The 133604-nt window shown below is 52.8% G+C and overlaps 8 protein-coding genes across 14 annotated transcripts in view; 4 read left to right on the forward strand and 4 right to left on the reverse strand.

Moving 5' to 3' along the window:
- The window catches only part of LOC131999160 (cytochrome c oxidase subunit 5A, mitochondrial), a 16056-nt gene extending 10905 nt beyond the window's left edge, over positions 1-5151 (forward strand). Inside the window, exons 4-5 of the mRNA XM_059371814.1 lie at positions 3261-3383; positions 4985-5151. Coding sequence (XP_059227797.1) covers positions 3261-3374 — 114 coding nt within the window. The 3' untranslated portion in view covers positions 3375-3383; positions 4985-5151. The remainder of the gene's footprint in view (positions 1-3260; positions 3384-4984) is intronic.
- Positions 5152-20461: 15310 nt separating this feature from the next.
- Positions 20462-26302, forward strand: FAM219B (family with sequence similarity 219 member B). 2 transcript variants are annotated; one of them, XM_059371816.1, is made up of 5 exons: positions 20462-20740; positions 20954-21041; positions 21774-21851; positions 22264-22312; positions 23777-26302. In XM_059371816.1, exons 1-5 carry the CDS (start codon positions 20527-20529, stop codon positions 23942-23944), a joined length of 597 nt encoding a protein of 198 aa, XP_059227799.1. In that variant the 5' UTR covers positions 20462-20526; the 3' UTR covers positions 23945-26302. The 2 variants fall into 2 exon arrangements, with proteins under 2 accessions (XP_059227799.1, XP_059227800.1); XM_059371817.1 differs by having other exon boundaries at positions 23780-26302.
- A 1025-nt stretch (positions 26303-27327) lies between these two features.
- Positions 27328-35247, reverse strand: MPI (mannose phosphate isomerase). The gene is made up of 8 exons (XM_059371815.1): positions 35178-35247; positions 34561-34688; positions 33218-33418; positions 32364-32505; positions 31845-32027; positions 29566-29739; positions 28407-28609; positions 27328-28042 (listed from the first exon to the last, which is right to left on the reverse strand). The coding sequence occupies exons 1-8, from the start codon at positions 35191-35193 to the stop codon at positions 27824-27826; spliced, it is 1266 nt and encodes a 421-aa protein (XP_059227798.1). The 5' UTR covers positions 35194-35247; the 3' UTR covers positions 27328-27823.
- Positions 35248-38132: 2885 nt separating this feature from the next.
- SCAMP2 (secretory carrier membrane protein 2) lies at positions 38133-60495 on the forward strand. Its single transcript, XM_059371818.1, has 9 exons — positions 38133-38322; positions 50399-50467; positions 50878-50976; positions 52732-52849; positions 53395-53523; positions 54225-54384; positions 55393-55494; positions 58591-58711; positions 58916-60495. Exons 1-9 carry the CDS (start codon positions 38266-38268, stop codon positions 59048-59050), a joined length of 990 nt encoding a protein of 329 aa, XP_059227801.1. The 5' UTR covers positions 38133-38265; the 3' UTR covers positions 59051-60495.
- A 573-nt stretch (positions 60496-61068) lies between these two features.
- On the forward strand, positions 61069-67977 carry ULK3 (unc-51 like kinase 3). Of its 5 annotated transcripts, none has more exons than XM_059371821.1 (16): positions 61069-61228; positions 61864-62004; positions 62091-62211; positions 62794-62900; positions 63628-63771; positions 64004-64069; positions 64549-64704; positions 64852-64957; positions 65160-65200; positions 65410-65512; positions 65643-65707; positions 65781-65859; positions 65949-65989; positions 66353-66400; positions 66619-66685; positions 66804-67977. In XM_059371821.1, exons 1-16 carry the CDS (start codon positions 61127-61129, stop codon positions 66818-66820), a joined length of 1404 nt encoding a protein of 467 aa, XP_059227804.1. In that variant the 5' UTR covers positions 61069-61126; the 3' UTR covers positions 66821-67977. The 5 variants fall into 5 exon arrangements, with proteins under 5 accessions (XP_059227804.1, XP_059227802.1, XP_059227806.1 ...); XM_059371819.1 differs by having other exon boundaries at positions 62794-62898; positions 63987-64069; XM_059371823.1 differs by having other exon boundaries at positions 62794-62898; positions 63987-64069; positions 64639-64704.
- A 5352-nt stretch (positions 67978-73329) lies between these two features.
- Positions 73330-77369, reverse strand: CPLX3 (complexin 3). The gene is made up of 3 exons (XM_059418497.1): positions 77206-77369; positions 75963-76050; positions 73330-73669 (listed from the first exon to the last, which is right to left on the reverse strand). The coding sequence occupies exons 1-3, from the start codon at positions 77367-77369 to the stop codon at positions 73445-73447; spliced, it is 477 nt and encodes a 158-aa protein (XP_059274480.1). The 3' UTR covers positions 73330-73444.
- Positions 77370-78393: 1024 nt separating this feature from the next.
- Positions 78394-90863, reverse strand: LMAN1L (lectin, mannose binding 1 like). The gene is made up of 13 exons (XM_059418499.1): positions 90330-90863; positions 87264-87418; positions 87043-87150; positions 86883-86941; positions 85470-85569; positions 84985-85105; positions 84119-84174; positions 83400-83532; positions 82950-83101; positions 81818-81885; positions 80363-80486; positions 79615-79742; positions 78394-78568 (listed from the first exon to the last, which is right to left on the reverse strand). Exons 1-13 carry the CDS (start codon positions 90640-90642, stop codon positions 78433-78435), a joined length of 1653 nt encoding a protein of 550 aa, XP_059274482.1. The 5' UTR covers positions 90643-90863; the 3' UTR covers positions 78394-78432.
- A 5208-nt stretch (positions 90864-96071) lies between these two features.
- On the reverse strand, positions 96072-115160 carry CSK (C-terminal Src kinase). Of its 2 annotated transcripts, none has more exons than XM_059371824.1 (13): positions 114520-115156; positions 101031-101110; positions 100555-100668; positions 100324-100436; positions 99741-99960; positions 98872-98965; positions 98619-98684; positions 98432-98531; positions 98246-98336; positions 97729-97802; positions 97448-97643; positions 97237-97323; positions 96072-96962 (listed from the first exon to the last, which is right to left on the reverse strand). In XM_059371824.1, exons 2-13 carry the CDS (start codon positions 101043-101045, stop codon positions 96780-96782), a joined length of 1353 nt encoding a protein of 450 aa, XP_059227807.1. In that variant the 5' UTR covers positions 101046-101110; positions 114520-115156; the 3' UTR covers positions 96072-96779. The 2 variants fall into 2 exon arrangements, with proteins under 2 accessions (XP_059227807.1, XP_059227808.1); XM_059371825.1 differs by having other exon boundaries at positions 96871-96962; positions 97410-97643; positions 114520-115160.
- Between the last annotated feature and the right edge of the window lie 18444 nt (positions 115161-133604).

Genomic DNA, 133604 nt, shown 5'->3' on the forward strand with positions numbered 1-133604 from the left:
TTTATTTGAGAGAGAGACAGTGAGAGAGAGCATGAGCGAGGAGAAGGTCAGAGAGAGAAGCAGACTCCCCGTGGAGCTGGGAGCCGGATGCGGGACTCGATCCCGGGACTCCAGGATCATGACCTGAGCCGAAGGCAGTCATCCAACCAACTGAGCCACCCAGGTGTCCCTGTATTCTCCTTCTTAATATTATTTTTTAAAATTTTAATTGGGCTCCATACCCAATGTGGAGCTTGAATTCAGAACCCTGTGATCAAGAATCACACACTCGGGGCGCCTGGGTGGCTCAGTGGGTTAAAGCCTCTGCCTTCGGCCCAGGGTCCTGGGATCGAGCCCCACATCGGGCTCTCTGCTTAGCAGGGAGCCTGCTTCTCCCTCTCTCTGTCTGCCTACCTCTCTGCCTACATGTGATCTCTGTCTGTCAAATAAATAAATAAAATCTTTAAAAAAAAAAAAATCACACATTCTACCAACTGAACCAGCAGGTGCCCAACAATTTATTTCATATATATACACACAAACACACACACACACTCACAATTTTTTTTTTTTTAAGATTTTATTTATTTATTTGAGAGGGAAGAGAGAGCAAGAGAGAAGAGAGGTCAGCAGGAGAAGTAGACTCCCTGCTGAGCAGGGAGCCAGATATGGGATTCGATCCTGGGCCTCCAGGATCATGACCAGAGAAGGCAGTCGCTTAAGCAACTGAGCCACTCAGGCGCCCTAACAATTTATAGTATATTAACTGAAGAAAATTATGAAACAATTTTTATGGTGTGACCCCATTTTATTTTAAAAAATATATAGATGAAAATGTAGGAGAATATATACTTGCCCTCCTCTCTCTTGATTATAGCTCCTGTTTTTCTGTAATGAAAAATGAATACATTGCATTTTAAACAAGAATTTTATACGATTGGGGCACCTGGGTGGCTCAGTGGGTTAAAGCCTCTGCCTTCACTCAGGTCATGATCCTGGAGTCCTGGGATCGAGCCCCGCATCGGGCTCTCTGCTCAGCAGGGAGCCTGCTTCCCTTCCTCTCTCTCTGCCTGCCTCTCTGCCTATTTGTGATCTCTGTCTGTCAAATAAATAAAATTTTTAATAAAAAAAAAGAATTTTATACGATGAAGGGATGCCTGGTGGCTCAGTTGGTTGAGCTTCTAACTCTTGATTTCTGCTTGGGTCATGAGACCAAGCTCTGCCTCAGTCTTCTTGAATGGTGGGGAGCCTGCTTGAGGTTCTCTCCCTCCCTCTCCCTCTCCCCTTTCCCCTGCTTGTGCACTGCACTCTCTCTTAAATAAAGAAATACATTTTTTTTTTTAAAGACTGTTACTTATATGTCAGAGAGAGAGAGTGAGCACAAGCAGGGGGAGCAGCCCGCAGAGGGAGCAGCCCACAGAGGGAGAACCAGGCTACCTGCTGAGCAAGGAGACTGATGCAGGACTTGATCTCAGGACCTGAGCTGAAGGCATATGCCCAACTGACTGAGCCACCCAGGCATGCCAGAAATTAATCAGTCGTTCTTTCTTTCTAAAGATTTTGTTTATTTATTTGACAGAGAGAGACATAGGGAGAGAGGGAACTCAAACGAGGGGAGTGGGAGAGGGAGAAACAGGCTTCCTGCTGAATAGGGAGACCAATGCGGGACTTGATCCCAGGACTCTGGGGTCATGATCTGAGCTGAAGGCAGATGGTTAATTACTGAGCCACCCAGGCACCCCAAAATGAATCTTTTTAGAAAAATACAATTATGGGGGCAACTGGGTGGCTCAGTGGGTTGGGCCTCTGTCCAGGTCATGATCTCAGGGTCCTGGGATCGAGCCCCGCATCAGGCTCTCTGCTCAGCAGGGAGCCTGCTTCCTCCTCTCTCTACCTGCCTCTCTGCCTGCTTATGATCTCTGTCTTTCAAATAAATAAATAAAATCTTTAAAAAAAAAAAAAAGAAAAGAAAAATACAATTATGGAGACCTAGAATTTGTTAAAGGCAAATGAATAGCAGCTCGGCACTCTCTTAGTCCATTTGACTTTTTTTTTTTTTTTTTTAAGATTTTACTTATTTATTTGAGAGAGATAGAGAGAACACAAGTGGGGGTGGGAGGAGCAGAGGGAGAGGAAGAAGCAGACTTTCTGCTGAGCAGGGAGCCTGACCCAAAACTTTGGGTTTGGAACCTGAGCCAAAGGTAGCTGACTGAGCCATCCAGGGGGCCCCCAGTTGACCTTTTAATATTTGTCCCTGAGGAATCGCATGAAAATATAGGTATAATTACATTTTATGGTGTTTGTCAAAGACAAAGAGTGTTTGTCAAAACTCTCTTGCCCTGGGAATAAGTATAGCTCTCCACGAAGGGACATGGTACACAAGAAAGAAATGCAAGTCTGTAAGAGGGAAAGTGTGACATGACTTTATCTACAGTGGGTAGATAATTAAGGGTTCTGTAGGCTGTCAATCCATTCAGCACCAGTACTTAATTCAGTTAAGATCTCAGATTGGAAGCAAATTCAAAAACTTTTCTTGTGTTAACTTAATTATTCCTATTGCCTGCTGGGCATGTTTAATTATCTTCACAAAATTCTGTCATCACCACCTTTTCTAGTAACTTGAGGCTTTAAAATGTTTTGTTTCTCGGGGCACCTGGGTGACTAAGTTGGTAGGCATCTGCCTTTGGCTTGGGTGGTGATCCCAGGGTCCTGGGATCGAGCCCCATTTTGGGCTCCCTGCTCAGCGGGAAGCCTGGTTCTCCCTCCCCACTCCCCTTGCTTGTTGTGTTCCCTCTCTCGATGTGCCTCTCTCTGTCAAATAAATCTTTTTAAAAAACCTGTTTTATTTTGTTAGTTTTTTCTGGATTTAATCTAATGGTCTTAGTTATTCTTGAGGTGCTTATAAACCTACTTTGAATAGTGCCTGCATTAGTTGTTCTATGTTAAAAGTAAGTGACATGTGGGGCACCTGGGTGGCTCAGTTGGTTAAGCCACTGCCTTCCGCTCATGTCGTGGTCCCGGAGTCCCAGGATCGAGTCCCGCATCGGGCTCCCAGCTCTGCTGGGAGTCTGCTTTCCCTCTGACCTTCTCCCCTCTCATGTTCTCTCTCTCTCTCTCTCTCTCAAATAAATAAATAAAAATCTTAAAAAAAAAAAAAAGTAGGTGACATGTATTCTCTGCTACTAGCCTCTGCATATGTGATTAAAAGCATTCTCAAGTTCATTTTTTTAATAGAGATAGCTTTTCAGAGAGCTAAATGTAAGTATTTTCTTTGCCATCAGGACAAAGCGGGACCTCATAAGGAAATCTACCCCTATGTCATCCAAGAACTTAGACCAACTTTAAATGAACTGGGAATCTCCACTCCAGAGGAACTGGGCCTTGACAAAGTGTGAACCCCATGGGTAAGCAGCACACCATTGAATAAGGCAAGAAATGAATCCAAGGAATGGGGAGTGAGTGACATTTCAGTTTCTCAGCATAAGATCTTTTATTGGCCTCCTTAGAGGCCATGAACAGAAGGATTTAGAGAGTACTAATGATGGTAAGTTTAAGGAGCTAGAATTGTCATTTTTAGTTGTTATATTCTCTTAACTAGTGTAAAGGCAAGAGGAAGCCTCCATTAAAAATCTATATAAAATATTTAAAACATAAAATTTCATTCCTTTTATCTCCCCCAAACTAAAGGTAGTAATCCACTGCATACAAGGTGTTCATCACACATGCTTTTTATACATCTGTTTATTTTTAACAGAGTTTTATTAATTTGATGCATTCGTTTTTGTGTGCCCACATTAGAATTTTAACAGTCAAGTAAATATCACTGATAATAAAAACTTACTTGATACCTTGTTCTGTTCGGGAAGGCAGGTAATAGAACCAGCCACAGGATTTTTAGATAGTGAGAGTGTGCAGAAAATACATAAGCAGTGACTCGTTTTTTATTTTATTTAAACACATACAGCATATATGACTCTTGTGTCAGGCACTGTTTTAAGTGCTCTGTAAATATTAACTCATTTAACCCTCATAAACCATCCCTTGAAGTAGTTACTATTATTATTATTACTAATATTCCCATTTTACTCTTTTATTAATGAGGAAACTGAGGCACCTTGTCCAAGGTCATATAGCTAGTACTGGAACCCACACTTAAAGCCAGCCAGTCCAGCCCATGTCCATTGTTCTCACTGTGCTGCACATCCTGTGTAGGCATTTACTATATTCATTTCTCAGTGGTAAACAGTGAGGCTTAGAGGATTTGCTTCCTAAGAATAGGAGGACATTGTTTTTTAAAATAGTGTAAGTCAACTACCTAATAGAAGTTCCAATAAAAGCGAACCCAAAATTCTTGAAGGAGCTAAATTAGCTCCCTCACAAGATAAAGGTCCAGTGAGCCTGGTTAGAGATTGCTGTGGAGCAGGAGTCCTAATTTTATCTTCGTCCACCCCCAGATCACCACCACCTCCCTGAAGTCCTTTAGCTCATCTTTGTAATACATGAAAGGCTTTATTTTTTAAAGGTGTGTACTAATAATGATTTTTGTGAGAAAACTAGGCATTCAGAATAGATTTCCTCTTACATTTTTGAAGCTCTTGTGTTTGGTTCATATTCCATAGTGGACTCTTACAAGGATATTTAAACACTTCAGCTTAATTTTTATTTTATCAAGTAGTCCCAGGAGTCCAGAAGATCTTTGTTACATAGAATCTGTTCTGGCTGCGATGACATTTCTTTAAAAAAAAAATATATATATATATATAGGGCAACCCCCCAACACTTTATGTTTGGAAAAGAGGACCACCCCAGTAAGTACTAGGTATATAAACACAAAAAAGCCACAGAGCTAGTCCCTTGTGAGTTAGCTCTAGGCAGGATTAAGGAACAGAAAAGGCTACACAGAGCCAGTGATTTCCCTGGACTGTTGCTCTAAAGAAGGTTATTTTTAATAAGATTTCTACCTTTCCTTTATTTTTTGGCTAATTCTTCGTGTTTTTTCTTACAGATGGGCTTCTCAAGGATTTATTCATAATGCTACTTGATTGTAAACAATCACCTGGAAATACTGATGATAACATATTACCTTATTTGAACAAGTTTTCCTTTATTGAGTACCAGACCATGTAATGGTAACTTGGACTTTAATAAAAGGGAAATGAGTTTGAACTGAAATTAGGTATCGTTCCATGTGTTTGCTTTGAAAAGCAGAAAATGAGCCATCATAGAGCCATTGATTCCATGGTTTTGTTGCCACTGTGTGCTGAGAGAACTGCCTTAATTCTCTGGAAACCATCTGACATGAAATAAATTTAAAACTGGTTATCGAGATAGTCTTGAGAATATGCTGTCTGGTAGCCAGCTTCTCTCTTATTGGCCTTTTCCTTCCCTACCTGTTCTTCTCTCACAGTGCAGTATTAGCCTTGGACATCAAATACTAATATATTTGATATGTGAAAATCTTTATAATAGATTTTCAGTTCTTTAAGAACTAAATAAATGGGTTTACTCTTGAGAATTAATAAAATACACAAATCCCGTCTTAGTTTAGAAGGCCCATGTTATTGGAGACTAGCTCTTGGAGAAAGATTTTAGATCTAAGTGACTTCTAGTATAGCCATTCTGACTGCAGTGCCAGGGAAATAGGATTACTAATAGGTTGAGGTTTAGCTATCTTTCCTCTTTCTCTCTCTCTTTTTTTTTTTCCTTCAAGATTTTATTTATTTATTTGACAGACACAGCAAGAGAGGGAACATAAGCAGAAGCAGAGGGAAAGGGAGAACCGGGCTTCCCATCGCTGAGCAGGGAGCCAGATGCGGGGCTAGATCCCAGGACTATGGGATCATGACCTGAGCCAAAGGCAGATGCTTAACGACTGAGCCACCCAGGCATCCCCACATATGTTTATTTAATTGTGTAGTTGGTAGGTATGGTTCTTAGGTTTGACCCCTCCGTAGGCAGCTCTTTCCCCTCCTCATTCCATTTAGTATAATGTCCCAGTCACACTGCTTGGTTTTTCCTCCAGATTGTCAGGTTGCTTCTCACTTGGGATGACATCATCATAGGTCTACCTCCCAAATCCTAGAGAGAGGGGTCGAGAGAGGTCGTAAACAGAACAGTCACCTATATAAAGACATCATGGCAGAGATTATCTTAAACATCTGAGAACGTACATATGGGTACTATTCTGATTATACATAATGAGTACATACGGTTACTTTCCTGAAGAGGAAATAACATTTTAAGTTGAAGCCTAAAGGATTGGAGGTGCTTTGTTTATTCACAGCTTTATCTAAAAGGTAATTTTATTTATTATATGACATGTTTGGCCTTTGCACCATTGGGGAAGAAGGTGTTTTTTTTTGTTTGTTTGTGTTTTTTTGTTTTTTTTTACAGTTTCTCTATGTGCATAAATAATCACCTTTAAGTCTCCTTTTTCAGTTCACCAGATCTAAAGGATTTACTAGAATTAGCTGGAAAAGGAACATATCAATATCATGGGCCCTTACCTTATAGGAGGAATGCAAAATGATAGAAATGGTTTCTGCTTTTAAGATTGTGGGAGAGGCCTGAGGAGTGAACATAGGTTTACAACTATCTGCAAGGGTAAGAAATGAGTATTACGGTGGCTTTCACACCATGTTCATTGAATACCTACTATATACCAAGCATTGTGCCAGGTATTTGATAATAGAGCAGTAAATAGGGGAAATAGATTTGGGAGTCTGGAAAAACTGATGTTAAGATCACAATTCAGGGGACACTGGGTGGCTCAGTAGGTTAAGCCTCTGCCTTTGGCTCAGGTCGTGATCTCAGGGTCCTGAGATGGAGCCCGCATCTGGATGGAGCCTGCTCCCTGTCCCCCTGCCTGCCTCTCTGCCTACTTGTGATCTCTCTCTCTTGTCAAATGAATAAATATAATCTTCAAAAAAAAAAAAAGCACGGGGCACCTGGGTGGCTCAGTGTAACCCAGGACCCTGGGATTATGGCCTGAGCTAAAGGCAGACACTTAATGACTGAGCCCCCCAGGCACCCAGAGATGACTTAAAACTCTTTAAAAAAAAAAACAAAAAAACTACATTTAATTTTTGGTCAAATTACAGGCATCAGTGGGTAGGATAGGCCTAGAGTTCTGAAAAAAAGCCTAAAACTAAAGAATTTAAGGTTTGAAACAGCAAAAAGGGAAATTTCTGTGGAAGACCATTTGGATGAAAACATAAAGTAGGCTAATGGCTAAAATTGTAGGAGCAGGTACATTGTGAGGGAAAGAGAGGAGTAACTTAGAGAAAATGTCAAACATTACAAAGATAAAAGTATTATTATAAGTTTTCAGGTACTCCTCAGTCTGCTTCAGCAATTATCAGTACATGGCCACACTTTTCATCTATATCATTTACCCCCACTAAATATTTTGAAGATTATTTATTTGTTAGAGAGTGACAGTGGGGTGGGGGGGGAGCAGAGGGAGAAAGAAACTTGAAGCACACTCCCTGCTGAGTGCAGAGCCCAATCCAGGGCCCAGTTTCACAAACCTGAGATCATGACCTCAGCCAAAATCAAGAGTCAGCAGCTTAACCATCTAAGCCACCCATGCGCCCCCCAAATATTTTGAATCAGATCTCAGGTATCATGTCATTCCATTGTGAATAAATATTTTGAAATATCTTCAAAGTATATTTAAGCACATCTGCAGTAAAGACTTAAACTTTTTTTTTTTTTCTTGAAGATTTTATTTATTTATTTGACAGAAACACAGTGAGGGAGGGAACACAAGCAGGGGGAGTGAGAGAAGGAGAAGCAGGCTTTCCATTGAGCAGGGAGCCCGATGTGGGGCTCAATCCCGGGTGGGATCATGACTTGAGCCAAAGGCAGAATGCTTAACAACTGACGACCCAGGTGCCCCTAAACAACTTTTTTTTTTTTAAGGAATATTTGGTGGTGGTCCTTTTTTCTTAAAATAAAAATATCTTTACTGGATTTTCTCATTTCTTTTTCTTTTTTCTTTTTTTGAGAGGGGGAGAGCATGAAAATAAGTGGCGGGTGAGGAAGAGAGACTCTCAGGCAGGCTCCATCCCCATCACTGAGCCGACATGGGGCTCGATCCCACAACCCTGAGATTATGAACCAACCCGAAATAAAGAGTTGGATGCTTAACTGACTGAGCCACCTAGGCCTCCTGGGTTTTCTCTCTCTCTCTTTTTTTTTTTTTTAAGATTTTATTTATTTGAGAGAGATCACAAGTAGGCAGAGAGGCAGGCAGAGAGAGAGGAGGAAGCAGGCTCCCTGCCAAGCAGAGAGCCTGATGCGGGGTCTCGATCCCAGGACCCTGGGATCATGACCTGAGCCGAAGGCAGAGGCCCTAACCCACTGAGCCACCCAGGCGCCCCCTCATTTTAAAGATGATACATGTTCATGAAACAATAGAAGTTGGGGCGCCTGGGTGGCTCAGTGGGTTAAGCCACTGCCTTCGGCTCAGGTCATGATCTCAGGGTCCTGGGATCGAGTCCCGCATCGGGCTCTCTGCTCAGCGGGGAGCCTGCTTCCCTCTCTCTCTCTCTCTGCCTGCCTCTCCATCTACTTGTGATTTCTCTCTGTCAAATAAATAAATAAAATCTTTAAAAAAAAAAAAAAGAAAAGAAAAGAAACAATAGAAGTACAAGAATAAAACATACCTGAAATTCCCCACCCAGTTACAGCCACCACTAGTATTCTGATGACCATCTTTCCAGATGTTTCTACTTTGTGCATGTGTATATACTTTTTGCATGCTGTTTACAAACTTGTTTATCTCATCCTTGCTAGGTCAAGACTACTATTGTAAACCATTTTCTATATCAATTAACACATGTCTGTCTCCTGCTTTTTAATGGGGCGTAATATTCCATGGTTTGGAATTTTCAGCTTGGGTAATGGCTTTTATAATGAACTTGTGGCTGAATTAGAGGTGGTGAAAAAGTGATTCTAGGCAGTGAGGCAGGAGGGAGGAGAAAGGAGTCCTGAAAAATGATTAAGTCCTTGGACACCAGGGTGGCTCAGTTGGTTAAGCATCTGCCTTAGGATCAGGTCATGATCCAGGTTCCTGGGATTGAGTCCTGCATTGGGCTCCTTGCTTGGTGGGGAGCCTGCTGCTCCCTCGGTCTGCTGCTGCCTGCTGATCCCCCTGCTTGTTCTTGATCACTTGCTCACTCTCTGATGGACAAAATCTTAAAAGGAAAAAAAAAAGAATAATTAAGTCCCAAGAGGATAATTGGAAAGATGGTGGTAGTTAAAAACAGTATTGGCACGTCCTTAACGTGCCGGAGATTTTGTATGGAGCTGGAAAGAATTGGTAGCTAGTTGAAGTTTTCTTTGCATCATAAGTTCTGTTGAGATTTCTAAATTTTGTTTTTGCCTGAGTAAGTCATTTGTGCTACTAGAAACAGATGGGTCCTCTAAATTTATTGTAAATGCTAACTTTTAGGCCCCTTAATGTTTGTTACAACAGTACCTTAGACTATAGAAATAAGCACTGCGTTTTAAATTGCTCTCATTGGGACCCTGGGTGGCTCAGTTGGTTAAGTGTCTGCCTTCAGCTCAGGTCATGATCTCAGGTTCCTGGGATCCAGCCCTGGATCAGGTTCCCTGATTCCCCCTCTTTCTGTGCTGTTTTCCCTGCTTGTGCTCTCTCTCTGTCAAATAAATAAAATTTTTCTTAAAAAATTAATAAATTGCTCTCATTGTGCATCTCTTTTGTCTCCAGGATAAGTGTGGCAAAGTATAGCCCCCAGGCCAGATCCAGGCCATCACCTGTTTTTCTACTGCCCACCAGCTAAGAATTGTTTTTTATATTTTTAAATGGATAAAAATCAATACATTAAGATTTTGTGACAAAGCTATATGAAATTCAGAATTCATTGCCCATAAGCAAGGAACACTGCCACGTAGTCATTTACATATCATCTATGGCTGCTGTTTTGAGTTTTTACGTATTTTAAGTGTTTTTAAAGATTTTATTTATTTGTTTGACACAGAGATCACGAGTAGGCAGTGCAGCAGGCACAGAGAGAGGGGGAAGCAGGCTCCTTGCTGAGCAGTGAGCCTGATGTGGGGATCCTGACCTGAGCCAAAGGCAGAGGCTTTAACCCACTGAGCCACGCAGGTGCCCCTTAAGTTTTTTTGGTTTTTTTGTTTGTTTGTTTGTTTGTTTGTTTCAAGATTTTTATTTTTTCAGAGAGAGAGCACAAGCAGGGGGAGCAGCAGGCAGAGGGAGAGGGAAAAGCAGGCTCCCCGTTGAGCAGAGAGCATAGTGGGGAGCAATCCCAGGACCCTGGGATCATGACCTGAGCGGAAGCAGCTGCCTAACTGACTCAGACCTTCAAATATTTCTTTCTTTCTTTGTGTGTGAGAGTGCAAGGCACAAGCAGGGGGAGTGGCAGGCAGGAGAAACAGGCCCTGACTGGGCAGGGAGTCTGATGCTGGACTTGATCCCAGGACTCTGGGATCCTGATCTCAGCTGAAGGCAGATGCTTAACCAACTAAGCCATCCAGGCGTCCCATTAAGTTTTGTTTTTGTTTTATTGTTTTGATTTTTAAGATTTATTTATTTGAGAGAGACTGCAGTTCTTGTGCACATGCACGTGCATCCGGAGGAGCAGAGGAAGTCTTAAGGCAGACTCCACCCTGAGTACGCTGCTTGATCTCAGGGTTCTGACCTGAGCTGAAATCAGAAGTCAGATTTTTAAAGTGTGCAGTTTAGTGGCATTAATTACATGTGTATTGTGCAGTCTCCTTCCTTCTTTCTTCCTTCCTTTCTTGAGATTTTCTTTCTTTCTTTGACAGAGAAAGCGCAAGCAGGGGGAGCTAGAGGCAGAGGGAGAATTAGGCTCCCTGCTGGGCAAGGAGCCCGATGGGGGACTGGGATCACAACCCCCACCAAAGACAGACACTCAACAGACAGCCACCCAGGTGCCTGCCTTGTGCAGTTTCTGTGGCTGCTTTTGCAATATGATGGCAGAGCTGATAGACACTCTGTGCTATCCACAAGTCTACAAAGTCAAAAATATTTTCTGACAATTTATAGAAAAAGTTTGCCAACCCCTAATAATGGGAATTATTTTCAAAGCAAGCAAATTTCTAAATCATAGTCCTATTACTAAGCAGCAAAGGTGACTAGGTAATTAAGTCTGCTGATAAATCTCTTGCTCCTGTCAAATGCCCATTTGTCAGGTCAGTTCCCATGTCATTGTCATAAGTCATATTTGATTGACTCTTTTACTGTGCTGGAGAAAACAGGCTATCTTTTAGCTTAATGGACTCTAGTTCTACCTAAAAGAAGTAGACAATAAGTAATGTTCACAATTTAAAGAAAAAGTATGCTTCCACAGCTTGATGTAAAGGGCTCTACCCTAACAGAATGGGGTTTTGAACTTTCTCTTTCCTTATTCTTTATTTTGAAAAATTAAAAACTAATAGTTTGCTACATTTATTTTATTCCTAGTATATATACACTTTTCCCTCAATCTTTTGAAGTAAATTGCAGACATGGCATTTTATCCCTAAATACTTAAGCAGCTATCTAGAAATAAGGATTTTTCTCTTCCTACTGTTACCACAATACTGTTAATATACTTAAAGAAGTTTGGAGTACCTGGGTGACTCAGTCGTTAAGCATCTCCCTTCAGCTTGAGTCATGATCCCAGAGTCCTGGGATTGAGCTCTGCAGGAAGCCTGCTTCTCCCTCTCCCACTCCCCCTGCTTGTGTTCCCTCTCTTGCTATGTCTCTCTCTGTCAAATAAATAAGTAAATAAATCTTTTTTTTTTAAAAGTTTGCCATAAGGGACGCCTGGGTGGCTCAGTTGGTTAAGCAGCTGCCTTCGGCTCAGGTCATGATCCCAGTGTCCTGGGATTGAGTCCCACGTCGGGCTCCTTGCTCAGCGGGGAGCCTGCTTCTCCCTCTGCCTCTGCCTGCCATTCTGTCTGCCTGTGCTCGCTCTCTCCCCCTCTCTCTCTGATTAAAAAAAAAAAAAGGTTTGCCATAAAATGCGTACAGTCCATTTTTCTGGAGAATCCAGGCAGTGGTGGTGTAGAATGCCCTACATTCTGCTTTTGGTTTGCTTCCTTGCTATTAAAATCTAGTTAAACAATTTTTGGCAAGAATACGACACAGATGAGGGGCGCCTGGCTGGTGCAGTCAGTAGTGTGTAACTCTTGATCTTAAGGTTGTTAAGTTTGAGCCCCATATTGGGTGTAGAGGTTACTTTAAAAAAATTAAAAATTGGGGCACCTGGGTGGCTCAGTTGTCAAGCGTCTGCCTTTTGCTCAGGTTATGATCCCAGGGTTCTGGGATTGAGCCCCGCATCAGGCTCCCTGCTTGGTGTGAAGCCTGCATCTCCCTCTCCCACTCCCCCTGCTCATGTTACCTCTCTCTCTGTGTCTGTCTCTATCAAATAAATAAACAAAAACTTTTAAAATAATTAAAAATTAAGGGCGCCTGGGTGGCTCAGTTGGTTAAGCATCTGTCTTCAGCCCAGGTCATGATCTCAGTGTCCTGGGATCCAGCCCTACCTCGGGCTCCACACTCAGTGCGGAGTCTGGTTTTCCCTCTCCATTTTCCCTTCCCTTGCTCATGCTTTGTCTCTCTCTCTCTCTCAAATAAAATCTTTTTTAAAAAATAAAAATTATAAAGAATACTGCACAGGTGATGTGAGATTCAGTTAGATCCCCTCAAGATGGATGTGATATTATGTCCTAGCATCTTTGTATATTTACTCATAAGCTGATGGGAGATAATAATTTAATAATATAATGAAGAAATGGGGCTTTTTTTTTTTCCCTCTGTTCACAATCCTTGGTGTCTCTTCCTTTTCTTGTAAGGATACCACCCTAGGGTGCTTGGGTAGTTCAGTCATTGAGCATCTGCCTTTGGCTCAGATCATGGTCCCGGAGTCCTGGGATGGACCCCCACATCGGGCTCCCTGCTCTGCGAGCCTGTTTCTCCCTCTCCCTCTGCTTGCTGCTCCCCCTGCTGTGCTGTCTCTCAAATAAAGAAAAACTTAAAAAAAAAAAATACCGGTCCTATTGGATTAGGGTCCCACCCTTTTGACTTCATTTAATCACTTCCTTAAAGGCCTTATCTCCCAAGAACTGTTACGCTGGGGGTTTGGAGTTTCAACATAAGAATGGGGGTAGGGGGTGGATAAAAGTCAGTCTGTAACATAAAGGCACACACGCTACTGGTAGAAAAAGAGGACAGGCATTTGAAGCAGATAAGGATTCAACCCCCACCTCCACAACTTGGTGATCTTTGGCAGATCATCTAATCCCTGTGACCCTCACTTCACTTTCCTTATACATATGTGAAATGGGTATGATAGTGCCACATAAGAATGTTGTGAGGAGGGGCACCTGGGTGGCTGAGTGGGTTAAAGCCTCTGCCTTCAGCTCAGGTGGGATGGAGCCCAGCATCGGGCTGAGGAGCAGAGAGAGCCTGCTTCCTCCTCTCTCTCTGCCTGCCTCTCTGCCTACTTGTGATCCCTGTGTGTCATATAAATAAGTAAAATCTTTTTTTAAAAAGAATGTTGTAAGGATTAGGAAATATATCTTCCCTAGAAGGAGGTGACAATGTGTGGGGATGAAAGTGGAGCTGGTGGGCACCTTGGTGGCTCAGATGGTTAAGTGTCTGCCTTTGGCCGGGGTCATGGTCCCAGGACCCTGGGATTGAATCTCGCGCTGGGTGTCTTCAGCAGACACTCTGCTTCTCCCTCCTCTCCTCTTCTCCCCCTGCTTGTGCTGTCTCTCGCTCTCTCTTTCTCAAATAAATAAAATCTTTTTTAAAAAAAGTAGAGCTGGTGACCTGGGACCTGACAAAGACCTGCAGATTCATGCAGTTATCTGGTCTACCAGTAATGGGAGCCATCGAAGGTTAGAGTCTGAATCCTGTGAGATGGGAAAAAGAGTTTCAGAGGGAGGTAGCAGGATGAAAAGCTAACTCTTGATGAACAAGATGCAGAAATCTGCCACAAATATTAGCAAATTGAATTTAACAGTACATTAAAAGGATCATATTCCATGGTCAAGTGAGATTTATTTCAGGTAAGCAAGGAGGTTCGAGGTCTGCAAATCACAATCGGTGTGATACACCACAGTAACAAATTAAGGATAAAAACTGTGATCATTTCAAAAAAAAAAAAACTGTGATCATTTCAACAGATGAAAAGCATCTGACAACACTCAGGATCTATATATGATAAAACCTGGACAAAGTGTGTATAGAGTGAACGTACCTCAATATAATAAAGGCCATATAAGACAAGCCTGCAGCTAACATCACATTCAAAAGTAAAAAGCTGAGGGGCACCTGGGTGGCTCAGTGGGTTAAGTCGCTGCCTTCAGCTCAGGTCATGATCTCAGGGTCCTGGGATCGAGTCCCACATCGGGCTCTCTGCTCAGCAGGGAGCCTGCTTCCTCCTCTCTCTCTCTGCTGCCTCTCTGCCTACTTGTGATCTCTCTCTGTCAAATAAATAAATAAAAATCTTTAAAATAAAAAAAAAAAGTAAAAAGCTGAAAGATCAGGAACAAGACAAGATGCCCACTCTCACTACTTTTATTGAACACAGTATTGAAAGTCCTAGCCAGACCAATAATAAAAGGCATCCATATTGGAAAGTAGAAGTAAAACTGTCACTATTTGCATATAACCTGTTATATATAGATAACCCTGAAGACTCCCAAGGAAAAAATGGTAGAACTAATAAATTAGTTTGGTAAAGTTGCAGGGTACAAAGTCAATATACAAAAATCCATTGTTTCTATATACTAACAACTATCGGAAAGAAATTTAAGAAAACAATCCCATTTACAATTGCTTCAAAAAGGGACACTTGTGTAGATCAGTCACTTAACCGTCTGACTTCCACTTGGGTTATAATCCCAGGGTCCTGGGATCAAGCCCCACGTCAGGCTACTTGCTCAATAGGGAGCCTCCTTCTGCCTGCTCTGCCTGTTCTGCCTGCAGCTCTCCATGCTTCTGCTCTCTCCCTGACAAATAAATAAAATCTTTAAAAAAAAAAATTGCTTAAAAACAAAAACAGGGGTGCCTGTGTGGCTCAGTGGGTTAAAGCCTCTGCCTTCAGCTCAGGTCATGATCCCAGGATCCTGGGATTGAGCCCCATATCAGGCTCTCTGCTCAGCAGGGAACCTGCTTTCCTCTCTCTCTCTGCCTGTGTCTCTGCCTACTTGTGATCTCTGTCTGTCAAATCAATAAATAAAAATCTTTAAAAAAAAAAAACCCGGGTGCCTGGGTGGCTCAGTGGGTTAAGCCATTGCCTTCGGCTCAGGTCATGATCTCAGGGTCCTGGGATCGAGTCCCACGTCGGGCTCTCTGCTCAGCAGGGAGCCTGCTTCCCTCTCTCTCTCTGCCTGCCTCTCTGTCTACTTGTGATTTCTCTCTGTCAAATAAATAAATAAAATATTTTTTAAAAAAATAATAAAAAAATAAAAAAATAAAAAATAAAAAAAAAACCCAAAAACCTAGGAATAAAGGAAGTGAAAACCTGAAAACTTAATGAAAGAAATAGAATAAGACACAAAAGGAAAGATACACCATGCTCATGGATTTACAAGAATTAATATTGTTGGGGCGCCTGGGTGGCTCAGTGTGTTAAACCACTGCCTTCGGCTCAGGTCATGATCTCAGGGTCCTGGGATCGAGTCCCGAGTCGGGCTCTCTGCTCAGCAGGGAGCCTGCTTCCCTTCCTCTCTCTCTGCCTGCCTCTCTGCCTACTTGTGATCTCTCTCTGTCACATAAATAAATAAAATCTTTAAAAAAAAAAGAATTAATATTGTTAAAATGTACATAAGCAATCTATAGATTGAGTGCATTCCCTCCCAAGATCCCAATGGCATTTTTCACAGAAATAGAACAAAGAATCTTAAAATTTGCATGAAACCACAAAAGACCCTGAATAGCTAAAGCAGTCTTGAGAAAGAACAAAGTTGGAGGCATCGTGCTCCCTGATTTCAAACTATATTTCAAAGCTGTAGTAATCAAAACAGTATGGTATTGGAATAAAAACATTACAGGTCAATAGAATAGAGAGCCCAGAAATAAACCCATATATATCTGGTCAACTAATTTGCAACAAAGGAGGAAATAGACCATGAGGAAAGGACAGTCTCTTCAATAAATGGTGTTAAGAAAACTGGACAGCCACACTCAAAAGAATGAAACCAGTGTACTGTCTTACACCATACACAAAAATTAACTCAAAATGGATTAAAGACCTGAAACTATAAAACTCCTAGAAGTTTGGGCGGTAAGCTCCTTGACACTGGTCTTGATGATTTTTGGATCTGACTCCAAAACCAAAGGCAACGAAAGCAAGAATAAGTGAAACTATATCAAACTAAAAAGCTGAACAGGTGCTTGGGTGGCTTAGTAGGCATCTGCCTCTTGATTTTGGCTTGGGTCATGATCTCAGGATCGTGAGATAGAGCCCTGTGTTAGGCTCCATGCTCTGCAAGGAGTCTGCTTGACATTCTCTCCCTTTCCCTCTGCCCCTCCTCCTGCTCATGCACATGTGGGTGCTCTCTAAGATTAAAAAAAAAAACAAAAACAGGGACGCCTGGGTGGCTCAGTTGGTTAAGCAGCTGCCTTTGGCTCAGGTCATGATCCCAGCGTCCTGGGATCAAGTCCCACGTTGGGCTTCTTGCTCCGCAGGGAGCCTGCTTCTCCCTCTGCCTCTGCCTGCCATTCTGTCTGCCTGTGCTCACTCGCTCTCCTTCTCTCTCATAAATAAATAAAATCTTTCAAAACAAAACAAAAATCCATACTTTTTTAAAAAGCTGGACAGCAAAGAAAACCATCAACAAAATGAAAAGGGAACCTATTGAATGAGGGAAATCTTAGCAAATAATTTATCTGACAATGGGTGAATAGCCAAAATATATGAAGAATTCCTACAACTCAATAGCAAAGGGGAAAAAAAAGGAAAGAAAGAGAAACAAAATCTCTGATTTTAAAAGTGGGCATTCAGTTAAGTGTTTGACTCTTGCTTTCAGCACAGGTCATGATCTCAGGGTTGTGGGATCAAGCCCTCTGTTGGGCTCCACGTTGAGCTGGGGGCCTGCTTGAGATTCTTTCTTGCCCTCTCCCTCTGAATCTCCTTCCCATTCACACTCTCTCTATTCAAAAAAAAAAAGGGGGGAGGGGCCCTAATAGACCTTAATAGACCTAATAGAAGAATGAGGCAGGAAAAGTCAGCTGCAAGAGAAGAGGGAGCAGGGGACGATGGCTGGAAGGACTGTCACCCCAACTCCTCAATTCCTTATTTGTTAGATACAAGATAGCAACAAAGGAGAAGAAGAGAAAGTCATACAATAGCCATATGTCTAGTAGGTAAACAAGAAGGAATGTGAGTCAGATGGTGAACCAGGTAACCAAGAAGAGTAAGGTGTTTCTGTCCCGCTGCAGGGATTTGTAGTGTTGGAAGCGCACTTAAAGGGATTACCTTAACCGGAGGCTTTCTCTGGGGCAGGGGAGACAACGAAAAAGGGAAGCAGGGCGGCATTCCACCCTGCACAGGCTGGGCACCCCCAGCTGCTCGGCTTCAAGGACATGTATCATCCCTTCCACCAGAGGCCTGCTGCTAGTACATGTTTTTCTCAAGGACATCTTTAAGGAAGCTTGCATGACCAGTACAACTCATTAAAGTTTTATATATATATATATATAAAATATATATTTTTTAAAATTGCTACATATATATGTAGGTATATGTATATATACATATACATCGGGATCCCAGGACCCCGAGATCATTTATATATATATATATACACACACACATATATATGTGTATATATACATGTATAATTTATTTGAGAGAGAGAGAGTATGAGAGGAGAGAGGTCAGTGGGAGAAACAGACTCCCTGGAGAGCAAAGAACCTGATGTGGGACTTGATCCCAGGACCCCGAGATCATGACCTGAGCCGAAGGCAGAGGCTCCACCCACTGAGCCACCCAGGCACCCCTTAAAGGAAGGGAAGCAGGCCCCCTGCTGAGCAGAGAGCCTGATGTGGGGCTTGATCCCAGGACCCTGAGATCACCACCTGAGCCGAAGGCAGCGGCTCAACCCACTGAGCCACCCAGGCGCTCCTAAGATTTTATTTTTAAGTAATCTCTGCACCCACCCAGGGGCTTGAATTTACAACCCTGAAAGTAAGAGTTGCATATTCCCCCGTAGGTTACATATCTTGAACTCTTACATGTGAGGTGCCATTCAGAGTACTTCACAATTTAACATCACAATTCTGTTGGATAGGTACTATTATCCCCATTCCTCTGCGAAAGAAATGGAGATATAAAGAAATTAAACACCTGGCCAGTAAGTGGCAGAACATGTTCAATCACATAACCAGTAACTGAGCATTAATGATGGGAGATCCAGGAGGAACATAAATGAGGGCTTTCACAGTCTTGCTACAAAGTTCCCAGAGATTTTGTGACATCATGTGGGTTCTAGTCACGTTTTCTTTGGCCCCTGGTGAAGTCCCCATCAGTTTAACAGGCAGCATAGCCATGAGAAAAACATGTCTTCGGAGTCCACAGGGAGCTGGGTTTAAATCCCGCATTTCCGGGGCACCTGGGTGGCTCAGTGGGTTAAAGCCTCTGCCTTCGGCTCAGGTCATGATCCCAGCCAGGGTCCTGGGATTGAGCCCCGCATCGGGCTCTCCGCTCAGCGGGGAGCCTGCTTCCCCCTTTCTCTCTGCCTGCCTCTCTGCCTACTTGGGATCTCTCTCTCTGTGTCAAATAAGTAAATAAAATCTTTAGAAAAAAAAAATAAATCCCGCATTTCCCACTTCAATGGTGAATTTGACCAAGTCTCAGCCATGTTTAACTACTAATAGGACTCACAACCGGCTACATCGTTAAGTCATGAGAATTCAATAAAAAGTTGAGCCAGATGGGGGCGCCTGGATGGCTCAGTGGAGTCTTGATTTTAGTTCAGGTCTTCATCTAAGCTCGGGTCTTAGTCTCAAGGTCCTGAGTTCAACCTGGTAAAAGCACTCCACACTAGGCCTGGAGCTTACTTTTAAGTTGAGCCATATGGGAAATTGCTGTTTCTGGACGTCTAAAACAAGGGTCCGGGCGCCTGGGTGGCACAGTCCATTAGGCAAAGGACTCTTGTTTTCCGCTTGGTCATGATCTCAGGGTTGTGGGATAGGCCCCACTTCTCACTTTGTGCTCAGCAGGGAGTCTGCTTGGGGGTTCTCTCTCCCTCTCGCTCTGCTCCTCCTGCTCGTGCTCTTTCTCTAAAATAAGTAATGTGTTTTTAAAGAGTGGAATCTACCAAAATAGTTAACATTCTTCTGCCCTTCTGATTTTTCAAAAACTCCAGTGCTAATTTTTTTCCCCTATCCTGCCTAAGGCATAGTCCTGCTCTACTGTTTGGGTGGCCCTGGGGACTCAAAATTGCATATTGTTGATCTACTCCGTGGAGGCCAATCAATTAGCCTGTGGCGGCCTCTTGGGATTTGGCAGTTCCTACAAGGATGTGGAACTTCTTTCCAGCTAGCCACCAGCACATCCCTTGGGGGCGGGAGAAGTCAAGAGACATGACAGCCCTGTGTCCTACTACACACAGACTCAGTGCACTTTCACCCTTCTTTCCACAGCCTATTTTGCACTTATTTTCGTTGTACCACAGGCAGTGATATTGGCTCCATTTAAAAATGTGTGAACTGGGGGCGCCTGGGTGGCTCAGTGGGTTAAGCCACTGCCTTTGGCTCGGGTCATGATCCCAGGGTCCTGGGATGGAGTCCTGTGTCGGGCTCTCTGCTCAGCAGGGAGCCTGCTTCCTCCTCTCTCTCTCTGCCTGCCTCTCTGCCTACTTGTGATCTCTGTCTGTCAAATAAGTAAGTTCTTTACAAAAAAAAGGAAAAAGAAAAATGTTTGAACTGAGGGTTAGAGAGAGGCGGGCACCAAGTTGTGTTGGAAATAACGTGGGTTTGATGTTAGATGGACCAGTGCAGGCAATGCCTCTAGCGTCCGACGGGCTCAAAGGCCTTGAACCTCTCCGGCCTGTTTCGTTTTCTGGAGAACGGCGCTTAATTTCTCCTTCCTTCGTAACAGCTCTCTTAGGTTCAACCCAGGTTCTCCAGGGCTCGCCTTTGGGAGCTCGGGATGTGACTAGATGACCCACTCGGAGACACTGCGGAGAGCGTGTGCGCGCCAGAGGGTAAAGGGATTCGCCCAGCGCGCGCGCAGCCACGGCCCTGCATAAATATCGATATTTTCTTTCCACTGGACACCAAACTGCCTTCGACATGCCCAGGTTCCGGCCGACTGCAACTACCGCAGCGTCTCTCAAAAGCCGGAACTGAAAGTGCCCCGCCCCCGGGAGTGCGGAACAATTGTGCCTTCCCCTCTGCAGGCGGGCCCGGAAAGCTTAGGCGGACACGGCCCACGCCTGCGCGCCGCCATCTTTATCAGAAAAGACCGCCTCCCTCCCTGCCCACGACGCGTAAGCCAAGAGGCGGGGTTCTGCGTCGCGGCGGGCCGTGGCCAGGGCATGGCGACCGCGGATCCCAGCGGGCCCGGGGTATGGATGTCTACCCCGGGACCGCGCCCCACCGGGACCCTGGACTGCGCAGCGGGAGCTACGGGGCTGCCTTTCGGGCGAAGCGGCAGTGGAGTCCCCCGACTGGGGGAGCGGCTCCCGGCGGTTGTGGAGAAGAGGGGGCCGTACATGGTGACGCGTGCGCCTTCCATTCAGGCCAAGCTGCGTGAGTGCGGCCCGGTGGGGGGTGTCTCTGCCTGGGCGGGCTACCTGGTTCCCCGGGCAGGCTGTGGAGTCCCGCCGGGGCGACCCCGGAGGGGGAAGCTGCAGCCCGTCCCGTCCCCGAAAATCTCTTCGGAGAAAGCGGGCTCCTGGCATTTTGGGAGACACGGCGGAGTGGGGAAGAGCCCCCCCCTGACCCGGGCCCTTTGACTTCCAGAGAAGCATCGGGATCTGGCCAAGGCTGTTCTTCGAAGAAAAGGCATGCTGGGGGCCTCGGCGAACCGCCCCGACTCTTCAGCGAAAAGGTCTCAGCAGGCGCCACCTCCTCTGTGCAAGCAGTTTCCAGAAAAGGCCTTGGTCCTCAGGCTGGGAGACAGTTCTCCCGTTTTAAGACCGAGCTAGTGATTCACCTGACGCCAACCCGTCTTTTTCACTATTTTAAAATGGGAAGAGAAATGACCTTTTTTTTCCCTTTAAGGATGTAAGGATGTCAAGAAAAGGGCTTTGGAATAACAGTTTTGTTAGTGCATAGGATCATTGTCTGGGAGCAGCACAGTGGCTGGGTTCGCTAGGAGTGAAATTAGAAAGCAGTGTGGGAACAGCCAGTGCTGTATTTCTTTTTCAACAGAATGGTAAAGTCTGAGGGCTGAGCGAGACCTTTCCCAGAGCCTCTTCTAGGTAAGAGCTCAAACTCGAGAAGAGATTTGCCCCCAGGACTTGCAGTTTTTCTGTTCTGTGTTAAACTAAGCTGAAGTGGGGGAGTTTTCCTTCTACTGGGAGGAGTAGGTGTGCCTTTCCTCAGGAGCAGTAGGGGGAGTGGTGTGGGGAAGTGCATATTCCCAGCCGCTGCCGCCGGATACAGGGCAGGCAGGCCAGGCAGGCCGCAGGCCCATACAGGGCAGGCTGCAGTGGCTGTGTGACAGGAAGGCCAGACAGGCGTACTACAGTCAGTCCTTTTTCCATAAGGGCAAGGACTTTGGCTTTCTCTGTGAACTGTTGCTTCATCTATGCTTGGTCTCTTCCCTGTCTACCCTCAGGTCAGTGAAGTTTAACAAGGGCTATACTGCCCTTAGTCAGAATCCAGATGAAAACCTGGTGTCCCTCGACTCTGACAGGTGAGTGGTCTCCTTGAAAATATCCCTTGGGGAGTGACTTGGGTAAAATTGCAGATCTCGCCCAAGACCCTTCATGCATGTTCCAGAGCAGTCTTCTTCAGGGCCTTATCCCTACCCAGGATAGCTGGGTTAGAGGGCTCAGGTGCTCATGCTGCCCTTCGATTTGGAGCACTAACCTTGTGTGGGGGAATCATCCTCCCCTTTTACAGCTTCATTGTTTGTGACAGTGACCCTGTCCCTGCTGGAGCCAATGGAAAGAGCCTGTGGTACTCAGGACGGATTCTGGGCTTGAGTTCTGTGATGGTCTTTGTTTCACAAGTCCTCAGGACCCCCTTGCATGCTCTCCACCTCGTTATTTTCAGCTGAGCTCCACAGGCATCCCCCTGAACTGACTGTTTTCCTCTTCTCCTAGTGATGGGGAGCTGGAATCCAGATATTCCTCCGGGTATTCCTCTGCAGAGGCAAGTCCAGAGCGCCTTTCTGCACGGGGCCAGGCTGCAGGCAGCGTCACCGCCACTGCCAAATGCTTGTCTTGTGCCTGCTGTGTGCACAGCACTGTGCCAGACTTCCGGTCTGTTCTCCAATCTTCTCTTCTGCCTTACTCCCCCAGCCGAGGTATAGGTGTCTGAGGAAAGTTGTTGAAAATCCAAGAGACCATAGATCTTTAGGGCTCAAAGGACCTCACAAGTCTTCTAGCCCAGGCAACCATTTAGAAAAGGAATCCTTGTGAGAAATCCCACCTAAGTGTTTACCAGCCTCTGCTTGCTTGAATGCTTCTTGTAACTGAGTACTTAACTCTCTCCAGGAAGCCTTGCTGCCTGCTTTCCCTCCAACACACAGACACAAACACACACAAATTCCTTCTTCAGGTAGCTCTTTAAGAATTCTTATTAATTTGAAGTGTCTCCTAGAGGATAGAGTCAGTGGTCCTAAGCCTGCCCTCCAGTATCACCCAGTAATTCCAGTGTCCCTTCCTTTGATTGCCTTTTATTTGTGATCAACATTCCTATCCCTCCCATGGCGGCCATCCACCAAGCTTTTCTTCAGGCCAAACAATGTTCCTTCAGTTGTTCCCTCAGTGGGAATTCAGACTGAGATACCAGTGGGCTGGCCTTTTGCACACATTTCCAGAGTGACGGTCCCAGAGACATAGGGATGGAAAGATGTGTGGCATGTGCAGCTGACTGCCTTAGATAGAGGCAGAGTGCTTGAGACATGACTGAACGCCACTGGTGTTTTCCTTGTTCTAGAAACCCTTGGCCACCCCTCGAGTTTTTGCCAAAGAGAATAGAAGCAGTTTGTAAATTACATCCTCCTTGAATATCTGGGTATCTAAGACTAAACTAAGAAAAGAAAAATTAGCCAAGAGCCAGAGAAAGTCCTACACTATTCCTGATCTCCATTTCCTTCTGCTCAGTGGAACTGGTGAAGCAAGGCTGACAGGTTCCACTTTGCAGAGAACAAAGCTTTGCTGGCATAAAGGCTAACGCGTTTAACCAGCAGTGGGGATGAAGCTGCTCACCACCCTTACCCTGTGTAACTCATCTTCTCCCCCATTGTTCTGCTATCACTGTCCCATATTCCTCAGGGTTCACAGGGACCAGTCGTTCTGAATGGTCAGGCTGTTGACTTTCAAACATAAACTGGAATCTGATATTTACATCAGATGCCTTAGGATTCTTCAGTGAGAACAGCTCCCCTGGGGGTTAATGACACAGCAGCCAGGACGGTGCTGGCTCAGGCTGCTTGGGGCCCCTCAGTGCTGGGTGGGGACACTTCCCCATGTTGTCCAGCGATGCATGGAGTTGGCCTGAGGGTGGAGCATGGACAGCAAGCTCCGGTAAGGGCGTGTAGGTCTGCCTTTAAGGCAGCAGTCATTTCTGCTTTGCCGTGTGGCTTATAGTTCTCTCCTCTTCTGTTCTTAGCAGGTGAACCAGGATGTGAGCCGGCAGCTGCTCCAGGATGGGTATCACCTTGATGAGATTCCAGATGATGAAGACTTGGACCTCATTCCTCCCAAGCCTATGGCCTCTTCAACGTGCTCCTGCTGCTGGTGCTGTCCTGGGGACTCTCCTTCCTGTACTCTCCAGTAGACATAACCCCCTAAGACAGACCCTGCTCACCGTGCCCTGCAGAGCCCTGTGGGCCCTTCTTCGGTCACGGAGTGCAGTGGGGAGTGCGGTCATCCCCAGAAACACTGGAGGCACTGACCCTCTTGGAAGGTCAATGACCTGCAGCTAACGCCTTCTATGGTGCTTCTAAGGCCAGAGGCCCCCATCTGGACCATAGGGTGATAGGTGGAATTCTGCAGTTTTCCTCTGCTGTTAGAGTTTGGAAAAACCACTTTAATAAGGGCAGGAACAGAGGAATTCTGATTCTTGTGGTGACAAAGTTGGCTAAGGAAATCTTTCAGACATCTTGACTGGTATTTGTCCTACTCTGTGGAGAGAGAGAGAGAGAGCTTTTGTGCCCTGGCGCTGTTGGATGGTGGTGTATGGAAGCAGAAAATAGCACTTTATGGCTTGCAGCTGGGAGCCTTTGAAAAAAATAGCTGAACTATTTGGGACCAGTTTTAAGAAATTCCACAATGCTCGGTCTTCCTGGCTCCATTATGAGGCCCTCAAGAAAGCATAAAGCAAGGCCCTTTGGCCTTCTTCCCCTTGCACCTGTTTGACTTTGGCAGGGAACACAGCACGCTGCTTGATGACACAGCAGGATCAAGGCTTCCAGAATCCCTGGACCTGGACCATCCCCAACTGGCTTAAACTGTCTGGGTGGGTTTAATGACTGTGGTCAGCCCACCCCTAGTTGGAGAAAAATTGCTCCGCTATGTACCTATTTATTTATTTGTCTTTCTTCTCCTGTCTTCGTTAGTTCAACATCCAGTCTTTTGAGTGTCACGGTTGGGTGAAAGGACTGGAGCTCGCTGGGAAGCCTGCAGGTGTGGGTGACCAGCAGAGGGAGTGGCAGGGATCTGTCAGGTGCCTTCATATTTAGCTTCTGAAACTTGAGAATAGCAATGGGTGAGAAGTTTTCTGGCCTGGCTGGGTGGGGCTTTGAGGTGGGCAGAGGCTCACAGGATGTGGGGGAGGGATGCGTGCTGGCTCCCTGGGCCCCTGCTTGAGGAGATATCGGCCATTGCAGAGGGCCTCCCCTTAGATATGGAGGATTGGGCTTTACAGTAAACCTCTGGGGCACCCCAGCCTCAGCCCTGTGTGAGCACAGCTGAGACAGGCATAATCTCCCCCAGTGATCACACCCCCATCCCAGATGGTATCTCTTGCTCTACCAGTCCTCTCTAGATTTTTCAGTGGTTCTTTTTGGGGGCGGAGGAGGCACAGCTCATCTAGAGCTGTGGTGAGAACTGAAGGAGAGTGGACATGGCTCCCAGCCCAAGGGGCGTGGTAGTCAGGATTGGGGTGTGGGTGCTACACAGGAAGTGCCTGATCTGGTGATTTATTCAATGTCCTGCAGCATCTAGAGAAATGAGGGCTGACACGGACTCTTGTTCTACCACCATGAGGTGATTGGAAGGCTGAGGTCAGATGATGAGGGTAACCTGTCAGTGCTTGATTGGCCTCTATCTTGGTGCTTCTGTCAAATCATAGAAAGTTGAGAAGAATACATGGTACAGAGGGCTGTGGTTAGCATTTTCTCATCTAGTAGCATCACAGCAGGTGGGAAATGGGATGGAGGCCACTTCAGGCACTTTGGGGTCTGGGGAATTGGGGATGCAGACGGTTTCAGGACTGGGACTCTACAGTGCCACACAGGTGCCTCATGTGCTGAGCCCTTGGCGCTCATGCCTGCAGGCATCTGAAGATAGGAGGAGCCAAGGGCAGCTCCACAGAGACTGTCTTCAGGCTGTCATGGTTTCTTTGGAGGTGCCAGAGTGCACATGAAGAGAGGGCACAGATGCAGGGCAGTATGGAGAGACGGTGGTGGTGGCAGGAAGCCCAGTGGGGCCACATTTGTGTGGGGAAGTTGGTTAGAACAGAATTAGTTAGCAGCAGCTGTGGGGGAGGGTGGCAGCAGGACCCCAAGACCAAGGCCCTCCAGATGGTTATTACTTAAGTCAACATGGATGTATTTGAATCTGTTCCTGGATGATATTCCAGAACTGGTTGACTCCATGTGGAAGACATTATCTTTGTGGGGTAAGTTGCAGAACAGGGCCGCTAGGCAGGGTAGAAATGGTCTGTTGTTTGGGGCCAGAGGTCCCAGGCTAAAATGTCACCAGTAAAGGCACCAAGGTGCCTACAGCCAAACTGCCTTAATTCAGAGAGCTGGGTAATCTGCAGGTGACAGTGTCCTGGGGGGAGAGGGGTGTACTTGCAGTTAACCTCACAGAGGAATATGTTTATGGTGTTTACAGAGTACTCTACGAACTCTTGGCTTAGGCTTCTACAGCTCTGGAAGTTTTTAAGAATAAATACAATCATGCTAATTGAGCTGTGTCTGTGTTCCATAGGATTTTAAAGCAAGGCCTAGACTACAGCCCTCTGAATTGTGAAATGACCCTCACAGCCCCAGTTGTGGCCATTCTTCCTAAGCCCGCCTTCTCCCTGCTGTTCCTGGTGGGCACCATTGTCAGACCAGCACCATTGGAGGAAGCAGGACTTTGCACAGCACTTCTCTCCAGATGGTGTTCCTTTTGGCAGACCCTTTTGTGAGGTCATCTTTTGTTTTTAGCTGAAGAAAATCTGGAGGCCAGAAAAAAACCCTCAACAAATTGGCCAGAACTTTTCTGAATGTACTTGCCTAAATTTCCCTTGTGCAGGGGGTCTAGTATGGGCAACCACCCATAAGGATCCTTTTGTGCCAATTGGAACCCTTATTCTGCAGGAAGGCCTGAACAGCCTGGGGGTCTGCTTAGTCTGAGGTGACAGGACCTCAGACAGCTGCACCACCTCCTGCAGAGGCGTATCCATGTCTAGAGGGTAAGCATGGGGACATGATGTTCTGTACACTTCCCGCCAGGTTAGAAAAACTAGCTAGGTTTCTCTTCACAACACAAATGGGATCACCCTGTCCCTGAATCCCCAGTGTACAGCAACTGAGCGTGTTCTAGAGAAGTGACTGATAAACTTTTCTCTGTGGAGGGCCAGTCACTACTTTGGCTGTGCAGGCATACAGTCTGTGTGTGTTCCATTTTGCTACTGTAGCCTGAAAGCGTTGAGCCAGCCTGCTGGCCTTGGTGGGCTGATGCCTTTCCTGAGGCCAAGCGAAAACAAGGAATCTTGCACTACCTATCTTTAGATTCACCTTCCATGTCTTCAGGACCTGAGGTCATCTGCAAGCTCTGCCACTAAGGCTGAAGCGGGCTGCCCCTCCCATATGTTCCTATTAAAGGGCTCCATACACACTCACCTTGGGAGCTGTTGGAAGCAGGAATTAAAGCAAAAACTGGACGTCCAATCCCGGAAAGGCTCGATCAGCCCACTTCAAGGACTGGAACGCTGAAGGCTGACTGCTCTTACAGCCTCAACACAAGTGATCCTTTAATTGCTTTGACAGAGCCAGAGGGTGACAATGAATAGTATTAGTCCACAGGCCTATTCTTTCCTCTCCTTTGCAGCTGAGGAAGTGGGCAGTCCCAGGGCCAGAACCCTGTTCTTAGAAATTAACTACCTACCCTCTTGCTGGTAGTGATGCTGAACAAAGTATAGATTTTTCCAGCTGCCTAATGCTGTGAACAGAGCTGCCGCCTCCTGCCTTGAGGAGAGCCTGGCTCGGGTACTGTGAGAATACAAGCGGAGTTTCAGGTCAGAGTCCTCACCAGGGCCCTCCTCCCAGTAGAAGAATGGTTTGTCCAAGGCTTGCTCTGGAGTTACTACTTTCAAGCTCACTACTCTACCCCCGCTCTTAAGGGCATACCCAAGTCCAGGGCAGGGACGGGGTTGGAGCTGGGCCTGAGGAGAGGCTGGCAAGGACTTAGAGTAACTGTCGGAGAGCCAGGAAGGCTGTGGCCTCTACAGCAGGCAGCAGGCACGGAACATCAGTAGGTCATCGGGCACAGTGAGCTTCAGTGAGACGCTCTCATTGGCCCCAATGAAAAGCACCCCACCACGCTGCAAAGGGATTGGCGTCTGGGCTGTAGGACTGCTGGCTGTCACTCTCCCCTGGACCACCAGTAGGATGCTGGCAGAGTCCACTGCCAAGACTTTGTATTCAGTGACGGAGCCGGGGACCTGGGCAGGAAGAAACAACGGGATGGTGCAGCTCGTTTTCTGTGCCTGTCAGCTTGCAAGGGGGAGGCCCAGGACAATCTCAGGGGCAGCAAGAGGGAGAACATGGCCACCACCTCCCCCACTGTTCAGGCTCTTGTCAGCATGGAGGCCCATGTCTGGTTCCTGGTACAAGGAGGACTGGGCAGGCCCTGTGGCTGTGGCTGTCATGTGTGCTCCCCTCCTCCCCCCCGCTGACACCCAACATCCAAGTGTGCTTAAAGGAAAGGGAACACTGCCCCAGGTGTACTCCGCACTGTGGCCCTTGCCAGGCTTTTTCATGCCATATGAAAGATACTCCCCATAGCCACCACCACCCTCCACTCACCTCAATTTTCATGACAGTGAAGTCTGGCACAGGGGGGTCGTAGATAGAGAGGTAGGGGTCTTCCTGACTCCGAGTTGGAAGAAAGAGCCTGTCCTTGCTGGGGATATAGCTGAGCATCTCACATAGGGTTGGCACATCAATGAACTTGGGTGTCAGGCCAGCACGAACTGTGTTGTCTGAACACGCCATGCACTCCACACAGTCTGGGGACAGATAGTTGTCATGTGCTAACCTGATGAAGGATGTCTTGGAGTTTGGCTCACCAGGGCTGGGCCTCCCAACCTGAGGGCCATGAACCCCCCTGCAGTTATGCAAAAATGTGTGAACTGCACCATCAGGAGAATGGGCTAAGATACCAAGAACAGGCGGTAGGTCACGTCATGTTAGCCCCTGGGGGAGCCCCAACCTTCCCCAGACTATTCTACCACAGAATCCTATCCGTGAGTAGATAAATAGCCAATAGTCAAAATGTGACACCTTTCTGTGGAAATATATTTTCTCACAAAAATTTCTGGATAGATAGGACAGACAGGCAAAGGTGATGCAGGGCAAAGAACAACAGCCTTGATCCAATGTAGCCTGGGTTCAGATTGTTCCCACACATGCAGACGGGGTAGCAGGAGAGTATCGTGACCTCACAGGTCCGTGTGAAGACTCAAGCAGTGTCCAGCACTAAGCTGGCATTCTTCATCCCTACTGGCCACTACCCAGCCCATCCCAGGAAGCCTAGGTCAGACCTGGTGGGACCTTAAAGGTCTCTCTTTGACCTCCCCCCACCCCTTTTATCTAAATGAGGAAGCAAGGCTTGATAATAGGGCTCGCTGCTAAAACATGGCTCACCTTGGGGCACCTGGCTACCTCAGTCAGTGGAGCATGCGGCTCTTGTTGATCTTCAGGTTGTGAATGCAAGCCCCACGCTGGGTACAGAGATTACTTAAAAATGAAATCTTAGGGGCACCTGGGTGGCTCAGTGGGTTAAAGCCCCTGTCTTCAGCTCAGGTCATGATCCCAGAGTCCTGGGATCGGGTCCTGCATCAGGCTCTCTGCTCAGCAGGGAGCCTGCTCCACTCCCCGCAACTCCCCAACCCCACCTGCCTCTCTGCCTACTTGTGATCTGTCAAATAAATAAAATCTTTTAAAAAAACCAAGTGTGGCTCACCTCCTTTCAGGTAGGCATGGGGCACATTAGCCTCCAGAAACATGGCCTCTCCCGGCTTCAGGGTAAGCAGGTTCAGGAAGTAGATGGCAAAGCATCCAATATCACCAGGATACTGCTGGTGCAGCTGCAGTAAGAGCTCCCCATAGATGTCTTCCATATTGTTTCCAGCAGCCACTGACGGTCACAGAGCACCCCAAGGCCACTTAGGAACTCTCAGTGGTGTTCACAGCCCCACCCTGGCCATAAAGTCCTGGGGAAGTCCCTGCCCAGGGAAATCCAGAAACAGGTGGGTGTGTTCTCCCAGCCACATCCCTACCCTTTGGGGGCCCGCCTTCCTTGATCTTCCAGCCCATACAGATGCTATTTCCCCATTCTGACTGCCTATATGCCCAGCATTATTCTGGCCACTGAAAGGGCTAAAGTTTGGGGCCAGATAATCCTTTGTTGTGGAGAGGGCGCCTGGGTGGCTCAGTGGGTTAAGCCTCTGCCTTTGGCTCAGGTCATGATCTCAGGGTTCTGGGATCAAGCCTCGAATAGGGCTCTCTGCTCAGCGGGGAGCCTGCTTCTGCCTGTCTGCCTACTTGTGATCTCTGTCAAATAAACAAATAACATCTTTAAAAAAAAAAAAATCCTTTGTTATGGGGGCTGTCCTTTGCTTTGTAGGATGTTTCAGAGCATCTTTGGCCTCTACCCACAATATGTCTTTAGACAAGTGCCAGTGTCCCCTGATTGAGAACCACTGCTATAGAACTTGATCTATTAGGGGATAACCCAAGAGTTCCATATGGGGTGAACAACTGTCCCAGACAGACTAGGCCCTTCCCTTTATTAGCCCAGAAAGCACTGTGTCTCAGAAAATCACTAAGTCCTGGGGAGGGTATGTGCTATGGTGAGTGCTGTGAAGTGTATAAACCTGGCGATTCTCAGACCTGTACCCCTGGGGATAAAAATATATTATATGTTTATTAAAAATAATTTTTAAATAAATTGAAAAAAAAAAAAAGAAAATCACTAAGTCCCAGGCAAACCAAGATAGTTGGTCACCCCAGAAAGCAAGAGGCAGAATATGCCCAGGACCAAAAATGTGTCCTCAGCCTGGGCTAGAGTAGTGGGGGAAGGCTTTGGAAATGAGGGGAGGGCAGGGAGGTGAGCTGAAATTTCTTGAGTGTGCAGAGAAGTGGGGAGGGCATGAGTAAATGAAAGCTGAATGTGTCAGTGCCAAAATGAAGAAACCAGCTGGTCTGGATTGGAGGGTGGTTCTGAGTCTTCACAGTAAAACATGAATACCACCTCTGTGCTAAGTACTGGAAACACACAAAGACCAAAGAGCCAAGTCCCTAGCCTGGAGAAAACCCCAGCTGTCACAAGTGTGTCTGTAATGATACAGACCCACAGGTGCTAGAAACAAGGGGTTCTGGGAGCTCCCGGCAAGAGTAATCTGTTCTGTCGAGAGTGCAAGAAGCCCCAAAGGGGAGGCATGGAAGCAGAGACAACACCAAAAACTAAACGAAACAAACAAACAAACAAACAAAAGAAAACAAAGGATATGCTTGGATAAAATAGCTCTCTATGGCTCAGAGGTAGCAGGCGAAATGTGCAGAGAGAGAACCAGAAGAGCTCCGGGGACTCCTAGAGAAGGGGACAGGGCCTCATCACGTACACCCCATAAGCTCACAGCCAGAGCCCTTCCTGCCTTGGTTTATACTGCTTGCGTTGATTTCCCATGCAAATGTGACAACCACACCCATCACAGTCATTTCCTGAACTCTCCTTAGTTAGCACAAGGTTGGGCACAGAGCAGGTATTTAAGGAAATGTGTGTATGTATATGTGTACACACACACACACACACACACGCGCGCACGCGCGCGCGCACACACAAAAAGGAAAGATCTACTGATTGAAAGTTCTGGGCTTCAGGCCTTCCAAGAAAAGGAGATGAGGAATCCCTTGTCTCCTTCCTGCTCTCTAGCCCCAAAGTACAAACCCAGCCACAGGGAGCAACTGTAGGCCCCAGGTACGTCTTAGAATGCCTAGGTGGTAATACCTCCTAACAGTCGTCCAGGCCCATCTGTCTCCAGCCCTCTAGAGCCAGTTAGGAAGCAGCACTCAGCCGAGGGCCCTGCTCCACAATGACGGAAAGAAATGCCCAATGCTAACAGCCCATCTAAGTCATCTAAGGCCCATTTTGGTGTTCTACTTGAGCCAAAGCTCCATGGACTAGTGTCTGCGCTGGGGCCAGGCAGGACACGGCACTGCACCCAGGACCACCACACCCACCTTGCTGGGAGATCCGCTTCACCAACAGGTTGAGCTGCTCCGCTACCACCTTCTTCTCACTCTTCATCAGGTGGGAGAAACAGCTCTGCAGAGCTGAGGACGCTGACTGGGAGTCACTGTTTGAGCTCTGCTTCAGCTGTGCTGCTGCGTTATCTCCAATCAGAAACTGGAACTCAGGCACCTCTGTAGGAAGGCCAGGCCAGAGCCCATGTCAGGACCAACAAGATGGAACCCGAAGAAGCAGGAAGTCTGAGGAGGCCTCCCCATCCCATCCCTCAACAAGGAGCCACACAGTGCTAAGCAAACTCGGAAGTGAAAACCGACTGCTCAGCGCCAGCCTCAGCAAGCACACCTGAACCTGGTCTCACAGACCCACCCCTCAAGAATTCATCGGGCCAACCAGCCCCTCACATCCTGTGACACTTAGCCTCTGTTCTCTGCCACTGTTCCAGCTCTGCCTGGGGTTGCCCATGCATCGTAGGCCCAGTATGCACGTTCTAGCATTTTGCCCAACCTTACTTGTCAGAAATGTCACAATTTCCTCAATGGGCCGGAAGCCACACAAACCCTGGAAGGAGGTGAGGGCAATGGCCATCTCTGGCTTATGGTTGGCATCAGGATAGTGCTGTGGAGCCTGCAGATGCAGTTTCTCTGCCAGCTCCTGTGGGGTGGCCAGGGGAAGAGAAGGATGGTCAAGGTGCAGTCATCACCTAGCAGGACACTAGTCCCACCCGACCCTTGCTCTCTACCCTCCCCAGTCGCCAGACAGCAGTTGGCTTCATACTTTCAGCAATGAGCCCAGTCAGGGCATAATGTAGAAACTCAGGGTTCACTCAAACCAGGGCAGGAACACAGGCCAAATCTGGGGGAAACTTTAAGAGGCCTGGACTGGAAATCAGGAAGCCCAAACACCAAGCCAAGCTCGGACATGAACAAGCAGTGTGACTCTGGCTATATCCCTGTCTTCCTGGGTCTTACTCTGCCCTCTAGAAATGAGAAGTTTGGACAGATAAGTGCCTAGGAGCTGAGGCAGCAGCTAGGATGACTTCCCTGCTCTGGAAGGTGAACTCTCCTAGAGAGCCAGCAGGGAAAACAGCAGATATGAATAGTCCTGGTTGCATGAGGGGAACCCAGGGAAGGGCATGGAGCAGCTCTTTGACACGGGCTGGTCAGCTGTCCACTCAGACTTAGCTGCCAACCTGTGTCACCAGCATCCAGCCTTCCAGAGCTAAATTGGGAGTCATTAGGCCTGGATTTAGCTTTGGGCTGGAGTGCAGCGTGGGTGGAGTAAAACGCAGCAGTAAAAGTAGGGGGAGGGCCTTGACATGAGTTCTGCTGTACCTTGACCTCTGCACCCCACTCCGGTCCTATACCTTGTTAGGGTGTGCCTGGATGGACAGCGCTGTTTCAACCGAGAGTACTTTGAAGAGGAAGGGCAGCTTGCCATTAAAAGTCTCCTTGACCTTTGAGCCCAAGCAGTCCTGGTTCTCAGAGATCCACTGGCCTAGGGTCTTCTGTGAGATGCGATTGTCGAGGATCTTGGCATCTCCCCGGGGGTGGGACCCCATCCACAACTGGAAAAACAGGAAACTTGAAAGGGAAAGAGGAAGAACCTGGCACCACCAACCTGAATCCTGAGTGGAGTCTCCCGGGCCTGGGTATAAATGCACATGCCATCACAGGCATATAAGAAAGCAGCAGACCCCACGACACCAGTAGTGCAGAGACCCAGTTCAGGCTCTGCCTGCAACCAGATGTGGAGGCCTGGGCTAGTTAGTTCTAGTCAGTCGGTCTCAATGTTCTCATCTGTCCAATGAGAATGACACCTGCACTGTCAAGGTCACTAAAAAGTTCTCTCAGGGGGCGCCTGGGTGGCTCAGTGGGTTAAGCCGCTGCCTTCGGCTCAGGTCATGATCTCGGGGTCCTGGGATCGAGTCCCGCATCGGGCTCTCTGCTCAGCAGGGAGCCTGCTTCCCTCTCTCTCTCTCTCTCTCTGCCAGTCTCTCTACCTACCTGTGATCTCTGTCAAATAAATAAATAAAAAATCTTAAAAAAAAAAAAAAAAGCTCTCTCAGATGGCTATGGGAAGTGTCAACATTCACTTATTCCAATCTCAAAAGTGGAGGCCTTACTATGCTTTGGCTTTATCGCACCTAAATGAGCAAGAAAAATACATATATTGGGCTATTAAAATGTAAAAGCTAGTCAAAGTAAAACTTTTAATTGTCCAAGAGGGTTAAATTAAAATTCAGTAAGTGCTGAGAGTTCTTAGGGTGGGGGGCGGGGAGAGGGTACCAGAAATCTCAGCCTATGATGACAAAAACTCTCTTCTTTTGGGGCTGCCATCTGGATTCATCACTTTCTGGGATCTGAAGAGCCAAGAATAGCCTCCTCCCTCTTTGCTGCTTCCCTCTCCCAGCTGATCCACATGATTTACCCCAGGCCCTCTGAATGGAGAAATCCCTTGGTCTCACCTGCTGTTAAAGTGAAATACAAGGGTTCCTGAAATACAGCAGGCTCACCTGCTGTTAAAGTGAAATACAGGGGCTCTGTCATTGCCTGGGATGGAGTCTTGCCTTGGGCTCCCTACTCAGCAAGGAGCCAGGCTTCTCTTCTTCTGCCCCTCCCAACCCCTGCTCTCTCACACTCTGCGCTCTCTAATAAATAAATAAAATTAAAAAAAAATATATAAGGTGAAATACAACCCGGGTCTCACCTCCGCATATGGCTTGTCCTCCGAGATCTGGGCCTGTGGGTCACTGCTGGCCAGCAGCCGAGCCACTTCACTGCTGGAACCCATCTTCCCCCAGGCATAGTGCTGCACCGTACAGGAAAGTGGGAATACTGGGGACAGGGGAGCAGAAACAGTGGGTCAGCTTCCACTCCACTCCTGAGGCCTGACCCTACGGTCTTGGGAAAACTAGACACGGGCTGAGGGTTCTGTCTGGGGGACAAAGTCAAATAAGGGGTCTGTAGGTTGTTGGGACCCTTCTCCGCAGGTGAGATGTTCCCATCTGTAAAGCGGACAGTAAGGCTTCTCCGCAGACGTGAGGAAAATAGTTGCGTGGAGGGACGGGGAGGGAGCGGGAGGAACCTATTACAGGACACGCCGTTTCGAAGTGACCCGCGCGCGGCTCCTCCCCTCAAGACCCTCCTGCGAGCTCTGAAATAATGACTCAATCCCTATCGCAGGTCCCCCCTCCTCTCTCCAAAGCCCATCCGTCTTTCCACAGAGTCACAAGCCTGGGTCCCACCTGGCATATCAGGTCGGGAAAGATCCCCGCGACGCAACCGACCCCCACGTTCCCGTCAGCACCCCAGTCCGCAGCCCACCTTTCTGAACCGCCATCCTCGGGGTACCGGCCCAGGCTTCTGGCACGTATGCCCTTCCCGTCAGCACCTGCGGCCCTACTGATCCCAGAGCTTCATGGGAAATGTAGTTCCTCGAGAGTCCTCTTGGAGACTCGTGAGCCTTGCGAGAACACTCCCCGCACTCCGAACACCTTTCCCGGCTCCAGCTCTCACGAGGAAGGAGCCTCCAGCAGCCCAGAGACTTCCCGCCCGCAGTCCTGGGTCTCAGTATTCGTTCGTTCCTTCACCGGACACAAATTTACTGAGCACTGGCAAAATGCCGTGGGCTGGCGAGACATTCGAGAACGAGACAAAGATTCCTTTGCCTTTACGGAGCTTACATTCTGGTGCAGGGAAAACGGGCAAATAAATAAGTAAATCATTTAGTATGTTGAAAGATAAATGCCACAGAAAGTAAGAGGGGGTGGGAGTGGGAAGCTGTTTGCAGAATTTTAAATGTCTTGCTCTCACTGAGGAGGAAAGGCTTGAGCACAGACTTAGAGGTGAGGAGGAATGTTCTGGCAGAAGAAATAGCTTGAGCAAAGACTCCACGATGGGAACCTGGGCATCTGGGAATGTGCCTGTCCTATTCTGGAGTAAAGAGCAGAGGGGCCAATGTGTGTGTGGAGCAGGGTGAGCATGTGTGTGGGTGCAGGGTACACGTAGGGTGGTCAGAGAAGAAAGGCAGTGGGCAGAAGTTCGCAGGCTATTGTGAGAACATCAGGTTTTACTGAGTAGTTCAGTCAGTAGCAAAGAATTGCTGTGATCTAAGTAGGGACTCACTGATGCTTGATGATGGTAAATGTCACATGCAAGGCCCTTAACCACCTCAGTGTCAGTTTCTTCCTCTATAAAATGGAGATAACAATATCAGCCTGACAGGTGTGTGGGAGAGTGAGATGAGATGGTGTGAGGTGCAGGAAGGCAGTCAGTGCTCGGTGCTCCTCTGATCCTCCCTGGCCTAGGTACTGCAGACGCAAAATCCCAGTTGCTCCTCCAGGCTGAGCTGCTCACAAGTCACACACACACAAGCCAGGGAGAATCACCTGGAGCTCTGCATGCTGAAGGTTGGGCTGGGCCTTGTTTGGGGAGTAATGTTGCTAAATCCTCTGGAAATAGGCCCTGACATCTGGACCTCAGTCAGCAGCCCAGGAGGAGGGCAGCCAGTTGAGACAACTGGAATAAGGGACTACAGTCCTGATTGTGCTTCCCTCTGCCCCTTTCCCAATTTGCACAATCTCTACCTCAGATGCCCAGCGGAAAGGAGTGCTGTTTTCTCTGTAATGTTCTGCCTGGCTGTGGACATCCCCCTCCTCTAGGGTCCTCTGGCTCAGATAAATCAGCCTGCACTTCACAGGAAACTTCAGCATACACTAAGGAATAATAAAATGGAAAATACGAGAATCCTACAAACAGCACATCTCACATACCTCCTACCTTTGAATACCTCTCCTTCTCCTCATCCCCACTCCCCCAGCCATATGAGCCTTCTGGGAGAAGTTGGAATTTAGACAGGAAAGAGGAAGGTAAGAAAAGTGGGTGAGGTAAACAGTAAATATTTACTTATTACCTATCATGTTCTTGGTACTATGTTAGTGCCAGAAATGTAACAGTGAGCAAAATAGACCCTACTCCTGCCCTTGTGGAGTTTATAGTCTAGTGGGAGAGATAGACATAAACAGATAACCACTAATACGAGTATATACTTACAATTTGCAATACCTCTTATGAAGCAAAACTACAAGGTAATATAAGCATTTGTTGTGGTGGGCGGAGGTGATCTAACCTATAGAGTAGAGAGGCCACTCCTGAAGGTGGGGCATCTGAGCTTGGGTAAAAGGATAAGTAGGGGTTAACTAGGGTTGATGAGGGCATGGGCTAAAAGCATAGCAGGAAGAGGGAACTTTATGGGCAAAGGTTCCCAGGTAGGAGGGAACAAGGTAAGTTTGAGGAACTGAAAAGCCACTAGCAGGGCTGGATAGGTGCAGGTCCTACAGGGCCATACAAGAATTGGGGCCTTTAAGGAAAATAATTGAAGGACTTTAAGCAGTAATGTTTAAAATGATGATATTATTTTATAATAATACTTTTATAATACTGTTTTATAATATTTTAAATAAATGGTATTGTTATAATAATATTTTATAGTATTTTGTTCCCTTCAAAGCGATCTTTGGTTACAACATAAACAATAGACCAATTAGCAGCCCTGTACCAGAGCTGGTTAAGGAATGATAGTGGCTGGATTCGGTGGCAGCACAAATGAACGAAGCAGAAGAGTGTGAAGAAATAAGGGTAGTGGAGAGCATCTCCTCCATTGCTGAAATCCCTCATTCATTTAACAAATGCTTGATGTCCAGATTCAAATCCCAGCTCAGATCCTAAAAGTCTTGGGCTCAGGGATCCTCATCACTAAATCGATAAAACTTGACCGCAGAGGGCAAGACCTAAAAAGAATCAGGGCTCAGCACCTGTGTGGGACAGATGCACGGTCGGTTCTTCCAAGAAGAACCTCTCTGCTGGGCTCTACCACCAGAATCCTCGCCTAGCTCAGCAAAGTCCTTTCGGGTCAGGAACTCCGTTCCCCACTCCCGCAGAAATGGGCCAACCCTTGTCTCCCGTCTGGACCAGTGCGACTTTCCAAACTTGCCCTCGAGGAAAATTAAGGATTTAACTTTCCGACTCCACTTAGCAGTTTACTTGGGAATTTTCCAAAACGAAGCTGGAAAGAGGAAGTTGGAGAAGCTACTGATAACGTCTCCGGCTCCCGCTCCCTCGAGCCTGGGTGCCCTCCCCAGTGCGGATCACCAGTGATCTCCGACAAAGAGCAATGGAAGGTACAGAGCAAATAGAAGCCGAACGCCCGCCGGCCGCTCTGTAGTGGACTGAACGGGAGGGCGGGGCGGATCTTTGTGACGTCAAGGGCCACGCCCCCTCAGAGGGAGCCGCGCCTGCGCCAGAACGGCTGCCTCGCTCCCGGAAGTGGAGGGTCTGCACCGAGAGCGCCGCTGGGTCTGGGTGCCCGGAGGCAGAAGCATTGGCGGAGCTCGCTCGTCAGCCCCCGACCGCCATGTCGTCCTTCGACACCAACCCTTTCGCAGACCCAGTGGACGTAAACCCCTTCCAGGTAGAGCCCCCAACTCAATTCTCTCTAGTGCCATAGGCCGCGGCTCGGGCCTCTTTCGCTGGAGCCGGGAGACGTGGCGTAGAAGAGACAGGCCGTCTGCCCAATGGGAGAATGAGCTCTGAGGGCTGGCCTATCGTAGTGTCTGTGGGGCGGGACTAGTAGCAGGTGTAACCGAGGAGGGGGCGGGGCGCTGTAGCTTGGAGAGAAGTGGTGGGACCCTCTAGCTCCCCGGGTGTCGTCCCTCTGGCTGGACCCTGCTAGGGAAAGGAACTGAACCAGACGCAGTCAGGGAGACCCCCCAGTGTCGGGGAGAGAACCGACTTCAACTGAGGGGGAAGTGTGGCTACCCCATCCCGCAGTCTTGGGAAGACATCTTCCTTGAGTCACGTTAGGAAAGGAGGTGAAAACAACATAATGGAGAGGTGGAAGCCTCTGCTGGGAAGGAGGAATGTGGGAAGATCCCAAGTTCAGCTCTCCTCCCACCCCTCTACCCCTCCCCCAGCCTCCGCCGAAGAGCCAAACTAGCCTACGAGGTGTAGGAGACCCACTGAGATTCGCTAGGAAAGGAAGGTTGGGAGAGGGTGGGTAGCCAACGCACACTGAAATATGGACTTGATAAGAATGCCACACCTTGGCCACGGGTCTAGTTTGGACTGGGATTTGGCTAGATAGGAGAGAGAGCCCAGGTTTAGGGAGTGGAGAGGGCCTGAGGGTCTTGAAGCTCAAGAAGTGCGATCTGATGGACCTGTGTGTGTTGTTAGGGTAGTTGAGACGTGTTGACCTTTGAGCTGGCCTGATCTTTTGAGGAAAGGATCGCGGAAGAAGTCTTCCTACTTAAAGCTGAAACCTTTCTACCTTTGAGCTGAGGGTGCAGGGGTATTCTTTTTCCCCAGTAAAGGGCTTTGGAAAGCCTGTGAAGCTTGTTAGCTCCAGATCTCCTGTGTCTCTTATTTTATGTCTGCTTAAAACCAGTTCTAGGGAAGCTTAATTGCGCTGACTGGTGATTTATGAGCCCCGAGGTTTCTGCTCTGTCAGGATGTCACCAGGCGCATTAACTTGTCATGCTTGTATTTTATTCTGGTCACTGGCAGCTGCAAAGTTTCCTGCAGGTATCGGGGAAGTACTTAGAGGGGTCCTCCTGCAACTCTCTGCATGAGTTTTCTCACCTTGAATTCCTTTAAGGATCAGAGCAAAGACAGGAGACCAGCAGGGAATAATTGTATACTATCAGGTCAACATTCTATCCCTCTTTCTTGGTCTCAAGGTATTTAGTCAAAGGGAGCCCTCAGGGCAAATTTTAGTAGCTTGGTCTTTGTAATGTCCTGAACGTTTCTCTTGCGGCTTAATGCTTCTTGATGGAACCTTTGCAGGGACCTTGTCTCTTATGTAATGCCTTCATCTCTATTAGTTGAGTAAAGAAAAAAACATTTGCATCTTTTTTTTCTGTCAGTGTCATCTGGTAAGAGTTTAATTTAATTACAAAACTGCTTTATAACGCTGGACTTTGAGTTTTAGTAAGGATCTAGTGGTCTCTTGGAATGCGTTCTGTGTAATGGTTGGCTTTTTTTTTTCTTTTTCCTGTCAGAATCAGAAATAAAATGTCAGTTTCTATCTGAGAGGCAGCCCTCCGGAAATGCAGAGAATTTGTCTCCAGCGGTAGCAGTGGACGAGATAATTGGCGCTGCCCTGTATTAATAGCAGCTTGAAAGTCTTAGGCTTAAACCACATCTTCAGCCCCAGGAGTGATTGTGCAAATTGTGGTAGAAGTAACTTCTGCATTCAAGTGAGACAGTCTGTCCGTCAGGCAGCTCCAGGATATGGCAGGACAGGAAGCAGCTGTGGTCCTGTAAAGAGCAGCATCTGGTGGGGAATCCTGTGTGAGAAGACGGAAGCTGGCTGGCTGTGACTCTGCTCCTTCTTATGCTGGACTGGGTTTTTCCTCTTGGCACACAGCCCCACGGGGAGAAGGAGCTTTGGACATGGGGCCTTCAAGCTCTCCTGGAGAGCCGCCCTCCCCGTCCTTGTGATGGAAGTGTTTGCTTCCCTGACTGCCAGGGCTGGGACATTGGGAGGGTGTAGCCCTGGGGTGACTGGGTGTGAGCCCAGCTTCATTTACCCAGGGTGTTAACACAGAGCTCAGGAGAGAGTTAGGGGAATGGCGATAGGCTCCACAACTGTCACACCTAGCTAGCTTTCAGAGCAGAGTCATGTTTTCTGTCACTCCATGGTGGGTCATGAAAGTATGCTTAATGTTCAGAGTCCATGGTGGACTGTTAAAGAGTCAGGGCATCCTCAGAAATCTATTGTAACCCCTTAGTCTAGAGAGGAGGAAACCAGGAACCCGGTGAGGATGGGGCATGCTAGAGTTACTAACTAATTCGCAGCAGGAAGGAGCACATACTGGTCTTAAACTGCATTGGGGTTATTTAGGCCTGCTAAGGAAAGAATGTATCTTCATCATCACTGCCCCTATTTTTTTTTTTAAGATTTTATTTATTTGTTTATTTGACAGAGAGAGAGATTCATTGAGAGAGGGAACACAAGCAGGGGGAGTGGGAGAGGGAGAAGCAGGCTCCCAGTTGAGGTGGGAGCCTGATATGGAGCTCGATCTCAAGACCCTGGGATCATGACCTGAGCCTAAGGGAGATGCCCAACAATTGAGCCACCCAGGAGCCCCAACTGCCCCCATTCTTGAAATGAGAATACTGGTAGGGTTGATTAGTACTAGTTAAGTGAGTTTTAATTAGTACTCACTAATTAGTGTTAGCTACGCAAATCCCTCCCCCTACCACAGTGTGTGGGGCTGGAATAATACAGATTATACTGTGCTTTTTAGCAGCACAGCTTCTGAGTAAGACTGGTCCTGAAAGCTACTCAGGGTTATGTAATCAAATAAATTTGGGAATCACTCTGTATTCCATTTTTGTTGCAGATTGGCAAGGCTTGTTATTTTGTGAAAGGCTCTGAGCAATCTTACAGTAACGACATTTGCTTAACTTTGTCTGACCCACCACTTCCCAAAGTTATCCAGCCATGGAATCCTTTTTCTGCCAGCTCTTGTAATAGGCCATGCAACTTCCGCTGTGCCTTTAAATTTAAAGAAGCCTAGGCTTCTTTGCCTAGAGTTATAATTGGGATTCTTAGCAAACTCCCTGCTCAGTAAGAGCTGTGAGCACAGAGTTGTCACAAGAGCGCAGCAAAGCTTTTTACCAAACTTCCAGGAGGAAGCAGGAAACTGCAAGCCAAGGATTACGGATTTCACAACCTCCCCAGCACTCCCTCACCCCCCTGTTATTGTGGTGCCTCTGCTCCGCCCTCTCTTGGTTTGCTCCCCAAAGCTCTCAGGAAGGGCTTGTTGGGTGGGGAAGGAGAGGGCTGGAGGTGGGCACTGGTGCACGGTTGGAGTTTTCAGCAGCCTGCTGGCAAGCAGGTCACCCAGGCCCGTGCCAGGGCCACTTTCCTCCTGGGCACATCTGCCACGTTGCCTCAGGCAGACGGCGTTGATCTTGAGGAGGGGGGAGTAAAGTGGCTGGCGGCACTTGAACAGACAAAACCTTTCAGTGTCGTGCGCGTTGCCAGATCACACAATATCACTTTGACACTTGCCTCCTCGAAATTAAAAGATAATCTCAGCAGTGTGGCTGCTTCCCAAGGATTTAAAACGTTTCTCTCCTGTGGGAGGAGAAAGTGGTGGCAGAAACGTGATTTGGGCGTGAACTAAGCTCCCTGCTCAGACATGGAGGCTTTGCCACTTCCCAGAGAGGGTGGGCTCCAGCTTGACTGTAACTGTCGGGATTCTTAAACCCACCAGATGGGCCCATTAGAACTTTCCTGCGGAATAGGAGCACTGTCTCGAGAAAGTTGAAAACGGTGAAGTTCAGACAGTGGGAGTCCAGGCAGCTGCCAGACTGGGGTGTTGGGGGTGGGAGTCGTCTCCCTGCCTCTCGGGCTGGCACCTGGAGCCAGGCTGGGTGCTAGAAAGTGCCTGGCTGGAAACACAGCGGAACTGGAGCCCCACACTTCTGTTGTCTTTGCGGCTACTTGGGAGTAGGATAATCCCATGTTCCGAGCAGTGATAATACTTAACCAGGACAAACAAGGGGTTCTCACCACTCTTTCAGAAAAGAGCGCAGTGTGCATTAGCAAGGCATGACCTATCCAGCAGTGCTCCCTTGAGATGCTGACACATTTAGGCACATCACTGAGCTCCTGACGCTCCAAGGGCCGGCACAGGAGACAGGGTAAATGAGCAGCACATGACCTGCCAGAGCTTCTGATCTGTTCACGGTAATGCTGGGTATGATGAGGGCAGTGAAGACTTGCCAGAAGGAGCTGTGAGGGATCTGAGGAGGAAAGGTAGAGTCCTGTGGTAGACAGGGATAGGCGTGGTGCAGAGAGCCCGCTGGATGGGAAGAGAGGGTAGTTCCTATTTCAGGTAACGAAGCTTCCACATACTGTTGCTGCCCAGCCCCAGTCACGTCCCCCCCCACCCCAACTTCTCCCACTGTGGGCCTGGACACATCCGCTACTTGAGGCACACTCAGTTGCTTGGCCCAGTCACTCTGGTTGTTCTCTCTGTCCTGGACTCTAACACTGGGACTCTCACAACCTTCCACCTGTTTGCAGGCTGTGAAACCTGGAGTTCCGTCCTTGACTTTGTTCTCACTGTAGACCTCTCTGAGTAAGTGCTTCCACTTGCATTGTAGCCGGCACATGGGGTGCAGGACCACGTGGCCCCGGGGACCCAAACAAAGCAGGTTCAGCCACTTGCCCCTGAGTAAATCCAGAGGCAGAGAGATGAGCGGTGGTGAGACGGAAGATGGCGGGCTAGCATCTCAAAGACATCTCCAAAGCGTTGGGGGGAGGGAAGACTTCCAGGTTTATCTCAGGAAAGTTTGGGACAAAGGTCAGTCTGATAGTTAAATCACTTATTGTCTTCAAGTCAGTCATATGTGGAGTCTTGTGGCTCAGACAGCCCTTGTTGCTTCAGGGGGTAGTTTCGGTTCCGGCAGAGGCCGCTTTGCCCTCAGGGTCTTCAGCCTGCACCCTGGGAGGAGCTGGGAAGAAGCAGCCAGCTAGAATGCTTGAGGTCATAACTGGGCGAGTGGGGACTGGGGGTGGGGGGTGGGTGTTGTCCTCTCCCACTGTGGTTTCCAAGTAGCATCTGCTTCCCCGCCATCCCAGGTCTACAGCTCTAGGGGCACCAGGCTCGCTCAGCTGGTAGAGCACGACTCTTGATTGTTGTGAGTTCAAGAAAACAGATAAACCAACCATATCCAGGACTCTAGCCCTCCCCTCCTCCTGAGCTTCAGACCAGTATTCCCACATCTTGCCTGCAGGTTGCCTGACAGTCAAGCAGACCTCATCCACAGGTATCTCCAGACCAGCTCAGTATCTTCTCCGGGCCTCTCCCTGCTCCCACACACCCACTCCTGAAAAACTTGTTCTTCTTCCCCTGTGATCACTGCCCTTGTTCACCAGTCACCCAAGCTGGCCACCCTGTCCCTCAACTTCCCTTTCCCCTTTCTGGCTCAGAGAGTGGCGGAGCCCATGGCATCTCCCCAAGCAAGGTGTCTGGAGTCTGTCCCCCCTTCTCCACTCCCAGCTGTCATGCCAGTTCTCTCTGTCACCCCTGTGGACTGTGGTCCCGTCCAGGCCTCTCTCCCCGCTCACTGCACTGTCCTCACTGTGGCAGACACCCGTCTCCAGTTGTTCAGCACTGCCCACAGGTGGAGTCCAAACTCTGGCAGCCCTGCTTCAGGCTGGTTCCTTGGCATTCCTGGCTCCTCTCTCTCTACTCTTCACTCCACAGCGATCGGAGCCTTCTCCTGTGTAGAGGCTGCTTTTATTATTTATTTATTTTTATGATTTATTTTATTTTATTTTTCTAAAGATTTTATTTATTTATTTGATAGACAGAGATCACAAGTAGGCAGAGAGACAGGCAAGAGAAAGGAGGAAGCAGGCCCCCCGCTGAGCAGAGAGCCTGATGTGGGGCTCGAACTTAGGACCCTGGGATCATGACCCGAGCCGAAGGCAGAGGCTTTAATCAAACCCTGAGCCACCCAGGTGTCCCGATTTATTTTATTTTTTAAAGATTGTTTAGAGCAGGGGTAGGGGCAGAAGGAGAGGGAGAATCTCAAGCAGATCCCCCATTAAGCACAGAGCCCAACCCTCATCTTGATCTCACCACCCGGAGATCATGACCTGAGCCGAAACCAAGAGTCAAATGCTTAACTGAGCCACTCAGGCGCCCCTAGAAGCTGGTCTTATTTATTTATTTATTTATTAAGATTTTTTTTTTTTTTAATTTATTTATCAGAGAGAGAGAGAGGGAGAGAGAGCAAGCACAGGCAGACAGAATGGCAGGCAGAGGCAGAGGGAGAAGCAGGCTCCCTGCTGAACAAAGGAGCCCGATGTGGGACTCGATCCCAGAATGCTGGGATCATGACCTGAGCGGAAGGCAGTTGCTTAACCAACTGAGCCACCCAAGCGCCCCTAGAAGCTGGTTTTAAGCGTCAGACTTGAGCACTGGAAACCTGAGTCAGGTAAAAGGACCCACAGTGACCCCTATAGCTGAATGCAAACAAGCTTGTTAAGTGACCCAGCGCAGAAGATCCCTGAGCCCTGGCTGACCAAACAGGCTGCTTACACCCAGGCACAGGTACCAAAAAAGGAAAATTCCATACATTCTCATACCTTCTCACTTCCCCTTCCTGACAGCCCCCTCTCCCCTGCCCTGCCTCATGGCAGATTGTCTCTCCTTTGCTGTCCTGCCTGCTGCTCCCTTGCAGGGTTTTCAGTAAACTTCAATGTCCTTGGTCCTACCTTGGGTGAATTCTGGCAGCCCCCCGACTGGGTTGCCCCACATCCTGTAGCGCTGCTGTGCCTTTGCAAATGCTGCTCTTGCCTCCCTCCTCCATGCTTGCTACACGTCTGTCATCACTCAAGATCCAGCTCAGGCAGCGCCTGAATATACTGCCTTCCCTGCCTCCCCAAGCACTTAGTCCCTTCTTCCCCCGTGAAGGTGCCTGGCCTTGCCTGCTTCCAGGGTGCCTCCTGCCACACTTCCCCTCCTGCCTACTGGTTCTCTGCACTGTCTGCTTCTTGAGGACAGGAACCAAGGCTTTTTTCCAGCATCCTAGCCCTGTGCTTGGTGTTGGATGGTTTGTGTAGGGAGGAGACAAAGGTGGAAGGAGGGGGCAGGTGGTCAGTGTGACGGCAGACAGGCCGGGCGCCAGGGCCAGGAAGGCCTTGGGAGCCCAGCCAGTGTTTTAGCCTCACTTTCCTGGGCTGCAGGAGAGAGAGGCCGTGCCTGCACCTTGCTCATTTGGTGGGTCCTCAGGCTCTTTTTAAAAATGAGTGGGTACATGTGCTTTGAAGGGAAAAATAATGTAATCACATGGAAAATTTGGAAGACAAAATAGATCATTGCAATTTCTTGCCTTTTGAAACCATTGCTATTTTGATGCATTTTCCTGCCAGTCTCTTCATATGAGCGCTTTTGACAAAATTGTTATTTGGGATTCATATAACAAAGCACTTTTCTGTGTTGCTGCCCTGTGTCCGTAGCTATGATTTTTAACGGTTGTTTAGGCCATCAGGGGGGATGTGTACCAAAACATTCTTTGCTCACTGTCATTGGATATTTAAGTTGATTCTGGGTTTTTAAAAAAAATTTTTTTTTTTTTTTTAGATATTTTAAAGATTTTTATTTATTTATCAGAGAGAAAGGGAGAAAGTGAGCACAGGCAGAGGCAGAGGGAGAAGCAGGCTCCCTGCTGAGCAAGGAGCCCGATGCGGGACTCGATCCCAGGACCCTGAGATCATGACCTGAGCCGAAGGCAGCGGCCTAACACACTGAGCCACCCAGGCGCCCTATTTTTTTTGGTAATTTATTTCTTAGAGAGAGAGAGAGTGAGAGTGAGTTGGGGGAGAGGCAGAGGGAAAGGGAGAGACAGAATCTCAAGCAGACTCCTCGCTGAGCGCGGAACCCGACGCAGGGCTCCATCTCACCACCCTGAGATCATGACCTGAGTGGAAACCAAAATCAAATGCTCAACCAACTGAGCCACCCAGGTGCCTCTGATTTTTTCCCTCCTGGGGAATACTGGTGCAATAAACATCTTTGCAGATCCAGATTTTTATGTATTTTTATCCTCTTTCCCCAGGATGGGTTCTCAGGTAAGAGAGTACCAAGGTTCACTGTCGCTCTTTTCACTTGGGACCCAGCCAGCCAGTCTGGGGACGATTGCCCTTTTTTTGTCATATGACACACAGCCTTGTCTCCAAAGCAAATAGGATTTCACGGAGGTTCCAAAGTCTTGGTAACTGCCTCTCAGAGAGAATGGCTGAGTGTTTTGTTGTTGTTGTTATTCATTAGGTGTTTATTTAATGTGTTTATTTGGAGCCTGAAATAAATCCCACACGGGGAGCTTGGGTGGAGTGTAGGATGGCAAAGTCACAGCTCAAGCGCAGCCAGGACCTGTGACATGGAAAGTGACCGCCAGACTGGAAACAAGTATGTTTTTCCCCGGCCCTTCTCGGCTGAGCTCCAGCCTGCCTGCCTGCCTGCCCGCCTCTTTTCCCTTTGTTCCCTGACACTGCATCTCCACGAAGGGTTCCCCTTCTCCAGTGGTGGTGGGCCTCTCTTCCCCTCCGGGGTCCTCCCTTCTCCTCCCCTCCCTTCTTCACTCTGCCCTGGGCTCTTGTGCTGTGCACACGTCTCTGCTAGGATCATCGATCATTGGCTCTGGGAGGGCAACGCACCCTCTTTGTCTTGGTGTGTCCCTCACACCCGGGCTGTTCCCCGAATGGAAAGAACTGAGTGCAGGCGTGTTTTCTTTGTTACAGATTCGGCAAAGGGCATCAGGCAGTTTGAGTCCTTTGTGTACCAAATGGGTTTTGGGTTACCTCTCTATAGGTGAAACTCAGCTCTTGCCATCTCTTGAAATAACTACTTGACCCACTTACAAGTCAGCTGACGTTTGGTGAATAGGAAAGGACGTAGCTTCTGTGGACTTCTTATTTGTGGTTCGGAGTAGAAGCCAAGGGTCTTCATTCAGACCAGCCAGTGTGGTCTTTCGTGCAAGACTCTGCATGTCTCCTGCCATGAGTATCCCCCAAGGACTTCCTGAAGTCCAGGAATAAAAAACCAAACAGAAACCATTGTCCTGGTTCTGCCCCATCTGTGTTCCTCAGGAGCAGGGTTCCTTCATTCAGTCACACATGGAGCACCTTCTGTTTGTCAACTGCAACAGGCTTTGGGGGTGCACTGCTGAACAAGCCTTCCCCTCTCAGGCTTGCCACTATGTCCCTGAAGATAGACAAATTCAGGATCCAGCTCAGCCACTATCCCTGTGATCTTGGACAAACCTACTTCCCCTTTGTGAGCTGGGGCTTGCTCCAGCCTCAAACTAAAGAGAATCATTCCTTGCAGGGTGGTCATGATGTTGAAGTTGGGGATGGGGGGTTATAGCTTTTCTTGGCCAGGGCTGCTCAGCTGAGCTGCAGAGCACGGAAGCTGGTTGAAGTGAGGGTTTTCTCCATTCTCTCAAGGATGGATTAGAACCAGATCTATTGTAGATGCACGGGGGAGAAGGCAACTCATTGCAGACAGTGACTGCCTTAGGGCGTTGGGCCATAATTCTTCCAAGGAATCAGGTTGAAGAAGGCTGGTAGAACCTTCATATCTGATGGCTTGAAAACGTGACCTGTTCTGGGGTGACTAGAACTTCACTCTAGCATCACTGTGTAATCCTGGCACATAGTAGATCCCCAGTAAATGTCAGCTCCCTTCCTCTCCCACCAGGCCTAAGCTTCTCATCTTTCAGAAGGAGCCCAGGACTTCCCGAGTGTTCTAGGCCCCTCTTCTGAGGCAGGGTGCTCCTGGGCCCTGGGGCTGCTGCAGTGGCACGGGCGCCCCCTAGCTTTTTGGGCAGTACCTCCCCAGAGAAAGTGGAGAAGAGCACGCAGCAGGTCCTCTCGAACATCAGCTTCAAGATCCCATGAGCTTCTGCTTCACATCAGGCCCTTCACCAAACACTAGGAGCTGGAAGTTTGAACTAGACACAGAGGCATCTGGCCACAGAGGTTTACGGCCTGCTAGCTGAGACAGTATTTGTGGTGAGTCTGGTGAGGGGTCCAGAACCGAGTGCTGAAGATTTTAGAGAAAAGGAGAGAGCTCACTATAAGCAGAGTAGTCAGCTCACCAACCCCCAGAATCCTCTTCTGGCTGACCTTGGTAAAGGAAGTGACCTCTCTTCATGGTCTGGAGGTTGCCTGTTAAGACGTATGCGCCTCAGGCAGACATGTGGGCCAGCACCCAAAACTGCTACCAGAGCCACCTCTCTGTCCTCTGTCCTGTGACACAGACTCAGGTAACCAGTTCCCTGGATGGTGGATCTGATTTCAGTGACTTCAGCTCACACAGTCTGCTGTGGCTTGGTGCTTTGCTGAGTCGAAAAGGGGAACAGAGCCCGAGCCCCAAATCTTTCTTGCAAGAAGCCAGCCCAGTGATTCTGGGAGAAATCTGCTAGTCTTTCATCCAGTGAATAACCTCAAGGCCAGTTCCTCCAGCTCAGCTGGCCTTCTGAACCTCACCTTGTCATTTTGTCCTAAGTTTCAGGGGCCACTAGATGGGGATGGTGGCCAGCAGAGAGCACATAGCCAGGTGGCCTCTCTGCAGAGGAAATTGGGTGGGGTACAGAGAGATGAGGTATCCAGAGAGAAGAAGGGAGTTGGAGCTGCATGCCCAGCTCTGGGCTAGGCCCAGGGGCCAGCCAGCCAGTCTCACTGGTCAGGAATTGGAGGCCCAGGTGGGAAGACGAAAATTGGTGTGTGTGAAAAACATCAGAAAGAACACTCACAGCTGACCCTTGGTTTTGTGAATGTACAGAATAGGGAGCCAGCCATTTTGAGACTTAAGACAAGTACAGTGCCATGGTGAGGGTCTGTTTCCACATCTGACATGTAAGGGGATTGTCCTCTGAAGGTCTGTCTCATGTGAATACCGTGTTTGAGAATCCATTTAGTGGAGGTGAAGCTGGGCCAGCAGAACGGGAGCATGTGGACTGTAGTGAGGGTTGGCGGTTGGGAGGGTTAGATACACAGAGGCAGGCCAGGGGAGGCCTTGTAACCGGGAACTTGGCAGAGTCCAGTGGCCCTGAGCCCATCCTTTACAGCTGTGGAGTTGGACCTGAGCCCCGTACCTATTACATATGGCGAAGGGGGAGGGGAAGGGATGGATGATAAAGGGTGCGGAGGGGGCAGGATGAGGCCACTGCCTGTTGACCTTGGGCCAGCAGGGGCCTGCTGGGGAGAAGGAGATGACAGGGAGTGCTGTGCAGGCCCTAGGCCAGAGGGCTGGCCTTGGCAGAGGTCAGATGGGGAAGGGAAGACTCAGGAAGGAAAACTCAAGAAAAGCCTGTGTTCTGAGGACATTTTTGGATTTTTTGAAAAGAATCCAGAAAAAAAACCCCAAAACATTTTCCCGGCTTTTCATCTGAGCCCTTCATGCCTCTCTATTCCTAGCAAGTGTGCCTGATTTAATAAAACCAGCACTGGCAGCCAGCAGCACGTTTTTGTTCCAGAACCTTAAACTGTCCTTTAAAAATGGAGAGGAATAAGTGCTTCCTGTAAAATAATAAATACAACAGTAGAGAAAGGTTATGAAGTAAAAAATAATTCTCTACACCACCCCCCCCCGGCCCCCCACACCCCCAGTCCCTGGAGGTAAATGCTGTGAACCATTTTGAATCTGGAAAGGACACTAACAAGGACATGGGTGGTGTCTATTCCGAGGTCTCATAGTGGGAACCTTGTTCTGGGTCTCTCCTGGGAAGTCATTGGGGCTGAACTTGTCCTTTTCCAGGAGAAGAGATCACAGCTCTGGTGTGGCAGGGGCCAGGCACAGAAGCCTTCCCGAGAGGCTTTTCAGGGCACCAGGAAGGGCCTCAGCAGTGTCCCTCCAGCCAGGTATCCCTGGGAGGGGCCAAGGGACCGTTATGTCCCTCCCCTTCATCAAGGTTCTCTCTTCTCCCTGGTGTCTCACGGCTATTTTTTGTTACCTTCCCAGGATCCCTCTGTGACCCAGCTGACCAGTGCTCCACAGGGTGGTCTGGCGGAATTCAACCCCTTCTCAGAGGTTGGTGAGCATGCCTTCTTTCTGAGTCCCTGGGCCCTCTGGCTGGTGCTAGGTTTCTGGGGCAAGAAGCCTTGGCAGAGGCAGAAACAGCTCTGAGAAACTTCCATCCTCAAAGGGATAGCCCTAACATGGACATGGGGTAGGGGGAAGGGTGAAGAAGTCACCAGTTCCTCCCTTGGGATCTGTATCTGGGCCCTTCCCTGAAGAGAGCAGGACTGTGTTGGGGAGCTGGGGCTCCAGCAAGAGACCAGAGGTGCTGGGTGAAGCACCACACTGCCCAGCGCCTGAGGCTCAATTGATGGCCAGGAAGTCGCAAAGGTAGGCCCAGGCCTGCCCTCGGGGCAATGCCCCTCACTGGCAGGCTGACCGGTGCAACCACTCACCTGCCTCTTTTGGTGTGTCCCGTGCAGACAAATGCAGCGACAACTGTTCCTGTCACACAGCTCTCTGGGCCCTCGCAGCCGGCGGTTCTCCAGCCTTCAGTGGAACCAACCCAGCCAACCCCCCAGGTACTGTTAACAAAGATCCTTTTAGCCTCTCCTTTCCAACAAGGGAAGCCCCCAGACCAGTAGCTGAGCCCTGAGATTGGGGGAGGGGGTGGACCAAGGGCCTTCATTCCCAGCTCCCCTTCAAGGGCCCTCTTGACCTTGGAGCTAGTCATTTGCACGTGGAGGGCCTGCTCAGCCAGGCTCGATCCTTACCCCACCCCACTACTACCACCAGAAACTAAGCTCTGCTTACCAGGCTGGAGTCCTCAGTGTCTTGAGCAAGAGCATTTGCCCCTGTTTTGCCATTCCAGATCCTCCTGGAGCCTTTGGTTTGTTCTCTCTTACTCGGGGCCCAGAATCTCTCTCTCGCACTCTCGCTTTTCTTTTTTTCACCTCTTTCATTCCTGTCTTCCTTCCTATTGCCCTTTGTCCCTTCACCAAATGCTGGGGCTCTGGTCTGCCTCATGCCTGACCCTCTCTGCCATCACCTCACTACCCTGCCTCCCTGCCCCCCATCCCCTCTACCCCTGGTGGCCGTGGCCCTCAGTGGAGTGTGTGTTGCAGCTCCTGCTTAGACAGGCCAGCGAGTTCCTGCCTACCAGACTCCTGGCAGTGAGGGAGCTCTCAGAGAGGCAGATGCTGCTAGGAGGAGCTAGTATTCTCAGAGACAGCTACACGCGAAAACTTCCGAAGGTAGGCAAAGTGTAGATGAGCCTGAGTGAGGGCAAGGCCCGAGCTGGGTTTTGGACTCTCATGGGCCCCAAGCTGCTCCCACCATCTGACTGGACTTGGGAGGGAGGGCCAAGACCCTCAGCAGGGTCCAGCGTGGTCAGTTCTGGTCCTGCTTTTGCCCCCAGGGCTTGAAACTTACCTCCGAAGGCAGCCTCAGCTCTCCGGAGAACTCTTTTTGGAGAGAGCGAGAGAGCGAGTGTGGGTATGAGTACACATATGTATGTACACATAACACCTGGCTGGTCATTTCTCAAGGTGACTGGTTTGAGATCCGCTGCCTAAGGACTGTAGACTTCAGGAGGAGCCAGGCGCCTGTGGCTGTAGCGCCTGTTAGGAGCGGGGCCCAGGACTCTGCACTGGAATGCCTCACGTGAAGCTCCCTAGATGTCTCTCTGGGAGGCCTTGCTCTTCCTGGACAGGGGATAAAGCTTGGACTGTGCATGTCACCAGAGCCGGACAGAGCAGGGCCCAACTGAGGGCGCTGGCCTGGGGTGTACCGGTTGCAGTTCAGGTGGACATCAGGGGGCTGCTCCTGGGGGTGGGGTGGGGTGGTGCTAAAATCCCTGAGGCCCTAGGTGCACTTTGGTCTGCCCTCCAGTGCCTCCCCGCTGCACTCACTGCTGGCAGTTTGGCACTGTGTCCCCTTCACACACACACCCTCCAGGCTCTTCAGGTGAGGTGTGGCTCTTCAGGTTTCTGTACAGGTTAGTCTCTTATGAGGCCATTTTCCCTTTGCTAGTTACCCCAAAGGTCACTGTAATTGAACTTTGCCTGGATTCTAGAAGGGGGGGGTACTCTAATCTCAAGCTCAGGGATTCTGAAGGGGAGACGAGCCCTGCCTAAGGCTGGTTAACACCTAAGAGGACAGAGGTGTTGAGGCAGTAGGTGGCCTTGGCATCTCTCTGGTGGTCTCTGGTACCCAAGACATCATGGGGCTGGTATTGGCTCTCCCTGCCTGGGGCAAGGCCCTCCCATTTTCAGCTCAGGCTGATGCTATCCCTCTGTCTCTTGTGTCCGGCTGCCCCCACCCTCTGTGTCCCCCAGGCTGTGGCCTCCGCAGCGCAGGCAAGCCTGCTCCGGCAGCAGGAAGAACTGGACAGGAAAGCAGCCGAACTGGAGCGCAAGGAGCGGGAGCTGCAGAACACAGTGGCCAACTTACACGGTAAGGGAGGCTGCCAGCCTCTGGGCCAGCATGCCTGACGCAGGAGCCTTCCCTGAGCCTGCTTGGGCCAGGGCAGCCCTGGAGCTCTGTTGGGCTCTAGATCATCTCAGCGGTGCTAGTGCCAGTGCCCGGAAGGGCAGCGAGGTGGAGGCCGGGAGACCTGCAGTGTGATCCTCAAACTATAGGTTGTTTCTGTGCTCCTTCCCAGCTCTGGAGGGTTTTGCTAGAGTAGGGCACTGGTCCTGTGTGTGACTCCCCCTCATCTTCGGGATGATGACCCCTTGTGTTTATGGGCTGGTTGTTTGTAAAAATAATGACTTGGGCCCTCTTGTTTCCCAGTACATTTGGGATCCATTATCTTGGAGTGGCTTATGGATATTCGTGCCCCATGCCACTTTGCCCATCCACTCCCTATCCATAGTGACCCTGACTCCCACTTGTTGGCCCCTTCTGGGAGCCCTGGTTTGGCCCATAAACTCCAGGAGTGTGCACCCCACATGCTGCTACAGAGGCCAAGCCTGACTGTATTGCTTATTGGCCCACAGTGAGAGAGAACAACTGGCCACCCCTGCCCTTCTGGTGCCCTGTCAAGCCCTGTTTCTATCAGGATTTTTCAGTGGAGATCCCTGCTGACTACCAGCGGATATGCAAGATGCTGTACTATCTCTGGATGTGTGAGTCCGGGCCGTCTTCTGAGCGCAAGGGGGAAGTGGGGTGTAACTCCAGAGCCCTGTCTGTGCTCTGGCTGCTCCTCACTGCAGCCTTCTTCAGGGCTGGGCTGGGGTCAGGGTGGGGGGTGCCTTCTGCCCACACATTGGCCCTCCACTGTCTACTCCCTATCCTGGGAAGCCCCCCGAAAAGGCCCACTCACCCCAGTTCACACCACAGATTGAGTAGGGTGGGACTAGCAGGAGGAGGCAGAGTTCCTCTGGGGCTCATTGCCCGTGAAAGGCCCTCCTTTGGCAAAGGCTTCCCTCCCCACAGGCCTCTTGGCTCCTAGGAATGTGAGTGGATATAAGACCCCCTATAGCTCCACTGTGGGCCCTCTAGGGCCAGGGACAAGAGTCACTGAAAGACGTCTTCCCCAGGGATCAGCCCTTGAGTCTGCATCTTCCCTTCCCCCTCTGCCCTCCTTCATATGCTTGGGCTGTACCCTCACCTTTTAGGAACTTGGTTTGGTCCCTGGTTTTGCTGTCCCAGAAAAACCAGGATTGGGGAGCTCACCCTGCCTTGGTGCAGACCAAGGACTGACGTTTCTGCTGATGCCCTCACTGTAGGGACCTCACATCCTCTCTGGGGCTGGTTTGCTGGGCCCGGGAGCCCTTCTGTCCCCTCAGCACCAGCCTGTCTTTCTCTCTCTCCTCACCCTCCCCAGTGCATTCAGTGACTCTGTTTCTGAACCTGCTTGCTTGCCTGGCCTGGTTCTTAGTCGACAGCTCCAAGGGAGTGGACTTCGGCCTTTCCATCCTGTGGTTTATCATCTTCACCCCCTGTGCCTTCCTTTGTTGGTACCGACCCATCTATAAGGCCTTCAGGTGAGTGGGGCTGGGGCAAGGGGAGTATATGGCTAGCATCCCAGGTAGCAGGCCAAGGGCCTTATGCCCAGGGGCCCCATCCCAGTCTTGGAGCAGAACAGGATGGGGGGGGAATCCACTTTCCCATTCTCATCCACAGTGCGAGCAGACGGGGGTCAGGAGCCATTTTCCTGAGATGTTGTATCAGGGGTCTGCTCTGAGCACCATCCTTGGTCTAGGCACAGGAGACCTAAGAGAGGGGTCCTTGGGCTCCCACCCGCTCCCCTGTGGTCTGCTGCATTACTGGGAAGAGGGCAGGGCTTCTTCAGCTCCCTTCCGAGGCTTTAAGGAGTCCACTTTGATAAGGGCTGCATGGCTGATTGCTCCTAGCTTGTTTCTGCCTCTCCCCTGCCTCCCCAGTAACTCTTGAGCCTGCTGAGTGCAGATGGGCTAGTGGAGAATAGATACATGAGCTCAAGCAGATCTACTTCATAGACCCCCTAGCGTTTGTGGCATTGTGCCTCCCAGTTGCTGCTTTCAGGCTTGGGAACCTAGCAGGCCCCAGGGAGAGGAGGCGGGCGGTGGCTGAACCCTTGCATGTACTCTGCAGGCAGTACGTCAGCCCCTGAGGACATGGGGATGGAGGTTTGGTCTACAGTTCTGTGTTCCCCAAATACCTTTTTATTTGACCCAGGCCAATGGTTTTATTATTGGGTATTTCTATCTTTGGCATCGATTTCCTTGTCTCTTAAGAAATGCAGGTACACACCCCAGAAAATGGGGTTGTTGCTCCCCCAGAGGGAGCAACTTTATTAGCTCTTTGAGTAAGGGGTCAAACTGGAGGGCAGTTAGTGGCAAGTTGTTTCTGATTATGTCTGTGGCTGTTTGTGTCCTCTGGCCAGTGTGGCTCATCCCCTGGAGCTGTCTGCGCTCCCATCCTGCCTTCTGGCTCCTAATGCCAAGCGAGGAATACTGAGGAGTGAACCCCCGGCCTACCTAATGACCTTAGGTTTCCCCTTCTCTCCACAGGTCCGACAACTCTTTCAGCTTCTTCGTGTTCTTCTTCATATTTTTTTGTCAAATAGGGATCTATATCATCCAGTTGGTAGGCATCCCTGGCCTGGGGGACAGGTGAGTCCTGGGGCAGCATGAGGGGGTGATGCTTTGGAGGTGGCCTGACCTCCCTTGCCCTGACTTCTCGCTCCCACAGAGCCCTCCGAGAGCACCCATCCTCCACTCTGGCCGGGAAGGTCGGGGGCAGGCTGCCTGGTGTCCTCCTCTGCCCCTCCCATTCTTCCCGGGTCACCACTCACTGCCTCACCTGTTCACCGCTTTCTGAGGTGTTGTGGGTGGACTGGCCCTAAACCCTTAGGCTACCAGGACTACGTCCTGTGGAGAATTGCATCCTCTTCCTTTCCTCTGGCTGTTCCCTTCCAGAGGCTGGTGCTGCTTCTACAGGCCCCAGGCAAGCCCTTGGGTTCAGGTAGCTGCCAAGAGAGGCCCTGGTCTTTTGTGGACTTGGTGCTGTGACTTTGTCCAGAGACCCTGTAATGTCAGAAGGTGGAGCCCCAGCCTCTTCTGGACTGGCTTTGAGCACAGAGCTGGATTGAGTTTCCTGGGTGCTGGAGTCCTCAGCTCAAAATTAGCCTCAAAAAGAAAAGCTGCCGGCTGATGTTTTCCTTTCTGCCCCAGTGCACAGGGGACATTACAGAAAGGTCAGGCAGCCGCTTGGCTGAGAGCCTGAGCCTGGAAGGGTTGCACTACTTTGGTCCCTTCCCTCCAGCAGAGCTGGCAAATGCAGGCCGGAGGGAGGGGCCTGACTCACCTTGTGCTCCGAGCGTGCCCACTGCCCTGCCACCGCCCCTCATCCATCTCGCCCTGCTGTTTCTGGGCTTGCCCCTTTCTCTTTGAAAATGTCATCACTCACTACCCTCAGTGAGATCCTAGAAGACAGGCTGTGCCGTAAGTGCTCTTTGCTTCCCAGGCCGGGAGTCAGAAGGCTGGCATTCTGGTCTGGGCCCCCCCCCCCGTCCTGCCCCCTCATAAGCTCGGCAGACTCCGGCTTCCCAGTGCCTCCCCACCTCACCTCCCGAACCCCGCGGCTGGGTGGATAGAACCCCCCTTTCTTGTTATCAAGTATAAAATACACAGAACATAAAATTTATTTTAGTGACCCCTTAACACATCTTAAAGTAAAAAATTCAGTGGCTTTTAGTAGGTCCACAGTGTTAGGTGGCCCCATCCACTAGTTAGTTCTAGGACATTTGCATCACCCTGAGAGGAGACTGTACTTAGTAGGCATCCTGCTCCGTCCTTCCCGGAGCCCCTGGCAGCCATGAAGCTGCTCTCTTGCTCTCGTGTGTGCGCTCTCACTCGCTCTATCTGGATCTGCCTTCTCTGGACATTTTGTCAAATGGAACCATACAGTATGGGGCTTTTTACGCCGGCCTCACTCAGTGTGATGTTTTTAAGGCTCACGCTGTAACATGGCTCAGTACTTCCCTCCTCTTTACGAAGTACTCTTCCGTCCGCTTGTCCATTCATCAGTGGACACACCCTGGGGTAGTTTCCACCTTTCTGCTGTCGTGAACAGTGCTGCTATGTACATCTTTGTACAAGCCTTTGAATACCTGGTTTGGGTTCTTTCGGGGTAGGTATGCGGAGTGGAATTGCTGGGTCACATGTTAAGTCTGGTGGGGTAGCCACAGTGTAGGAGGGTTCTCATGACCGCACCATTTCCTTTGGCAGTATACGAGGGCTCTTGTTTTTCTGAAGCCTCACCAGTGCTTATTTTATTTTTTTGTGTTCTCAACCTAGAGGTGTATCTCACTGTGGTGGGTTTTTTTGTTTGTTTGTTTTTTTAAGTAGGCTCCACACCCAACATGGAGCCTGGCATGGGGCCTGAACCCACAACCCTGAGACCAAAACCCGTATGTCTACCATACTCAGTTGGTATGTCACCAGCCGAGCCACCCAGGCACCCCAAGTGTGGTTTTTGACTGGCATTTCCTGAATAACTAATGATGTTGACCATCTTTAATTTGCTTTTTGGCCATTTGTGTTTCTTCATTGAAATGTCTGTTCAGGTCTTTCTCTGGTAATTGGGTTGCCATTTTGTTTTCGAGTTCTTTATATATTCTGGATACTAACTTACCAGATTAACGCATTTTCCCCCCTTCTTCATATTATTTTTTCATTCTGTGATACTGTCACTTGATGCACAGGTTTTAATTTTGATGAAGTCTCCAATTTTTTTCTTTTGTTGCTTATGTTTTCGGTGTCATATCTAAAACCAGGGCCAAACCCAGAGTCATGGAGAGTGAACGGTTTTCTTCTAAGCATTCTGGCTTTAGCTTGTATTAGGTCTCTGATCCATCTTGAGTTAGATTTGTGCCTGGCTGAAGTCAGGATCCAGCTTCATTGTTTTGCGTGTGGCTGCCCAGCGCCATTTGTTGAAAAGACCGGTGTCTTGGCACCCTTGTCAGAAATCAGTTGATGGGGGCGCCTGGGTGGCTCAGTGGATTAAGCCTCTGCCTTTGGTTCAGGTCATGATCCCAGGGTCTAGGGATTGAGGCCCCCCATCCGGCTCCTTGCTTAGCAGGGAGCCTGCTTCCCCCTTTCCCTCTGTCAAATAAATAAAATCTATAAAAAGATAATAAAAATTAAAAAAAAAAGAAATCAGTTGATGGTCGATGTATCAGTTTCTGGACTCTCAGTTCTTTTCCATTGATCTGTATGTCCTTGTGCCAGTACAGCACTGTTTTGAGAACTGTGGCTTTGTAGTCCAGAAATGGGAGACTATCCCCTCTTACAGATAAGGACACGGGCTCGGGAAGGAGACATGACTGACTGGAGGCAGAGGGGCTGCCCTGGGTCCTGGCAGGAGTTGCTGAGGTGACAGGATGAAGGCAGTGGGTTGGCCAGTGGTCCTCCTTCCCGGGGGTGGGCTTTGGGAGTGAGCAGCCAGGCTTTCCATGTCCCCTAGAGCGGCAGGAAAAGGCCCTCTGCTGGACCACTCCTGTCTGAGGGCAGCATGGGGCCTGTCAGCCTTCACAGAGGCCTGGGCTCTCACAGCCCAAGGGCTTCTGGCCCATGGCTCTGTGCCACAGGGAGGTGCCTGGTGGTGGCCGGTCAGTCTACAGCGGCCACTTAAAGAGCCCCTCATGGGGACCTCTGGGGCCCCCTCTCACTGTGTCCCCTCTGGCTTCCTCCTCCCTGCCTTCGCAGTGGTTGGATCGCAGCCCTGTCTACGCTGAAGCAAGACCATTTGGCTGTGTCTATCATCATGATGGTGGTGGCTGGCTTCTTCACCCTGTGCGCTGTGCTCTCACTGTTCCTTCTGAAGCGGGTGAGTGGTGGGTGCTGGGCCAACAGCAGCCGGAGGAAGCAGACAGCTCTTTCCTGCCTTCACCTCGGGGATGCCCATCCCTGGAGGCAGTTGGGCTACCCCCTTCTGGGCCCCGGAGGTCCAGTGACTGTCCTCACCAAGTTTCTGGGTGGGAGGTTAGGCAGGTCCCCAGGGCGCACTTCTCACTGCAGCCTCTTTCCCCAGGTGCACTCCCTGTACCGCCGGACGGGGGCTAGCTTCCAGCAGGCCCAGGAGGAGTTTTCCCAGGGCATCTTCAGCAACAGGACCTTCCGCAGTGCTGCCTCATCTGCTGCTCGAGGAGCCTTCCAGGGGAACTAGTCCTCCTGACTCTCCTTCCTCTACCCCAGCCTTTTCTCTCACCTGCCTTCTAGCTGCACTTTCCATGGGTGCCTTAAACAGTGGTTATGCCCAGCACAGACCTGGGGAGGGTCTTGCACAGTCCTTCCTCCTTCCTTAGCTACCAGCTCTCCATTCTGCCCGAGGGGAGGGAAGGGAGGGACAGGGACTTTTTTTTTTACACAAGAGAAAAAAAGAAAAAAATAAGTTGTCTTTCCTTCTCTGGTGGTGTAGGTTCAAAGCACTGGGACTGTAGTTCACTTCCCCTTACACAGGTACATGCACGCGTGCACACGCACACATACCCACACACATCACATAGGTGTACACAGTTGGGATCATCAGCTGACCTGGGCCCATGCCAGCTGCAGTTTTATTTCTGCCAGGGTCCGGGACTCCACTCCTCCCCCAGGCCTGGCCTGCATCTGGCTGCACAGGCCCAGCCTTTGGCTTCCACAGTCCTGCCTTTCTCTCCTGCCTAGGCGGGACTAGTCTCCTCAGGCCCCCCTTTAGATGAGCTGCAGTCCAGGTGGATGGAAAGCTCTTTTCCCCAGATCACTCTGAGGTGGTCTCTGGGCTTCCAGTGCCTGTGACACGGTCACTCCCAGGCTCTTCCTTGCCTTCTGTTTCTCCCACATTTATAGCCCTTTAGTGTCCCCTGCACCTTCCTGGTGTGGGAGGCATGTGTGCCCTCTGGGGCCTTCTCTGAGCCCTTGCCCTCTCCCCTCTGTTGACTTACTGAATGTGCAGTGGGGTTGGCTGGGATTCGGGGATGGGGAGGGATGGAGGACATTGACCCCAAGTAGTTCTTTGCCCAACCTTTGACAGTTGTCTAGGTGGGTGGAGTCTGACTATCCTGGTGTGGTTTGGCCTTGTTTCTATATCCTCTCCTCCTGAGGGACAGTGGCCCTTAGCCGTGGCCTCAGATTCTTCCTCACTCTGCCTTCTCCCCTTAGCAATATCTCGTGTGTATGACTCTTCCGGGGCGGGGGGCAGAAGAATCAGTCCAGAACTGCATCCCTCATGCTGGACTGATGAGCCACTTTACTGAGTGTTTCCCTGTACCCCCCCGCCTCATGGAACCTAGGTCACCTGTCACTGGTCCTGTGGATTCCTCAGGTGTGTCCCGTGTGATGGGCACCTGGGAGTCCACAGATAAAAACTGCACCCTGTCCTCTAAAAGCCATCTACAGGGGCGGATGTGTGGTCTGAGGGGACTTCTCAAAAAGCTGGCCAACTGCCTGCGCCTGGGACCTGGGGCTCACCCCAGGCAGTGTGCAGACTGCCCGCCCACTCAGCCCCAGAGCCACTGATCATGGCAGTGACCAAGGTTTTGTACACTTTCTGGTATTTTTTTCTTCATGTACAAATTATATGTTATGTCTCAATTTTTGTGCTTTAAATAAAAACAAGACATTTTCAGACAATGCTGGTCCTCCTGTCTGATGGACTTGGGAGGATGGGAGTGGCCAACAGAGCCTGCACTGAGTTGCTGCAGCGGTTAGTGTGAAGACTCAAAGATTCCACATCTGGCCCCCCTGCTCTGGCTGGTCTGGTAGGGGCCAAGCGCCTTCTTGACACTACTTAGCCAAAAGCACCTTGTCCCAGTATCTCTGCTTTAGAGCCGCTGGTTCTGAGCCCGAGGGGCAGCCTGGGGAGCCTCTTTGACTCTTACCCCCTACCGGGCACACCTGCTCTGCCGGACTCCTCCCGCCTTGCCCTTCACGTGAGCCATAAACTCTGGGTGGGATTTCCCCGTACCCCCTCCTAGCGACCTCGCTTGCGGGCCTTGGACCACAGGGAGACTCGGTGCTCCCACTACGTGATCTCCAGTGGCGTGGCACCCGGAAGGGCACCTGAAGCTCACCTGAAGCACCTGGGGGAGGCGGGACCGTGGGGGCGGGGGCGGGGTAGCGCCCCGCCCAGCGCGCTGCAGTCCCGGCGGGCGGCGCTGGGGGCAGCGTGGAGTCCGGCCCGCGCCCGCGCGCCCTGACCGCAGGGCTGCGCGCCGGAACGCGGCGCCGTGAAGCAGGAAGCGGCGGGCACCGGGCGGCGGGGATGGCGGGGCCCGCCTGGGGTCCCCCGCGGCTGGACGGCTTCATCCTCACTGAGCGCCTGGGCAGCGGCACGTATGCCACGGTGTACAAAGCCTACGCCAAGGTGGGTGCGGGGCAGGGCGCCCTGGGGACCCCCGCGCTGGGCAGGGACGGGGCTGGGGCACTAGTGAGGGCCCGGCCCGTGTGCTCGCCAGACTCCGAGCGAGCCCGGATGGGCGAGAGAGAGGCGAGTTGCGAGCAATGGCCCGCGGCCGGCCGCGCTTCGGTGGAGGAGCTGGGAGCTGACTGCCACCCTTAGGTTTTAAAAACAAAAACGCACGCCCACACAGCTCTGTTTTGTCTGGAGAAGCAGGTGAGGCCTCGGTGAAGCTCGGTGTCACAGGCAGATAGGCGTAGGTTAGGAGCAGAACAGGGAGGATCCTTGGTGGGCTGGAAGGAGTCTGGGACAGAGTTCTAGAAGGCTGGACCCAGTTAGGAATCGGAGTGCGCCGCTCTAGAACACTGAATGACACACCTTCGTGGGGGCGCTCTAGAATACAATGAAATCGATTATGGAGAACATTAGACTGGGTGGGGAGCCCGGGATTCCAGAAGCCCAGTGCCTCCCTGGCCTGGGAAGGGGAAGCTGGGAAGCCTGGAGGCTGATGTGAGTGGGGAGGCCCAGTGATGGGGCAGGAGGGCCCCAGCATGGGCTCTGTTCCTCTCAAGGCAGAAACCTCAAATCTCCTGTCCCCACAGAAGGACACCCGTGAGGTGGTAGCCATAAAGTGTGTGGCCAAGAAGAGTCTGAACAAGGCATCTGTGGAGAACCTCCTGACAGAGATTGAGATCCTCAAGGGCATCCGGCACCCCCACATTGTACAGCTGAAAGACTTCCAGGTGTGGACCTGGGGTGGGGCCACCCCCAAAGGGAGCTAGAGAAGGGGCATTCTCTTCAAGTTGCCTCTCTGCCTCTATAACCGCAGTGGGACAGCGACAACATCTACCTCATCATGGAGTTCTGCGCAGGGGGTGACCTGTCTCGCTTCATCCATACCCGCAGAATTCTGCCTGAGAAAGTGGCCCGTGTCTTCATGCAGCAGTTGGGTAAAAGCCTCGGACCCCCTCCTGACGCCCCTTCTCGTGATCTCTGCCCCCCTCAACCTCCCACTGCAGGCGTAGAACCATTCTTAGTAGTTGTCTCTGCTTCAGCTTGTATTGTTAGGGCCCCATCTTTCCCACATGCCTATCCTGGCTTAAGGATGACATGAGAGAGAGAGAGGAACCCTCTTTTGTGGGGAGTCCGGGTTTCCACACATGGAACACAATATAAGGAACTCATAGAATTTTCCAGGGCCTAAGGGTAGGACTCAAGTGCTTTGCCAAGGAAAATAACAAGACTTTAAGGGTTGGGGGGCTGGGGAGGCTTCTAGGAGGGGGAGGGGACTTGCTAACGGGTCAAGGGGACCAACTGCCTGCGCCTGGGACCTGGGGCTCAATTCTTAGAAGTGGCAGGAACCTGATATTTAAGTATTAAAACATTTGGTAGAGCAGCCATTGTAGAAGTCCAGTTGGGCAGGCTTGAAGGGGCAGATATAAGGCTGGCAGGGGCGCAGGCGGGGTGGTGAAAGACAGGTGAGGGATGGCCTTCTCTGACCCCTGTTTCTCCATGTGGGTCTTATTCCCCAGCTAGTGCCCTGCAGTTCCTGCATGAACGGAATATCTCTCACCTGGATCTGAAGCCACAGAACATTCTGCTGAGCTCCTTGGAGAAGCCCCATCTCAAACTGGCAGGTGTGAGTCTGGAACATCAGGGATGGGGTTTGGAGGGTGGGTGTGCAGGGGCCTCACGCTGCCCAGGCTCGCTCAGCAGCCCTAGTTCTCATGATACCCTCTATTGAGTCATCAAGCCATGACAGGCTGGGAAATGCAGGGATAGGCCCGCCACCAAAAGGCAGGACGTTTCTCAAGCTCCCTTCGCTGGACTCCAGCAATGGACTGGATGGGGCCAGGGCTCAGTTTGGGGTCAGGGTCAGGACTCCATGTGTGATGACAGGAAGGACTGACCGTGTGAGCAGGGTTGGGATCTGGTCTGTCCCCAGGGTTGGGGCTCAACACGTGACTTAGTCTGTGACAGTGTTGGGGGATGGGGGGATGGGGGGGTGGAGGTGGCTGTGGCCAAGAATGGACTTGAGGCTGGGAGGCCAGAAAGCAAGGTAAAACCTCAGCTTCTAACTCCTGGTGGGCCCTTATCCTCATAGCTGATGTGATCAGGGTGGGCTTCCTGGAAAAAGATGCCTGAGGGGGCTGGCTTCCAGAGGAAGATGGAGGAGGGTGTTTTAGGCTTTAGGATTTGGAGAGAAAGGGGGTGAGCAAAAGCCACAGAGGAGGATTGATCCTGGTGAGCCTGGTGAGCCTGGCGGGTGGGGAGGAGCCCTGTCCTGGAGCACAGGGTGAAGCTTTAAAGGGCAGGAGATGCAGCAGCTAGAATCAGGGCCCTGCTGCCCGGCCTCTTGCCCGCAGACTTTGGCTTTGCACAGCACATGTCTCCCTGGGACGAGAAGCACGTGCTCCGTGGCTCCCCACTATACATGGCCCCCGAGATGGTGTGTCAGCGGCAGTACGATGCCCGTGTGGACCTCTGGTCCGTGGGGGTCATCCTGTACGGTGAGAGCTCTGTCCCCAGCCCCAACCCCCGGACCTCCACCATGTGTCCTCAGGCAAGACCTCTCTAGGGCCCCTCTTAAGGGGTTCTAATGAATGGGACTCTGCAGGCCCGGAGTCCCTGCCATGAGAGGTGTCAGCCCCCCGACCCCAAGGTGTGGGCCAGGCCAGGCTTGACCCTGTCCCCTCCCAGCCTGCGCTCTGCCTCCCTTCCACAGAAGCCCTCTTCGGGCAGCCCCCCTTTGCCTCCAGGTCATTCTCAGAGCTGGAGGAGAAGATCCGGAGCAACCGGGTTATCGAGGTGGGTCTCAGAAAGCCCTGGCAACCTGTTGGGAGAGGGCTTCGGGGCCCTGAGTTAGGTGCCCTCGCTGCCACTGCACAGCCTGGGGCATGGGCTCCAGGCTGGCTTTGTGGTGCTAGACGTGCTCTAGAGGGGAGGTTGGGGCTCTAGAGGGTTCTGGGAACCCGGATCAGCTCCAGACAGGATGCAAAGGGACTGCCCCACTGATTGTGTGCGGGCCCTCAAAGCCAGCAGGCCAGGCCCAGCCTTACCAAGAGGGATCGGGGAAGGAGAAGCAAGTACATGGGGTTCACAATAGCAAGGCTTCCTGCGAGGGCGTGGCTCCCCCCGGCACCCAGCGCCTTGTCCTGTCACTGTTCTTCCCGAGGCTCCAATTCTCCCCCTGTACACATGTTCCTCTGGGGCATCCCTGACCGGCCCCTGGGCTGGGGGCTGAGGTGCTGGGGCCCCCTGTGATCTGGCTCCCACCCTCCCTGCAGCTCCCCCTGCGGCCCCCGCTCTCCCGAGACTGCCGGGACCTGCTGCAGCGGCTCCTGGAGCGGGACCCCAATCGTCGCATCTCCTTCCAGGACTTCTTTGCCCACCCCTGGGTGGACCTGGAGCACATGCCCAGCAGGGAGAGCCTGGCTCGTGCGGTAAAAGGGCCAGTGGGAGGGCGGAGGAGGAGGGCAGGTTGAGGGGGGCGCTCATTAACCCCATTCGGTGATGCACCAGGGATCTGCCCCTCTCCTTTCGTGCTGAGCCTGGGGATGGGCCTGACCCCTGACCTGCCTGTCCCCCAGACCGCCCTTGTGGTACAGGCTGTGAAGAAGGACCAGGACGGACAGGCTGCGGCCGCTTTATCCCTCTACTGCCAAGCACTGGACTTCTTCGTGCCTGCCCTTCACTGTGAGTGCCTTGAGCCTTGGGGTGCAGCGGGGGGGCAGCTCCAGCTGCAGTGGATGGATTCCAGAAGCAGCTCCCCACCCAGAGTTTTGTGGGAAACAAGGCAGTTTTGAGGGTAAATCTGGCACTTGGTCCTTTTGAGGGTCCCAGAGGATTTGGTGGGGGGGCAGAGCAGACACCTCACGCAAACCCCCACTATCTGCAGATGAAGTGGATGCCCAGCGGAAGGAGGCAATTAAGGCAAAGGTAGGTGAGGGACCCTCCTGGGGTGGGCAATCCTGGGGTCTCTGCAAACCGGCTCTCTTAGAACTAAGAACCAAAACTTCATTCCTAGGGAGGGTCAGGTCCATCTCAGTGGCCCCCTGTCCTTACAGCATGGGGCAGAACCTGGAGGTGGGTGCCGGGGAGGAAGGTGAGGTTGGGGCAGCACCTTATCAGCCCTTCCCCTCCTGCAGGTGAGGCAGTACGTGTCCCGGGCTGAGGAGCTCAAAGCCATCGTCTCCTCCTCCAATCAGGCCCTGCTGAAGCAGGGGACTTCTGCACGTGACTTGCTCAGAGGTAGGCCTGGTTCCTGGCCTCAGGCCCCAGCAGCTTCCCTCCAGCCTAAGGGGGCAGCAGCATGGGGTAGTTTCCCTGAGATGGAAAGCAGGCTGCTCCTCCTCACCCTGAGCCTTTGTCCTCATCCCAGAGATGGCCCGGGACAAGCCTCGCCTCCTTGCTGCCCTGGAAGTGGCTTCGGCCGCCACAGCCAAGGTAGGCACACAGTGCGAGGGCAGGAAAAGTGCAGGGCATGACATGAAGTGACCTGTTGTCTCCGTGGTTGTAGGAGGAGGAAGCCGGTGGGGAACAGGATGCCCTGGACCTGTACCAGCATGGCCTGGGGGAGTTGCTGGTGCTGCTGGCAGGTGAGCGCATCCCCACCATCACCACTGGCCCCCAGGCCACGGGCTGCCCATCGCTCACTGCTCACCGCACACCCTCCCTCTCTTTGTAGCGGAGCCCCCAGGCCGGAGGCGGGAGCTGCTTCACACTGAGGTGCCTGCCGTGGTTGAGAGGGTTGGGAGGCTTCCTCTTCCCCTCTTCCCCCTGCTCCCGTGCTGGGGGTCCTCAGCTTCCCGCAGGGTGTTCCAAGGCTGGGAGTCAGACCTCACAGCCTGGGGAATTCCAGGGGCCCTGCGTGCTCCATCAGGGGCTCAGGTGCCGGGGGTCAGGGCACGGGGACAGACAGGGTGGCGCTGCTTTGGTTGGAAAGGCCTCCTGGAGAAGGGAGCGGAGAAAGAGCTCAGGGGGCCTGGTTTGGGTGGGGTGGAGGGTTCTGGAGAGCATCGAGCATGAGGAGGAAAGCAGTTTGAAGGCCCCTCCGGCCCACACCCCCATGGACGTGTTTTCCCCCGGCAGGTTCAGAACCTCATGGCTCGAGCTGAATACCTAAAGGAGCAGGTCAAGGTGGGCATGCGGGCTGGCTGCATCCTGCCCTTCTCTGCCTGCGGCTGCCTGTCCCCTGCACCCCCTTACATGTCTCCCCCTTCCGTCTTCCTCTGAAGGTCCCCCCATCGCTGTCTCTGTCCTTGGCACTCATGCTCAGCCGCTTAGCGGCTGCTCAGTGTGGCCCTGTGCCCATATCTCGCTGTCTCTCACCCCTGCGCTGCCTTTACGTTCCACAGATGAGGGAGTCTCACTGGGCCACTGAGACCCTGGACAAAGAAGGGCTGTCGGAGTCTGTTCGAAGCTGTGAGTCCTGCCCTGGAGTCGGACCCTTACCAAGGAGAGGGAAGGGCTGGGGGCGGCCCTGGATTCTGCTTCTGTGCCAGAGGCTTAAAATGGACTTTCCCCCACTTCCTCTCCACAGCGTGCACCCTGCAGTGACCCTGGAGGGATGACTGGATGGGCCACAGCTACCCCTAATTGGGACACACTCCCTTAGACTGATGCCCAGAATTCTGTGGCCCTCCGGAACACTATGGAACAGGCTTCCTGGATGGGCAACTCTTAGACAACCCCCCACACACATCCCAGGATCCCCAGCCCCCCTCAAGATCTTCTGCACTTCCCAGGAGGTCTGATGGCCCATGTCGGTGTTGGCAGCACTGGGCCTTGGCCCTGGGGGAAGGGGACCAGGACTCTGGGAGAAGAGATTCCTTCATGTGACTTTGGTTATGTGGTGGTTGCTGGATCCTGAGCCTGGCACTTTGGGGACATGAGGCCTCTAGTTTTGCTCTGAGAACGGGGCAGGGGGCCTTCCGCAGGCACTTCTGTTCTTGCCTCTTCCCCTCTCAGCAGGCAGCTGTGCCCTGTGCCCACCCCTGCCTTCCTGGAAACCCTTAGTGCAACTCGCCTCCCTCCTTGCATGGGACCAGGACACTCCCAAGACCCTCAGGGACCACCCACCTCTCGGTGTGGACTCAGGCCCACAGAGTGCCCAGTTTTCCTGGGAGCTGACCCTCGCTCACCCTCTGAGTATTTTAAGATAATCCTTCAGACGTGAAAATAATGTACTTTTCAGGGGTGGGGTCGATTTAAGAAAGCCATGCCTTGTTCCTGCTCTGGCCCAGGGGGCACAAGGGGAGTGGTCTGCAGCCTTCATCCTTCACCCCTACTTGCCTCAGAGCTGGTCCTGGCTTGGAGTGGGGAGGCATGGAGGCTGCCAGACCCCCTAAGAAAGAGCCAGCAATCCAGGGACCTGGTTCTGGGTCTGATGTTGCTGCTACCCCCCACCCCCATGTGTGACCCTGGGCAAGTCCTTTCCCCTTTCTGGGCCCGACCTCGCCAGCTCTCCAGTGATGCTGTTAATACCTCCTCAGCTCCCCACATGGGCTTTTAAGAGGACAAAGTGACTAATCTAGAGAACAGTGTTCACCCAGTGGAATTATTTGGGGGTTCTTTTAATTTTAAAAGTCCACAAGGTTGCTGATGATACGTAACCTTTGTGCTCTTTAGTGCCTCCTTGGGACAGGAGGCGTCTTTGCAGGAGGCTAGGTATAAAGAATGTAATTCATGGTTTCTCTATTAAATTATTTTCTGAACTTGTGCTTCTCTTCTTGCCCTGGAAAAAATAGGGTATCTCCTGGTTCACAGGCTGGGGCTGGAGGGATCCCAGGAAATGCTGGGAAACTTGAGGGAGAGCAGGGAAGGTCCCCAGCCTCCCCATGCCCTTGTCCTCTGGACTGGTGAGTCAGCAGTGAGCCAGAGCAGTGAGCATTCTCTCCAGGGTCTAGTGCCCAAACCCAGCTCCCCAGACCCCAAGCTGAAATAGTTTCCATCAGCCTGCTGTCCCCCTACCATGTCCTGGTCTGAACAGCAGCCAGGAGCATCTTTGGGGAGTTAAGGGAGGGGGAGCTGCCTCCCTTTGAGGGGCCTCCAGTGTGGCCAGGGAAGGGCTTCCATACTGGGAAGGCCTTAATTTCCCCCCCAAGCCCTTGGCCTGGCCATTAGGGGGCAGTGTCAAGCAGTGGTCTAGAGGGCAGAAGGCATGACCAACATCTTGGCTCTGCCCTTTGGCTCTGAAGCTTGGGACCCATTAGCTGGTTTCTTGGTAAAATGAGGATGAAGGTAAGTGGCTGGTGGTGGTTTGTAAGGATGAAAGGAGTTCCTGTATGTGAGCCTGACACAGTACAAGTTCAGCACAATGTTATTTTCAGATTTAGGGAAAGGAATGTACTTCAGGTTATCTCTGGGAGTAGGTTGCTCAAGAAAGCCTTGAGAAAAATGAGGGAAAGGAAGGAGAGTGACTTGACCCAGTGGGCGGGCGGGTGGAGAAGACTGGATGGGAGGGAGAGTGGGAATAAGGAAGGGGGGGCTTGAAAGACTCAACGGAACAGAAGGATAATGGGCTCAAGCGTTGGCCCGCGGACCCCACTGTGTGTATGTGATGTCTGCATTGTGCTTCATTGGCTGTGCCCAAACAAGAGCCCAAAACTCCTACAGATGGGAGTGGGGAGGAGGACCCCACTTCAGGGACAGGAAAGGCCAGGGAAGCTGAGGCCAGTGGAGGAGGCCCAGAAGAAGGAAACTTCTTGGGGCCTCAGGCTGGTCGTGTCTAAGCCACCTGCCAAGGAAGGAGGCTGCTCAGCCAGAGGAGGTGGGCTTCGCTCTCTAGGGTTCTCTTCGAATGGTGGAGACGTATAGGAAATATGCTAATCTGCTTTAAAAAATACATATTTTTCCTCCTAGGAGCGAGTTTCTGTCTCTCACATTTAACACTTCGAAAGTGCGCAAAACAGAGCAGACATGCCCCAGCGTTCGCGTGCCTTACCCACCCCATCCTCCCACTTACACTCAGTTCCCCAAGCCCAGAGCCAGCACTAGGCCAAGCTGGGGGAGCCCCTGAGCCTCGGGTCCCTCTGCCTCCCAAGGGGCCAGCCCTGGGAGCAGCAGATGGGCCACTGGAGCAGACTGAGGGTTCCCTGTGCTCAGCCTGCCCTTTCTTCTGCTAGGTAGGAAGAAGTGGAAGGACCAAGAACTTTGGTTCCTGCAGGAGGTCATCTAGAAGAACTCTTTTTTTTTTTTTTAAGACTTTATTTATTTGATAGAGATCACGAGTAGGCAGAGAGGCAGGCAGAGAGAGGGGAGGGGGAGAAGCAGGCTCCCAGAGAGCTCTGAGCAGAGAGCCCAGTGCAGGGCTCAATCCCTTCGACCTGAGTCCAAGGCAGAGGCTTTAACCCACTGAGCCACCCAGGTGCCCCTACCTAGTAGAACTCTAGTCACCAGAAGCCAGCTGCTGTCCCAGCCCTGACATGGGAGACGGCCCAGTCCTGAGGCTGGGACATGAGGGGAGGGGGCACATCACCTTCTCTAGAGTAACCCCTACACACACTTGAAATCCCACAGACACACTAACACAGAGACACTAATAGGCCATGGGCAGCAGACACAAAAACAACAAAGCCAAGTTCAGGTTCACAGATGCGTGCAGACATGGACTTACACTTGTGGTCACACACACACAGGCACAGGTCCTGCGAATAAGGCTGAGGCAGCCTTAACTCCACTGCTCCCCCAGCTCACCCACCCCGGCTCCCCTGCTTTACCTGAGCCTTGCCCCACAGGATTTTCTGGGAACAGTTCTGCCCCCAGGCACGGGGATAGAGGCAGGGCAGCAGGCTCTATGGCTCCCTCCCACTCCCCTCGCACAGCTCCCCGGTCCTAACCCAACCTCAGGCATCAGCTGGGTCAACAGGCACTGCCGGCACCTCGGGCTCTGCAAGCGAACATTCCCCCAGATGTCCCCAGTGCCTGCCAGGGGGCATCTGTGTCTGAGGAGGTACCATCTGGCCAATGCGGGAAGGGGAAGTCCGCTGAACTCCAAACCCCAACACCCTCCCAAATCCTCCCTGGGGACCAGCTGGCCTCTGGAAAGTCACTGCTTCCCTCTGCGCCCCTCTCCCTCTGACAACCAGGCCTGAGCTGTCTGGGTAAATAGAAGGCAGAAGAAGGGGACTGGAGCAGGGCAGGGTCACCCATCTTCCTGAAATCGCCCAGATTACAGGGCCAGAGAATGGGGGTGGGGTGAGGGGAGCAGGCTGGCCATCTTTGCCATGCCTCTCTTCCTGGAAGTGCGGAGGGGGTCCGGACACGGGGGCTGTTTCACCCCCTTTCAAGCTCTCCTGTATCCTCAGACCGCCTGCCAGCTTGAGAATGAGGAAGGGAGGAGGGAAGAAAAAAACAGGAGAAAGCAAAAGACCAGGGAGGTGAATTATTTACTCTAGACTATGCTGTACTGATGGCAGGGTTTTAATGGCTGGGAAAAGGGAAGTTGGGGGGCAAGTGGCTTTCTCTGTGGCCCTCGCATCACATCAGGCGGGTGCACCAGTCACAGACCAAGTGACTGTGTGAATAAGTGGAAGCAGAAACCAGCCAGGGAGAGAGTAGTGGGCCAGTAGTCCCGTTGACACGCCCTGAGGGCTTGGGACTGGGGCGGGTACAGAGGAGGCCCCCCGCCTGAGGGTATGAGTATAGGCCAGGTAGGAGGCAGGAACAAGGTGGAAGTGGGTGGGGGACACAAATGAGAAGGACATGGACTAGCAGAGAAGCCCTGAAAGCAGGGGAAGGAAGAGGGGAGGCAGGGAGAGGCCAACAGAGTCTGGAGACCCCTCAGCCTGTCCACCTCTGCCTGGGCCCTAGAGCTGGCTCCTTTTGCCCCAGAGCCACCTCCCTCCAGTGCAGGGACACACAGACCAGGGCTTCCTGAGGTTTCCCGGTGAGAGAAGGAAACAAGTGTGGAGGCTCAGCAGTCCCCCCACACTCCCTGACCCCAGTCAGCTGGGTTTGTGAGGACTCAGTGAGTGTTAACCCCCAGCCTCCCTCACGGCCTGGCTCTCTGCCTCTTTCATCTGGGTCCTGCAAACCACTGAGGGAAAAAGGGTCTGTCCAATCCCATTAAGCAGAAGGCCCCTGGAGGGTGGAGTGCTGACGTGGGCCTTGCTGCGGACGCTGTCGAGGAGGCCCACGCACCGCCCCCCCGCCAACACACACACACCCAGCCTGGGGCTCCAGCTTGGGTCTCCTCCCGCTCCTGGAAGGTCAGGAGGGGTTTTTGTCCAGAGACTGCCCAGGGGGGCAGCCTAGGAGCAGCTCAGAGACACAGGCCCCTTCCCGGGAGACGCTCAGGCGAGAAGGCTCGGTGTGACAGCTCAAGTCTTCCTATCCTGGGCCTGTGTCCCCCTCCCTGTCTTCACCTTCCTCGTGCCTCGTCCTCTCTTTCTCCTCCCTCTTCCACCTGTTTCTCCCCACATTACCTACTGAACAGGTTTTATGTTTCGTGCTCTTATTTTACAAGGGAGGCCCAGTGGAAACTTAGCCCTGAAACCAAGCCCTCCTATAGCCGTGCTGCCTGTAAACCTTGGTTGGCTTCTGAAGGCTGGTACCAGGCAGCGGGCACCGGGGCTTGGTCTGTAGCACCCTGTTGCTGTTCAGGACCCTGGGTGGCCAGCTTGCGGTTGGTTTCCTGGACTCCCTCCCCACAAGTAAGTAGGATGAGATTTGTGCTCTTTATTTTTGTTTGTTTGTCTTTGTTTTCTAAGGAATCAGTTGTCATTTATTGATGGTTTGCCACACGCCAAAGGCTTTACAAACAGTCATCCTTTGAAACCTTATTACTTAGGAGGGGTTAATTCTTCATTACACAGCAGGGAAAATAGACTCCAGAGGGAAAGAGACCCGCTCAAAGCCATACAGCGGTGCCCAGACTGGGAGGCGGTTGTCCTGCCTTCTCTTAGTTACACCTTCCATCTCCGAGGTGAGAAGGGGGGATAGGCGTTGGTGCCAGAGACAGCTGTGATCGAACCAGAGCCCCTCCTGGGGTCCCAAGTAATGGCTTAGAGGCCCGACCTTGTCCACTGCACCCCCATCCAGCTGGCTACCACACCCTCTCCTCAAAGCCCAGACCTGTTTCATCCAGCCCCAGGCTGGACCTGGCACCTTCCATCTATGCAGGAACCCCGCCCTTGCCCAGGGGCCCAGAAGGGTAGGGCTTGAACATCTTACAGAGGCTGGCATTGTTATGAAACTATGGGTGAGGAGGACTGTGGGGCTACTAACCCCCAAATTCCTGGAGGTCTGTAAGAAGTGGGAAGATAGGTACATCATTTCAAATTTTTATTTTTCACGGAGCTGACGGAGGAGATCCAGCTATGGAATCCAGAGAGAGTTCTACAGGAACAGAATAGAAATTGCCTGGGCCTGGGTCCAGAGAAGGCCTGGAGCCGCCTGGGCTACCGTTCAGTGCCAGCTTCATCCTTGGCACTCAGCCCCTCACACAGCATCGCTCAGCTCCCGAGAGCCAGAGCCCACGGCACAGTGGCAGCCGCTCCTGGCTATGGCTGCAGCTGTTGTCCTGCCCAAGGAGGAGTGCGGGGTTGGCTCTGAGGGCCAAGGAGGCCAAGCCAGAAAGAGTCTTAGAAATTACCCAGTCCATCCTCATTTTAGAGATGATGCAGTGAAGACCAAAAAGAACAGTGGCTTTCACAGAGAATGAACATGGAGGCTCAACCTTGGGCTTCTGGTCTACTGAGGGTGTCTGCCCAAAGACCCCTCTAAGCATGTCTGAGTGTTGGTGTCTGGAGGGGCTGGCCTGTGTGTCTCTGTGTGTGTGTGTGTCTGTGTTTGCCAGGATGTGTCTGTGGCCCAAGCTTCCACCCATGCCATGGTTTCCACGTCTCTCTAGGTCTCTCTATGGGCGCTCCTGTGTGCAGGAACTTAGGGCCACGGCCAGAGAGGGATGGGCATATTCCTATAATCTTAGGAGGCCTCTCCAAGCTGAGTAGAGAGGGTGGGTCCTGAGGGAAAGAGAGGAATGGGGACTTTGGTCCCAGTGGAGAAGGAAAGACCAGAAGGCAGGATTGGGCCATGGATGAGAAGGGTCCTGAACTAACATGGGATGGGGGGGAAACAAAACTAAGATGGGGTGTGGGTCCCTGGGCATTGAGACATGCTCTTAACCCTCATGTGGACCCAGCCCTCTGGTCACCCCAGTGGCAACCCCAGGGGGAGTAGTCACATGATATGGCACTTTTCAGCTGATTGCTTGAGGTCCCCCAGTGTGGCCTGGGCCTTGTCCTTGAGTGAGCCGATGTCCAAGCCAGGGAGACTGGCCAACTGCCCGAGGACAGAGGCCCTCTCCTCCTCCTCCTCTGTGTCCTCCGCAATCATCTTGGCCAGCTCCCGGGGCAGCTCCACGTCTCCACCTGCCATCTGAATCTGGCTCTCATCTGTCTCATTCTGAAGGGAAGAGGGGAAGAGGCAGAGTGGGGCTGGAGGCCCAGGAAGACCCAGAGTTGAAGGGACAGTGGGGAGGCCTGGCCTGGGCTCCCAGCCCCTAGATTCTCGAGCCACATGTTCCGGTGAGCTCAGCCCCCACCCGCACATCCCAGGATCGAGCTTTGGACACTTGGGACACGGAGACCTTGCACTTCCACGCCTTGCATTTTATACCACCTAACTTCATTCTGACATACTAAAGACACTCGCATAGTGAATAAAGCAAAATGGAAATGCTTAGGAGTCAAACTGTTCCAGGCAGCTAGGTCATAGGCTGGCGTTCATTGCCTACGCTGGAGGATGTATAGATCGTAGTGATGTGTACCATTTATTAAGTGCCTATTGTATGACTGACATTCAAAATACCCCTGTGAGGTAGGTGTTCTTATTTCTATTTTACAAATAAGGGGAAATTGAGGCTCAGTTTTAAGTAAGCAAATTACTCAAGTAACTTGTGCAAGTCACACAACTAGGAAGCAGAGGCACTTGTTTTAAACCTACATCATGGGGACGCCTGGGTGGTTCAGTCAGCTGAGGGGCTGACTTTGGCTCAGGTCATGGTCCCAAAGTCCCGGGATCGAGTCCTGTGTCAGGCCCCCTGCTCAGTGGGGAGTCTGCTTTTTCTCCCTCTCCTTCTTCCCCTGCTTGTGCTCTCTCTCTCTCTCTCAAATAAATAAATAAAATCTTTAAAAAAATAAACCTATGGGGCACCTGGTTGGCTCAGTGGGTTAAAGCCTCTGCCTTTGGCTCAGATCATGATCTCAGGGTCCTGGGATAGAGCCCCACATCGGCTCTCTGCTCAGCAAGGAGCCTGCTTCCTCCTCTCTCTCTCTGCCTGCCTCTCTGCCTACTTGTGATCTCTGTCAAATAAATAAATAAAATCTTTAAAAAAAAAAAAACCTACATCATGGATTCAAATATCTGTGCTCTCTCTGCACACCTACTGGTTGCCATCGTATTTCTCTACCCCTTTGGGGACCCTGGCCCTTTCTACTCTATGTCCTACTCAGTTACAGCCAAGACTTCCCTCCACTCCACCCTACCCCCCGCTTTTTGAAAAAGATTTTATTTAATTGAGAGAGAGAGAGAACAGGCAGGGGATAGAGATGGAGGCAGAGGGAGAAGCAGGCTCACAGCCAAACAGGGAGCCAGATACGGGACTCGATCCCAGGACCCCAGGACCATGACCTGAGCCGAAGGCGGACGCTTCACTGACGGAGCCACCCAGGCACCCAGTCTTGCCTCTTTCATTAGATGCAGGTTCTCTGATGGCAGGAATTGTGTCTCTTAACGGGCTTAGTGCAAGCATTTGAGCAATGACTCCATTCCTAGCTGGGTTTAACTCATTACATTTCCTGGCTTCCTGGACTGGTTTTCCCTCTGAGAGACTGGTGCCCTCTGGAGAGTCAGAGGCAGCCAAAGGATCAGTAAAGATTTGTTGAATGAGAGAATGTGATGTTCACATGTCTGATCTTCTAATTTAAGTGGAAGATTCTGGGCACTGGGAGTACTTTGTGCCTCACTTTCCTCCTTAGGCAACAATTCCATGCCCATCCAGTGCTGTAATGCCTGTAGGAGACATTTGGCTGTTGACCAACCAAGGGGCATTTTGCTCTCTGCAGAGGGACTCCTACCCTGGATGGCAGCTGGGGTCCTACAGCAACCTGAGGTTCCATGTTCACAGGCTTGAGCTCTGACCCTGCTCCAACACTAGCTGGCTGTGTGGCCTTGTCATCTTGTAATCTCTCTGAGCCTCAATTTCCTTATTTGTAGTGTGGGTGATAGCCACCTGGAAACGTTATTGAGGGACTACATAAGGGGATGAAGACCGAGCACCTGAACCACAGAGGGTGCTGCATTCTCTACCCCTGTCCCTGTCCCCCTCCTCCCCCACCCCGTGTGCAGGAGCTCAGGACTCAACCTCAACCTCGTACTCAACCTTGCAGTAAAATCAACTGCTTTCCGATTCTTCCTCTGCCTGGGCCTGATTAGGGTTTGGGGGAAGGGGACATGGGGGAGAGAAGGGGCTTGAACTGGCTCCAGAAACACAAACCTATCAGTCTTGGGAAGGCTGGGCTTCCTTGCAGCACCAAGCCGTGGCCTCTGAGTCTTCTTTCCTCTGAGAAAGAAGGATCCAACCAAGAACTCCCTGAGTTCCAGGAGCTGAGTTGTGGAGTCCAGAGTCTGGAGGAAGAGTGGGGAGCCCCAAGCTCAGGGTCCCAATGTGCCTAGCAGCCCAGGCTCCTAAGCTTACCTTGGGCAGCCGATATTTATCTCTGAAGTGGCTCCGCAGCGTGGCCCGCTCAGCCTTCCTCTGCGTGAACTGCGCATCCCGCTCCATCCTGCGGGGGCACCGGGGGCGGAGTCATCTCAGGGGCTGAGAGAATGGGCGGGGTCTGCGAGGGAAGGGCCGAGGGGTCTCTGTGCATCCCTTCCCGGGGCGCTAACATCATCCTTCCTGACTCGGCAGTGGCTGTGTGCTCCCACCTGGCGGGTCTTGGGTCTCAGTCTTTGCTGCCTCTCCCCACATCATCGCGGCCCTTTCTCTGCACCTGCCACTGGACTCTCCCGGCAGGAGCGTCAGCCTGTCTCGCTCATTCTGCAGACCCTAATACGTGTCCCTCGCAGCCTCCAACTCCGTCTGTCTTTTCCCTTCCTGACAGATTGTGTCGTGTGGGGGAAAGTATTCGGGACAGACTTGGGTTTGCGTCCCGGCTGCATTGCCACTTTTGGTACGCCACTTACTTCCCTCTTTTGCAACTCACAAAACTATTATCAGGATTAAGCGAAATAATAGCTAATGTTTAATGATATAGCATGTGCCAGGCATTGTGCTATGCAGTTTACATGCGTTAAATAATTTAATCTTTATAAATATATAAGGCAAGTTTTATGGTTACCACCCCCATTTTACAGAAGAGGAAACTGAGGCACAGAAAGGTTTAGGTAACCTGTCTAAAGTCACCCATCTAAAAAGAAGACAAACCTAGATCTGAACCTAAGCAGTCTAGCTCTGGGGGCCAGCCCCAGCTGCCTCTCTGTCCCAGCACTGCCCACACACAAGTAGACATTGAGACTCAGTATCTATGAATGCCCCATCTCAAGATCTGTCTCCGTGACTCTGACCCCCCTCAGCGGCATCGCTTTTCTCAGAACCCTCAGGCTCAGAGGAGCTCCAGTTGGAAGATGGAGACGGTTAGGACCAGATCGGATTAAGGGATTACCTGTTTCATCAGAAATGCACGTGCCCCCACCCCATCCCACAGCCTTTCTGCCCCTGCCCCCACTCCCTCTGGGCCCGGAGTGCGAAGCTGGGACGGGGTCCTGGGTTTGAGATAGGGTGACTCTGGGAGCAGCCTAGAAAGCACATGCCAGCCTCTTACCGTGTCTAGAAAAGTAGGGTAAGGGACTCGGGGTCTGAAACCGCCCTAGAGGTCGGCCAGGTGGCTGGAGGGGGTGGGGGAAGGTCGTTGGAGCCAGGAAAGGATCCCACTCACTTCTCTTCCACCAGTTGCTTCTGATACTCCTCATACTCTTCTCGGCTCATGCCCTGCGCTTCGGCCGCCGATTTGTCCCCGTCCCCCTTGTCCTCGCCGCCCCCCAGGCTCCCGGTGAGATTCTTCAGCTGGCCGCCCACCATAGTCTTCACCATGAACGCCATGGTCTTCGCTGGCCCTGGCACCGGGCTCCGGGAGCCAGGCACGTCCGCACCTACTTCAGCACTAGGTCTCGCGGACAGCTCCTGCCGCGGGCAGGCGCCCCACGCTCTGAGCCTCCCGCCGCCCGCCCCCGCCCAGGCCCGCCCCCACCTCCCCAAACCCCTCCTCACGGGGGGCGGGGGGCATGCACGGGGCTGAGGAGGCTGGACCACGTGCCCGCTCCGCACTCCCGCCTCCCCCACGTGCCTCCTACCACGCCAAGCTCCGCCTGGGCATTGCTGACAACAGATTAGGGCCTGTGGGGGTGGGGTCGCTCCCCAGGGAAAGGGGCTGCACTGATGCGCCTGGAACACTGCTCCTCAGTCTCCCCCCACTCCCTCCCCTCTCAGGTCGCTGACAGCCAGGATTTCAGCTAGCTGTTTCAAGTGGTAGCAAGGGGCAAAGATTCTGCCCTGGCCCGTACCCCATCCTCCCCAGCCCGCTGTCCCAACAGCTGCTCAATGAGCTGGACTGGACGCGGGGAAAGAGAGGGAGACCAGAAAGCGGGAATCCCAATATTGTCTCCACGGGTTGCCTCAGAGTTCTCCCTCACACGCCAGCCCCGCCAGCCCCGCTGAACTCTAGAGCTGCAAAAAGTGGAGAAGGGGAGGGTTGTTCATGGTGATGCTGGCTGGGCTGAGCCAGGAAGGACACCTGGAGGTACCACTCTTTGTTCTGGAGGAATTTGGGGATAGACTTATACACGTTTGTGACTTCTACTCCCTCCATCCTCTAGGGCTCAAGCCTTGTGGGGTATCTGGGTTTTGGTAATCAAGTCAGTCCTTGACCCCCTTGCCTGCTTGGAGCCCACTGCCAGCTACCTGTCCAGAGAAAGTGGAAGCCTTCAGAAAGATTAAGGTGAAGTCAGAAGGTAAATGAGCATATCAAAGCACTGGGAGATGTAAATCACCTTTAATAAGACTGGCGCTTGCCAAAAGTAAGGTGTGAGCAGGAGCTGGGCACCCAAAAGGAGAGAGTACTGACCAAGCTCTTTACCCCCAGACACTACCCCCTCCTTCAGGGCTTTCAGGTGAGTCTTGCATGAATGCTAAGGGAGAGAGGCTGCCTCCTCAGAACCCCCAGAGCCCCAGGGTTTCGTGGCGCAGGACACAACCGTTTGCCTGCCGACAAACAGTCCCAAAGGCTCTTGTCCAGCTCCTGCCTACTGTCAGGGAAAGGAGAAGAAGGTTACTTGGATTTCTGCCTTTGGGCCTTTTAAGAACAGCCTCCCACATTCACCTCTCTAGCATCTCTCCCCCAGAGTCTCCCCTGTTCTAGGACCTTTTATGGCTCCCCTGGCCTGTCCCATCAGGACCACATTATTCCCCTGGCATTTAAGGTCTGTCCAGCTGGCTCCAGCCTTATGGCTACCATTGCAAGCCTACATAATGCATATAAGCTTGTCATCATTTCCACTTTGTACGTGTGCTGTTCTCACCTGGAGGCTGTCCTCTCTTCTACTCTGCTTTTAAAGCTCAACACATTTCACTTCTCCCCCGGGACCACTCCAGACCACACTGATTCTTCTTGTCTTGAAATTTCACCAATAAGGACTGTCAGTCCCATTTCTGAGCATCTTAGCACACTCCCCATCTCTAAATGTTTCATTCATTCCACAAACACCGACCAATCAGAATTAGTGACCTCCTCCCTCTTTTAAATTCTCTTTGCCCAATTTCACAAACTGGTCCCATACTTTGCTTTGATAGTACTGAACTTGCCACTTTTTCTCCAGAATATTGTGCCTTTTTCATGCTTCCATGTCTTTTCTCTGCATTAATGCCCTTACTTATCTTGACAGGCTGGAAAACTTCTAGTTATCTTGATGACTCATATCCAAGGTCCCTTCCAGGTCAATGCTCTGATCACCCCAAGCTGGGTCAAGTGTTCTTTTCTGGTACTATCATAGCCCCTGAGCTTCCTGCCATCATGGCACCGACCACAAAACTATCAGTTACCCGTCAGTTTCTTACACCAGCAAGTGAGTTCTGTGAGGGCAGGACTTAGATGGGGCCAGTAGCTACCTGGTGGTCAGTAGAGTCTATCAGAAAAAAATGGGTCCTAGCCTGAGGGCCACTCCTTGCCAGCTGGTAGACCAGGCACATTCCTCCTAGGCCTCAGTGCACCATCTCTCAAACTGGGTGGCTATGACCCAGAATTAAGGAATGCCAGGTGAGCATAGGATGCCTTACCCATGGGAAGACCCACCTGAAGTGCACATAACAGAAGAAGCCAACAGTCTGAATGAGGAGGAAAAACAAGAACATTCTGGGCCGTAGGCACGAGGAGGCCCCTGGGAGTTGGCCAGGTGGGTGAGCGTTCTTGGCTGCTGCTTTCTGAAAGGGTACATTCTAAAGTCTTGGATCAGCTTCTTACCCAAAGGAAGAGGGGACCTGGAATCTGGGCTCTGTGTGGGCTCTAATTCCTTTCCTCAGGCTTGGGGCACCCTGGTTCTCATCCAGGGAACTTGGAGAGGGTTCAGAGTAAAAAGCTGCTGCCCCCACCCTAGCTCCCATGGCTCTGTTTGTGGGAACAGCTGGGAAGGCCTAGGGCCTGGGATCTTCAGGGCTCTGAAGGCTCTAGAGTTGAGAAAGAAGAAGTAGAGAGTGAAAGCCAAGGTGAGGGTGAGGACAAAGGTAAGAGCAAGATGGGGCACAGGGAAGGGAGAGCTTCACTGCTGAGCTCTGAGGACTCCCATTTCCCTTCTGGTCACTGAGGGGGGTTGGAGCCAAGGGTCTTCAGGGCCCTGCTGGCATCGAGAGTCTATGGGAGCTTCCAGAGAGTGGATCGGGCAGAGAGAAGATCACATGCATATCACAGACACAGACATATGTGTGCCTGCCTGCAGTCCCAACAGGGGAGCATGAGGGCATGAGGACCTGCAGTGCTGGAGGAAGGGGGCTGAGCCTGGACCTCAAGGATGGGGTCCTCCTGGTACCTCTTCCTTCCCACTCACCAATGGGCCCTGAAGGTCCTTCTGCAGGAAGCTCAGGATCTGGGCCAGCTCTAAGAAATGATGCTTGGTGCCCACCGGCAGATAGAAGAGCTGGGCTCTTGAGGCCACGTGGGCAGCTGCATCACTGGTGGGGGATGGAAACCAAGGGAGATGACTCATTATGCCTTCTAGTTGCAGCCAAACCCCCTAACCACTTAATCCTAGTAATAAGTGGATAATCATAATCCCTAACGGCAGCACCTGGTGGGAAACAGACATCATCCATAGGGCCCCTTCTTAGGGGCTGGTCTTCTTTCCCCCAAAGCTTCATTCTGCATCCCCAGACAGCTTTAGGTCAGAGGAACGTCTCCCTAAAGTTGTCGTCTCAACTCTAGGCTCCCTGGGCTTTGCTTTCCATCCCCAGTCCCTAGGGGATTTAGTTCCTCTTCCTCTTTCCATCTTCCCACCCCTAAGTGTCTAGATGTGGGTAAGGGACCCAGAATCCAGCATCCAGCCTGATCCCTCCTCCATCAAGGTGACCTCTCTGTGCCTAGAGCTCTATGGGTAGCTCCTGAGACTTGGCCCAGGGTGAGATGTTGGTGGGAGGCAAGGTGGCAGGCAAAAAGCAGTCAGGGACCGCCTCCTCTTCAGCTGGGCCTGATCTTGTTTATGGTTCCTCCAAGAGGGCCATTAAAACATCTACTCCATGGGGTGCCTGGGTGGCTCAGTCAGTTAAGCATCTGCCTTTGGCTCAAGTCATGATCCCAGGGTCCAGCGTTCAAGCCCCTTGTGGGGCTCCTTGCTTAGCAGGGGGCCTGCTTCTTCCTCTCCCCCTGCCTGGCCCCTCCCGCTTGTGCTCTGTCTCTCTCTAATAAATAAATAAAATCTTAAAAACAAACAAAAAACCAGCCAAACAAAAAACATCCCGTCCTTCCAGGAGCTATCACTGAAGGAGGAGGGTTCAGATTTACCTGCCCTCCCTGGGAAGACGGGGTTCCGATAGGGGCTCTCATCAGGGGTTCTTCCCAGGGAAAGTTACTTTTTTTTTTTTTTTAAAGATTTTTAATTTATTTATTTGACAGAGAGAGATCACAAGTAGGCAGAGAGGCAGGCAGAGAGAGGAGGAAGCAGGCTCCCTGCCAAGCAGAGAGCCCGATGCGGGACTCGATCCCAGGACCCTGAGATCATGACCCGAGCCAAAGGCAGCGGCTTAACCCACTGAGCCACCCAGGCGCCCCGGAAAGTTACTTTTAAACTAGGAATTTCAGACTTTAAACTTGATACAATTAAGTTCAGGTCCACTGGACAAACCTAACTCTGCCCCAGCCCCTTCCCATGTGTCAGACTTTGTGCTGGATGCTCAGGAAGTGAAGAAAGGAATAGGGAACCGATGGAGGGACTTGAGGCTGAGCAAGTGGGTGAAGCAGGGCTTCTCTGCTCCCCCTCTACCGGACCCCTCCTGGCAGGTGTCTTTACCTCATCTCTTGCAGGTCCTGGAGAAGAGTCCTCTGTCCACGGAGCAGGGCGCTGACCTTGGCCAAGTCCTGCAGGAATGCTGCCCTGTCCTCTAGGGCCCAGAACACAGCCCTTCTCTTCCTAAAGTCCCTCTTCCCCAAGGACACTGTAGCCCCTTCCTTCTGGAAGGCCTTGCCAGCTTACTTGGCCCCTCGTCAGTTTGGACATGACCTGACACATTGAGTTTCTCCCCCTGTCCAGCTGGGCTTCTGGATTCCTCTTCCTCTCAAACCCCTCCCCCTGAGGGTCACAGGCTTTCTGCCCTTTGCAGAAGTGGTTCTGCCCCTGAAGGAGGCAGAGGCCCAGTCCAATCCTCTGTTATCTACCCCACCAGCCCCCGGGGCACAGTGTAAGATGGGACCGGTGCTGAACAACTCTCAGTGCTTGGGCCTCTGTCTTGCTGAGTGGCCTGGAGAAGTGACATCCCCTCTCTGGGGTAGAGATTCTGGCAGGAGTACGGCCTTGGAGTACGGCCCCATCCCCACTTCCCCCCTCCAGCAGCCCAGCCTCAGCTGCCTGGCCTGAGGACACGAGATGAAAGACCTGAGCTGCCAGAGCCCAGCCAAGCCCCCAGGAGCCACGGGCCTCTTCTGCCCGGCATCTCACAGCTTGACTGAGTCCCGGGCTCTCAGGCCCTGGGCTGGGCGTGCCATGGGACACGGCTCCCTGGAGGAGAAGCCAGGAGAGCAGTGGGGAGCAAGGATTCTGGTCCATCTGAGCATGAAGCAAACCATGTGTGAACCAAATCACATGTGGAGCTACATGCAAATTAGCACCCAGTCTATTTCTGGCACATGTCTACAGCCTGCGTCCAAATGCCCAGCGTCTCCCTTCCCAAGCCCTGCCGTGTGGATCTGTGGGCTACCCTCCCTCATGCTCCCCTGCCTGGCAGGTCCGCCCTACCCTGCCTCCTGCAGCACTACTCCCTGGCTCTCCTTCCCCTCCAGAGCTTGGGGGAGATGTGTTCCTAAGTAGAGTGCTCCCTCCTCTTTCTGGACAGAGGGAGCCCCCTGGGGGCAGGGACCCAGTCCCTGAGGGAGCTGTCTTGTCCAGACCTGCAGGCAGGGCCATGGGTGCCCAAGGGGCCACTCACCCAAGTTCCCATAGGCCTGGTGTGGCCCAGGGACCCCAGCTGCTTCTTCCATTGTCTCTCAGCCTGGGCCAGCTGTTCAGATAGACCCTGGAGAGCCTGCAGGGTCTGGCGGTGTCTGCCCAGCATCTCTGCCAGCACAAAGCTTCTTTCCCCTGGAGATTGGGGCAGAGCTGGAACAGGCAGCCAGCTGGGACAGGGTAGCAGATCCTATCTTTTGGGGGCTCTTTTGGGGGAGCAGAAAGGCATGGCTTCTGCCTCCTAGACTCTCCCCTGGAAAGCTATGTCTGGGTGGTGGAGTGGGGATAGGACAGAGTTCCTGGGACCCAGGGCCTGCTAGATATGCCCTCCTCAAATCTTCATCTCCCCATTAGTTAAAAAGCTCCTGCTTTGAATGGAAGAGGATCCTGCGATGCTCAAATGGGACCCTGCCCTACCTCCCTGCTCCCTTACCCTCTTCCTGGACTTCAGAGCTCCGCTGTGGAATCACGTGCTCCTTGGTGCCCAGGGCCAGCCTTGCCCAAAGCCCTTCCAGCTGCCTCGCCAGCCGGAGCTCCTCCATCTCCAGAAAGGGCTGGGGGGGAGGCTGGAAAAAGAAGACAAAACTCAGGCCTGAAATCCATGGGAGATGGGCGGGTGAGGGGAGCTTTCCCACAAGGTCTCCATTCCCCCTCCTGGAGCACCCCAGCTGGGTCTCCCTCAGCTCAGCCACCAGGCCCTGCAGTTTCTGTCCCACTCTGCTGTTGCCAGTCCCCACGGCCTTCCCTCCTGCTGCTGCCTGGGCCCCAGCAGTTCTCTCAGGACTCAGACCTTTGTCGCTGCTGCTCCTCTGCTCAGCTACATCTCTCTGCCCTTTCAAGCTCATCTCTCCCAGGTGGCCTTTCCTGCTCCCCCTGGCGGGTCAGGACCGTTCGGTGCTCCTACAGCCCGCAGCCAGCTGTGGACGTGCTCTGGGACAGGGCCTAGCTCTAGGTCACCTCTGGCCCCCAGCACTGCCCGAAACAAGGCCTGGTCTGAGCAAAGCTCAGAGAGAGAGATAGCCTTAGAGATAAAGGCTGGAATGACAGGACTGATTGCACATGGCGTGAGCAGAAGCATCTGGGGCAGGAAAGTGTCCCTGGGCTGTGTTTCCCCCAGCTCTCCCCTGAAGGCCGGCCCAGGGCTGGCATCACCTTCGGACCCAGCTCACTCAGACTGAAGGTCAGGAAGGACAGGATGTCATGGTCATCTGGAAAGAGAAGAGAGAAGGGAAAGGAAGACGTCCCCTCACCCAGTGGCCCACTTACTCAGCCCTCCTCCTCCCCCAGGCTCCATCACATTCCAGGTAGGCAGGAGATCTGGGTGACTTTGGGCAACTCTAGCCCTCCTCTTGCTCACTTCATAGGAAATGTGTGAGGGTCAGACAAGCAGATGGGGGGCACTGTGAGGGTTGACCCACACACAGAGCCAAAGATGGGCCTGTGGTGAATGGCTAGAGCCAGAGCAACAGGCTGAGTGACACCCTCAGACCCCAGAGCGTGGCTGTTACTGACAGAAGCAACCACACAATGGCCACGTCCTCAGCATGGCTCCAACCATGTCACTCTTCTCCTCACAAACCTTCCATGGCTCCCTAGTGCCTACAGTCTAAAGACAAAAGTCTTGGCCTTGAAGAACTGCTACTCTCAGATTGCACCCTGATTTCCAGTTGTGGGTCCCTCCGTGGACTCTTCATGATATTATGTTCTTTTGCTCCAGTCCCCTAAATGTCCCTCTTCCACTTGCCCCACAGTTCCCAGCTAGAGGCACCTATAGGGCCATCCTTGGAATAAAGACTTCTTGTGCTTTATCCTATTTGAGACTTCCGGCAACTCTGCAAGGCAAACATGAGCTTCCCGATGGTAACAGAGGCCCAGAGAGGGCTTGTGCATGACTCTCCAGGCCACATGGAGAGGAAGTGGCTGACCCACACCCAGAGCTCTTTAGAGGGTGTGCTCAGGGTGGGTCATGGGACATTAGGTAGCACTCCTCTGCTCTTACCTGCCCAGAGGACCCTTACCTGCCAGGGTGTTAGTGGCTGCCGAGACCCCAAAGAAACCTCCAGGAGCCAAGAGCAGGGGCCCCGTGTCAACGCACACCTCCTCTTGGTCACCGGGAGTGAGGCCACTGTTCAGGGACACCTGAGGGGCACAGAGGACTGAGCCCCCTGCACCTGGAACCCCCTGATCCCAGCAGTGGGCATCGTCCCCACCTCTGATCCAGTGGCTCTCCTGGTTCTAAAGGCGGCCACGGGGCTCGATGTCGGAGTGGCAAGGAGGGACACGTTCACCTGGTCTCACGCTAGCTCCCCTAAGCATGTGCTCTGGGAGTTAGCAGTCTGTGCAGGGACCAGAGTGCAGCCCCTCTGTGCAACAGACCCCGCGTGGTGTCACAGGCACCAGTCTGCTGGGGTCACGGGTGCGCTCACAGCAGCTCTGTAGCTCTGAGCCTTATGGTCGGCCCCTCCCTGCCCTGAGAACCAGCAAAAGCAGAAGGGGTACTCACGCGCAGCCGCTGCCCCCAGTAGGTGATCCGTGCTCTGAAGGGGTGTGGTAGGTTGCGGAAATCCCAGCGGCAGGTGCCCAGCTCGCTGCCAGCTCCGTCCCTGTGGGCACTTGGAATCCAGCCGGGCGGTGGCAGGGGTGGGGGCCACTCTGCACGGGCCTACAGCAACCCCCTGACCCCCACTGGGTGACCCGGGGAATAGGACATGTCCCTATGTCTAGCTTGAGTCTCTCTTGATGTAGTCTGCCTCTTTAGTAGGAGACAGCGAGGAGCAGGGAAGCCAGCCTGGCCAGGCAGAGTGCTACCACTCAGAGTTTACCGAAGGGGCCTTCCTGTGACTCTTCCCTCAGGGAGACAGCCTGGGACGTCCTCAGTCCCCCAGGCCCCCCACATCCTCCTACCGTCCCTTCCTTAACCTCCATGTCCCCCTGCGCTTCTGGGAAGTCTTCTCCAAGCTTGAAGCAGCAGGACAGACTCAGGCCAGGCAGCACGAGGTGAGTTCTGTGTGCCTCCGAGGTCCTGAGTTTCTCTGGGCCCAGAGCCGCATAGACCAGGCAGTCACTGCTGTCTTCAGCCGAGAGGGAGGCGGCCCAGAGCCGACAGAAGCCACAGCTTGAGCAGCGGCCCGTGTGACCTTGGGCAAATTAACAGGTCCTTCCAGGCCTGAGTCGCCCCATCTTTAAAATGAGGATAATAATTGAAACTACCTCATAACTTTGTTATGAGGGTTAACTAAGACAGTGAGTGCAAAGTGCTTGGCGCTGCGCCCAGGACACAGGTAAGCTGTGCTCCATAAACACCGCAATTACTCTAATTCTTATGAGCTAAGGGATGTTTGCTGAGAAACACTGAGGAGGCAGCTGGGCTGGGTGGGAAGGGCAGCCACGTCATCTGGGAGAAAGGGAAGGCGCTGGCTGGCAGGCGGCGGGGTGGAGGGGCAGGGTGTGGCCCATCTGGCCTCAAATCTCAGCTCTGCACAGAGCTGTGTGACCTCCGGCATGTCGCTCCACCTCTCTGGGCCTGAGGGTCCTTGCCTGTAGCTGGGGACTAATAATGCCCCCTTCTCCGGAGTGTTGCTGACCGGGTGAGATGTGAGTGAGAGCGCTCAGCACAGGCTCTGCCCTGTGTCCTTTCACACCCCGCACCCCCCCCCCAAGTGGCGGCTGTTAGGTTGTACGAATTGAGGACTCAGTGGGGCAGTTACCGGGCCCATTTGGGACCAAGCGGGAGGGAGTTCAGGGCAGCAGCAAGCAGCTCAGATGAGAGGCCCTCGGGGAGGGGACAGTCCTGGTGGGGTGGGGTGGGGGGATCCCATCAGAAGCTGGGGCAGGGGCCTGAGTCTGCGGTGTGGGTAACCGCTGAGGCCCTCGTGGCCCAGGAGAGGGGTAGGAGTCTGTCCAGACAGGGCCTTACCCACGTGCCTCATAGCGAGTGTGTCCGTCGCTGGCCAGCACACGGATGGCGGGGCTGTTCTGCACGGGGGCGGGGGTGTGTAATGGGCAGCCTGAGCCATGGGCACAGAGAGGAGGGGGACAGCGTGGATGGTGGGGGGGGGGTGGGAAATTACTCTCACCTGGGTGTCCTCAGCTGAGGAGTCGAACAGGATCCCGATGCCATCCCACGAGGTCGGCCCCTCCAGGACGGAGCCTATTTGGCCTCTGTCCCGGGTGTACCACACGGCCTGCGGGTCCCCAGCGGCTCAGTCCCCGGGGTCCCTCAGGACAACGGAACCTAGGCTCACCACCCATCTCCCTGCCTCACCCCCTCTGCCAGGCCCTGGTTGGGGCCACTCACCACGCCCCGGGCTCCCCTGCGCCTTGGCCCAGTCACCCGCATCTGCACCTCCACCTCCCAGGCAGAGAAGAGGACAGGGACCCTGCTCCACACGGCGCCACTGCGGTTCTGCATGGACGGGACCAGCCGCACTTCTTCCGGGCCCAGCATGGCATCTGCACACCAGGGCAGCTCAGGCCTGGGGCCCCACCGTCCCCGTTTCTCCCATCATTATCTCTCTGCCTGGGCTGGGACCGGGGAGCAGGGGAAAGGAGGGAACATCAAGGCCTGCCAGTAAATAACAGGCCTGTTGGATGCGGGAACCCACTGAGGAAGGGGGAGCTGGAGCCCAGCACAGCTGGGTTGGGGGGGGGCTTTGCCAGGGGAGGGCGACGGACCCCAGACCCACGGGGTGGTGCTTTACCTGACTTCTCACGCAAGCCTCCCTACAAGCCTGTACGGCCTGCTTTTTAAAGACCCCATTTACACAAGGAAACCGAGGCTCCGAACGGTTAAGGAACTAAGTGGATTCGAACTTGGCTCCATAGGATTCCAAGTACAGCTGACCCTTAAACAACATGGCCACATATGGCGCAGGTCCATTTATATGCAAATGTTTTTGATAAATGCAGTATGATACTGTAAATGTATTTTTTTCTTTATGTTTTTTTTCTTCTTTTCGAAAAATGTTTTTAGAGTGTGAGAGAGCAGGAGCGGGAACAGGGGGAGGAGCAGAGGGGAAGGGAAAGGGGCCAGAAGGAGTCTCAAGCAGACTCTGTGGTGCTGAGTGTGGAGCCTGATCCCTGGACCCTGAGATCACGACCTGAGCCAAAACCAGGACTGGGTGTTTAACGGAATTAGCCACCCAAGCTCCCATCTTCTTCATGATTTTCTTGATAACACTTTCTTCTCTCTGGCTTACCTTTTTATAAGAATCCAGTATATAATACATGTAACATACAAAATATGTGTTACTTGGCCATCTGGGTATCTGTAAAGCTTCTGGTCAAGCTATGAACAGTTAAGTTTTGGGACATAAGTTATACCCTAATTTTGCACTGTGTGTGGGCTTGGCTCCCCAGCCCCTGTGTTGTTCAAGCGTCAGCTTTTTCTACCACAGGAGAGATTTGTGTCACCCCTTTCCACGTCTCAGGTGAGAAAATAGGCCCTGCGAAGGAAAAGGATGTGCCCGAGGCCAGAGGACACAGCAGAGTGCTTTGCAAGAACAGCCACGCTGGGGTTCAGGACTCCAGGCTGGGGAAGTGGGGAGAGACTCCGGTGTGGCCAAATGAGGCCGGGGACTTCTTGGTGGGATGGGGGGTAGGGTACCTAGGGGAAAGCATGAAAGCAAAGGTGGGAACTGGCTGGCAGGACCATGAGGAAAGGGTGGAGGATGAAGAGTGTGTGTGTGTGTGTGTGTGTGTGTGTGTGAATTCTCAGTGGCTGTGCCTAGGGGGAGGTCTGTCTGGGAGGAGGAGGGAAAGGGGAGAGAAACTGAGGCAGGCTTGGCAGGAAATCAGAGGCCTCACCCCAGCTGGTTCCCCACCTCTCTGGCCTGCCAGCCTGGAACCTGGCCCAAGGCCCAGGCCTTGCCAGGACTTTCCGGAGACGGCTAATCCAGGGTGTTTGCTCAGCAAGGCCAGGGCTGGGGGCAGGGAGGCTCAGAGGCGGCAAGGCCAAATGTCCTGGAGTCCTTAGAAGCCACCACTGCCTCTGAAGTGACTTGCAGGAGGCAAGGATGGTCTGCTGTACAGGGCACTAATGCATTCAGCTTTACCTGGCTTGTCCGTGAGACCTCACCCTCAAACTGTGATTCCTTGAGGCTGACGGCCCCGTGTCTCTGGGCTGGGCACAGAGGGCCGTGCTGGGGGAAGTCTGGTATAAGGATGAGGAAGTGCACGAATGGACAGGACACATATCACCACGTGATCTCAGAGAATGTGCCTCTGCTCCCCCATAGGGTCTGGGACACTCCAGACTCAACCGGGCCCAGAGCAGGGTGTGTTTTACAGGCCCTGCCATCGTAGGCCTGAGGCAGGGTCTGGCTTGGTGCTGTGAGAATTGGCCCCTTTCCTTGTTTACCTCCCATGTGTCTGTGAGGAAAATTGGTCCAAAGACCCTTCTGACAGAGCCTGTCATCTTAAAGGGATATTCGTTCTGGTCTCAGTCAGGAATCATGCCCTTTCTCACAGACACAGAAGTACATAGTGGATCTGCTTTCTCTCTTTGCTTTGCTTGCTGGGTGGCTCTGAACCAGATCCATGGCCGAACTCTGAAGGGCGGGCAGACCCCATGGCCTGTTTTGGTGACAAGCCATGTTCCTGGACTCGTGTCCTGCCTCAGCCTTAACCCTGAGTCTTGTTCTCCTTGGTACTACATGGGTCCTTGTAAGTCCTTGGAAAGCCTTTTTGACAGGTACCTGGGTGGGTTAAGCATCCGACTCTTGATTTTGACTCAGGGCATGATCTCAGGGTTGTGATACTGAGCCCTGCCTCAGGGGGGAAAAAAAGTCCTTTTTGAACAAGATCGAGTAGAAGACAGACTATGGAGGCCTTGGCTTGGGAGTTTCTGAAATATCTGAAGGAAGTTTCTGAAGCATGCTCTCTCGCCTGCTTCCAACCAACACAGACAAAACAGCTGGCCACGAGGGTACCTCCCTCCAGCAGCCCCCAGTTCTCACGGACATCCACAGGCCTGGCAGCAAGGTGCAGGGAGAGGGGAGGCAGGTGCTCGTCCAAGTGGCCCTTGCATCTGTGTCTGGGACTCAGCATGTGAGCAAGCGTGTGTGTGTGCTTATGGGTCCGGCAGGCAGAGGAAGAAGAGGGGGTCCGAGGAGAGGCAAAAGGAGAAGAGGGAAGTCCTAGGGCAGAGAAAGAGAGGCAGAGGGGAGAAATGGAGACTGGTGGATGGCAGAGGTGTTGTGGTGAAGGAAGACAGGCCTGGGAGGGTTCCTGGGGCTGAGGCCACTGCCTGCCCAGGCCTGGCTCCATCTTGGACAGCAGCTGGTACCAGCAGGCCCACTCCCCACTGAGTCACAGCCATCTAAAGCTGGTCAGCCCCTCCAGAGGGTTCAACCCCACCCCTCACCTCCATGATGACTCCAGAAGGGTATTCCTGCCCCAGGCAACGCCAGTCTTGGTCCTTTGAAGCTCAGCTTGTACTCAAACCTTCTGTGAGGAGGACTGGCCCCCGCAGAGCTATAGGGGCCCCGGAGCAGGAGGAGGAGAAGGCAGAACAAGGGCTCTGGGCCACTGACCACCAGCATTGCGAAGGGATCTGCTGTCTGGGCCCCTGGGAGGAGCTGCCGCTGGCAGGGCAGGGAGGGGCTCCGGGGACAGGGCCAGGTGGGGAGGAGCTGGTTTCTGGCACTGTTCTCTCCCTTCATCCCTGACACAGACATCCTGTTCCTTCTAGGCCTGACCTCAGGCCCAGCCCCTCCCTCATCTCCAGCCTGACCCCTGGCCTCTCACCCACCCAGCTCTGCCCCTGCTCCTGGGCTCAGGCCATCTTCCCACCTTCTATCAGCTCCAGCAGCCGAGAGGCATCAGGGATCATAAGGACAGGCCTTGGCCCCCAGCAGCCCTAGCCTCTCCCTTTGCTCAGAGCCTCCACCTCCTGCCTCCTTCCTGCAGACAGGAGTCCCGACCTGTCTGGTCATTATCCCCAACCCACCCCCAGCCTTCCCTGTCCCACTCGCTCTGCTGAGGCGCTCAGCGCAGTCCCATATTCCTGACACTCAGGCCTCCAAGCAGCCTGGTTTCCTCCACACATAAATTACATGAGGAAGAGAAAGGGAGTCCCACCAGAGCAAATAAATGCAGTGTGTGGACCTTGTTTGGAGCCTCCTTTTAAACAACCAATTAGGGAAAAATGAGACTATTGGGGGAAATCTGAACAATGAATACTTGATTAAAATAAGGAACTATTGGGGCGCCTGCTCAGCAGAGAGCCTGCTTCCCTCTCTCTCTCTGCCTGCCTCTCCATCTACTTGTGATTTCTCTCTGTCAAATAAATAAATAAAATCTTTAAAAAAAAAAAAAATAAGGAACTATTGTTAAAGACTTCAGGAGTAATACTGGTATTGTGGTTACATGTTTTTAAAAAGTGTTTTGGGGGGTGCCTGGGTGGCTCAGTGGGTTAAAACTTCTGCCTCCTGCTCCAGTTGTGATCTCGGGGTTCTGGAATCAAGCCGGATGCATCGGGCACTCTGCTCAGCGGGGCCCCTGCTTCCCTCTCTCTCTCTGCCTGCTGCTCTGCCTGCTTGTGATCCCTGTCTGTCAAATAAACTCTTTTTAAAAATATATTTTTAAAAAAAGTGTTTTGGGGGTGCCTGGGTATCTCAGTTGGTTAAGCATCTGCCTTCGGCTCAGGTCGTAATTCCAGGGTCCTGGGATTGAGCCCCATGTCGGGTTCCCTCCTTAGTGGGGGGCCTGCTTTTCCTTCTCCCTCTCTCACTCCCCCTGTTTGTGTTCCTTCTCTCGCTGTGTCTCTGTCAAATAAATAAATATTAAATTAAATTTATATTTAATTATTATCAATTATATATTAATATATTATTGATAATATAATTATGGGTGTATTGTCTGGGGCCCTATATTATATAATATATAATATTATATATTATTGATAATATGATTATTAAATTATAATTAAACGATTAATTATTTAAATTTAATTAAAATGAATTAAAATAAATAAAATAAGTATTAAAGTATTAAAAAAAGTTCTGTCTTTTAGAGAAACATATGAAAGCTGTACCAATGAACTGATATCATGTCTAGGATCTGCTTCCACAGGTCCCGGAGCTTAGAGCTTGGTGGCAGGTAAGGGGCCACAGAGGACACAGGATTGGTCTGGAGCTGCTGTTCAAGTTGGATGGTTAGGATGTGGGCATTCATTAGAATCTTCCCTCTACTACATATGTTTATGTGATTATTTCCATACTAAAAATGTTTTAAAAAAGAAATCCTACATTTGAAATATTTTCACTCAAATAAATGCTCATTTTCCAGAGTGGCTGGCTCATTTGCCAAGAATTCTGGCTAGCTGAAGTTTCACTGTACTTTGTAAGTTCCCAGTAGGATTAAGTTACCCAAGCTCTACAAATTAATTAAAATCAAGGCGGTAAGTGGAAAATTTTAGGACACGCTAAAAGGAAATCTTCATTTCTCAACAGTAAGCCTTTAGCCACCTCCACCCGCTGTCCCCATCAGCTTTGCGAGCACGGCCACAGCCACGCTGTGGAAAGGCAGGCCCCAATGCAGCCCGGCTCCCTGGTCTGCCACTCAGTCCTTCTGGCTCCTGCCCCCACTGCCCCATGACAACCGCTCCAGCAAGGCCTGACAATAACCCTGTTCTTTGTTTCTAGTGGACGCTTCTCCACCTGTCTCTGCCTTGTGGAAGGCACCGGAACATCCACTTTCTCTGTTCCCTTCCCCTGCTTGCTCCTGGAGGCCTTAGCTGCTCCTCTGCCACCACCCTTCCTCCCTGGTCCCTCACACGGCAGCTTCTTGCGCTTGTGCCTCTCCTCTCCCTCCAACTGCGTCCATGCCAAGTTGGCCCAGGCCAACAGCTTCCAGTGCCATTGCTCTGTTCCTGACCCCCAAACCTCTGCTATCAAGCAGGCTTCTCCTGGAGCTGTAGGCCTGAATGCCTAATCCTGCAGGGGACATCTCTACCTGGATGTCCTGAAGGCCCCCAGACAATACACCCATCCCCAGCTCTCCTGTTCTCCAACCTCTGGCCCATCCTTGTCCTAGGCTAGGGTCTCAGGGATGGCAGCCCCTCCCCTGCCCCGGTCAAATTAGAGCCACCACTTCAATTTCCTCTTGCTACCCCTAGACCGCCATGCCTGATCCTCTGGTTGCCAAGCCTGTTTCTTCAGCATACATCTGAATGTATGGGGGACATGAGATGATACCTCTAGGGTCTTGAGAATAGGGCCTGGCCTGTAGTGAGCGCTCAGATCAGTAAAATGCTAACTGCATTCACATTCCTCTCCACCTCTGATGGCTTCTCCAGCCCAGGCCGTCGCCAGTCACATCCTACCTGGCCAGCTGCTGCCTCCCCACTGTCTCCCTGTCTCTACTCCGTATACTCCCACTCCCAGGGCCAGATTGTAGCCAGATCATTTTTCTAAGATGCAGAGAGGACCACATCACTCCTTGGTCCTCACCACTGGCCATCTTTGTGCAAAATCTCATGGGATCTGCGGGGCTGGGCGGGGTCTGGGCCCTGCTTTCTCTCCAGCTTCGTGTGTTCCTGAAAGCCCCCTGTTGGCACCTGAGGACCAGACGCACCAGGCTAGAGCCCCCCAGCACCTTTGCCCCGGCAGTGCCCTTCCGTTGTCAGAAGCACCCCATTCTCTGCCCCTGCGGCTCCTGCCCCCTCCACCTCACCAGATTTCCAAGCACCAGGTTGAGCCTGAGTGGGATCCCTATTAATCACAAGCTCCATGAGGGTAAGAACTGTGTCTTCCTTGTCTATGCTAAGCCAGCAGCCAGCACATGGCAGAAGGATGAGAGAAAAGGAAGGAGGGAACAGAAATGCCATAGGCCAAGTGAGAGAATGCAAGGAAGGAATGGGGCAGACTCGAGTGCCACTGGGTGGAAAGACGGGAAGCACCTGGCTATCTGGGCTGCAGACCCATAGGTCCCAGTCCACCTGCCCCCACTTGTTCTTTGTTCCGATTCTACGGCCACACACTGTTGCAGGGCTCTGAACCCAGGCCAGTTTTCAAAATGCCCCGCCAGCAAAGTCAGGCTGGTGGTTTGACACTGGCCATGGCGAGCCCACCATACATGTCAGCAAACTCTGAATCAGAGCTCCCTGCCACCCTCCCCAGGGCTGACCATGACCATCACCACGGTGCTACCTGTGGCTCCCTCCCTGGGAGCTGGCTCCCACTGCAGGCCCACCCTCTGTGCTCTGGCAGGCGTCAGCCACCCCTCCCACTCTAAGGCAGGCTCCCCCTTCAATCACTGCCATGCCCGCACCTGTTTTTTGTCCCCTCCGCATGTAGGCTCCGCCTGCAGATAAACGTTCTTCCTGTTCACGCCCTGCTCACGCCTCTGCTGCCTTCAAATCCCCTAACTCATCCTCTTTCCTCTTCTTACAGCTCAGTCCCCCAAGATTGGTGACCCTCCCGCATCACTCACTGCCTAGCCAGGCTTGGAATCTGCAGCCCCACAAACTCAGGTTTGGCTAAAGTCCCCAGCGGCCTCCTTGTGGCTACCCAGGGGCAAGCTCCGGTCCTCTGGGAAGAAAGGACCTGCTGGCTGGCCCCTTTTCACCTATGACATGAAGCCACTGGTAAGCTCACTCAGCTGCTTCTCCTGTCCCTCTGGAGGCTGTCCACTCCCGCCATCCCCTCCTGCACTTGTCAGTCTTCCCTGTGCTCCCTGGAACTTCTCCATCAGCAGCCCAGGTGATTGTTCCTTCCTGCTCAGAACCTGCTACTGGCACCCCATGGTTCTAAGGGTGACAAAAGCCAACCCTTCCTCTGGCCTCCCCTCTCCACCTCAAGTCTCCCTGTGTAGCTTCACCATGTTTCCAGAGACCCTGGATCGAGCTGCCTCCCTCCAGTCCCAGCATCTCTTCCTGGAATGCTGCTACCCAACCCCCACACCTCCTGTTTACCCTGATCTCAGCTTACATGCTGCCTCTTACAGGAAGCCCTCCCTGACCTACAGACAAGATCCCATTCCCACATCACGTTTTTTCCATAGCACTTCTCAGTTTGTAGTTGTCCGTGTGACTCCTCCTGACTGGAAACTCCACAAGGTCTGTTTCGCTGTTGAGCCCCAGTCCTGGCACAAAGCAGCTATTCAAGTAACTCCTATTGAATGAATGGTCTGGTCTTGGAAAACGAGGCTGGCGATGTGCAGACAGGATGGACTGGGGGAGGCAAGGAGGCTTTTGCTCTGGGCTGAGGGGGTTGGGGCCAACACCAGCAGCTGGGCTGCAGGGGGCTGAGGCACAGACACGAGACACACAGCGAAGTTCAGACCTCCCTGGACTTCAGGGCCTGTTGGTTGGGACTGGGTCAAAGCCACAACCGGACAAGGGGACCCCCTTGCCCACCCTCCCCACACCACCAGTGCTGTCTCTGTGAAAGAAATGAGCCTCCCCAATTCTTTACAGCTTCTACACTGACCACCGACCCTGGACAACCTGAGTGAGGGGAGAACATGCCAAGGCTGGTCCTCATTCTCCATCTGTGGCCCCCGAGGTGCGGTGGGGAAGGTCTCCACCTCTGTATCCTCAGGCACAAGGCTGGGCATGCGCTGGGAGGTGGCGGTGCTCTTACATCTGGGGTGAACCGTGAGAACTGCCAGCAGCTCAGAATCTTCCCCTCCCTCTCTATGGGCAGCACCTTCTGAGGCATGAGACATTTATCTTGCCTCCAACCGGGGCGCCCTGCTTCCATCTGGCCGGGCCTGGCTGCCTTGCCCATCCTTGGCTCCAGCCCTCCTTGTGCTGTTAGCTAGAGCAACAGGGCAGGGGAGGCAGCTAGGCCCCACACACAGGACCCTGTGGACGGGGTCCCAAGTTCAGGATGGCCCCGGGGCCCAGCCCGGGCCACAACAGGACGGTGGGGGAGGGTTGGTGATGAGGGCCCCCCCACGGCAGACACAGGACACTCGCTCGTGCAGCTGACACAAAGCGGCGGCTACATCTCCCGGCCGTGCTCCCCACGCCCCTCCCTCCACTCCCAGGGCAAGCACAGCCCCACTCACAGAGACAGGGGGATGGACAAGATGGCACAGGGACAGGGGGCCGGGCGGGACAGGCAGGCTCGGCGGAGGAAGCGCCGAGGCTGGGCAGCGGTGTCCTCATGGAGTGGTTTATTACGGTTCCATCTCACAAGGCAGGTGGGTGGGCGGCAGCGGCACACGAATGAACTCCAAGCCCCTGACAGACGTCTGCCTCGGGCGCATGCAAACAGTGCGACATGGTCAAGCGCAAACACGGGGCGACCGAGGCGACACGGGACACAGAACATGGAATGGGGAACAAGGCTGGGGTGATGGGTCCCTAGAGAGGGGCCTGGTCTCCCCAATCCCTGGGCAGGACAGGAAAAATAAGATTCGTACTTCTTGTAAAATGCCCATTTGCTGGGTACTTTCTTTCTCCTTATCTTGAAAAATAATAAAAAATAAACACACGGGAAAAAAATCTCAAAAAAGGAAAGGAATAAAACTCTAAGAAGGCGAGAGATGGGAGGCCAGGAGAAGCCTGACCATGGCAGAAGGCATCTGCCTCACGCTCCCCAGCCTCCTCCCTTCTTGGCCCTTTGGTGGGGCTCCCGAAGCCCCTTGGGTGGGTCCATGAGAAAAGGTGCCAGGCCTAGGCGGGGTCTCTGGGGGGCCAGAGGGGGCGCAGGCTGGGGCAGAGGAAAGAGGCCCACTGGCCTGCTGGGCTCAGTTCAGGCTTGGGCCCAGCAAGTGGGGGCACCAGGTCCACAATCTCTCCAGGTTCAGTCCCTGCAGGTCCCCGACCTGGGTCAGGGGGTGCGGGGGGTAAGGGGGCCAGAGGTCACAGGTGCAGCTCGTGGGTTTTGATGTGCTCGAGCTGCTCCCGCAGCTGCAGGAAGGAAGGCCGCGTGGCGGCATCCAGATGCCAGCAGTTCTTCATGACCTCGTAGACTGCAGGCGGGCAGCCGTCGGGGGCGTCCATCTTGTAGCCCTTCTCCACCCGAGGGACAACATCCTTCAGAGGCTGCGGGCAGGCGGGTGGGGTCAGTCTGTGCAGGGAGTGACTCCCCAGTGGACCTCGACTCAGCTTCAGGGATCCCCTTCAGACCCAAGCCTCAGAGCCAGGCCCGGGAGGCTCCTGGAAAGTCCTGAGGGCTGCTCTGTGGCTAAGAATGGAAGGCAGGGCCCAGAAAGGCTGCCTCTCTGGCCCACCCCTTCCTCCTTGCTCCAAAAGCCTCCCCGTCAGCCCCAGCCATGCCCCGGCCCTGGCCATGACCCAGCCCCAGTACTCGACTTACAATTCTTGGATAAGGCACTCGCCCAAAGGAGTAGATTTCCCAGAGAAGGATTCCGAAACTCCACACGTCAGACTTGGTGGAGAATTTCTGCCACATGGGTGGAAGAAGAAGTGTCAGATCCTGGGAGTTTGGGAGGTGGTGGGGGTGGGGGGTGGGGAACCCAGGACCCCTACCTCCCACTCCTCAGGCTCTGGGGACAGGCCCGTTTCACCTTCTCTCTGAGGGCCTCTGGGGCTGTCCACTTGACTGGCAGCTTGCCTGTGTCCTGCGTGCTGGAGGCCTCCTTGGTGAGGCCGAAGTCGCTGACCTTGGCCACGTTGTCCTCTGACACCAGCACGTTGCGGGCAGCCAGATCCCGATGCACGAAGTTGTTGCCCTCCAGGTACTCCATGGCCTCACAGACATCTCTGGGAGAGAGCCGGACACGTGTCCCCTCAGACAGGGCCCCCGCAGCAGGCCAGGGTCCCCCCCAGTGGGTGCTGCGTCACTCACAGTGAGAACTTGAGGAGACAGTCTCCGCCCAGCACCGACCGACCCCTCGACCGCAGGTAGTCCACCAGGCTCCCCTGGGGCAGGACAGACAGACCAAGCGGCCCCCCAGGTCAGACTGGCCCTCCAGCCCTCTGGAATCATGGGCAGGGCTGGGTGAACACATGAGGGCGATACGAGCAGGGGGAGGAGCAGAGAGGCCGGGACTCAGTGCTGAATGGGTACCAGGTTCTATGAGCCGGCTACCACACTCAGCGGTTTTCATGCATTCGCCCTTAAAACTCATAAATCTCTCAGAGGAACTCTGATACTATCTCCATTTCACAGATGAGGAAACTGAGGCTTGGCAAGCTACCCAATTTGTCACACGGAATAAATGACAAGTCAGGACAAAAGCTGACTTCAGAGAGAGAGGGGCCTGAGGGAGCAGGGGCCCGAGGACAGTGAGGGGTTTGGGACAGCTGGAAGGCCCAGGTGCTCAGCTCCAGAATGGGGGCGGGCCCTCCGGGCAGGTGCATACCTTGGCCATGTACTCAGTGACGATGTAGAGCCCGCCTTTCTCCTCCAGGATCACGCCCAGAAGCTGTACCAGGTTGCTATGCCTAAGTTGCCTGGGGCAGGAGGCAGGTGGTCAGAGCCTGCTGAGCCTCCCTATCTCCTCCCTGTCCCGGGGTGACCTCCGCACCCACCCTTGGCCCCGGCTCACGTCATGACAGAGGCTTCAGCCAGGAAGGCCTGGGCAGTGGCGTCATTTTTAATGCACTTGACAGCGACTTTGTTCCCTCGGTAATCACCTAGCATCACATCTGGGGAAGGAGGGCTGGAGCTTGTTCCCGGAACTCTCCACAGGCCCTTGCCCACCCCCCCCAACGCTGCCACCCCCTCCCGCTCACCTCCAAACTCCCCCTTCCCAATGGTCTGCAGCAGCTTCAGATCCTTCATGTTCAGTGCCCAGCCGCCTGGCGGGGGGAGGGGGTGTCAGTGAGGGGTGAAGCCAGAGCAGAGCTCACAGCGGTCACAGCCTGGACCGTTTGTGTGGCGCTCCCTGGAGGTCTCCAGAGCCTCTGGGATGGGGGCAGTGCCAGGGAGCCTGGGTGGGAGGAGGCGGGGAGTCAAGTGAGGACTGGGGGTGGGGATGGCACTCACTGCGGAAGAACTCATCCTGGGCTGCCACGGTGCCCTCCATGACCTTTGGCTTGATGAGCCGCGTACAGAGTCCGTCTGCGTCTGAGGTGTAGTGCTGCGAGGGCAGGGCAGGCACTGAGGGCCAGCCATGAGGGCCACCAGCCACTCCCATGCACTGCCCGTCTCTAACCGCCAGAGGGCGGTGGAGGCCGAGCCCACCCAGCCTGGAGTCGCTTTGTGTTGGGAGGAGGGCTTCTCACTTCCAGCCAGGGGAAGGATTTGGGAGGCCCCAGACTCAGATTGGTGACCCATTTCCCAGTCACATCCAGATGCTGGACAGACACGGGGCTGTTGCTACTACTCCGGGCCTCGGGCCTCATCAGCATCCTGAGGCAGAAGGCAAGCCCTAGCTCAGTACAGATGTGCCCAGGACCCTCCCCAGCAGCAGGAGGCATCTGGGGGGCCACTGGGGCTTCTGGAAGCCTGATATGGCCTCAGCAGGGCTGGCAGCACTGGCCTTGGGAGATGCAGGACCATGTGGGCAGATCGGTACGGGTGCAGGAGCCTGGGGCCATCAGGGTGCAACTCAGGAGGACAGGCATGGAGTTCTGTAGGCCTGGAAGGAAGCCTAGCCCTGGGATTGGCCAGTTTCAGCTTCTAGTCCTGGCACCGCTGATTTATAGCTGTGTGACCTGAGGCAGATCCCTGCACTGCTTTGAACTTGTCTCCTAGGCTGTGACATGGAGACAGTGCCACTCTCCCTATGGCAGCACTGTGGGCGGTCAGAGGGCAATCCTGGCACGGAGCAGGAGCTTTGTCAAGGCAGAGGACACACAGGCTCCCAGGGGCCAGGAGAGGTGGGACGGAACCGGAAGGCTGGCCAGGCTCACCTCGACCAGCTGCATGAGGTTCTCGAAGTACACCTCCTCGTCGATGCTGAGCTTGCTGGCGTGGTACATGATGCGGTAGTGCTCCACCTTGCCATCACAGCTCACGCACAGCGTGTAGTCCCCGGGGTAGTTGGTGCTCTCCCGCACCAGGAACAGGCCTGTCTCCGGCGGGCACAGAAGCCGCTCTGCCTGCTCCCGTGTGATCTTGCCGTGGAACCAGCTGGGGGGAGGCCAGATCATGGCTCACAGCGGCTCGAGGTCACCAGCCCCCACATGCGTCCTCCAGGCTCCACTCTCCAAGGTGCTCCCTCTGCCCCGCCCCTCACCACAGCCCCCAACGGCTCAGCCAGGCATAGGAGGCCCTCATCTCCTGCTTCCCACACTTCCTCCTCTGGTCCTCCCAGGCCCACCCCCTACCTCTGAGGTCAAGCACCCATGCCCTTCCCCTTATCTCGAAGTCTTCACACATTCCCACTCCTACTCCGGCCTCTCTGTTTCCCTGACTCCTCTAGGGGGAATCAGGGCTTCCCTTACTCCTCCCTCCCCACATCTCAGACCCCGACCGCTCCTGGGCAGTACTCACGGCATGAGGCTGAGCTTGGTGCCAGCCTTCACGCCCTCCCGCTTCTGGACGTAGTTGGCTGGGATGATGCCCTCACGGCCCACCTTGTTCTTGGCTTTGTACCAGTTTGGGTCCTGGGGAGAGGGAGCCCAGACACACTCTCAGGCCCACCATCACCTGCAGGGGAGACCGGACCCAGCAGGAACGCCTGGAGGCCAGACAAGGTGTGGCCATGTGAGGCCCCCCCATTACCTTGGTGACTGCCACAATGGTGAGCACGTCTCCTTTGCAGAAGGGAAGATCCTGCTCAGCAGTGCCATGGAAGTTGTATTTGGCAATGCACTCTGTACCGGAAGGCCAGGCGGCCTGCAGGATAGGACAGGTGGGCAGGTGGAGGCAGCCCGGAGGCTATCTCCACCCACTTGCCCACCCACGCTCAAGGTTAGAGTCTCTTGGCCTGCCTTTGTGAGCCAAAGAGAGGCACTCCCCACCCCTACCCCCAAGAACTCTGGGTGCCTTCCAGCTGATATTCCCCCACCACCCCCAGATCTTTACTCCCATCTTGAGAACCCTGGGTCTAATAGCGCCCCCTGAATTTTCCTTTGTTGAAAGTCAGGGTTGGGCCAAGGGGAACAGATTGAGCAAGCCCTCATTCTCTCTCTTCCACTCAGCACCCCTCCAGAGGTGGGGGGACACTCAACTGCCCTAGACCCCTACCCCTGTGGTACCTGGATTGCTGACATCTTCTCAGAAGATCTGGCTTCCCCGTGTCACAGGAAGGCCACCCTGCCACTTGGTACCATGAGAGCTGCAGGGAGAAGGGAAAGACCAGGGAGGGGGTGAGGAGCTGGCCCCACCCAATCACTGGGCTTCCATTCCTTCCCCGCAGAGATGTGAACAAGCACCAAAGACCTCCAGAGCTGGGACTTGGGCAAGGGCCATCCATCCTCTCTTCCAGCCTCAGCAGCCTGAGAGCGCTGGATAGGGAGAGGCAGGAGCATGAAGGCTACAGCGTGCCAGGGACAGAGGGGTCCCCAACCCTAGGCCCATGGAGGCTTCCAGTCCGACCGACTGGCCAACAGAGGCAAAGGAAGCTCGGGGGGGGGGGGGCAGCACCAGTGCCACCTGACCCCTCTCCCAGCCCTAGGTCAGGATGTGAGCTGTGTGGTCTGCGGGGGAAGGGAGCTCGAGGCAGCTCTGTGAAGCTGGGGAAGGTGCAATGTGACTTGGGAAAATCACTTGTTCTCTGTGAGCCTCTGAGTTCTGCTGCCTGTAAAAATGTGACTGGGAAATATGTCTGAAGTCGAAGGTATGCCGACCTCACAGCCCAGTCACCCCACTGCTAGGTACACACCCAAGCGGACACAGGGCAGGTGTCCAGTGCCATGGGCATGAGAGCACACGCGCAGCACAATCTGTTGCCAGCCTCGCACTGGGGGCGGCCCAGTTGCTCATTGGGGGTCAGCTGCCAAACCGTGCAGCTTCACAGAGCGGTACTCTGCTCAGTGGCAAACACCAACACTCTGAGTAATGAAACCACGATGACGAATTTCCCGAGTGGTATTAACTAAGAAGCCGGTCAGAAGAACACAGGCAGTGAAATCCCATTTATACTGCATAAAGTTCAAAATCTGGCCAAGTCCACGGTGTGGGATGGCAACTGCCCTCGGGAAGGCTAGTGCCACCAGAAGAGGGGTGAGTTTCCCTTGTGGTATCTCACTGAGCTGCATCCTTATGATGGGGGCACTTTTGGGACTGTAGGTTTACTCCAGTAAAGCGGAGCCCCTCCAAGAAGCCTCCAGCCCAGCCACACTCCAAAAGCAGCAGCCACACTGTCCCGCATGCACATACTCTGTGGCCCTAGCCTGGTGCCCCTCCAGCACGGCCATCTTCCTCCAGCCCCGAGCCCCAGCTCCTGTCTCAGGAAGCAGCGGGCCTGGGGCTCCTGCTCTCTGCTGCCAGACAGGAGACTGAGGCGGCTGAGGCTCAGACAGGCTGCCGATTCCTCCACGGTTGCAGTATGTCAGGAGGAAACCTCCAAGAGTCCCATTCCCAGGCTCATCCGACAGGATGGACAAGGTCTAAGGCCAGGCTGCAATGCCACCTCCTCCAGGCCAGGTAGGGGGAGGCAACGCTTGAGCGCATGTGCCCGGGCGTGTGAGGTGAATAAGGACCGCAGGGCTTTGGCGGGCTTCTTGGAGGAGGGAGCCCCAGAACTGAGCCCTGAAGAATGGAGAGCTTAGGGACAGGAGACAAGCAGAAAAGGTGGCCCCGGTCTGGGGTGACAGCAGAGCAAGGGGTCAGGTAGACAGGGACCACTGAGAGAAAAGGGCCCGGCTGTGAGCCCACGGGAGGGATTGGCAAGCACACCCCGACCATCCAGGCATACTGGCAGTCTGCTAGCGGGGGCTAGTTTGGTGGTGGTGGTGGGTGGCCTGCCTGGCATCAACCCTGCAGGTCAGTAGGGGCTTCAAACGCCTAAGTGAGGAATCACATTCTGCTCCCAGGGCCTTGGCAGAGAAGCATGTGGCTGAGGAGAGCAGAGGCTGGGGAGAACCAGCACCCCTTCCAGGCCTTGCTCCTGCTTCTGGTCAGGCAGACCTGGCTCTGTTGAGTTTGCAACTCGGAAGAATGACTCAACCCTTCTGAGCCTCAGATCCCTCACCCTGACAGGCAGGGAGGGACAGGCCTCGCATGCACGCAGGCTATGGACAGAGCAGAACAAGACCCCTGGACTGAAAAGGTCTGGCGCAGGGCTTGACATAACCCCTGCCCCCAGCAGACAAAAAGGCGACCCTTCCTCCCAGGATACACAGTGCTTTTTGTCCCCAGAGGCCAGCCCATGGATCTCTGCTGTCTGCACAGGGAGACTGGAGCCCAACAAGGCTGAGCAGATATGCCTCCCCACCCCCCCCAACCCCAAACACACATTCACATGACTGAGTTGGGGACAGGAACCACCCGCTGGGCTCTTGTGGTCCACAAACTGTGGTGAGCTGTGAGCTCTTCTTACCCCCATTTTATAGAAGTAGAAACTGAGGCTCACAAGGCTGAACAGCTTGGGTAAAGTCCGATAGCTAGTTAGGGGTGGACAGCCCAGAACCCAAATGAGGGTTCCCGAATGAGGGCTGGTTGGGTCCCTGATCTTCAGGCCCTTCTGAACAGGGGCTCTGCTAGCTTTCCACATCCCCATGTCTCCCCCACTCCTCCATCCCCAGACTCACCACCACTGCACCACCAGGGAGGGCAGGGCACCCTTAGTCATCCTCCTGGCTGTCAGTTTGCAAACACTCCCTTCCCAGCCTGCAGCTGCAGCGGCCGCCTCCCCACTGACTTGATGATAATAATACAAATAATAATAGGCCCTGTTTTCTGAGCACTATTCTGTGCAAGGCCCGGTCCCTAGCACACTACAGCTCATCAAATCCTGTAAGACGGAGGCTACTCTTACCTCATTTTACCGACAAGGACCCTGAGCAAGGTCAAGGAGGCAAGGTGGCCTTGCCTGAGGTTTAAACCTTAAGCAAGCGCCCTGCCCTGCTCAGGTGTCAGATGCCCCAAGGCCCCCTGCACCACACCCCAGGAGCTGCTGTGGGCCTGGGAGAGCACAGGGGAGGAGAGAAGCAGGGCCCAGAGGAGGGACAAGGCCGGCTGCAGTGGTGCTAGGGGGGTTTCTCAGGGGACTGCAACCATAGATTTGGAAAGCAGGGGAAGGAGCTGGTCCTTCCCCTTTTTTCTGCTGGCTAAAACTTTAGGACCTGATTTCTCATCTGTACAATGTGTTGGTGAAAACCCTGCAGCAATCAGGGCCACCTCAGGAGACTGGAGTGGGCATCTCCTGCACCAGGAGCGAGACCTGCCTTTGCGCGAAAATGCCGAGTGCAAGACGTGGGCCCTGACAGCTCTTCCCTGGTGAAGTCCGGAGCAGAAGCCTGAGCCTGGGGCGGCTTAGCAGTCTCCCTCCCGCGGCAGGGGGCCAGGGTCAGAGAGAAGAGCCAGAATGGCTGGGAGGGGCTGCAGCAAACCTAGGCCTCTAAGCCTGCCTGGGCCTGGCACACAAGGGTTCTGTGTGCCTTTCAGGCCACTTTGGGGAGGCAGTACAGGAACACTGTTCTGGGACTGGGGGACTCTCAGTCCTGTTTCTGGACCTGCCACCAATTTCCTGTGTGTATATGACCTTGGGAAAGTCACTTGACTCTTCTGGGACTTGCTGGCTGGCTCTCCAACACCTCAGCCAGACCTGTGTCCCGCCTGCTATTCCTACCTCCCTGCCTGGCCATACCTCTCCACTCGCTCCCTCTTCTCTACCCCAAGGAACTTCCTTCCTCCTCTCAACCTCCCGGGCGCACCTGAGGAACTGCTTCTGTTTCACGTGTGCCTACAAAATCCTTGTCTGTGGCAGCAAGAGACTGGGAGATGATCTTTATGTCCATCAGTGAGGGACCAAGTGAAAAGACAGCCAGCTACCCCTAAGAGGGAATGACAGTTCTGGTGGTGACGGAGCCTGAACAGACCTTTAGGGGCTGAGAGCACAGTGCACCAGACGGTGAAGCAAGTGGAAACTGCAAAAAGCCAGTTGAAGTCGCTTAAGAAAAAGCTTCTGGGGGGAACAAGACAGGGACACTCAGGATTACTCAGAAAGCAGCAGCCCCTGCACAACAGGCAGGCCTGGCAGATATACTGTTAACCGTGCAACCGAATTAAGCATCACCCATGATTAAAGAAATGACACCAAGTGCCTCCTGCTAGGATTTCGGGGTAGGATTCCCGCAGAGCCCGTCAACCTGACTAAAACCAGGAAGATGCCATCAGGCACAGACTCAACAACTGGCCGGGACTTTCCAAGTTAGTGTCTTGAGAGACAAAACAAAGGGGACACCTGGGTGGTTCAGTGGGTTAAGCCTCTGCCTTCAGCTCAGGTCATGATGGCAGGGTCCTGGGATCGAGTCCCACATCGGGCTCCCTGTTCAGCAGGGAGCCTGTTTCTCCCTCTCTCTCTACCTGCTGCTCCCCCTGCTTATGCTCTGTCTCTGACAAATGAAAAATAAAATCTTTAAAGAAAAGACAAAACTAATGAATAGGGGCTAGAGAATGTTCTTGATGAAACAGGACACAGGACACAACAACAAAATGGAATTTACTGGAGGTGAGCAGGTGTTGACCAAGCCCACTGAGGTAACTGTTTAGCAACACACATACATCAGTTCCCCTTGCTGTAAATCTTAAACTCACACAATACCGTAAGTCAGTTACAGCTCCATAAAGCTGGAAAAAAGGGAGAAGGCAACAGGACAACGAGATTCAATGAATGATCCTGAATTGGATTCTGGCTCAGAGGGAGAAAAATAGTAGCTATAAAAATCAGTGGATGACAGTTGGAAAAATGGAAATGTTAGGTAATATTAGGGAATTTTAACAGCAATTTTCTTAAGCGTGATCCCGGTGCTCCGATTATGTAAGCAGTGCATGCTAAAGGACTTGGAAATGAAAGATAGATGGCTGTAACTGACACTCAAACGAACCAGTGCCAAGCCCCATGATTACACATGTACGTATATAAAAGAGGTAACCAAATGCGGCCAAATGTTAAGATCGGGTGAATATGCGTGAAGGATGTGTGGGTACTCCTTATATGACTATTTCAGCTTTTTATGATAATTGTCATTATTTTTAAAGATTTTATTTCTTTATTTCAGAGACCACGTGAGAGGGCACATACAAGTGCGGGGACAGGGAGAGGGACAGGCAGATTACCCGTGGAACACAGAGCCGGAAGAGGGGCTTGATCTCATAGCCGCGATGGAAATCAAGAGTCCGCAGCTCAACCAACTGTGCCACTCAGGTGCCCCTATTATTATTAATCTTTTTGGTAATCTCTACACCAGACGTGGCTCAAGCTCACGACCCCAAGATCAAGAGTCGCGGGCTCCACCCACAGTGCTGGCCAGGCGCCCTAGTTTGGCTTTTTAGTAGGTTTAAATACTACGAATACGAGGCTGTGAAAAAAGACACGGTGCAGGGGACATACAAATCATCCCTAAACTCAAATACACACGGATTATCCTTGAAAGCCAGGAAATTGGCAACACGAGTTGTCTCTGGGCTGGGAAGTGGGGGGAGTCAAGTTTAAGGGAAAATTACTTTTCACTGTGTATTTGCTATTTTGTCCTTTTGGACTTTTTTTTCTCTTTTTTCGAAAACCGCATGTATCTATTACTAACCTCTCCCTAAAAATAAGATTGAAAATAAACCACTTTTTGAACCCCACCCCCCTGCCAAGAGCCTTCCTTGGTTCCCCAGCTGTGCTCGCGGCTCCAGGCCTCCACAGCCTCTCACACATCCCTGAGCTCTGGTGAGAACCTCACTGATCCTGGCCTGGGAGCTCTGCGGGGGGAAGGCTGGGAGCTGACTCATGTCCCCAGCATGGGCTGAACCCAGAGTGGCTGCTCAGTAAATGAGTACCGAATGAATGAATGAACCAACAAAGGAAAGGAGGAAGCTAGGCCATGCCACACCAAGGTCCCCTAACTGCCGGGACTATATTTAACCCCAAAGGGACAGCAGCTGTCGGCACACCCGCCAAGGACCAGGGGACAGGGGCTTTGGAACTCTGTGAAGTCAGCGCTTCACTCTGACTTCCTGCCCCAAACTCTGCTCCCAGCAGCCCTTGTGCTGGGGTCCCGGGAACAGGCTGGGCTTTGTGCCCAAGCACTGAGGTCAGTGGCTGCAGCCTCAGGCAGGCCTTTCTTGGTAGCCCGGGCTGGCAGGGAGGGGGGAAGAGAGGAGTACTGGGAGCCCAAAAACTCCCAGGCTGCTCTTGCCCTGCCCTGGGGGCAGCCACGGACCACCACGGCCTAGCATGTACCAGAAGCTGGGGCAGGTCAAGGGTCTCCTGCCCTGCCTCTTTCACCAAAACTCCACTGCCCAGTGGGGCGTGGGAGCCTTCAGTAACTGTTTACACCCAGCTAAAAATATCCACTGAAAAGGGAAGTACACAAGAGACCTGGGGGGAACTCAGGCCGTGGCCCCCAGAGACTTTGGTTCTGCCACAGGACCCAGCTGGAGAGTCTGGGGGCAGGGGCAGCTGCCAGAGCAACAAGCAGGTTCACTCTACCTTATTCTTCGAGCCAGGTTCCTGGAGCCTCACTGGTAGAGTCCCTGCTAGGTGAGCCAGGATGGAAAGGAGGAAAGGACCCATGAGACCCCAGGGGGCTCTAGGAACCCCACTCATCTATCTCCCCTGTGGGCCCAGCCTAAGGCCACCACCAAAATGTTGCCTTACTTCTGTCCTCCTGGCTACCAGACAGCCAGTCATGGCCAGGGGTACTTGGAGTCCCCACTGACAGAAGAGACAGGGGCAATCTGGGAAAGCTTCCAGGAAGAAGGGGAGGGGAGCTGGAACTGGGAGGATTTCAGTGGAAGCAATTGCAGGGGGGAGGGCGTGGAGCAGGTGCTAGACTAGGCCAGGATTAAGCTACCCAAACTGTGGTATGGAAGAGTTAATGTTGGCAGAAGGCAGTTCACCGTGGGGGTGCACCAAGGTTCTGACCAGCCCGGAAGTTCTGACAGGTCACAGAACAGATAACAAGCAAAACTGAGCTTCCAGATTCAGGCACGCCCCTCAGATAGGGCAGCGGAGCACCTGAGGAGGGCGGGGCTCCCAGCAGTTGGGCTGGTTTGGCAGCAGTAAGATCAGCCCCACCTCTGGTTCTGCAAAGGACACTCAAGCTAAGGGCACCATGAGGCCCAGGCCACACACCACACCGTGAGGCTGTGGGGCTGGAGGGGCCCGCTGACCCAGGAAGGCGGCCCAGAGCGCTCAGCATACCCACTGCACACGTGTCTCAGGGTCAGGTACTGCAGTCTGGCACGCAAGACCCCAAATGTCCCTGGGGGTAAGGAAAGGGCTGGAAGGATGGCCCTGCTTTGGCTCCTGGGTGTGTTGCTTGCCCTCCCTCCCCACTAACCTAGGCCTCCCTCAGTCTTCAGGACCCCTGCCCTATGGGTAGGGGTGACTTAATGGCTAAAAAATGTTTGAAATGAAATTATAGCAACTCACTGCCTTTTTCCTGCCCCCAGTGACTCCTGGGACCGGAAATCCCCTCTAGTGGTTTGGGAGAGATGGGGGCTGGCGTGAGAGAAGGCTAATGGGAAGCCGCCTCCCCCGGGCACTGCTGCGGTGTGAGGCTGACACTTCTGGCCCAGAAAGGTTTCTAATTACCGCACAGGAGCCTAATTACCTACATGCACTGGGCAGCAGGGACTCGGGCCTTCCCCAGGGCCCTCACACAGGCCTCTGTCCCCCTGTCCCCCAGCACAGGCTGCAGGCTTTGCATGGCCATTTGCCTACATTTACATACAGCCTCTCAGTGCTGACTTTCAACAGCCACTTAATCATGAGTGTCCTTGTGCTTTATCCTGAAGTCTCCCATGCACATTACTGGTGGGGGGCTGAGGCCCAGAGGCTCAGGAACTGCCTAGAACTTTGGCCCCCAGATTCTTGGTCTGTCTCAGGACTGTGACCCACAAAACACATAGCTCAAAAGATAAAACTATGGGGGCCCAACACAAAGGACTTATAGTCTTGCTACACACCTGATGGAGAAGGAGATCATCAACACCTTCCCCTGGCAGGATGGGTGATGAAAATGAAATGAAATGGGCACAAGACCATGGGAATGAAAGCACGGGGATGACGGCCCAATGGCCCAACCCTGTGTTATTTACTTAATCCTCAAAAATCCCTGTGAGGTTTTACTGTTGATCGCTGTTTGACTCAGGAGGAACCAGGCTGACAGGTTGTCCAGTTTCCAAGGGGGCAGAGTAGAGATTTGAACTCCGATCTGTCTGAACTTGGTCAGGAGAAAAACCCCAGCCTTTCCTTGCGCAGGACAAATGACCCTCTGAAAATGGGCAGCTAGGTGAGAGCAGGTAGCTGAAGAGAGATCTGCCTAGAGCTTGACCCTCCTGCTCTGGGAAGCAGAGGTTACATTCGTGCGCCCACTCCTTAATCGTGTGCCATATTCTGCTTTGCACGGAGAAACCAAGAGTTTGCTCACGGCCATCTAGCTACTAGTGAAGCCAGCAACCTAGGGTTCTAGAGAAGGCAGAAATTCCAAGCAAGGAGCTCAAAACTTTTTGATTTTCATGGCCTTTCCCCTCCAGGAAGCCCTCCTGGCTGCTCCAGCCTACGCAGACCCCCCCAGCTTCTGAGCTCCCCACCAGCCATGACAGGAAGTTGAACCACAGGCTCCCCCGACTCCTCTCTGAGTCTGGTCTCTGCTGGCAAGCAGGGGAGCTCTCAGGGTTCCTCCTTCCTTTTCCCTTCCAGTCTCCCTACGGCACAGGACGCCAGCACAGGTGCCCAGAACCAACACAGAGACCAGGGTGGGGCAGGGCAGCCCTGAGAAGCAGCAGCCAGGGCAGGGTGGGCAGGCATCAGATGACACCCAGGTTTTCACCCCTACAAAACTTCCAACTGTGCAGAGAGCAGCATAGGCAGGGGTGGGGGGGTGCCTCTCTTCTGCTTGTTCCTGCAGCTCTGGGCCCTGATCACGGAAGGGGCGGAGATGGGGGGGGCAGGGGGACGGAGGGAAGCTGCGGTCAGAGGCCCAGCCACCCCCGAGGCGTGCATAGCTGGTGTGTGATGAGAAGCTCCTCTCATCACAGTACCTCAAAACCAGGAAGAGAAACTGAACAGGCAGAAAGGACGAACTGGGCTGCGTGGGGCCCTCGGGTCCCTGGGTGCCTGCCAAAGAGAGCTCTTGGGCAGTGGCTGGACAAAACACTTCCCCCTTTTGGGCCTCAGTCTCCCCAGGGGAAAAATGGGATTCTCTCCCTGGTGTGGCTAGACTACCCAACTGGTGCCGGATAAAAGAGATGCCCTCTCCCCACCGGTGGAGGAGTCCTAATGCCCCAGCGGGCTTTGGCCTCTCCCGAGAAGCTAGCCTCGCCCTACTCGCTTCTCCCCTCAGCCACGCAGGGAGCACACTAGCTCTTCCTTTACCAGCTCTTTATTTTTAGGTCTGAATTTGACTTTAATCATTACTTAGCGGATTCTATTTCCAGCCCTTGAATGAAGGGACCCACAGGAGAGAAGGGAGGAAGGCAGTGCTCCCTGCCCGCTGTTGGGGGCAGCCTGCTCCTCCACCCATCCTGTCCCCAACCAAGGCGGGGGGACCAAGAAACACCCAAAGGGCTTGCCCCAGCCAGGCCAGCATCTTGGAGGGGACCCCACCCAGTGACCTCATCCCAGCCTAAGCTGTGGGACAGGAGGGTAGTTGTAATGCCCACTTCCCCTGCACCAAGACCAGGGAGGAGGGAGACACTCCACAGGCGAACTCTAGCAGGTAGAATCTGAGATCAGGTGCCTGGGGGATCTCTGCACTGAATGAGCCACATGGCGGAGGACCTCCTGCCTAGGTTAGTCCTGGATTACCCTAAGGTCACCTGGGGCTATGGTCTCTCAAGCCCAGGAGTGCCAAGGTGAGACTGATTTCCTCCTACTGCCCAAGGCATGGCTCCAGGAGGGCACTCCCAGTTACTCTGGTCTCCGCAGAAGCCCAGCAAGAGGAAGCAGGGGATGTCACAGCTGTACACACTCAGGTCAGAACCAGGTAGCACCTGGCGAAGAGGAGGCCGCTAACACACAGGACTTCCCCACTGATTTGTGGAGCACCTATGCTCCCTTCCAACTCCCATCTGGGAGGCCAGAAACCCTGACACCCCATCCCCAACCACCACCAGTTTTCTTCCCTTCCCCGCCCTACCCCCGCCACTGGGAAAGGGTAGGGAGATGAGGCTGGCATGCCATCCCTGGGTTGGGGCTCAGGATGCCTGGGCTCATTGCCCAAGTAGTGGTTTTCCCAAGCTAAGTAGGCCTTCAGCTCTGCTAGGGAAATCTGGGGTGGCCTAGGAAGTAGCATTAGCTCGCAGGGGGAAGAAGGCAGGCAGGCTCTCAGAGGAGAGGCCTTAACCAGTCAGCTCTGGAGCCGGGAGACCAAAGGCGGACAGGGAGGGTCAGGTCCAAGTCCTGGACCAGCCAGTGCCGTGCTGATGGGGGGCGAAGGCCAAGGAGGTGGGACAGGCACTGGCCGGTGTAGTCCAGTACCTCAAGAACAGAGGGTTTCGAAGGGCTCCATGAACCAAGACTAGTCCTCCCTGGCCCAGGTGTCGTCCCCACACACCGAGGGAGCCCGCAGTGGGTACTCTGTGAACAACAACAATCTCTCCTTACAAAGTGCTTACCCGAGGCTAGGGATGGTGCTGGGTACCTTCTAGTACCTTGGTTAGTTCGTTCGGACTCCTCATATCGCCTTCTGCCCCGTGTATGGCCACCCCATGACAAAGAATCCCCATCTCTGAGGTGACCAGCCTTAACGGTGGCGCTGGGCTCAGGACCACATCGGCTGGGTGCCGAGCTGCCCACCCTTTGCCATACCCCAGGCTGCTCTGGGGGCCTGTGGTCCCACCAGCTGGAGCGCCCACTGCGGTGTAGAACAACGAGCTAATTAGTCAGGGGGCTTGGGGGAGGCCTGGAATCCAGTGGCAAAGTTACACCCTGTGTGGCAGCATGAGAAAAGGCCCAGAGACACAGAACTGAAAAGAAAAAAGGTGTCATGGTGCACATATTCAAATGACAACAGCAAGGAAGGAAAAAACATGTCAGGAAAGGACAGGGAGGGAACTCCAAAATGCAAACAGTTGCTCCTCTGATGAAGAAATTGTGATTCTTGTGGTGTTTTCTAAGTTTTCTGTGGTGCTGTGTTGCTACTTTATGCATTAAGAAAGTAATATGTGGGGCGCCTGGGTGGCTCAGTGGGTTAAGCCGCTGCCTTCGGCTCGGGTCATGATCTCGGGGTCCTGGGATCGAGTCCCACGTCGGGCTCTCTGCTTAGCGGGGAGCCTGCTTCCCTCTCTCTCTCTCTGCCTGCCTCTCCATCTACTTGTGATTTCTCTCTGTCAGGTAAATAAATAAAATCTTAAAAAAAAAAAAAAAAAAAAAAAAAAAAAAAAGAAAGTAATATGTACATAGTTTTCTCCTGAGCTCACATCTGCTTCCCTGGGATCTGACTGCCCCCTCACCCCAATCCAGCCCTGACCTCTGGGACATCTTCCATGGGATGGCCTTTCAGATACAGAACAGTCCCTCAGGCACCTGCAGGGCTCTCCCTACCTTCTCTTTCCTAGACCCTCGGACCAAACACCTCTTTCTTTGGGGACTACATGTCAAGGCTTCAAAATGCCTCAAAAGATAGAGGCCAGAACTGGACCCAGGCTGTTCTGCCCTATGAGGCCAGCTGGCAGTTTGCTCGGGCAGCTGCATCCCACACTGTGAATCCTGGGCCTCAGCCCCCATCTGTACTCAGGGCTGCTCCACAGTGGCTCAGCCTCTTGAGGTCCGGTGCCCCCTGCAGTGGTCCTGGGGACCATCATCTGGTCCTTCCTCACCCAGAAGCCAACACAGAGAGAAGCGAAGCCACTTCCAAGAGGCAGGAAGACACCAAGCTCCCCTGATAAAAAACACATCTCTGCAACTGTGCTAACCTGAAGCCAGACCCTTTTTTACAAAGGCCTGGGGACCCAGGGTTCGTCTCCATACAGCTCATAGTCGGTAGGAAAGCCCCCAACCTTCGGGCCTCAACCCCAGGCCCCAGGCTGGAAAGAAGTTAGGGCTGGGTGTGGGGAGCCTCACAGGCCCACCACATCTGGGTCCCCTCCACTACCCATGTCGGGGCAACTGGAAAAAAACTCTACATCAAGGGCAGAGTCTTGAGCAGGACAAAACTACCAGTGGCCCCAAGCAGGCCCAGACACAGTTCAACATCCTCTGGGGAACCTCCTAACCTCCAGGGAGCAAGAGGATACCACCACACTCTCAGCCTCCCTCCTGCTGCCTCTGCCCTCTTCTTGTTAGGGCCCCACCACGAAAGACACTGGAACCACCCAAGTGTGGGGAGCTTGGAAAAGAGCCCCTATGGTGCCCACTCTGGCAACACTCCTGTGCCAAGGCTGTGGAAACGGGGCTCTCACCTTCCCCATCTGGATCCCATTCATGTTCCTAGGCCAGCTGGGCCACATGTGTGGGAGGCCTGGGGCAGGACAGACCACCAGGCTGTTTCAGCTGAGCGCCAGGGCCACACCAGACACGGCGCCCCTTCCCATCACATCCCCTGCTGGTGGGACCCACCTTGGGCACCCAGGGGAAATCCCATGGGTAGTACCGATGCTGCCTGAGCCCAGACCTTGGCAGAGCTGGGCCCGGAAGCCCTCTTTGGGAAGCACGTGTTCACCCCACAAGGTCCCTTGGGTCAAGCTGGGGGCCTGGGTCCTTGGTGGGTGAAGGTACCTGCCTGATTTCCCTCCACCCACGGCAGTCCAGCTCGGTGGAGCAGAGAATGAAAGGACAGACAGCCTGACTCTGCCAGAGACCTGGGGTAGCAACTCCATCCCCTGAGCCTCAGTACACTAGTCCCCAAAATGGGAGGGGAGGTGAACCTCTAGTTATGCTCCAAGGCTCTGGTGGCTGGACACGCCTCTTCCTGACACCTGGCCTGGGCCCTGAGGAGTCTGGGAGAATGAAATGACCAGGCTGCCAGAAGGTGGGGGCATTGTCCTAATGCCCAGTGTTATGTCCACCCACATAGACGCCCTGCCCAGTTTCCCCACCCAAGGGTCACAGGTCCCTTGGCTTAGGCCTGGTCTTTTGGGAGGTGTAGAGGCTCAACCTCTGGCCAAGTTCAAGGGAGGTGGTGGGCCCTGGGCTTCCTAAGAAGAGCCATCTGGCTCCTCGGTGAGGGAATGAGGGAGGGTTCAGAACAAGGCGGCCAAAAGACCTGCAGGGAGGGCCTGGACAGTCAGGGAACGGCAAAGTGTCCATTCTCCAGGGTCCTGACCCACGCTGCCCCCTCCCTCCAGGCTCCACACAGCCCTGACACGGGGAGGCAAAGAGCGGACAGACAGACTCGGAGTGGCCTGAGATAAGTCCGTGGGGCTCCCAGGGCAGCACCTCCCTGGTGAGCTCCCCTCCCAGTCGGGCTGACAGTGACTCCCGGGAGAATTCGAACCGGGAAGGAGGGGGGTAAGGGAGGTGGGGGATGGGAGTGGACGTGACCGCAGCTGCAACGGAAGCAATAGAAGCGGGACGCGCGACCTCCACCCTCACTCCCTCGGGAAGCACTCAGACGCCCACCCCCTCCAGACTCTCCAAGCACTCACCTCTCTCGGGGCACTGCGGTCCGGGCCACCTCGCTGCGGGCAGCATCAGCGGCCTGCGGGACGGTCCATGCGGCCAGGGGGGAGGGGAGGGGCGCAGGGGTCCCCGGGGGGTGCGGTACAAAGAGGTATTGGTGCGAAAAGAGGGGGAGGAGGGACGGCCAGACAGAGGCAGGGGGATGGCCGCGCGGCCCGGGTCGGGGAGGGAAGAAAGGCGGGGGAAGGGGGGCGGGAGGGAGTCGGGGGGAGGAAACAATGTAGCCGGCGCGGCCCCGGCAGAGTTCCGCTTCCGAACGCCGCCACCGAGGTTCGAGTTTGGAACGTCGCGCGGGCTGCCGGGGGCTGCCCCGGACGCTGGATCGGGGGCCGTGGAGGCTCCCCGCGCTCCACGCCCCGGAGGCTCTGGCGACCAAGGGCTGGCTGGGGCGGGAGGGACGGCTGGCCGGGGGACGGCCCCGACGGCGGCGCGGGGGGGGCGGTAGCCCCGCTCGGACCCCACCCCGGCAGGCCCCCCGGGCAGGGTGCGGGGTGGGGCAGGAGCGGGAGGACGGCTGCGGTGGCGGCGGCGGCGGCGGCGGCCAAGCTCGGCTTGCCCGGGGCTCCGCGGGGAGGAAGCTCACAGGCCTGGCGAGAGGAAGCGCGGCCCGGATCCTCCGCCCGCGGCAGCGCGCCTGCGCGAGGGGGCCTGCCCGGCGCGCGGCGGGGCGTGGGCCGGAGGAGCGGCGCCCCCTGCTGGGCACCGGCGGCACTGCGGGGGGTGTGTCTGCGCCCACGCCCTGCCCCCATCTGCGGGCCCGCGCTGAAGGCTCGCGAAGGTCCCACTCGCGAGGGCCCACCAGGCCGCAGTGGGGCGACCTCAGAGCCTTCTCTGGGCTCCGGTCCCCCGATGCAGAGGCGATTGAGGCGTGACCTGGGCCTCTGTCCTCGGATCTGTAGTGAAGAGTAGGCCTCATTCGCGGCTACTAGTAAGCATTCATTCACTCATTCAAATGTTTCCTGGCTCTGACAACGTGACAGGTTCTGCTCTGAAGTCCGCTAGGCCACCTCACCTTACTGTCAGGGGGTTCTCAGTAGGATAACTGACAGGCCAACAAACAAGTGCGAAGAAACTGCTGAGAAAGGTGGAGAGGTGGTGTGGGAGGTCCACAGGAAGAGGAAAGAGGGGAGGGCTATCGGGAAGGCTTAGTAGGACTGGGAACCCAGGTAAGGAACAACAGCCAGGAGGAAGGCGGGGAATGACGAGAACACTTGAAGGCTCGGGGAATCCTAAATAGCTCAGTATGGTTGCAGTTTGCTGGGTGGGTTCAGGAGAGTGGGGGGAGATGGGGGTCTCTGCAGGGACAAGAGAGCCAACGAACGTCGTGGGACTTTCTTGGACTTTATTTTCAGCCTGGAGGCAATGAAGTTGTTGGCAGTAGCTGTGTGACATTGGGAGTTACTTAAACTCTGTGCTATGGTTTCCCCATTTAGTAAAATGGGGGAAATAATAGCACCAATTTCTTAAGGCTTTGTGCTGAGGAAATGAGTTAAATCATTTAAAGTGCTTAGTGCGCACTGGTTGGCACATGATCAGCCCTCAGCTAAGTACCACTGTTACATGTCATAGTTAATGAGGAGCAGGGAAGTGGTCTGCTCTGAGCTATAGAAGCAGACAGTGTGTGGTTGTGTGTGTTGCGGGGGCGGGGTGCGGTGGTTAGTGATGGAGGAGAAACCAGACTCCGGTGTAGGTAGGAGGCATCAAGACACTTCTTAGGGACTGGGCCTTGGAGGAAGAATCAGGGTTGGGTGGGCAGAGAGGAGGGGCACTGTCTGGTGGGGGAAATGAAGCATACTGGCAAAGCGTAGTATACCCAGACTGAACGAATGAGAGGGACAGTAATGGGCCCTGGGGAGAGTGAGCTGGAGAGACAGCGTGGCTGAGTGTGCAAAGAGCCTCAAATGCCAGGAGCACGAGTTGGGTGTGCCTCCCCAGACAAACCACAGGCTCGCCCTGTGACCCACTGCACCCCTGGGCCAGCTTCCCAGTAAGGGGCTAGCCCTTCAAGGAGGTAAATAGGGGCGCCTGGGTGGTGCAGTCGGCTAAGTGTCCGACTCCTGATTTTGGCTCAGGTCATGATCTCAGGGTTATGAGATCGAGCCCGGTGTTGGGCTCTGCGCTGGGTAGAGGAGCCTGCTTAAGAGTCTCTCTCCCTCCCCCTCTGTCCCCCACCCCCTACATGGGCACTCTTCCAGCTCTCTCAAAAATTAATTAATTATTTTTTAAAAGGGGGGAGGTAGTAGTCACACCTCTACCCTTTGAGGAGATATCCAGTCTCAGAGAGTGCTGTGGTGTAATGGAAAAAAAGCACGGATTGGGGGTTCAAATCTTAAGTTAAATCTCAGCTGAGCCACTGACTAGCTGTGTGACCTTGGGCTAACTACTTAAGGTCTCTGAGCTCAGTTTCCTCTTTTGTAAGATGAGGCTCAAAATATCCTTATGCTCTTGAGAGATGCTGCAGATTCAGCAAGATAACCGCCCTGGGGGTGGCGGTCGGGGAGGGTGCTCAGCCCTGGTTGGTTTCCCTTTCTTTCCTCTGAGGTCAAGATGGAATGATAAGGAAGAGCTGTGTGGGGCCACCTCTCAGCCTGGAGGAAAGTAGCAGCTCTGCAGAAGGCTTCTGAAAGGGAGAAGTTGACAGCTCCCCTCCCCCCACGGGGTCAGCTGGTGAAATGGGAAAGGACTGTGGGGATTTGGGGAAAATGCTCTAATTCTTGTCCCAGTTTTGTCACCAAGCCATCTTCCTTTATCCCCCACACATTTGATTTTCTCCCTTGGTTTGCTACGGCCACGAGTGTGAACTTTGGAGTCAAATAGAATTGCATTTGAATTTTGGCTCTGCCTCTCCACACAGCAGAATGAAATACATTTTTTTTTTTTTTTACCCTCCCTGAACCCCAGGTCCAGGAGACAAACCAATTAAGTACCCTGGCCCATTGGGTGCACTCTAGGGGGAGAGCTAACTTCCTACTTTCCCAGTCCCTTAGCATTCACTCACTCGACAAACCCTTATTGAACACCTACTAAGTGCTTGCTACAGTCCTGAAGGCTGGAGATGAAGGCACAAGCAAGGCCCCCATGGCTCTCGCCCAGCAGGATAAGCAAATGGGGTGATTAGATGCTGTGGCGGAAGACAGGAAGTCATGAATGCTGGGTGGAAGAGCACAGACTAGCGGAGCCAGGTACAGAGGCTCAGCAGCTTGAAGGTTGGTCAGAAGGCCAAGGGGACACAGTCCACAAGTGGGGAAGAGAGGTATTGGAGGAAGGGGCCAGATCCTGGGGCGCCTTGTGGGCCAGGTGTCCTATTACATGAGTTTAGTTTTTTTTTTTTTTTAAAGATTTTACTTATTTATTTGACAGAGAGATCACAAGTAGGCAGAGAGGCAGGCAGAGAGAGAGAGAGAGAGTGGGGGGAAGCAGGTTCCCTGCTGAGCAAAGAGTCCAATGCAGGGCTTGATCCCAGGACCCTGGGATCATGACCTGAGCTGAAGGCAGATGCTTTAAGCCACTGAACCATCCAGGTGCCCCTATTTTATTTTTTTTTAAAGATTGTATTTACTTATTTGACAGAAAGAGAGAGAACACAAGCAGGGGGAGGGGCAGAGGGAAAGGTAGAAGTAGACTCCTCACTGAGTAGGGAGCCGGATGTGGGGCTTGATCCCAGGAGAGATCATGACCTGAGTCAAAGGCAGATGCTTAACTGGCTGAGCCACCCAGGTGCCCCAGAGTTTGGATTTTATTATAAGGCCAGTGAGGACCCAGAGGTGATGGGCATGGGTCCCCACGGACAAAGAGGAGCCACATGACAGCTCTTGCTCGGGTGCTGTTTGTGGGGAGTGAGGCCACAGGAGAAAGCAGGCCTAATCCTTGGGTATGGCTGGAGCATCTGGGAAAAGATGGGACTCCTTTGCCACAGTGCAGAGGACTTGGGAGAGGGCAAGTGTGGGAGCGCTCAAGAGCTGATTTGAACAAAGCAGCTGTAAGGCCCCTGTGAGACGTGGAGATGTCGGGCTGGCGTCTGGAGCCAAGTTCTACAGACAAGGCCACTGAGGCTTGAATGAAGTAAAGAACTTCCTCAGGGTCCTACCCTCCCAGGACAGGGATTCCGGTCTGAGGAGCTCCAAATGGCCTCAGAACTCAGCAGACTGTAGGCAAGGAAATCATCCCAGGAGGAAGGTCCTTGGGTTTTAGGACTGGGGAGGAAATTTAAGAGGAGCACCCCCGCTCTGCTTGGTAGGCTCCAGCACTTGCTCTCCCAGGCTGGGCCACTAGTCTCCACGGTGTGGGGAGTAAAAAAAGAGAGTCTGGAAACGCAGGATGGGGAGCACGGAGCTCAGGACTCCTGGCTGCATTTTTTTTTTAAAGATTTTATTTATTTATTTGACAGAGAGAGATCACAAGTAGATGGAGAGGCAGGCAGAGAGAGAGAGAGAGAGAAAGGGAAGCAGGCTCCCTGCGGAGCAGAGAGCCCAATGCGGGACTCAATCCCAGGACCCTGAGATCAGGGCCTGAGCCCAAGGCAGCAGCTTAAACCACTGAGCCACCCAGGCGCCCTCCTGGAGGCATTTTAACAACATGAGCAAGGCTAGCTCTCCGCAGAGTTGGATGGGTGGTTGGTTGCCGGAAGTCCAGAGTTTAAGCACCTTTATGGCAGGACTGTTCTGTGTTCCCAGGGTCCCTTGAGAAGGCGGAGGACCTCTCCTCTCTTCCTCCTGCCTCCTCCCCTCCCCCTGGGCTCTGAGATGACAGTTTAGAGAAGCTGGTGTGAAATGGTTTGAAACTCAGACCTTCTGGGCGGTCCCCCAGGGCAGAAAACAGGAAGCCAAGATTAAAGGCAGATTTCCAGCAAAGTCCCCTTCTAACTTCCTGCCAAGCAGGTGCTCAGGCTGAGCTGGCTGTGACAGTTGCCCTTGCCTGACAGCACCTCCAAGGCCTCCAGCCCTGGGAGCTGTTCTTTGGCCTCGACATCACTATCTCCACTTGGGGAACAAGGCTCCTCCAGAAAGGGGGTGTGGAAGGCGGAAAGTTCAGAAAGTTCTGTCCCTGGGGAAGAGGTCTAGGGGCACTGATAAGAAATAGCAGCTGGGACCCCCAGGTGGCAGTGAAACCAAGTGGAAAGGGCGTGGGCTTCAGGGGTCACTCAGGCCTGCGGTGAATGGCACTGCCATGCTGCAGGGTCTCGCTGACCCGAGGAGTGGTGGGCGACGGGGAGGGGTGGAGATAGTAGAAAGAGGGTCTTGAGGGAAGATGGCCAGGGAGACCAGACGTGTGTCAAGGGCTGAGATCCTTAGGGAAGCCAGGGGCTGCTTGGCTAGCTGGCCATGTTGATGCCCACAGCTGCTAAAAGCGCAGGGAACCAGGGGCCAGGGTGGGCTTCCCCTGGGCCCTCTTTCCCTTCCTGATCTGCAGGACGGCCGGCTTCCCGGGCTCCATCAAGTCAAGAAGCTGCACCTGCCTCATGTGGGGGCAAGGCCTTGGCAAGGCCTTCGAGCTTCAGCCTGAATTCCCACCCTTACAGAACTATCCTTGGGAGTGAGTAGGCTACCTGGAATCCAGGGGTATCACACATCACCTCCCTCCTCGGGCAGGTGGAGTTTATCATGAGGATGAGGTGTTGGTCTAGGAAATCAAGGCTCTCGGGACAGACCTTTGCTTCTTCTTTTTTTTTTTTTTTTTAAAGATTATTTATTTATTTATTTGACAGAGAGAGATGACAAGCAGGCAGAGAGGCAGGCAGAGAGAGGGGAGGAAGCAGGCTCCCTGCTGAGCAGAGAGCCCGATGCGGGGCTCGATCCCAGAACCCCGGGATCACGACCCGAGCCGAAGGCAGCGGCTTAACCCACTGAGCCACCCAGGCGCCCCCAGACCTTGCTTCTGACTTTGGGTGAGGCCTCCCTGTCTAGGCCCCAGCTTCCCCACCTGTGTCCTGAAGGGTCACGGCTGTCCCTCTCCTACAGCTCCAACTCCTCGTGCACGAGTGTAGGTGGCTGTTGGCCGACCGCCTCCAACTTCTCACTCCCCAGGTCCAGGAAGCTGCTGTTTGCTGAGTACCTATGTGATGGGTGCCCTTGTTACTATTAGTGATGGTGATGCCCAATATTTACTGAGCGCTTACTCTTGTGCAAGCATTTTTTTTTTAAAATGTCAGATTAAGGTCTGTTCTCTTCATTGCCCCTCTTTGCTCCACGGCAATTTCCTGGGAAGTCAGTCTTTGTTTCCGACATGATGGTGGTTGCAGTCTTGGTGGAGGTGTTTTGGTGGCTTGGTGGCATTAGTGGTGTTGGTAGCAGCGGTGACCCAACTGAAAGGTCATTGGGGCACTGGCAGACCCCACTCTTGTGGCCTGAGGCCGCCTGCACACAGGCACTTCCCCACCACAGGGGGGTTAACTGGCCAGTTGTCTGCCCTCAAAGGTCATGGGTACTAGCTTGCCTGACTTAGAACCTCCCGGAAGTGGAGGCTGCCTAGCGAAGTCCGTGGCATGAATTGGTTAAGGTGCCTGTCGTCCCTGCCAGCTGTCTCAGTGCTGCCCTCATAGCACATGTTTCTCTCTTCCTTGGTCCCTGTCTTCTTGGAATGTTCTGGTGAATGGGACCCGGGTGTGACGAGGTGATGAGAGTTACTAGAGGGGGTGTTCGAGTGCACTGTGAGTTCAGAGCAGAGGCCTCCTCACCTGAGGGCTCAGACCCAGCCTGGGAAGCAGGCAGAGGCAGTGGAGCTCGAAGGGGTAGAACTTTCGAGAAGAAGGATGAGGCCAGGATGGAGTGATGGACAGGGTAGGGGGGCAGGGGGGCAGAGCCCCAGAGTTGAGCCTCCCGGGACCTTAAGCGTCTGTGGACCTCCTCCCTAAGCAGAGGGACCTTGCTCTTTGAGGGTTTTACCACAGTGATGGCTGTGCCTTCGTATTTTTTTTTAAGATTTTTATTTATTTATTTGATAGACAGAGAGAGATCACAAGTAGGCAGAGAGGCAGACAGAGAGAGAGAGGGAAGCAGGCTCCCCCGCTGAACAGAGAGCCCGATGTGGGGCTCGATCCCAGGACCCTGAGATCATGACCTGAGCTGAAGGCAGAGGCTTAAACCACTGAGCCACCCAGGCGCCCCTGTGCCTTCGTATTTTTAAAGATATTCCTCCTCACAGGTGGGGAACTGATTGACTTTCTGTCCTCTGGGAAGCAGCAGTGATCAGCCCAGGTCCCAAGGCTAGGTCCCTCCCTTCTGCTGGGCCCTGTCAGCATCACAGCCCTGACTACCCCTTTGTGGGGGGTTCCTGATCTGCTCTTGGGGGCTAAACTGCAGTGCTCAGAGGTTGGTTGAATGAATAACATGAATTTGAGGTAACAATAATAATGATAACTAGGTAACACTCATAAGAGGCTAACAACGTGCTGTACTTAGCTCCTTACATGTCTTTTTTCTTTTTTTTTTTCCTAAGATTTTATTTATTCATTTGACAGACAGAGATCACAAGTAGGCAGAGAGGCAGGTGGAGAGAGAGGGAAGCAGACTCCCCGCTGAACAGAGAGCCTGATTTGGGGCTCGATCCCAGGACCCTGGAATCATGACCTGAGCTGAAGGCAGAGGTTTTAACCCACTGAGCCACCCAGGTGCCCCATGTCTTTTTTCTTTTTAAATTTTATTCGTTTATTTATAAGAGAGAGAGAAAACGGAAATGAGATGAGATGGCGGAGGGTCTGAGGGAAAAGCAGATGCCCCACTGTGCAATGCGGGACTCGATCCTGGGCTACCCAAGAATCTGGGGTCATGACCAGAGCTGAAGGCAGACGCTTAACTGACGGAACCACCCAGACATCCAGCACTTTACATGTCCCTTTTTTTAATTAATTATTTTTATTAACATATAATGTATAATTTGCCCCAGGGGTACAGATCTGTGAATCGTCAGGCTTACACATTTCACAGCACTCACCATAGCACATACCCTCCCCAGTGTCCATCACATAACCACCCTCTCCCTAACCCCCTCCTCCCAGCAACCCTCAGTTTGTTTTGTGAGATTAAGAGACTCTTACGGCTTGTCTCCCTCCCAGTCCAACCTTGTTTCATTTTTTTCCTTCCACTTTACATGTCTTAATGGGCATTTCATCCTCTCAATATACTCGCAAGGTAAGGGTCATTGCTATCTCCGTTTTGCAGATACAGAAACTTAAGAGGGATTCTGTGAGGCAGCTCAGTTGTCAGATCCTGGGTAGGAGAGGAAGAACCCAGGATGCCACTGCATTCTTATCACCCAATTTATTTTATTTTATTAAATATTATATTTCTTTATTTGATAGAGAGAGTGAGCACAAGTAGGCAGAGCAACAGGCAGAGGGAGAAGAGAAGCAGGCTCCCCGCTGAGCAGGGATCCCGATGTAGGACTCAATCCCCAGACCTGGAGATCATGACCTGAGTGGAAGGCAGACATTTAACTGACTGAGCCACCCAGGCACCGCTCACCGAATTTCTTTTAGCAGCTCTGTGTTAGAGTCTTGGCCTCACTCCTGCCCAGCTGTGTGACCTTGAGCAAAAGTCACTTAACTTTTTTGAGGCTCAGTTTCCTTCTCCATAAAATGGGCACAGGAGGTCCACCTCACAGGGTACTTAGGATGCTAACCGGCGACCATGAGAAGTTAACCACAGAACCCAGTGCTTTGGCACAAAGCACGCTCTCACTGTCCAACAGGCAGAAGAGAATTTTTGCTTTGACTCCCAACAGGCTTTGTGGTCCTGGCTCCCCCATCCCTTGCCCTCTAAACTCTAAACACTGCTCCCTGAGGCTTCTGTCTGGGCCTGCCACTCCAGCTGACTACAGAATGGCCTACTAATTCAAGCTCTTCTTCAGCCGTTCACCAAATATCTAGGGTGTGTTTACTAGTACTACTCTCCAGGCTCGAGAACACCTGGGATCAGGCAGGGCCAGAGCTTCCTTGGTTGTCCCCTGGAGTGCTAGGCTCACAAACCCTCTTCTAGGTTGATGCCCCTACCCCCAGTGCAGCTCAGAGACTCTCACCTGCCAAGTGTCATCTTTGAGCTGAACCAACCTCCATCCAGATGTGCCCAGGCTCTGCTTTGCAGATTGGAAGCCCCAGTTAATGCTGTTTTGCCTTCTTTGAAGAAACGATTTGGGGGAAAGCAAGAAGAGGGGTCCTGGGGTTCTCCGAGGTGCAAAGGTCAGAAACTTGCTCTGGGGTGGGGGCTGGCACCGAGAAGGAGCAGGAGGTTTGCCTGGCCTGGGAGGCAAGCTGGAGTAGCTGGGCGCTGGTGAGCCTCGGGTCAAGATTTGCAAATCACATGCAAACCCTCTTGCTCAGGTGTTGCACCCATGACTAGGCCTGTGTGCCAACCCCTGTCCTTGTTAGAGAATAGGGAAGCTTTGGAAAGACCCCTCCCTTGGTTGGGAGCAGAGTGGAGCTGGGCAGAGAGGGGACCCTCCCTGAGCTGAAGGAGGTTCCAGAAGCCCCCTGAACCAGGAATGAGGCTTGAAGGGCTGCAGGGGGCCTGGAGGGAAGCGTTCCCACACCCTGGTTGTTAGGTGCCCCCAGAGTTGAGTTCTGAATTGTGGGTATCTGGGAGGGTTGAGCTCTCCGAGGACAGGGGCTGGCTTCTTTTTTCTCTGTCTGTCCACAAGGTGGCACAGAGCCATGGCAGGGCCAACTCTGGTTGAAGAGATGGCCCTCTCGTCCCCTAAGGACCCTGCCTCCACCACGGGGGTGGGGGGGGCGGCTGGGGGGGCAGGCAACCCCAGTTCCTCAGTCCCCAGTAGTGCAGCTGGCCCTCAACCCCCAGCTCCACTGGCCAGGCAGCAGGGAAAGTAGCAGCTCTGGGGAGAAGTCAGGCCTACCAGGGGCTGGGAGCCTGGGTTCTAGGTGCTTCCTGTTGACAGGGGCCTAGCATTGGTTGAATGAGTGAAGGATTAAGGTTGGAGTGACAGGACCAAAGCTTGGGAGAAGCAAGCGGTTCCCCCTGAGCTCGTGGCCCAGAAAACTGGAGGCTTCAGGGCAGCTAGGGTAAGGGTGTGTGGCGGAGGGACACAGTGCCCCAACACCAGCGACCCTTGGAGATTATTTTCTGAGAGGCCAGGGACAGCATCCTGTTCAAACCACACCGAAGGCCTGATCTTAGCTGTCTTCTTGTGGCCGTCTCCCTAGGAGGACTGCCACTTCTCCAGCATGGTTCTCTGCCTTTGCTGCTGCTTTTGGTCACAGCCCGTTTATTTCTTGCCTCTGTGAGCCGGAGGTCAGTTTCCGTTTGTCACTTCGAAGCCTCCCCAGTAGCGCGGACCCCACACCTATCGTGTGGCAGGAATATGAGGTAAGGTCCTGCGTGGGAAGTGTCAGATTCATAACGGTGATTAGACAAATGTCATTTTCTTCTTCTTGCACTCCCCGCGATGACTTGCCTTCTGCTCTCTTTTCCAGCGAGTTTGGTCTCTGAAGGTGCTGGTCTGTGGGCTCACCGGGTCTGAGGGGGAACAGCGCCCCCTGGTGGCCAGAGAGGAGATTGCCAAGGGAAAGGGGAGACAGAGGCGCTGGAGGCGGGCGTGTGTCACAGAGCCCTGTCTGGAGAGCTGGGGCGTGTCTTTTCTGGAAACTGTTGGCAGCTAGGGGCCTGGACAGGACCCTGTTCCAGACTCAGCTAGGGCCAGAGCCAGAGCTGACCCTCTCCAACTGAGAGTGTTGCAAGGCATGCTGTGGGCAAGGCTGGCCGATGTAGATGAAGACAGGGAACCAAGGGCAGCTGGAAGGGGAAGAGATAACGCCACTTCCGGAAAGCCTGGGCGGGTTGGTCATCCCTTCACAGAAAGGCAGAAATCAGCCCTTTGGGGAACCACTCCTAGTGGCTGTCCGCCTGACTCTGGGATGGCTTTTTCCAGAGCAGGTGCTAAGTGGGGGACGTTGCTGACCTCACTGGGGTTCTCCTGAATAACAGAGCAAAGGAAGGTGAGGACAGCACCCTTTTGGGAACACTTACTGTGTGTTCGGTTTTTGTATGCTTGATCTCGTTTGATCATTATTTTTCAAGGAAAACAGTGGTCTCTAGATCTTACCCGTATAGCAAAAGAGGTTCACAGAGGTGATTTGCAGGACCATCCCAAAGCCTGGGCTCTCTCTCCTACCCCATGAGAGGCTCTCAGACAGTGGTTCCAGAGGCGAACCCCAGGTCCTGGGTTTGCTTGGCATGAGAGGGCAGTGAGCTGGGGGAGAGGTTTACGGCCCGCCTGCCATTCCTCCCTTGAGGAAGAGAGGAGTTGCCAGTACAGAGTGATTTCTTGCCAGAAACAGTCCAGGTAGGAGGGTCTGGGCAGAATGGTCCTAGAGCCCAAGGTGGGCAGCAGAGCTGGGGCATGGGTGGAGGCAGGCCTGGGAAGGAGGGCATGAGGGGGCAAATGAGGGTCAAACTCCTGGCCTCACCAATGGCCCTGAGCTTTCTTAGCATGCCTGGCATAGGCCCAGGGGTCATGCTTTGGTGCAAGGAATTCTGTGTGAGCTGCTGGAAGCCCCAGCAAAGCTAAGGTCAAGTCCAACTCTGGTGGGGTCATCCTGGGAGAGGGACTTCCCTTCTGCCCCTTGTCCCCGTCTGCCTGGTGGGCAGGAGGATACTGCCCTCGCAGAGTGTCAGAGAACCAAGTGGGCCCAGCAGAAAGCAGGTGCTTCAGACCCCAGGCAGATTCTCAGGCAGACTCAGGGGAACATCCAGACTCTAGGAATGCATCTTCTGGACTCTGACATTTCATTTCTTGGATCAGAAGATCCCTGAGAAGAGGTGCGCGAGGGTGGAGGTGCTTCTGGAGCAGGCAGCTCTCTCGGGGGCCCTTGGGGCTCGTATAACCCACATTCGCTCACCCATTGCTCCAGGAAGGAAGCAGCAGGAGCATTTCCGGAGGCCAGGAAGGGTCTGCACCAGCAGTGTTCCTGGTCGCTCCAGCACAGAAAAGATGATGGGTCAGCCTCAGGGGTAATGATTCCCTGAAAGTGGAAGTAAGTTGAACTCCTGGCAGGGAGTTGGATAAAGAATTTCTGCTTTGGGTCGGTCTTTGTAGATCAAGCCAGGGAATGATGGGGAAGGTAGTGGGGGCCAGCCCAATCTTTTGTCTACAGAAATTTTCTTTCTTTCTTTTCCTTTCTTTCTTTCTTTCTTTCTTTCTTTCTTTCTTTCTTTCTTTTTTTCTTCCTTCCTTCCCATATATCTATATGTCTATTTATATTTTATTTCTTTTAAAGGTTTTGTTTATTTGTCAGAAAGAGAGAGGCTGCATTTGCAAAATGAACATACTTTTCCTTAAGTCGTCTCTATGGGATGGGGTCGCCTGGGCGACGGGTTCCCGTCCGCGGCTCCTGGAAGCCTTTGCTTCTCTAAGTGGCCACCAGGGGGCGTCCCAGACCACATTCTCTCAGCTCCAGCTTCCGTGCGCGGTGGGGTGGGAGAGGGAGGATGGCAGATGACGGCCCCGGCCCGAACCTGGGAGAGGGGTGCAGAGCTGTGTGGGGTGCGTGAAAGGGCCACTCTCCTTCCCGCAGATCACAAGTCTGACTTTCTTGGCAGGGACTGGGTGGGCAGGTGGGAATATTTCCTTTGAAGGAGCCCTGGTACTGGACAAAATTTATAAAACCTGAAGACTGCCACTGTGGCAAGCTTGGACCAAACGTTCCAGCTTGACATTTAGGAATAGACTTGATTCTCCCTACCTCCTCTGACAAGCCTGCCTTGATCAACCCGGCTAAAGACATTGTCTGTATTTGTCTCTTCATAGTCCCTTGCATCCTCTCCCTTTTTAAAAAGATTTATTTATTTATTTATTTATTTATAGTTTTATTTATTTATTTATGAGAAAGAGAACGAGAGTGAGTGTGAGAGCAGGTGGGAGCAGCAGAGGGAGAGGGAGAAGCGGGCTCTCTGCTGAGCAGGGAGCCTGATGGTGGGACTTGATCCCAGGACCCCGGGATCATGACCTGAACCAAAAGCAGATGCCCCCAGGCTTATTTTAGAGAGAGAGAAAGAGGGGGAGAGAGAGAGAGAGCATGAGTGTGGGGGAGGGAGGCAATGAGGGAGAGGGAGAGGCAAAGAGAGGAAGGGCAGTGGGGAAGGAAGAAGTTGGAAGAGAAAATCTGAAGTAGACTCTGCACCGAGTGTGGAGCCCATTACTGGGCTGGGTCTCCTGAGGTCATGACCAAGAGTTGAGCACCGAGCCAGCTGCACCACCCAGGCACACCACACCCTTGGTTCTTCATAGCATTCATTATAATTTGTAATTGGGTATTTATTTGTATATTATTGTTTTGTTTTGTTTTTTAAAGATTTTATTTATTTGACAGACAGAGATCACAAGTAGGCAGAGGCAGGCAGAGAGAGAGGAGGAAGCAGGCTCCCTGGGATAATGACCTGAGCTGAAGGCAGAGGTTTTAACCCACTGAGCCACCCAGGTGCCCCTGGTTATTGTTTTTAGTATCTGTCTTGTTAGTAGACTATAAATTCCACGAGACCAGAAGAGAACTGTACTAACCTTCTTTATTGCCTCCTCTCTACAACACCTAGTACATAATAGATGTTCAATCAATGTAACATAAAGTCCTTTTTTTAAAAAAATAGGAAATCTATAAACAGGGTCCAAAATCCAAAAGTTACAAAAGGATGAATTCTCCCTCAAACCCATGTCCTCTAGATGTGCATTGCCTTCTTTAGAGAAGAGCCTTACTTTTTCTCATACATCTTTGCAGGATAGTCTCTGCATATATTAGTACACTGCTTTTAAAAACATATGTGGGGCGCCTGGGTGGCTCGGTCATTAAGCGTCTGCCTTCGGCTCAGGTCATGATCCCAGGGTTCTGGGATCGATCCCCACGTCGGGCTCCCTGCTCAGTGGGAAGCCTGCTTCTTGTTCTCCCACTCCCCCTGCTTGTGTTCCCTCTCTCACTGTCTCTGTCAAATAAATAAATAAAATCTTAAAAAAAAAACAAACACCTTAACTGGTAACAAAACTAGACACACTGTCCTGGAGAATCTTCCATAGCATGCATAACATTTTGTATGGATCTATTATAATTTACGTAGTCATTTCCATATTATTGGGATTAATGGGATGCTACCAAATAAATAAATAAATAAATAAATCCTTGAACATATTGTCATTTGCGTAAGCTTAACTGGAGGATGAATTTCTGGAAGTGACATTGCTGGGTCAAAGGTATACCTTATTTTTTCTTTTAAGATTTTTTTTTTAAGTTATTGCTACACCCGATGTGGGGCTCAAACTTATAACAAGAGTCACACACTCCACCAACTGAGCCAGCCAGGTGCCCCTATCTTTAGAATTTTGACAAATATTGTCAAATTCCTTTTTTAGAGGTGTATTTTCTTAAAATATTTATTTGAGAGAGAGAGAGAGAATGCCCATGAGCAGAGGGGAGGGATAGAGGAAGAAAGAGAAGCAGGCTACCCCCTGAGTAGGGAGCCCACCATGGGACTCTGATCCCAGGACCCTGGGATCATGACCTGAGTGAAGGCAGATGCTTAACTGACTGAGCCACTCAGGCGCCCCAGAGGTTTATTTTTTAACTAAAATTCACTTTCAACAGTAATGAATGTGAGTGCCTGTTTTCAGACCCTTGCCAACACAGTGTTATCAGGCATTTCATGTTTGCCAAACTGGTGAAAAATTGTCATTTTAATTTTAAGTTATATTTCTCTTATTATATGTAAGTGAGGCCAGGCATCTCTTTATAGTTTAAAATTCAGTTGTGTTTTCCTCTTCTGTTCCTAGTTCATGTTCTTTGTTCACTTTTATTAGATTATTGTTTTCTGTAAGAACTCTTTGCATATTAAGGAAATTAACCTTTTATCGGGTGTCATGTAGGGTTCCAGCAGGAAACAGAGGGCATTCTTAAATCAGTTTAATTTGAGGTTTAATACAGGGATTATTTTCAAGGGTGTAGGCAGGGAATCGAGGGGGCTTGAGGGGCAGTTCAGTTGTCCAAAGGATGCTGCTGGAGGGAAGGGTTGAGCCCCAGGGAGAGAGCTGCCTGGGGAGGGAAGCCTGAAAGGACACATTCCCCCATCTTCCATTACAACTTCCATTCCATGAACCCAGCTAGAAACCAGAGGGCATGAGAGCCTATGACTAAGGCTTCTGCAAGTCAGCTTCCCACAAAAAAGAGCAGGGTAGAGAAGGGTAGAGGGGGGAACCTGGAGGGGCAAAATGGAAGATATCCAGCACACATTCACTGTAAGTCTTTTGACTTTGTTTATGATTCTTTTCAATGCAGAAATGATTTATTTTTATGTAATAAAATCAATCTTTTCTTTTATAGCTTTTGGACTTGGGTCCAATTTAAAAAGGCTTTCTCCTAGGGACACCTGGGTGGCTCAGTGGGTTAAGCCTCTGCCTTCAGCTCAGGTCATGATCCCAGTGTCCTGGGATCGAATCCCACATTGCGCTCTCTGCTCAACAGGGAGCCAGCTTCCCCTTCTCTCTCTATGTGCCTCTCTGCCTACTTGTGATCTCTCTCTGTGTGTCAAATAAATAAAAATCTAAAATAAAATAAAAAGGCTTTCTCCACTTTCAGATTATTTTAAAAAATCAGTTGCTTGTTTTCTTCTGGTGGGGTCTTATGACCAATATTTAAATTTTAGATCCATTTGAATTATTTTGGCATTAGGAAGGAGGTAAGCATCCAATTTTTTTCGACATTATTTATTCAATAACATTTCTTTCCCACAATGATTGGAAACAACACTTGGTAATAAAAACATGTGGGAATGGATAAGTGAATGAATGAATTGGTAGGATTGCTGAGAACAGAAGTCATTGGCTACTCAGCGCCAGATCCCAAAGCCCAAGTTATTCCTGGGCTTTGCCTGGGGTTCATCTCCAAAGTCCTGGTATAACCCTAATGTCCTCTGAGCCTCCAAAGTGGACAGGGTATGGGTCCACAAGATGTAAGTCCTGGGGTGGCCCAAGAGTACTGGTGGGCGAGTGCAGAGTGGCGGTAGGCACAGGTGTGCATATCAGGTGCTGGTCCTGGAGGTGTGGGTAGATGGCTGTGGCGGGGGGTGGGGTGGGGTGGCGGGAAGAGGGCGCCCACTCTCGGTGGGTAGGTGCCCATGGGCAAGTGTAAGCCTGGAGTGATGCAGTATATGTGTGCGTGAGTTTGCCAGGTGTGTTCAGATGGATTGGCACCCCAGCCAAGTCCATGCGTGCTTGCAGCCAGGCGTGTGTTTGCAGGTTTGTCTGCTATCGTCTGTGCCCTCCGGGCCACGGGAGCCTCCCACTCACGTGCCTGAGAGACCTTGTCCCGGAGCTGAGAATCGTGAGAATGGAGCGATCTCTCAGTCCCCAGACTCGTGCTTCCTCCACAGTGGGGGTGGCTGTGGGTTAATTAGGCAGGTTTGGGAGGTATGTTCTGTCTGCTGCTCACTAGCCTCGGTCACACCCAAGACCTTGGAGACCTTGGACCCAGTGGCGCCACCTCTCCAGGCAGGGGAAGCAGAGACACTGCCCAGGGCTCGGGGGTTGGTGGGGGGCACCCGTGGAAAACAAGTAGCTGGTGCAAGATCCAGCCAGACCTCGGCTTCCACGACAAGGCTGTGCTCTGGGACCCTCTGGTCACTAGGCCACCTGGAGTGAACCCTCCGCTGCATGCTGCTGGGTGTGGACAGGCATTGGGGAGGAAGAGCCCCCCACCTTCCCCCACCCTCCTCCGGGACCTTAGAGAGCCTCTAGTCTGCAGGGGGAGATGCTGGACCCACCTGTAGTGAGAAAGTTGGGGTGCAGGCGAAGTTACTGCTCTGCAGGTGAAACCCTTCAGGACTGTTGAGGAAGAGCAAGCCCATCCTTAGTGCCCCCTCCCCCCCACTGCAGGAGGCCTTGTGCTCCCTGGAGGGGTTTCTGAGGCCCTGATCTCATCTTCAGTATAAGTCTTGCCCAAGCTGGATCTTTCTCTCTCATCTTTTCTGGTTCAGCACTGGGCTCCTGACCGACCGTCCTGGACTGGCTTCCTGCACTCGCTCACTCACTCAGTTGGCCAACCCTCACGGGGACTGCTTGAGCCAGGCCACAAGCTGGAGACACCAAGATGAGATAGGAATCCCAGGCTCTTGGGGAGGGGGGCAGCGGTGTCTTTGCCAGAAGGGGTGCAGAAAGCCTTGTGGCCAGTCCGGGAAGCCAGTCCAGGATGGTCAGTAGTGACAGAAAGCACCCACAGCAAGAGGTCTTGAGTACACGGAACCCCTCCCCTTGAGCAGCATGGGGGTCTCCAGGCGTCCCTGGGGCAGGCGTCAGGGGCGGGTGGCCCTTCCGCCAGGAGGTAAGTTTCCTTCCGGCAGCTCCTTCTCACGCAATGAGCCGGAAGGGGTTGGGGGCCTATTGTTCCCTGGCACGCCAGTACCCCCAGCCCTCCCCAGCTTCTGGGTGGGGGGAGCAGCGGAAGGAAGTGGGCTGAGTCCAGGCCCTGGCAAGCCCCCAGTGAGAGGGTGTAGGGTCCGGGAATGCTGGCTCACATATGTGCGCCTGCTGTATACACAGCCTCAAAGGCAGCACGCATGTCATGGGTCTGGTCTTGCCCTGAGATGACCCTTCCCAGCATTCCTGGTATGTGCGTGTGTGCGTGTGGAGCATCGACCCAACACCTGGCACTTTACACACCATATCTTATCAAGCCTCCCAGCAGCCTGTGGGACACGACTATACATAATCCCCAGTTGCACCATGAGAAAAGCTACACTCAGAAAGGTTATGCAACTGCCCCAGGCTAGTGGGTGAGCTGGGATTTGGACTTCGCAGTGAGCTGCCCTCCTCTCTTATCTCCTTTCCTTTCCTAAGCCCTGCTGGGAATTGCACTCCAATCGTTACCTCACCAGAAGGAAGTAGGAGGTGCAGAGGTGAAAGCCCAGCATTGGGGGAACCTATCAAATATCTCCATGTGATCCTTCTAAAACCAGAACAATCTGCTGGCTCATGGGGGCCCCCAGGGAGAGCACAGGTGGCCTCAGAGAGGACATGAGGCGTCCCCCCTCTCTAGTGCAAGCTGAGGGTTTTGCAAGAGGCAGGCTCTTACCCCAAGGTTCTTCCTTCCCCTGTGTAGCCTGCAAGCCTACTGCTCCAGGGGGATCCCAGAGCCTGCGGTGTTATGTCATAGGGGCATAAGTGGAACGCAGGGTCTTGGGGCTAACTTTGAGGGCGGGGCTCATAGGGAGTCTGGGGAGCTCAGCTGAGGGTGCGATGACCTCTGGTGGTAGTCCCCATTCAGGAACAAGAGCCGGGATGAGGTGGAGGGCAGACTCACAGACGGAATTTCTGAACCGAATAAACTTCACGCCAGGAAAATCCAGCCTCTGCTTGGTTTCCCAGATGTGCACCCACCACCCTTCTTTCAGTCTGTCCCCTCCTCAGATTTCTTTGTGGAATGGATCATCTTTCATAGAGGGAGCAAGTTGCCCTAGGTCTGAGGCTTAGCTGGGCAGCTCTGGATTCATTTGCATAGGGCCCGAGGGGATTTTGGGAGAGAGGTCACCCTTATCGTAAAAGGACTAAGGCAGGACCACTTGGCTCAGCCACAAAACCAGCTTTGTAAAATTTGTGTCACCTCAGAATGCCTGTGTAGTTGAGGTGATGGTTCTGTGTCCTGGAGTCAACGTACCTTGCTTCTGCAATTGTGTGCTATTGTCTGAGTAAATAAAGTTGAAAAGGTTTGGGTCATAAGTCAGTGTTAATTTGTAGACTTATAGCTACTTTATCATATCAGCTAAGCCAGGGTTTGGGCAGTGGGGGTTGGTGTGTGGGCAAGAAGGGTTGAGGTCAGGTTTTCTGCCATTTTGTTGCTACCATTTTTTTTCATTTAAATATATATGTTTATTTGAACATACAACAAATTGTTAAGTTTTCTCATATTTCTACAGATAACTTAATCTCAGTATTTTATTATTATTATTTTTTAAAGATTTTATTTATTTATTTGACAGAGCGAGATCACAAGTAGGCAGAGAGGCAGGCAGAGAGAGAGGCAGGCAGAGAGAGAGGAAGGGAAGCAGGCTCCCTGCTGAGCAGAGAGCCCGAT

The sequence above is a fragment of the Mustela nigripes genome, chromosome 13 (assembly GCF_022355385.1).
Source record: "Mustela nigripes isolate SB6536 chromosome 13, MUSNIG.SB6536, whole genome shotgun sequence".
Classification (NCBI taxonomy): domain Eukaryota; kingdom Metazoa; phylum Chordata; class Mammalia; order Carnivora; family Mustelidae; genus Mustela; species Mustela nigripes.

Excerpts from the sequence above, each read along its gene's own strand:
- LMAN1L (XM_059418499.1), bottom strand. The coding sequence starts at position 90,642 with ATGTCTGTGTCAGGGATGAAGGGAGAGAACAGTGCCAGAAACCAGCTC. Across the intron at positions 84,175-84,984 it reads AGCCACTAACACCCTGGCAG|ATGACCATGACATCCTGTCC; the intron begins GTAAGGGTCCTC and ends TTCTCTTTCCAG. Across the intron at positions 81,886-82,949 it reads CCAGGCCTATGGGAACTTGG|GACTTGGCCAAGGTCAGCGC; the intron begins GTGAGTGGCCCC and ends GCATTCCTGCAG.
- ULK3 (XM_059371819.1), top strand. The coding sequence starts at position 61,127 with ATGGCGGGGCCCGCCTGGGGTCCCCCGCGGCTGGACGGCTTCATCCTC. Across the intron at positions 64,070-64,548 it reads GGAGCAACCGGGTTATCGAG|CTCCCCCTGCGGCCCCCGCT; the intron begins GTGGGTCTCAGA and ends CCCTCCCTGCAG. Across the intron at positions 64,705-64,851 it reads GGGAGAGCCTGGCTCGTGCG|ACCGCCCTTGTGGTACAGGC; the intron begins GTAAAAGGGCCA and ends CCTGTCCCCCAG.
- CPLX3 (XM_059418497.1), bottom strand. The coding sequence starts at position 77,369 with ATGGCGTTCATGGTGAAGACTATGGTGGGCGGCCAGCTGAAGAATCTC. Across the intron at positions 76,051-77,205 it reads AAGCAACTGGTGGAAGAGAA|GATGGAGCGGGATGCGCAGT; the intron begins GTGAGTGGGATC and ends GTGCCCCCGCAG. Across the intron at positions 73,670-75,962 it reads ATAAATATCGGCTGCCCAAG|AATGAGACAGATGAGAGCCA; the intron begins GTAAGCTTAGGA and ends TCTTCCCTTCAG.
- CSK (XM_059371824.1), bottom strand. Across the intron at positions 99,961-100,323 it reads ACCAAGCTCAGCCTCATGCC|CTGGTTCCACGGCAAGATCA; the intron begins GTGAGTACTGCC and ends GCCTCCCCCCAG. Across the intron at positions 98,337-98,431 it reads GCTGAAGCCTCTGTCATGAC|GCAACTTAGGCATAGCAACC; the intron begins GTGAGCCGGGGC and ends CTCCTGCCCCAG.
- MPI (XM_059371815.1), bottom strand. Across the intron at positions 33,419-34,560 it reads AGGACAAGCCATATGCGGAG|TTGTGGATGGGGTCCCACCC; the intron begins GTGAGACCCGGG and ends CTGTTTTTCCAG. Across the intron at positions 29,740-31,844 it reads GAAGCGGATCTCCCAGCAAG|TGGCTGCTGGAAACAATATG; the intron begins GTGGGTGTGGTG and ends TGTGACCGTCAG.
- FAM219B (XM_059371816.1), top strand. The coding sequence starts at position 20,527 with ATGGCGACCGCGGATCCCAGCGGGCCCGGGGTATGGATGTCTACCCCG. Across the intron at positions 20,741-20,953 it reads TTCCATTCAGGCCAAGCTGC|AGAAGCATCGGGATCTGGCC; the intron begins GTGAGTGCGGCC and ends TTTGACTTCCAG. Across the intron at positions 21,042-21,773 it reads CCCGACTCTTCAGCGAAAAG|GTCAGTGAAGTTTAACAAGG; the intron begins GTCTCAGCAGGC and ends GTCTACCCTCAG.
- SCAMP2 (XM_059371818.1), top strand. The coding sequence starts at position 38,266 with ATGTCGTCCTTCGACACCAACCCTTTCGCAGACCCAGTGGACGTAAAC. Across the intron at positions 50,468-50,877 it reads AATTCAACCCCTTCTCAGAG|ACAAATGCAGCGACAACTGT; the intron begins GTTGGTGAGCAT and ends TGTCCCGTGCAG. Across the intron at positions 52,850-53,394 it reads CACAGTGGCCAACTTACACG|TGAGAGAGAACAACTGGCCA; the intron begins GTAAGGGAGGCT and ends ATTGGCCCACAG.